Source organism: Dermacentor silvarum, chromosome 1 (genome assembly GCF_013339745.2).
Source record: "Dermacentor silvarum isolate Dsil-2018 chromosome 1, BIME_Dsil_1.4, whole genome shotgun sequence".
Classification (NCBI taxonomy): Eukaryota; Metazoa; Arthropoda; class Arachnida; order Ixodida; family Ixodidae; genus Dermacentor; species Dermacentor silvarum.
This window is the reverse complement of record NC_051154.1, coordinates 83,763,990-83,908,168: the sequence shown is the minus strand read 5'-3', so window position 1 is coordinate 83,908,168 and position 144,179 is coordinate 83,763,990. Positions and strand designations below refer to the sequence as shown.

General features: G+C 45.0%; 1 protein-coding gene across 2 annotated transcripts; it reads right to left on the bottom strand.

Moving 5' to 3' along the window:
- Positions 1–29,931: 29,931 nt before the first annotated feature.
- LOC119431718 (AFG3-like protein 2) lies at positions 29,932–130,142 on the bottom strand. 2 transcript variants are annotated; one of them, XM_037699200.2, is made up of 17 exons: positions 129,825–130,142; positions 113,847–114,033; positions 103,018–103,117; positions 99,539–99,698; positions 97,613–97,687; positions 88,646–88,770; positions 80,575–80,751; positions 70,693–70,795; positions 66,611–66,748; positions 64,440–64,593; positions 63,302–63,431; positions 61,812–61,909; positions 61,575–61,685; positions 57,677–57,873; positions 48,748–48,867; positions 37,329–37,523; positions 29,932–30,470 (listed from the first exon to the last, which is right to left on the bottom strand). In XM_037699200.2, exons 1-17 carry the CDS (start codon positions 129,909–129,911, stop codon positions 30,225–30,227), a joined length of 2,403 nt encoding a protein of 800 aa, XP_037555128.1. In that variant the 5' UTR covers positions 129,912–130,142; the 3' UTR covers positions 29,932–30,224. The 2 variants fall into 2 exon arrangements, with proteins under 2 accessions (XP_037555128.1, XP_037555121.1); XM_037699193.2 differs by having other exon boundaries at positions 99,539–99,701; positions 129,825–130,141.
- Positions 130,143–144,179: the final 14,037 nt, after the last annotated feature.

Here is a 144,179-nt window from a genome sequence, read left to right as displayed (position 1 = left end):
ATACATACATACATACATAATACATACATACATACATACATACATACATACATACATACATACATACATACATACATACAATACATACATACATACATACATACATACATACATACATACATACATACATACATACACACACCACACAACACACACACACACACACACACACACATACATACATACATACATACATACATACATACATACATACATACATACATACATACATACATACATACATACATACATACATACATACATACATACATACATACATACATACATACATACATACATACATACATACATACATACATACATACACTAAAGGAGATTTATTACTATGAATCAGCAGTTGGCGAAGCCAGCGCAGCAACAGCAGTCTTAATTGTCACCAACCGCTCGCGATCGACCCTCGGGCCCTAGCAATGACAATGCCACACACGTTGGTCGGCATTTTAAATATGGTCGTCGATTGTATATCGCATAATCGAACCACTAAAGCGGAGTTCAGCGATAGATTTCGGACATAATGTAACGGGACAATCTACACACGCTGCTCAAAGCAGCTGAACAAATTTTGTGCAATCCACGGGAAGGAGAAGCAGCCGATAGGCTAGACCTTTCGGTCCCAATGTGGGAGCGGCCCGCTTCGGGCTAGGAAACTAGCGCGACCCATCCATCCACGGGAAGGAGCTCTACAGGGCCCTTCGTCACTTGTGTGGTTCCGCAATGACGCCCCGTAGCACTGTGCATGTGAACGAAGCAGACTAACGATCAACATCGCTCAGTAGATCACAGTCTTCTTGCCGCTTTATATAAGTTCATTCACGCTAGATACGAAGGATCAAATCTCTGTGCACTGTCGAGAAGTCGCGGCCTGAAAGCCCCGGCCAACAGGATGAAGCCGAAGCTGGGGCGTATCTCGACTTCCTCTTTTAACATATATATTGTGGCCCGTAGCACATGACAGATGACAGATTTAAGTCAGCAGCTATTTTGTAAATATAGTCAGCCGTTATTTTGCATCCCAAACAATAGTTAGTTCCTTCCTGAGAAGCAAGTCGCACGAGGAAGTTCACTACCTTCGGGATAAACGGACCGCGTAAGCAATGCGTTTTCAGTTGATGTGTTGCCAGCGTTGTCATCGATGTTTTTCTGTCTCTTTGGTTCTGTGAAGGACCTTTGAGCGGCAATTATGGCATTCTATGATACTGTTTGTTCTGGTGCTGGTACTCCACATCGCGCCTTCCTCCGCCAGGTGCAGGCCTGCGACGAACACGACATATGTGCACCAGAAGTAGTGGAGGCAAGGTGGTCTGCGTCCAAATCACCGAAAGCATTTCAACCAGAGTGGTGAACCAAACCAGAACTGAATCAAACCGATATGTTTTCCGCCATTTTGGTACCAAACGCGAGCCGGAACTTTTTGGAGGCACCATTCCGAATCGCTTCGACGGCAGTTTAAGCACAGGGTTATTTTTGCTGAAATTCTACGACCATGCAGGCCGCTGCGCTGACGAGAATAAACAACGTCTCATGTGTCAATTCATCGCAGCGCACAGAGTGTTACCTCTTTAGCAGTCATGTAGCTCGCCACAGTGACCTCATTGGTTGGATCAACTGTCTCATTGTTGGCGCGTAGTGTCTGGACCTATTAGCACCCGTTAATGGATACGACATATTTATATTTCACACCTCATAATTGGTAGTAGCAAAGAAGTGCGTGACTACCGGTTTTACATTTCTCATCATTGCAGTTTATGCTACGCCTTATGCTCCACTTGAACCATTGCTCGACGAAATTCAAGTTTTCATCAATAACACCATGTACTCATCTGCAATCATTGCTGGCGACTTCAATTCGAAACACTAACTTTACGGCCCGGTTGACAGATATACGCGTGGTTCCTATAGTAATCACTAGAGACCGGATGTTTAGAGGCACTCGAAAATGCTGTCAGAGGTGCCTATAACAGGAACTACAGTCCACATACAGCCCTTTATGCACCTAATACAGTCCTTCATTCATGTACAGGCTCAATTAATAAGAGCTTCCGCTGTGCATGTGAGAATAAATATTAATGTTTTTAAGAAACACGTACAGCCTATTAAACTCGTGTTTTGTGAAATCCACTTAATTTTTTATATAAAACTGAATGAGACAAGTTGCGTAGGTTTTCGGGTTTTATGTTGCGCCTTTTGTCACTGAGTATTGGTTTGTATGCAGTAAAGGAACGCTCAACATCTACCGAAGCTAGGGGCACATATTTGTACTTCGGACTGTGCCCTGTGTGACGTTGAATGTACTATAGTTGCACGTTGACGCTGTGTATGACAATGTGGCGCCTTCGCAAACTATGTGAGAGCGCCCACAGAGACAGCTGTGTACTGTTCTTTTTCTCTCTCATCTTTCGCACACTTTACCAGCTTTCCCGGTACAGGGTAGCAAACCGGAGGTATACTGTGGTTAAACTCCCTATCTTTCCTTTGCTTTTATTTCTCCAACGCCCTCTATAATTCCAGTATGTTCACCGGTAAAAACCTTCGACATTTCTTTCAGTATCGAGAACCCGGCAGTTTTGTACGAGACAGATTTAAGTTTCGAACTAACGCAGCAGGTTCATTGGGGATGGTGACGAACTTTAGCTGAACGTCCCAAAATGAGCCCCACATTCAAGGGCAGAGTTGCGCCCGAGCATTTAAGTTTCAATATGATGTAGGCTAAAAACGTGAAGTGAGCGCACAAGTATGTTAAGTCACCTTCAAGTAAATCGTCGCGTAGCGCAGCTTGAGCCTTCCTCATAGCGACGTTCTCGTCTGCTGGAAAGCTTTTACACCGGCAAACCACCCGGACTCAAACCCGATACAGGGGGGCCTTCCGTCTTCGGCATTGATAAGTCTTTGCTGGAATAAATTAAATTTAAATTCTGCGGTGTTACGTGGCAAAAACCACGATCTGATTATGAGGCACGCCGTAGAGGGGGGCTACGGATTAATTTTGACCTCCTATGGTTCCTTAACGTGCACCCAATGCAAGTTACACGAGCGTTTTTTTTTTCCCCGCCCCCATAGGAATGCAACCACCGTGGTCGGAATCGAACCCGCGACCTCGAGCTCAGTGGCAAGACGCCATAGCCACTGGACTACTGCAGCGGGTTTTGCTGGACTGAACCAGACTGGAAGTCCTACCGATTGTCTCGAGTACACAGCGAACGGTTTTTAACCTGCCGCTGCGCGGAGAACTCCCAGATAAATTTCGGGCCATCGCCTAGTACTGGATCGGCAAGCGACACAAGCAACCCTTCCCTGCAGGCGAAGGTTGCAGAAATATAAATATTTTCTAAAGGAGTACACTTCCGCCTTATGCATAGCTAAAAACAAGTTTTTCGCCCATGACTTATCTTCTCTCCTGAAGACTAAGCCGCGAAAGTTTTGACAAACGAGATCACCTCTGTCACAGAGGTTTTTCCTTACTAGACGACAATGTACCAACTGCTACTTTTACACAAATAATGCTCTGCTTGGCGTTAACGACGTGTTCTTTTTTTTTTTTTCGTTCATCTGTTTTCGTCAGGGAAGACCATTCCAACTTTCCAGTCGTTCCAGAATTTGAATATTCAATTGCGGAACTGATCCGTATCACAATTGAGGGTATTCACTCCCTCACTAATAACCTCATGAAATCATCAGCCTGCGGAATTGATTACACTAGTACAAAGCTCTTTGAAAATTCACCGCCTACTTCGAGTATGATTCTGTACCACATATTGAAGCAGTCTCTATCGACTGGTTTATCACCCATTGACGTGAAGATAACCAAGGTTGTTTTTGCTTTTAAAATGTTAATAGAAACGCGCCTGAAAACTACCGCCCAATATCTCACATGTATTTCATGCGCGTTACTCGAGCACATAACCGCATTGCTCATTCATGCCCACCTTGAAGCAAACGAGTTCTTTACGAAACGACATGGTTTTAGGAAAGGCCTCTCTTCTGAAACACAATTTCTATAGAGACCACGACATATTTACACCTCAATAGAACTAATTCACAGCACGTAGGTCTCATCTTTCTTGATTTCTCTAAAACATGAGTTCGTGTTGCTCATTGCCATCTTATATCTAAATTATCCGCCGTGCAGGTATTGACGCACAAACGCTTCGATAGCAACGGAAATTCTCGCTTAGCCGCGTTTATTGTGATTAACAATTCAACAGCTAACGTGCGCAAATATCATGTCTGACCTTTGTACACCTATGTGTTCGCGTATTCTGTAAGGTCGCCTTATCAATATTACTTAGCTATATAGTGAAAGATGCCCGCGAATACACGAAAAGTGCCTCGAGCAGCCAGTCGCGCGGCAATTTTGCGTGTATTCGCGAGCTTCTTTCACGCTCGGAAAAATTTTATGTAGCACGTATTGAGCAACACAAAGCTGTATCGTAAGTTTTTCATGTTGCTCTACAATTTTCTCAATGACACTTTTCATCTAACTATAATACTTGAGAAGTTGATTAATTAATTAAGACTAATTATCTAATTAGGCGGAACGCAAAAAATAATCTGAGTATCTCCAAGCGACGGCAAACAGCATTACCTTGGTTTGGTCCAGCTACGTGGCATTTGCGTATTTTTTAATGTTTGGCTCAGGTTACGTGGAACACCCTGTATAGTACAAATTAAGCTAGACATCTCACTGCACTCTTCGGAAACTCGTCGCACCATCGCTCTGTTGTGCCTACATCACCCTTGAAAGCCCTGCATGCACGTAATCATTAGAGAGCTTTAGATTAAGGGACGCAAGCCGCTTGCGTCCCTTAATCTAAATCTATCTATAGTATTACGTAATCAACTCAGCTTGAAGCGCATTTTTGGAAACCGCAGCCGTGGTGAAATGGTAGAGCGTCCGTCTCGTATGCGGCAAGTACTGGGTTAGAATCCCGGTGCCACCGGGAACCCACTGGTTTTTTCTAATGGGTAAAGATGCACCACGACCTGGTGCTCGGTCGTCTTATATGAGTTCTCATCTCGAAAGGGGGTCATATCGAGATTTCCGAGGGCCTCTGGGCGTCCCTTGTCTCCACCACAGCTTCGGTGAAATAGTCGAGCATACGCCGCTGCTGTAGGAGGCAGACGAGCGCTGCCACCGGGTACCTACCGGTAAAAATGGGTACAAGCGCGCTCCCGGCCTGGTTCTCGAACACTACGGGAGTTGCAGACGCTTGAAGACACCCACCTATGGGGAAGTTGGCGGCATGGGACCACCAGACTCCTTTTCGAAGTTGATTGGTGTTTTGTTTATCTTGATTCTTGCACAGCAAGCATAGCGGTCTGAATCACTGACCAAGCAACGCCCCTCTGGAAATCCGGACGCCTGGCCAAGCGTCATATCTGATTCTGGCGGCGTGCCGGCGAAGTCCCCCCTCCTTTTGCGTGTGTTCCGAGATGCGTGGCGCACCGGTACGCGCTAATACAGAGCTTTAGATTAGGGGGACGCAAGTGATGGGGCCCTCTGCATATGCGCAGTACCGTGGCCCCAAGCGTTAGCGGGCCCCATTGCTTGCGTCCCCCTAATCTAAACCTCTCTAATGCTGAGAATTAATCCCTCGCTCCCGTGGGCGCTTGTGGCGCAGCGCTAAAGCGTCGGACTGCTGTGCTCGAGAAACCTGCTTGACGCGTGTTCAGTTCCGCCCAGTACCGCAGGAATTTTAAACATTTTTATTCGTTGAAGAGCTGCGTGATTAGGCTAAATTGGTAGGCCACAAGTGTTTGAAGTAGGCTAAGAATGCTATTCGCATTAAAACTCGTTGCTGCCATTCAGCTCTGCGCTCACCAAGTTAGGGTAAAGAGGAGCATCGTCCCATGCTCGTATGTCCCACGCTGCCTATGCTCACAAAAAATCCTGCTCCCATCATATGATATCAGTTTTGACTGCCAAAGGATCGCCTCAATCAAGCAGGTTATCCTGATCAAATTCAGGTATCAGCCGCAGAAATCTTACTCAGGAAACCACCGTTCAGCAGGCAAGTCTGCACAACAGCTCCTTCTGAAATTTCCCGCATGCATGAGAAATGATGGTGCACGGGCGAATGTTAGGGTGGTTTTCACGGCCCTCAAAAAGTTGGAAAAACTATGACCGGCAACGAATGCGTTGTTTACAAGATACCACTTGCGTGTGGTAAACACTACGTAGGGGAAACGGGGGATGTCTGAGCGACAGGCTTGCAGATAACTGTAATAATATTAACGAAAGAAGGGTGCGGCTAACCCAGCACATGCGGTTGCTCGCCTGTGTTTCATGATTGTTTTGTTGTGTACTGACATAAAGACGCAATGACCGCATTAATAATTGAATTCGGAATACACAAGCTGGCCAAGAGTGAGTTGGCACTCTGTGGGCTGCTCAGGCCGGACTCAAGCGCCGGTGGCTTTGGCAGAAACACAATCGAACCCTCCGGCTCAAAATCACGGCGGTAGAGCGCGAGATTGATAAGCATGCGGCTTACCTAGATCGCACAAAATGGCATCAAGTGTGCGACAGTCTTAACGGGCAGCTGGGCCAGCAGAATCCTGGCATCTGCTCTGCCACCTTCTTGATCCCGCGCACACCAAAGCCGCGTCTAAATCCCGTCTTCATCAATTGGTACATCAATTCCCTGGCACCGACGCGGACCTTCTTCGGGAACTGCAGCAACGGTATCTGAACCTCCATGTAGATGATGACTCCATTCCCTCATATTCGGGTGCACCTAATGCCTTGCTCGATGCCGACATAACAGAAGCGCCGAAGTCGTCCCTGTTCTCGGCCAACTTCGCACCACTTCTGCCCCCCGGAGCTGAAGGCATTGCTAACAAAATGCTGCGCAACCTCGACGAGCCATCTATTGCAGCCTTACTAACCTTATGAATCAGTATTGGTCATCAGGCACCCTGCCTAACGAATGGAAGTACGCTCGCGTCACTTTCATTCCGAAGCCAGGCAAGACTCTCAGCCTCGAGAACCTTCGCCCGATTTCTCTCACCTCTTGCATTGGAAAGGCCATGAACACGTAGTCCTTAATCGGCTTATGACCCACGCGGAAGATAATGACCTCTTCCCCAACACCATGTTTGGCTTCAGGCGCCACCTGTCAACTCAGGACATCATGCTCCAATTGCAGAACTATATATTGGACCCCCGCTCTGTGCGGGACACCAGGGTCGTCCTGGGGCTTGATGTCAGCAAAGCGTTCAACGGTGTGTCGCATGCCGCCATCATGGCCAATCTAAATACCATCAACTCTGGTTCCCGTGCATACAACTTTGTCCGGGAGTTTCTGACCAACCATGCAGTAGAGCTGACCCTCGGCGAGCTTACCAGTGATTGTATTTATCTCGGAACGCGGGGCACCCCTCAAGGGGCTGTTCTTTCCCCGTTCTTCTCTAATCTTACTATGGTTCAGCTTCCTGCAAAGCTGGCGTCCATCCCCGATATCTCCCACTCCCTCTACACAAACGAGGTTACCATCTAGGCCTGCAAAGGCTCTGATAGAGACATTCAGAATGCCCTTCAAGAGGCTGTTCACACCATGCAGTCACATGTTGAAGCCTTGGGGCTCACTTGCTCACCAGCAATGTCCGAGTTCCTCGTAATTCTCAACAAAGCCAAACGCTATGCTCAGCCTTCTCCAACGCCTGTCACCATGGACATTCGCCTCAACGGCGTCAGCATTCCTGAGGTGCGAACCATGCGCATCTTAGGAATGCTGCTGCAAAACAACACGCACAATGAGACATCCATCATCAAGCTGAAAACAGCGGCGCAGCAGATGGCACGCTTCATCAGTAGAATTGCCACCCGTAAACACGGTATTAAGGAAACAGACCTCTGTAAGCTGATCCAAGCAATTATTCTCAGTCGGATGACATACTCGCTTCCTTATCTGCTTCTTCGTCAGGCAGATAAGACCAAGGTGGACTCCATCATCCGTCAGGCCTACAAGACGGCGTTTGGCATCCCTCGCTATGCCAGCACCCAACAGCTCCTCTACCTGGGCGTTCATAACACGGTAGACGAGCTAATCGAAGCCAACCGAACAGCGCAGCAACACCGTTTAGCACTTACAACGACAGACAGACGTGTTCTTACCAAACTGGGCATACAGTCTGGCCCCACTCACACGAGAAATGCGTCCCTTCCACCTCTGGTCAGGGCCAAGATCCTTACCAAATAGCTCCCTAAGAATACGGTCGCAGGGATGCCAGGCGTACAGCTCGCGCGGACTCTCTGCACGATTAATACAACGGTCGCCCAAATGTCCTTTACACGGACGCGGCTCGTTATCCTCCCTCTCCTAGCCACTCTCACTTTGCAGTCTGCGCAGTGACCGGCTCGGGGCGAATCGCTTCCTCAGCGACCATCTCGACACCCAGATCAGAAGCTGCAGAAGAAGCAGCCATAGCTCTCGCCATGCTAAATCCGGCCATCCGTGTAGTGATCAGCGACTCTAAGTAGGCCATCACTAACTTCCTTCACGGCGTAGTGGCTTCATCCACCCTGCATCTCCTTCGTCCACTTTCTTCCTTCCAGGATCGCGATCCCATCGTACTGGTATGGGTTCCGGTTCACGCGGGCAATCCAGGGAACGAGGCAGCCCACATTACTGCTCGAGCGGCGGGCCCCTCCGACCTCGATATGCCCAGTGAGGTCCTCACCGCATACCACGACATCACGACATATTATCGCATGAGTAGGCGACTTTACCCCCCTCCTCCCCCTCGTCTCTACCGCGAGCAGGCTACTGTCTGACCTCAACTACAAACAGGCTCTTTCTCTAATCCTTACATACTCTCCCGTATGTATCCGGGCCACTATGAGCCTAACTGCCCCTCGTGCAATGTACCCGCCACTTTTGCCCACGTGCTATGGGGATGTAGGGCCTTCCCTGCTCCCTCTCAGCTTTTGCCATCTCCCTCACCGGAAGCGTGGGACCGCCTCCTGCGATCAACCGACAGCCACATCCAGGCCGCAACCATCCTACACGCCCAGGAGCGAGAGAGAGAATAAACTTTATGCAAAAGAGCACGCGAGCGTAGGTGGCTCCTCCGCTCTGCAGTGGGTGGTCCCCTCAGGCAAGGAGTTCAGCGGCCTTAGCTGCAGGAAGTTGTGGGTCGGTTCCGCCGGCCTGCAACTTAATGGGTCATATGGCCATATCTGCATTTGGCGAATAAAGTTGTTCTCTCTCTCTCCTTCGCTATGCTTATCGTGGAAAGAAATGTTATTTCTTGCTGGTTATAAGTTTGCGCATGCTTGGTATTGGTCTTGGATATACTATAAACCCGTGATCTGGTTTTAAATATTAAGCAAGTGTTACACGTTTGTAAAACATGAAGGCGAAAGCCTCATTGCACACTTGGCACACTTTTTAAAGCGAAAGCCTTATATGTCTCGTTTTGAGGTGACCTGGAAAAAGTCAAGCCAAAAATCGGACAGAAAATCGGTAAAAAATATGTGCAAGAAATCTGTTACTCAATAAGATCATTACAAACCCCATAACATTAAATATCAATCGATAGGTAATTACATGAGGAAAATAAATAACGATAAATGATCGTGATAGTCATTAAATTAATTATGATGAGCAGAACAATGGGTCAAAAACCCCCAAAGTGGCAAAGAATCGAGAATGAATGATGGTAATGGGTGCAAGTATGGTTATGATGGTAGCTATAATGATAGTAGAGCACAATAATGACTCAATAATTACCATGACTCAGCAAAAAATGACAATGACTCAGCGAAAAAACATTCACACTCAAAAACCACTGAAATTGGTTCGGACATGGTTACTAAGTGAAGGAAACACTAAAGGTGATAGTAGAAGTCATATTCATGAGCGTGACTCATCAAAAATGACATTGACTCAACGGTGGAATGGGTACGGAAGTGGGTACTAAGTGAAGGAAACGCTTAAGGAAGGTGGTAGAAGTCGTAGTCATGACCATGACTATGACTCAACTGAATTAAGAGCGAATCAAGGGGTTATGAAATGGGGGAGTGACTTGCAAAAAGAATGTATGTGAATATTGAGGGTCCAAGTGAGAGTGACTCAGCAAAAAAAAAAGTACTGAGTCACGGTTCGAGTTTGGTGAATCATAGGAAGGGTGACTTGCAAAAAAACATGATTACTTGGAAAATTGACTGTAAATTGTGGTTTCAGAGATGATGACTCAGCAAAAAAAGAGAGTCGAGTCATAGTCCAATTATGGTGAATAAAGGATGACTTGCAAAAATGACTACAAAATATGGGTTCAGAATGACGATGACTCAGCAAAAAAATAAACGCGCTGAGTCACGGTCCGAGTTTGGTAAAATGAGCATGACTTGGAAAAATGACTTTGCAAGAGGTGTAAAAAATTGTGAATAAATAAAATAAAGGAAATGTCAAAAGAAATTTCACAAAGCGCAAAAAGTGCTCGTCGTGTCATTGAGTTAGCAGCGCTCGGGCTTTCACCTTCAAGTCGTCTTGTAGCATAAGGGACACCTACTAACTTTTTGTCACGATTAAGATACGTTTATGAAATGCGAAAACACCCGTGTACTTAGATTTAGGTGCACGTTAAAGAACCCCAGGTGGTCCATATTTCCGGAGTCCCCCACTACGGCGTGCCTGATAATCAGATCGTGGTTTTGGCACGTAAAACCCCATAATTTAATTTAAGATACGTTTATGAAGCATTGTGGCAACTGTCCATCGGAGCGTACGACAGAACTCACTGAAATCGCCGCATCTACAGGTAGTGGGCCAGTGCCGTCAGCGCCTTCGCGGAGGGAGGGGCAGTATGGGAACGCTGGCCTGATGAGCGGCATCGGAGCCAGCGGTGGAAGAAGACGACGACGAGCGCGCGAGCACGAGCGCGAGGGGCAGTATGGGAACGCTGGCATGATGAGCGGCATCGGAGCCAGCTGTGGAAGAAGACAACGACGAACGCGCGAGTAGTGGCACGAACGCGTCTCTGTGACCACGTGATGTGTGCAATCAGGAACGCACTAGGCACGCCCTTAGTAAGCCAGAACCATGGAGCAGGCGTGGCTTCAGAGAAGCGTGCTCGTCTCGCACCCCGGAGGCCTCCTGGGTTCGATTCCCACCCAGACCAAAATGTACGAAATATTCTTTTCAAAGCCACTAAGTTACTTTGTTTAAAGGAACCTCTCTGAGAAATCTGACTTCAGTCCGAGCATTTTTGGTCAAAAAATGCTCGTCAACGTGATTTTCTTTGTGGCGTCGGCCATTTTTCGCCATGGCGCAGTTTCGCCAAGGGCACCACCAACATAGACACAACAATGGTTTGTCAAGGCTTTCGCCTTAACAAACCATTGTTGAGAGTAGCGCTTGTGTGTGTCTCGACTTCTGTCCGTTTTGTCCCAAGTTGGAAAAGCTATCGCGCAAGAGCACATACGTGCCTCTCGAAGAGCTATAGTTGGGCTCGGCGACGAACACGCCCCGCAATTCGGCTAGATAGCTCTCGCGTGAGAACACGTACCCAATCAAAAAAATTCTTGAACGGTTGTCAAGAAAGCTACCGTATTTGCTCGTGTAAAACCCGTACTTGTTTTGCTTTCTTACTAGATTTGTTATTTTTAATTTTATTTACAGGGTGCGGGCCTTACAAGGCACGCTTATGACTACTCATTGAAGCCTCGAACAGCGCTCAGACTGCTATGCAGAATAAGGTAACGCAGCATATTTACTGATGCCGACCGATTTTTCAGACACGTACAATTCCACGAAACTTTCCGAATAATTGGCAGTTCGGAAAAGCCAATCGCGACGTTAAAATCTAGTTGGTTGTTTTTTAGAGCGCCAGCACAGCGGAAGATTCGTTTACAGACTTTTGCTCATTGTGCTTCATGAAAATAACATTTACCTGAAATTTAGTTATGGCCGAGGCTGCGGTGCGTTTCGCATTCACTTATCGCGTAGCCCGATGTGCTTCGAAAGTCGTCGTGAAGTGCAGATATAGCGCACGCGACCATGACTCCCCTATACTGTCAATTTATAGGCTATGCTACACAAAATCAGTTTGGAAGCTTTACTGGCTTTATGCTCACACGCAAGCTTACGCCGCTTCGTCCGGTAAGCGCACACAAGAACTTAGTAGGCGTCCGCAAAACTGATCGTCCGCTTCACGCATGTTGCCGTCAGTCCAGCCCGTGCACGTGAGCTCATGCCCGGAAAGCTTATGCCTGATCGCCTATGGAATTACTGGTACAAGCAGTTTGAGAGTGAACTTTCCGCAACAACGTGAACGTACGCTAATTCCTGCTACTTCTACTGACTGCAGATTCTTCTAAGCCGCTGCCTCGTTTCTGCGTGGTTCCCACCAAGGTACATGCAAACTGGTAGCGAAGCTTCCATAGAAGCCCATATGTCAAGAAAATGGCGGCTCGTTGCAACCGTCGCCATCTACGTATCGGGGGCACAACTAACAGCAAGCAAAAAAAGAAATGACGTCACAACCGAAAATGGTAGTGACGTCAAGATCTTATGCTGCAGGGCGCGAATGTTTGAATTTCTTCAGCGTCCGGCATTTCGACCACTACGCCAGCAGTTAATTTTCTTTTGAGGCTGAGGCGAGCTTGCGACTCGCCTCAGCTGAAGCGCCAGCGTGTCATTAAACTGTTGGAGTGACGTATGTCTTAATCTGAACATAATTAAGCTGTTATTGACGGCAATTGCTCCAGTAGGTTCCTTAGAAAGGTGAGCGAATAGTATGGAAATAGATGACAGTGCCACAGAGGTTTCAAAAGCAACTTCACTTTTATTCGTCTAGAATACTGCAACCAATATAACTGATCAAGCAGAACATATGTTTCAATGGATGAAAAGTACTATGACCAGCACACAGTCGCAGCATATGCGAAACCTTTTCGCAAATCATTCGCAATTCCATGCGACACCATGTATTCATATCCAACAGTTATCAGACATGACAACATTACTCCACATTATCATTTAGAGAACATTCGACTTACTAATTTTCCTGCCCGTCGGACCCTCAGAGCCTGTGTTACGGAGAGTGAACGAACATAGCGCGACGTTTCTTCGCGGAGCGTTCTGCATTTATCGTCACGACGAGACACAGCGCGTCGGATGCTGCAGCGTGAACTTGCACGATAACAAAAAGCCTGCACTCACACCTTTCGCCAATGAATGCCGTGCGCTAGGTCACGCAAAATTTGGATTGAAGCGCACACCACACTTTGAACAAACACGCAAGGAAAAAAAAAAGGAAAACTCGGACGAAACCGCCCCGTTGAAGTGAGCAACGCCATTCCGCAATTATAACTGGCTTGCACAATTTTGCCAAGTCTTGCGCCAGAATCACTGGTTGGTAGGGGTCACCAAGAACGAACTAATAAATTGTGAAATAGAAACAAAATTAGCATTTGTACAGCAAAAATATTTGAAACGGAGAAGTTACTCGTATGACAATTTTTTTATTTAAGATTCTCGAAGATATGTTTTTCGCATATGTTTTCAAGTTTCAGTGTTTGTTCCCCCCTCACCTAGTCGCGCTTCAATCGTGCACCATTAACTGATATCTCTGGCAATAGGTATTGGTACGCTTTTCGTTCCAAGCTTCGCGACCTATTTAGATGAACCTTGGTTCCCACTATCTGCGCTCTGCGCAATTCACACATCTTAATGTCATATGTACACTCATCTGGCACGTGCTTCGCCTCTCTGGACCCTGCTGCGCTGGCGCTACCTTGGTACGGAGGTGATATAAACGGATCCACTGTGGCTTCAGCTTCATTGAGCAGCAGTCGCAACAACGTGAACGTACGCTAATTCCTGCTACTTCTATTGACTGAAGATTCTTCTAAGCCGCTGCCTCGTTTCTGCGTGATCCCCGAAATCTGTGCCCTGTGCAGTTCACGCGTCTTCGTGTCATCTGTACACTCATCTGGCACGTGCTTCGCCTCTCTGGACCCTGCTGCGCTTGCGCTACCTTGGCACGGAGGGGATCCAGCTTCATTGAGCAGCAGTCGCAACAACGTGAACGTACGCCAATTCCTGCTACTTCTATTGACTGAAGATTCTTCTAAGCCGCTGCCTCGTTTCTGCGTGATCCCCGCTATCTGCGCTTTGTGCAGTTCACGCGTCTTCGTGTCATCTGTACACTCATCTGGCACGTGCTTCGCCTCTCTGGACCCTGCTGCGCTTGCGCTACCTTGGCACGGAGGGGATCCAGCTTCATTGAGCAGCAGTCGCAACAACGTGAACGTACGCCAATTCCTGCTACTTCTATTGACTGAAGATTCTTCTAAGCCGCTGCCTCGTTTCTGCGTGATCCCCGCTATCTGCGCCTTGTGCAGTTCACGCGTCTTCGTGTCATCTGTACACTCATCTGGCACGTGCTTCGCCTCTCTGGACCCTGCTGCGCTTGCGCTACCTTGGCACGGAGGGGATCCAGCTTCATTGAGCAGCAGTCGCAACAACGTGAACGTACGCCAATTCCTGCTACTTCTATTGACTGAAGATTCTTCTAAGCCGCTGCCTCGTTTCTGCGTGATCCCCGCTATCTGCGCCTTGTGCAGTTCACGCGTCTTCGTGTCATCTGTACACTCATCTGGCACGTGCTTCGCCTCTCTGGACCCTGCTGCGCTTGCGCTACCTTGGCACGGAGGGGATCCAGCTTCATTGAGCAGCAGTCGCAACAACGTGAACGTACGCCAATTCCTGCTACTTCTATTGACTGAAGATTCTTCTAAGCCGCTGCCTCGTTTCTGCGTGATCCCCAGCTATCTGCGCCCTTGTGCAGTTCACGCGTCTTCGTGTCATCTGTACACTCATCTGGCACGTGCTTCGCCTCTCTGGACCCTGCTGCGCTTGCGCTACCTTGGCACGGAGGGGATCCAGCTTCATTGAGCAGCAGTCGCAACAACGTGAACGTACGCCTAATTCCTGCTACTTCTATTGACTGAAGATTCTTCTAAGCCGCTGCCTCGTTTCTGCGTGATCCCCACTATCTGCGCCCTGTGCAGTTCACGCGTCTTCGTGTCATCTGTACACTCATCTGGCACGTGCTTCGCCTCTCTGGACCCTGCTGCGCTTGCGCTACCTTGGCACGGAGGGGATCCAGCTTCATTGAGCAGCAGTCGCAACAACGTGAACGTACGCCAATTCCTGCTACTTCTATTGACTGAAGATTCTTCTAAGCCGCTGCCTCGTTTCTGCGTGATCCCCACTATCTGCGCCCTGTGCAGTTCACGCGTCTTCGTGTCATCTGTACACTCATCTGGCACGTGCTTCGCCTCTCTGGACCCTGCTGCGCTTGCGCTACCTTGGCACGGAGGGGATCCAGCTTCATTGAGCAGCAGTCGCAACAACGTGAACGTACGCCAATTCCTGCTACTTCTATTGACTGAAGATTCTTCTAAGCCGCTGCCTCGTTTCTGCGTGATCCCCGCTATCTGCGCCTGTGCAGTTCACGCGTCTTCGTGTCATCTGTACACTCATCTGGCACGTGCTTCGCCTCTCTGGACCCTGCTGCGCTTGCGCTACCTTGGCACGGAGGGGATCCAGCTTCATTGAGCAGCAGTCGCAACAATATGAACGTACGCTAATTCCTGCTACTTCTATTGACTGAAGATTCTTCTAAGCCGCTGCCTCGTTTCTGCGTGATCCCCGCTATCTGCGCCCTGTGCAGTTCACGCGTCTTCGTGTCATCTGTACACTCATCTGGCACGTGCTTCGCCTCTCTGGACCCTGCTGCGCTTGCGCTACCTTGGTACGGAGGGGATATAAAAGGAACTCACTGTGGCTTCAGCTTCATTGAGCAGCAGTCGCAACAACGTGAACGTACGCCAATTCCTGCTACTTCTATTGACTGAAGATTCTTCTAAGCCGCTGCCTCGTTTCTGCGTGATCCCCTCTATCTGCGCCCTGTGCAGTTCACGCGTCTTCGTGTCATCTGTACACTCATCTGGCACGTGCTTCGCCTCTCTGGACCCTGCTGCGCTTGCGCTACCTTGGCACGGAGGGGATCCAGCTTCATTGAGCAGCAGTCGCAACAATATGAACGTACGCTAATTCCTGCTACTTCTATTGACTGAAGATTCTTCTAAGCCGCTGCCTCGTTTCTGCGTGATCCCCACTATCTGCGCCCTGTGCAGTTCACGCGTCTTCGTGTCATCTGTACACTCATCTGGCACGTGCTTCGCCTCTCTGGACCCTGCTGCGCTTGCGCTACCTTGGCACGGAGGGGATCCAGCTTCATTGAGCAGCAGTCGCAACAATATGAACGTACGCTAATTCCTGCTACTTCTATTGACTGAAGATTCTTCTAAGCCGCTGCCTCGTTTCTGCGTGATCCCCACTATCTGCGCCCTGTGCAGTTCACGCGTCTTCGTGTCATCTGTACACTCATCTGGCACGTGCTTCGCCTCTCTGGACCCTGCTGCGCTTGCGCTACCTTGGCACGGAGGGGATCCAGCTTCATTGAGCAGCAGTCGCAACAACGTGAACGTACGCCAATTCCTGCTACTTCTATTGACTGAAGATTCTTCTAAGCCGCTGCCTCGTTTCTGCGTGATCCCCGCTATCTGCGCCCTGTGCAGTTCACGCGTCTTCGTGTCATCTGTACACTCATCTGGCACGTGCTTCGCCTCTCTGGACCCTGCTGCGCTTGCGCTACCTTGGCACGGAGGGGATCCAGCTTCATTGAGCAGCAGTCGCAACAACATGAACGTACGCTAATTCCTGCTACTTCTATTGACTGAAGATTCTTCTAAGCCACTGCCTCGTTTCTGCGTGATCCCCGCTATCTGCGCCCTGTGCAGTTCACGCGTCTTCGTGTCATCTGTACACTCATCTGGCACGTGCTTCGCCTCTCTGGACCCTGCTGCGCTTGCGCTACCTTGGCACGGAGGGGATCCAGCTTCATTGAGCAGCAGTCGCAACAACATGAACGTACGCCTAATTCCTGCTACTTCTATTGACTGAAGATTCTTCTAAGCCGCTGCCTCGTTTCTGCGTGATCCCCACTATCTGCGCCCTGTGCAGTTCACGCGTCTTCGTGTCATCTGTACACTCATCTGGCACGTGCTTCGCCTCTCTGGACCCTGCTGCGCTTGCGCTACCTTGGCACGGAGGGGATCCAGCTTCATTGAGCAGCAGTCGCAACAACATGAACGTACGCTAATTCCTGCTACTTCTATTGACTGAAGATTCTTCTAAGCCGCTGCCTCGTTTCTGCGTGATCCCCAGCTATCTGCGCCCTGTGCAGTTCACGCGTCTTCGTGTCATCTGTACACTCATCTGGCACGTGCTTCGCCTCTCTGGACCCTGCTGCGCTTGCGCTACCTTGGCACGGAGGGGATCCAGCTTCATTGAGCAGCAGTCGCAACAACATGAACGTACGCTGATTCCTGCTACTTCTATTGACTGAAGATTCTTCTAAGCCACTGCCTCGTTTCTGCGTGATCCCCGCTATCTGCGCCCTGTGCAGTTCACGCGTCTTCGTGTCATCTGTACACTCATCTGGCACGTGCTTCGCCTCTCTGGACCCTGCTGCGCTCGCGCTACCTTGGCACGGAGGGGATCCAGCTTGATTGAGCAGCAGTCGCAACAACATGAACGTACGCTAATTCCTGCTACTTCTATTGACTGAAGATTCTTCTAAGCCGCTGCCTCGTTTCTGCGTGATCCCCGCTATCTGCGCCCTGTGCAGTTCACGCGTCTTCGTGTCATCTGTACACTCATCTGGCACGTGCTTCGCCTCTCTGGACCCTGCTGCGCTTGCGCTACCTTGGCACGGAGGGGATCCAGCTTCATTGAGCAGCAGACGCAACAACATGAACGTACGCTAATTCCTGCTACTTCTACTGACTGCAGGTTGGTTTTCATTTTTCTGGATCTTTCCTACGTCACAGTTCTTTTTGCGACTGCTGCTCACTGGTTATTGGTTGAGTTACTCTTTGTGCCCTGAGATGCCTACTAATGCTGAGCTGTACAAGAATATTGAGCACCTCAAGTCCTTGCTTGAGGGTAAACTTGATTCTGTTGTAGAAGAGCTTGCTGCTAAAATTGTACAGAAGCTTGAAGACCAGGGCCTTGGTAATATTACTGCACTTGCTGATAGTGTACGTTTCATCGGTGAGCAGTATGAAGAAATGCGGGCGACGTTTGATGGACTATCCGCTACCGACAAGGCTTTGATAGCACAGAATGAATCCTTGACAAAAAGAATTGCATCAATGGAACAGTACAGCAGGCTGAACAATATTGAAATTAAAAGCATATGCCTTCAAGGCAAGGAGAGGATTGCTCTGCCATTTTGACTACTGTCGCTGATGCAATTGACTGTCCACTTGATGTGGTGGACATTGACACAGTTCATCGGGTCACTAGCAAGTCACCACAGAAAAATTTAATTGTTCGATTTTGCTCCCGAACAAAGAAGAATGATTTCCTTCGAAAGGCACGCCTGAGAACCTCCATGATTGGGCTCTCTGGTAATACTTACTGATAGCCCTATATATGTTTACGAGCACCTCACATTTGAGAACAAACGTCTGTTCAACAGAGCACTTGTTCTAAAGAAGGAGCCTAAGTGGCAGTTCCTTTGGACAGACAACTGTCACATTACAGCACGCAAGACTGAAAATAGAAAAGCATTCTTCATAAGCTCTCAAACTAACCTTCGCGTCATCACTTAACCTGATTGTTTGTCGTTAGTCTGTGTTTTATTCAGTGATTCAATCTTTCAAACATGTCTCTGTTTTCCCCCGTCTGAAGCTACATCACTGCTTACATCTGCTGGTACTTCTTTGGTTCACAGCAATGCGCAAAGTCTGCGTAAGAATCATGATAACATATCTTCATTCATCATTCCCTTTCCCACACTTTTTTCGTTCATCTGCATATCTGAGACATGGCTTGGCCTGGCTGATAGCAATTTATACGGGCTTTATTCCTATCAGGCAGAGTATTGTCACCGTATTGCAGATCGACGTGGCGGTAGCGCGATTTTTATCTCGCCCCACATTAAATATAAACGCAGACTTGACCTTTCCCAAGATGCATTTCACTGCGAAACTGTTTGGATCGAAACCGGTACTTTGTCTTCTTCAAACTATTGTGGCGGAATTGTTATTGGCTGTACTTACCGTTCTCCATCTTCTTCTGTAACTGATTTCCTTCGTCATCTTAGCTTAGTTCTGCAAAAAATTACTAGTGAAACCAGGCCCATCCTAATCGTGGGTGATATGAATATTAACACGCTTGATGTCGACAATGGTGCTGTATGTGCTTATAGGAGGGACTGTTTTACTGGCTTTGGGCTTGAGCAATTAATAACTTCTACAACCAGGATTTCCACTCAAGGAAGCAGCTCCTTCTTGGACCATGCCCTCACTAATATTTCGCCTTCACATAGATATATCTGACATAGATATATCAGATTATTACCCAGTATTCGTCACTTTCAAATCTAACCTTCCTATGTCAGATCCTTGTTATTTTACGTCTCGTCTTGATAAGATAAATTTTGTCGATGCAATTGACAAAATTGACTGGACAGTGATAGCTACCAAACAAAATCCGGGAAGAAGCACGTCAGTTCTTTTCTTCTTTATTTTTAAAAGCTGTTCATGCTAACACTGTAACTGTAAAGTGCAAAAAGAAATTTAGATTTCCGCACAATCCTTGGATAACCAATGGGCTACTTGAGAGTATGAAGAAAAAAGAAAACATGTATAGGAAGACAAAAAAAACAGCCTTTCAATGTTAATTTAGCGTTACGCTGTAAGAAATATTGCAACTTTTTGAACAATTTATTGAAAAAAGTAAAAAAAGGCAATATTACGAAAATGAATTTGCGAAAAATAAGTTTCATCCAAAAAAAATTCAGAGCCCTTCCACTACTGTGAAGATGGAAGCCAACTAAGCTGTGACTATGGTGGGTCTGCTGTAGTGAATATTGCCCCCACGATGAGAATGGGCGTATCGTCGTTGGGCATCACCCAACCGAACATGTCTATCAGGAACGTTCCGGTTGAGAAACTCGCGTCGAAACCTGGCCGTCGCACCGGGGAAGTTGGTGCTAGTATTGCCGAGGCGTGCACCACCGTTGTCGGGTTCCTGGAGGGCAAGACGACGCTGACGTTTGGCCACAACATCGCGCTCCCTCAACTCGGCGTCCGCGGCTCTGCGCTGACGTTTCGCCTGGGCTTCGGAAGCCCTCACGCTAGAATCGGCACGTCGACGACCAGCCCTTTCCAGAGCGCGTTCGTGGGGGCGTTGCTCAACCGCGTTAGGACACGTCGTCAGTTGCTCACGAACGGCTCATACCCCTGTAAACGCGGCCTGCCCATTACTACAACAGAAGAGAAGTTAAATTCTACGCAGGAATGATTAGCGGCAACGCAGCCAGCTGTGGAAGCAGACGACGACGACGAAGGCGAGAACAGTGGCACGAGCGCAAACCGAGGGGCGCCAACGAGCCAGCTGCGGAAGAAAACGACGCGTGCGTTCAGTAACCACTTTTATGAAATGTATAATACTACCCATGTTTCTTCTCACTATCATGCAAGCCGATGCGACCAATCTTTCTTTCTGTTTCCTGTAACCTCTGAAGAAGTCCTTACTGATATTTCCAACTTAAAAAAACACATGTCCTGGTTTTGATGGAATTTCCGCATTTCATTTAAAGCTTGTTGCTCCGACTGTTTCTGATGCTCTCAGTAACTTAATTAACCTTATGTTCAAAACCGATATATTCCCTAGATGTCTAAAAAAAGCTAACGTAATTCTTGTTCACAAAAAAAGGGTGAAAAAACTGAAGTCGTTGACTATCGTCTGATACATTTCATCTTCAATTAGTAGTAAAGTTGTTCAAAAGCCATTAGTTAACCAATTAACAGCTATATACCTTAACAAATTTAGCTTGCTGAAACCTTGTCAGTTCGGTTTTCGTTCAGGAAGCTCGACTAACTTGGCTTTGCTAACATTAACTGATTATATTAGACATTCACTTGATCTCGGATACCTTGGCTCGTTTTTAGACTTTCCTAAAGCCTTTGATACAATAAACCATAATGTTTTGTTTACTAAACTGCAGTCTATTGGAATTTCTAGTCCAGCACTTAATGTGTTTAAAAAAGTTATCTATTTAATCGTGAATTTACAGTGTACGCAGGCCGGGCTTTCTCTGAAAGCAAAATTATTAACCAAGGAGTGCCTCACAGCTCCATTTTAGGACCACTATTATTTTGCATTTATATGAATGATTTACCCGACTGCCTTAACTATAGACTAACGATATTATACGCAGACAATACGACTGTTGCCCTCTCAGATAAATCATTACTCTTGCTAATTTTGAAACTAACCAGTGTCCTGTCTAAAATTACTGATTGGTGTAACGCTAATTTTCTAATTATAAACCCTACGAAAACGCAATTCATGATATTTAAGTCATCACAGAGACATTTACGTTGCTCTCCGACCATAACCCTCAATGGGCATGACATTCCTGCCTCCACGTATGTGTCCTTCCTCAGCATTAAATTAGATCCCCACCTTGAGCTTACTAATCACACTGCGCACATCAAACCAAAAAACAGCATTTGGCATTAGAGCACTACCAAATCACGTGCATTTTTTTCAAAGAAGCATTATCATTATACTTCGTTTTCATTCATGGTCATATCATTTATGGTATTGCTTCATGGGGTAATACTTATCATTGTCATCTTTTTCCTCTATTCAGCACACTCAAAATCGGGCTATTCGCATTATAACCCGAAGTCATTTTTTTTCTCTAACGCCTCCTCTCAACTACGCATAAACCGCATTCTTCAAGTTAGATTTGTTCAACTATCATTTAGCGATATTACTTTTCAAATTATTAACTAAACAATTTTCTTACAACTGCGTTAGCTCTGATCTACTTCTTAATCCTAATAACACAAGGTTTGCAGCAGAAGAAAATTTTTATTACCTTTATTTCGTACTAATTACGGAAAGATGGCTTCCCCCTTTTGCGCACTTACACGTTGGAACAGTCTACCATATGCCATTACAATTTCATCTAACTTGTAGTCATTTAAATGCCACCTTAAGAATTATTTGCTGTCTGTTTAGCTGTGTATAATGTTATTTTCCTATGATTGTGTATGTTATTCCCTCTTTCTTTGCTTAAATATGTGTGTCCTCACTTAGTTTCTTGATTATTTTTGCTTATCCCATTTTTTTAATCCTTGCTTTGTATTCCGCTTTTATTTTTATTTATTTTTATATAACAATTGCTGAAGGGTCCCGGTGCAGTCTCTGACTTACTGACTCTGACTGTCTGTATATCATTTCTTGTAACTAATTGCATGCGCTGCGCGGCTGCCGCGTTATCAGCAGCACAAAGCTCGCACCTACGCTGTACATACATGCATACATGCATGCATACGAACTTTACATACTTGCCAGTCGCGTCAGTCCGAAGCCTTCGCAGCACCGGCGACGTTCAGTCTACACGTATGGCGCCTGCGTCCACCCACCTCCTTGCCCGGTGCTTCTCGTTTTGCTTCTAGAACTGTGTCCACTCTGCTCGCTTCCGCGGCACAATAGAAAGAGTTTGGAAAATAAACGTGGGAGGACTCGCAGGCGAGCGCGATTCATTGGGTGCTATATCTCATAGGAGTGTGCGAATATTCGAAACTTTCGAATAACGAATCGAATACTGTCCTATTCGATCGGTCTTTGAATCGAATAGTCACTATTCGTAAACACGAATAATTTTCGAATACTTTTCGAATATTTCAAAACGTCGACTGCGCCCAAATAAACGTAAAACTGGAGCAAAAGTACGGCAAGTTTTCACCCCCGCGGGCATAGTATAGACATAAAACATGAGAACTTGCATAATGGAGAAGGCACGCCACTTCGATGCTACACCTTACAAGCTGTACAGCGATCATTGGCACTCTCTGAAGAGCCCCGTGCATGCGAAGAAACTACTTGTCTGCTCCTAATGCTCCATTTGTGCTTTTAATAAGCAACGCTTTCATAATGTACTATGTAATGACAGAAACTTGCTAACTTTAAGAATACTGGGACGTGAACATGGTGAACATTGTTTTATATTCACGTAATAGTTCAGCGGAAACCCGCTAGGTAGAGAGAACTGATTAAATGGAAAATGAGACATCCACCCAATAGTAGCAATTGCTACAAAGGAAACCCATACGGGTTCCTCGAAAGAAAAGCCTCGCAGTTGAAGAAAAATTCGTCCTGGTCCGTTCTGGTCCAGTTGCTACTATTGTGTGGATGTTTCATTTTTCATTTAATGGTTTTCTATTATTTGTGATAACGCGGCTATTCAGTATTCGATTCGTATTCGATTCGGTCTAAAAATCACTATTCGTACACCCCTAGTGGCATGTGAATGTAACTTTCGCTTTCGCCTTCGTCTTCAACTTTGTGAGGAGGGTCTGGCTGCGGCACCGACACTGTCGCGAGAAGCGAGCGCGATCGAAGCCGATTACCGAGTTTGGTTGGTTCAGTTAAGGCTCATTCACACTAGGCCGACACGACACCGATTTTGGTCTGCCGACCTCTGGCGACAGCAGTTTACACGACCGGAAACACTGTGGCCAACGGTTTAAAGGAAGGAAAACGCTGTCGCCAAACGACGGCAGACCAAAATCGGTGTCGCGTCGGCCTACTGTGAATGAGCCTTTAGCGTTCCTTTCAGCGTGCGCTAGACCTTCTTTTGCTGTAACGCACGCATGCTGCTTAAACTGAGCGTCCGCGCTGTTGCCTTGTGCGGATGCGGCGCTGGCGTTCAGCGCGACTGAGAGGAAATGTCGATGTCACGGCTGCGCACTTCACATCTACGCTAGAGGCTCCCCTTAGGGAACCTATACAGTAACTACCTTTGGTATTACCTTCGGTGGCATATACAGTAACTCTAATCTACTCTTGTGAACAATTTGTATAATGTTTATATCACTGCTGTTGCACTGTGAAGCAATTACTGCAAACCTTCGAAATGTTCAGTGTCCAGTGCCGTCTTCCAGAACACGGAGATGGGCCGGACTTTCAGCATTGCTCATGTATCGTAGTTAGGTTAGGAATGTTACTTTGCGCTTTTTACAGCGAAGCTGTTAAGGGCTCAGCCTTGGATGGACGCGTCCGGATGTAGAAAAAAACTCTTATTATCCATATGCTGTATGTGCGAGTGAAAGCGCGCGAGGAACGGGCGCTTTCACGGGGAGCGAACGCACGGCGGAGAGCAAACGCCACTTCCGTCACGCGAAAGGCCGTGGGGGGACGGGAGGGAGGGGAAGCGACGTTTAGCTGTGGCACCAAATGCGTATCTTGCGACCAGGCGCAAGGGGAACTGGCGACTCAATCTCCCACGCGAAAGGAGGACAGCGGGAAGGCAGCGCGGGAGGGATGGGTTGAGGCTTCTGCTCTGCGAGCAACTTGTACTTAGCGCGGCGCCGGGCGGTCGCGCGCATCGTATCTTGAAAGCAATCTGCAACACGGCGCTGTACTGTATGCGCTGTACTTTCGCAGCTCAGTTTCTGTTGAAGCGATAGACCGCATGAACCTTCGCTCGCTGCTGCTGGCGCGCTTGCTCACGCCAGCGTTTTGACAGTGGTTGTGTGCGGTCACACAAACGCGCACAACTGTTTTCGACGGCGGCGGCGTTTTGCCCGCGTTCGCACCGAACGCGAACGCGCGTGGCGTTGGTGACGTGTTCACGAAGAATGTGCCAACCTTTGCCGTACACCCTATGGCGGTGTACCGTAGCGACCATAAGGCCATGGTCCCTGCGGTCACTAAATGAAAACTACCGGATCATATATATTTATCATTCTTTATTAGTTCAAATAACCAATTACACTATGATATCTTAATAGTCATAATTGGAAATACATAATTCCAACAAAGTACAGCTTCGCTGGTCTTCCATCTCCACCCCAGTGGAAAGGCTGACAGTTTTTTACACTGAATTCATGGCGCGTACTATTTCTCTTACGATGCAATCTTGGCGAGCATGCCTCGCAGCGTCAGGAAAAAGTTCATCGAGTGAACGGCTAGTATTCTAAGTGTTACGTTCATTACTTTGTCATCTCAGTCATTTTTTTCCACTATGTACTTTCAGCTGTGCGTTTGATGATAGTGCTGCATGCTCAGTATATGCTCCTTTTTAGCAATTGATTTCTGAACATTGTGATGCACAAAAAAGTGATTCCTTGTATGTTAAATACTACGCCATTTTTTTTTCAGATTTGTCACTTGTCATACCAGTGCATGTGCATATCAGATTGATGTTTTATTGCGATAGCAATTATATGGACACTTCAACCGGATTTCTGCCGTCGGCGTCGCCGTCGTTGTCGCCGTCGCCGTGAGGTTCCGTATAGATAAAATCTTCGCCGCGCGCCGTATGCCGGAGCGGAAGCGTGCGGGGACGCGCGCTATCACGGAGAGCGAACGCACTCATCTCCCACGCGCAAGCAAGGAAGCAGGAAGCCAGCGCCGGAGGGAGCGGGGGGGGGGGGGGGGGGCGCACTTCTACTCTGCCAACAACCGCGCTCGTCGCTCGTCCGCACCGTCTCTTATCTCCACACGGCTCTGACCTTTATGCGCCGTGCAGTCGCCGCTCAGTTTCCGTTGAAGCGATAGACCGCACGTACCTTCGCCCGCTGCGGCGTATGCTTGCTGCCAGCGTTTTGACAGTCGTTGTCTGCAGTCCTTCAGTGTGATCTATTCGTGTTTGTTTGTGCGCGCTCACACCACGCTTGTTCATTCAGTTAGTACTAGTCGGGCGACATTTTCCAACGCACGCTACACATGCAATGCTGCCCGGATCGGCAGTGCAGCGCTACAGGTGTGTCCCTTCGCACGCGCTGCCCACGGGAAGCGCTTCTCATCAACACCACCGTTTCACACGCGTCTTCTCGTGGTCATCGAGTCTCTCTTCATGTCGGTCTACTTACGCCGCAGCACACCTGCTTACTTAATCAGCTCATGTTTACTACAATTCATATTGCTACCAAAGCCGCTCACCTTACTTCGTATGACATTGCTGTGTTGCTATCGCATTCATTGCTTCGCCCTTAGGGCGAAACTGTGACATTTTTTTGTATACATTCACAAGTTTTTATTGCTATAGCAATTATACGGGCACTCTAGCCGAATTTCCGCCGTCGTCGTCGCCGTGAGGTTCCGTATTAAGTCCACGGGCAAAAAAATCGTCGCCGCGCGCCGTGCGCGCGGGTGAAAGCATGCGACGGTGAGCCGGCAATTAATCGCGGCTCGCGCACACAAGGGCGGGAAGCGAGAAGGAAGCGCAGCCTTCCAGTCGCGCACAACGCTCCGGAGGGAGGGTAGGGAGGTGGAGGAGCCGCGCTTTACTGCGGCCGCGCGCTCCTGTCGCGCCAGGAGGCGTTGGGGGGAGGGGGGGGGGGGCGTTCTGCGCCGCGAGCTCCCGCCCGCGCGGCTGTATCTTGAAAGCCATCTGCGGCGGGAGCATAGTCCGCCCTCCCTGAGTTTTCGCGGCTAAGATCGCGTTGATGCGAGCGCCGCCACGAAGCTCAATTGGCTCGCAGCTGCCGCTGCGCTGACTCACTCCAGCGTTTTTACAGCCAGTTTCCGCGGTCATCGAGTGAGATGCGTTCTTGTTTGTGCGCGCGTGACACTATGATTGTTAATTTAGTTCGTATGCCTATGTTTACAAGTTTATACGGCCGATAAAACTATCCTTACTTTGTATAGCTGTCCACTAATTTGCATTGCAATAGCAAGTTGCGCACTTTTGGGCGCAACTGCGACTTTTTTGAAAGTTTTAAACATTTTGTCGCTAAATTACAATATACCATTTATGAAGGAAAAAAACTTATTACAGTGGAATCTCGTTGATACAATCTTCATGGGGACCAGAAAATCAAACATATCATCCAAAAATCGTATTGTCCAAAGCAAGCTCCAAGAAATTCAGCAGAGGCACGACTGCTTACGTGTGGGAATGCAAAAGCATTATAATCGCTTAGGTGAAATGCTTTCAATTGATGTTTTCGACATGCATTAAAGTTCTTTCTGCTGAATCGGTGTGTATGTTTGCGTATACGCTGTCCACAGACTGGAAACATTCCGACCATTCTGCTGCAGAATGATGAATTCTTTTGTGTTCCCTTGCTTTGTTTTCTGACGTGTGTTTCCGTGGGCGACCACCTTTGATAGCTGCTGTTGAGGTAGACGCTTCAGAGAGCATCCCAGTAGACACAGCACCGATGAAATCTGAAGAGCAAGTTACACGCTGGAGGCAGCGACGTGACATGTGCAATGATGCACGTACTAGGGAAACCTCATTTTATGCACTCATGATTTGACGTAGAGAATGCTCGTAGCAGAGATAGCACCGAAGAAATCCGAAGAGCAAGTGACACGTGGGAGGCAGTAACGAAAGTAGTGACAGGACGTGTGCAATGACACACGCACTATAGGCACAACTTTAGTCAACCGTAACCGTGGCGTCGGGGAAGCGTGCTTGTCTTGCACCCCGGAGGCCCGGATTCGATTTCCACCCAGACCGAAATGTACCAAATTTTCTTTTCAATTCTATTAATTGACTTTGCTTACAGAAACCTGCCTGACAAATTTGACGTCAATCCAAGCTTTTTTAACGTGTTTTCACTCCTCGCACCGTCGGCCATTTTTGGTACCATCTTTCGGTCACGTCGCAGACGGCAAACCCGGATTTTAGCGTAGTGGGGCACACAGTGCTTTCACATTAATAAAATATGAAATTAGGCATACTCGGTGACAAACTCAATAGCTAAGGTTCGTGTGGCGTCCTGATGAGGAGCAGCATCACTCAATGCCACATAAACCGCAGCCAACCCACTTTTATTTGAATTAATTCTTGGGTTTTACATGCCAAAACCACAATTAGATTATGAGGCACGCCGTAGTGGGGGACTTCGGATTAATTTTGACCACCAGGGTATCTATGACGTGCCCCCAATGCACGGGACACGTGCATTTTTGTATTTTGCCCCCATCGAAATGCGCCCGCGGCAGCCAGGATTTGAGCTCGTGCTTAGTAGCGCAACACCATAGCCGCTAAGCCATCAGGGCGGATACTTTTATTTAGCAACATTGAAATAGCTCATCAGTTTGCGCTAAAGTTTCTTCTTTTCGATGTCCGTAAAACAGTTATTCTGCAAGTTAAAAAGAAGCCGCCGCCGTTCCCTCAGTCGGTTGAGCAGCGGTGCACTGCCAGTCGGTGTGGCCGCACTGTCGTACCAGCGTTTTAACGCCGGCGGCGGGCTGCGTGCAGTTTTCCTCCAGTATGGCTATTTAAGCTAGTAAACTGGGATATAAAGCCACGAGTTTTAGCAATACCAGTAAAAGCCCGCTTCTGCTGAAATTTCAGCTGAATACGCGATGGAGACAACTGTATAAGATACATTGCTCCTATGGCACGCTGGTAGGGAAAATAAACGTATTATTCCGAAAAACGTATTATGCAGAATCGTATCGAGATTCCACGACCGTCGAGATTTTGCCTTTACAAATAGCTAAATCGGAGCATTTATTAGTCAAATTTGAAGGTAGAAGAGCGCTGAATTGCCGATGAAAAGAACACAAGATACTGACAGTACAGTTTACACGTATTCATTACGGGTGACAAAGAAAGCGCACGGGAAAGAGGGAGCGTGCAGATGGACGGGTTGAGACACCACACCACGTGCCATACACTTTAGACCTAGTGGCACCACTAACTGCCAAGATGGCTGCCTTCACGCGTAAGCCTGCTGTGGCTGTATAGCATTAAACTTCATTAATTGACATTGATGTAAAAACATCAATTGCATTCTCCCACATGCCAGGTTGTCCATTTCTGCCTCCTCTTGACATAACTTGCGTGTGCGCCATGTGGACAAGTTGATAGCGTTGGGCAACGTGTCGCCATGAGGCTAGATAAAGTGGACTACACTGAACTGGTTTGCAACCATTATATATGTATACTACATATGTGTGTGTGTGTGTGTGTATATATATATACTTTGTAGCAACCGGAACTGAACAGGAAAGAAATCGGAGTGCACTGAATCTGAACTGAAACGGCATTTTTTTTTCGGTTTTACACCCTGGTTTGATTATGCTAGTGAGTGTGCACATCGTTAAGAGTGTGAACGAGTTTGTGCGAGTGTGAGCAGAAGAGTGTGCGAGTGCATGGCAGTGCAGGTTTGTAGACCGGACTGTGAATGTGACTTTAAAGCAAGCTTTGATGTTGCTTTGTATCAGTGAGCTTTTAGTGAGCTGGTAATTTACAAGTTAGAAGCCCGAGTTCGATTCAAATGAGCAAGTGGGCGATACCATAAGATTTAATGAAGTTTGATCCCATAATTCCGTTAGTATGATTGTGTTCATAATTGCATGAATCTGAAAGAGCCCGAATGAGCGCAAGGCCGTCAGTCTTTGGAGAGTCTGAGTATGAGTGAACCTGGTTTAGTCTGATCTTGGTGAGTGAGTTCGAGTGAGCTGGGCTGAGTTGAATATATGGCAAGTCTGAGTCCACGTGGGCCTGGCTGAGTATAATTCTGGTGAGTCTAAGTTAGCCCGGCTAAGTAAAACTTCCGTCAGTCTGAGTGAGTCCAGGTGATCCCTAAGCAAGAAATATTTTGTGAGCGAGTCTGTTTCATTTATTTTGCCGACGTATGCTCTGCTAAGACACAATTTCCACAAGGAGGGGCTTACATCCCTGTAATTGGAAAGGTGTCACCAAACCTATTATTTGATGGTCAAGAACAATATCATTTGTTTTTTATTGTGCAAAACCACTAAATAGTGAACATACAAAGGATTGAAAAAATTCACCCTCTGCTGTTTCCCAAGGCAAAGCAATTATGCTGAACACATGAAAAAAATAAAAGAAACAATTTATTGTCACTTAATTCAACAGACCACACTAACATGCAGACAATGTAACGATGTGCTGTTGGCATGCTATTCATTCGCAAATACTAAGCACTTCCGCATGCCTTTTTTTTTACTTTCGGTAATGATACGCTCCTTCACATGAAAAAAAATTTGAACTCTGTACATTCTATCAAACAAAAACCCATGACCCAGAAAATGGTCACCAATGGGCATATTTCAAATCTTGCCAGCCTAACACAAAAAGAAAGTGAAATAAGGACAATGAAAGTGACAAAGTCAAGAACTAGCTGATTGTTGTTTCTTGTCTTTATCTGAGGAGGATGGCTTGCTCGACTTAGTGTCCTCCTCAGGTCCTTTGTTCCATGACTCAAGGCCCTTAGGTAACGTGGTATCTTCTTCAAAAGAGCCAGTGCCTTCAACAAATTCCTCATACGTTGACTTTTCTGGGAAGGGTCTTTTGCCTAGCAACTCAATCATGTCATCTCTGCTCAAGATTTCCTTCTCAAGGAGGCGCTTTGCAATCTGCAAAGAGGGAACAAGCAGTTCAGCTGCAGCATCCACTCCAACAAGCTTGACAGGTACAGATAATACTTGTTATAACAGGGGGAGGGGGCTGGTGCACTTACAAGAATAACCACATAGCTGGACCAATAAAATAATAAACAGCTGATTAGTTTTTCACAGAAAGCTTATAGAAAGGGGCAATGTGGTGAATGCACTTCACAGAAGCAGTCAAATTCTTGAGTTAACAAAACTGAAAGAGGCCAGTTTGTGATGAAAGAAATTATGACAACCAATTTTTATGGGACCCATTTTTCTTTAGTGCAAGGGAAAGCTTATAGGCTGAACTGAACAATCCTGCAATGGTAATACAGAAAACGTTTTGAAAAGTTTATCAATTTTTCGCTCTGTAGTCACGATCGTGTTTATGCAGCCCTATGCTGGAAACAGTGACAGGTGTCCATGATAGTGATTGTACACTGGCATTGGTGGGAAGCAGACAAGTACAACCCTAACCATCAGAAATAAATCTTTTTTTATCAAGCTGATGGTCATGCGGTTCACGCTTCGTGAACTGTTGAATTATTCGTGCAATAGTACGTAATAGCTATGTGCTTTCATGGTTGCCTGTGCAACTGCTTTGGTCACATACCAGTCGGGACAAGCATTGGCATAACCAGCCCTCTCCACCCAAATTTTTCTGACCCCCCCCCCTCTTTCCCACGGAACAGAAGTTTCAGTAGGCAGGCTCAGAAAGAGCGACATGGATGAAAGGGAAATGTCCAGTTTTTACACACTGCGAAGAATGAAAACAGCACAAAAAAAACTGGAAAAGAAAGAAAGACGTATGGAACGCTGGTTTGCACACAGCAAAATATATCAAGAATGGGGGTATAGGACCAGAGAAGCTATGAAACAGCCACAACAAACAGGTGGGAGGGGATGTAAGTGAATGCCCTCGAAGTCCATGCAGAAACATAAATATAGGAATGTTAGGGACTGCCGTGCCGTTCAACAACCCGGTGAATGTTGAAAAGTGCGACAGACAGTGACTGATGGAAATGAGTTATAAGAAAGGGAGTGAGGTGATGGATACAAGGAGAGGGGATGGGGGAGGGGGGGGGGGGGGGCTTTGACGTACATAAGAGGGTTCATTCCTATATTTTTAAATGTAGAATAATATAGTAAATAATACAGTATGTCCACAATGCCGAAAGCGCGATTGAGTGATAGGCAACTTGCAAAATAGTGCCTGTCCTCTTCCACACATAGCCGTGGCCAAACCACCCAATAGAAGGTCTGGCTGGAAAACAACGCTTATCTCCACTGTTACCTGGGCTGCAAACAAGACACACGACAGTGTGCTGTCTTGTTTGTTTGGCCCATATTAGCGTCGTTCGTTTTTCCAAGTCAGGTACCAAATAGGTCATCAACATACATTATATAAATGCATCAATTTGTAAACAAAATGTTGTAGTTTTTTTTATGTCATCATTCTTAAAAATAGCAAAAGGATGAGAGCACAATTTGATGCGAAGTGGCTTAGCAATGATGCGCCTAAGCAATGAAAAACTCTTGTACAAAGTTAAGCAAAGCGTTGTTTTGGCAACGTAAAGACGTGCATCCTCGTAAATGCATTCTTGTCCGGTAAGAGCTAGGAGTTTGTCTTTGTGTTGACTTTGCGTGGTGTACAATGTACATTTTATATATATATATATATATACAGAGAGAGAGATGGAGGGGGAGGAGTGGTAGTGATCAAAGGTGAACCCCACCCCCTTTCCCAAAATAAATTTCTGGCTACGCCACTGAAGCCAAGCCCTCTTTAGTCTTTAGTAGGGGTGTTGCGAATACCGAATAGTGTTGACATTGCAATTTAGCTCACATGCACTTGAACCGCTTAAGGATGAGACATAAAAACACCTGAAGGAAATATTTATTGTTCATTGATATGAAATGTGCAAAATACACCGAGAATAATAACACTAAGTTAAAAGAAAAAATGTATTGCGGAAGCTTTTGCAGTAATAGGTTTGTTGCCTATGGGCAACACCAGGCAGAGCACTTGAAGCGAGCTTCACCCCAAGCCACTTATGGCTTCCTGTGGAACTTGTACAGACAGTTCTCATCAGATGTGAAACAGAGGTGTACATTGCATTTCTTCTACATTACCTGTATGATACCACTGCAGCCAAAGATCTTGAATTGGCCTTTCTCCTCTGACCATGCTTTCAAAAGAAAGTGAGTCGTGCGGCAAACTTCTTCCTTGCAGAATTGCCCATGTACCGTGCATTGAGTGCACAATAAAGAACTCAAGGTGGCCAAAATTAATCCGGAGTCCTCCACTAAAGCGTGCCTGATAAGCATAACGTGGTTTGCTGATAAGCATAACGCAATTTTCACCCTTAAAGGCAAAAATTGCATCTTTTTTTCCGCCTAGAGCTGCTTCAGCGGAATTTAATGCAAAGCCATCGAGCACGCGGTTTGCCCTACTTAAAATTAAGAGTGAATGAATAAACACAAGGCAATGATAGTGTTTTTGTTAATCGGGCAAATGCGACCTCAAGCCACTTCCTGAGTTATAATGACAATGTGAACAGAGCACTGTAAGTACACGTTGGTCTGGTGGGGCTAGACGCGTTGGGGGGGGGGGTTAGAACCCCCAAAACCCCACCCGTAGGTGCACCACTGGAGGCAGTACCATATTTTTGCACGTATAACCTGCACTAAGAATTAGAAAAATTTAAGACTAAAGACAGAGTGTGAGTTACAGTGGAATCACAATTTTACGTTTCCCGGTCATGCGACCACCCACATTTTACGACGAATTGGTTTGGTCCCAGCAAAACCACCAGAGAAATAATGTATTAAAAACCTCGATTATATGACGCAATTTTACACCGACCCCACCTCATACGACGCCTGTCTTGTACCATCCGAGAGAGAGAGAGAGAAAAAAAAAGAAAAAAAAAAGCCCTAAGTAGATGCAGGCTGGCACGTGAGCACACTGCTGCCGGCTGATAACGGGTGTGCAATACCGTATTTACCCGAATGTAACGCGAGGGGCAACTTTATGGTCACACGAAATAAAAAAAGATGTGAATGTAACGCTGGATGAATGGAAAAGGAAATGGTACCTTTATTCAAGGAATTGCACTTCGGAAACTAGTTCTCTTCACTCATTATCGTGTCTGAAGAGGAGATTAAACTTTCCTTGGGCGGTATTCTCGGGCGATCACTTTCGTTGATTGTTTCACTTTTGTGAAATTTCGCGTGACTTCGCACTGAAAGCATCCCCAACAAGTGTTTAAGTGTTTCTGGCGCTGTCCTAAGTTTGCTATCAGCGCCAAGACAGCTGTCGGCCATATACTTCCGAGGGGTTCGGTGCCGGGACGAGCCAAGTCTCGCAAAAGTGAAACTATCTCCAAGAGTGATCGCCCGAGAATCAAGTCATCTTCGTGCCGTCGAGCTTGTTTGAGATTTAAGTACTTCTTGCAAAAGACTGCAAAACCATTTGTGCACAACACCACACAACCATTTCATTCGGGGTCAGTACGAGGCCACTTCAAGTTCTGCAGGGCCTTTCCGGCTGGCCTCTCATTTAGAGAGGGCCTGCCACTGGTCCCGCCATCCGCAAATCGTCAACATCAAGACACCGAGCCACAGCGGACTTTCCCAGCTCCTCAGTCATCAAAATTGCTCATCTCTAGAAGCAGCCGTCATACCGAATGCGCTGCATCACCATAACGTCGCAAAAGACTGTAGGGTATTGCAGCACCGTAACCAGTCACAAGCACAGCGAAAACAGTGTCGATTCCAACTAAAAACAAGTTCTGACTTTGGTCGACTTGTCTGTAGATTGGACCGAGACGTAAGGTAACAGGTCACTAATGTAACGCTAAAAATTGTGGGATTTAGTATATTTGTTTTGAAATTGTCAATTTTTATTTATTATTATTATTTATTTATTAAACACTGCGGACATTCCAATCATGAAACCATGAAATTACAAGATTAGGAAGTGGAGTCAATCATACAATTCCATTCGGTTACAGTTCGAGGAAAAAAAGAAAACTTATACGTGTTTGTTCTTGCAAAGTAAGGGGCTAATGCATAATGTCTGCGGTGGCGTGTAGTTCTGGTCGATAAATGCGATAAATGTTCAGATGGGTCAAGGGACAAATTGTTGGTGTGAAGTAGTTTAAGGAATTCAAGTCTCTGTTTCTTTCTTCTAAGTTCGAGTGGTTCAATGTTGTTAATTTCCTTAAGTTTGGTGGGGGAATCACATCTGGAAAATTTGTTAAATATAAATCTGACCGCTTTTCTCTGAATTCTCTCAAGACTATTGATATTAGTTTTTGTGTACGGATCCCAAACTATGCAAGCATATTCCAGCTTAGGTCTAATTATGGAGATGTAGCATAGCATTTTAACGTTAGATGGGGCTTAAGTTTGTGTCTCAACAGGCATAGTTTTCTGAAGGCTGAAGCACAAGTGTTAGTAATGAGATCACTCCATGATAGCGTATTGTTAAGGGTCACTCCTAGGTATTTATAGCTAGTGACTTCATGAAGAGATGATGGACCTAACTTATATGTATAAAGCAGGGGTGATTTCTTATGTGTCATTCGCAGTAGTACACTTTTATCTGTGTTTAGTGTCATTCCCCAGCACCTGCACCATGCAAGAATATTAAACTACAACATAAACTAGTTTGATCATGGAGAGAAACAATATCTTTAAAGAACACACAATCATCAGCAAATAATCGAATCTGTACACCACCTTCAACCATGTTAACAATATCATTAATATATAAAACAAAAAGAAGAGGACCGAGCACACTGCCCTGGGGAACACCCGATGCGACCGGAAGGCAGCCTGATTTTTCGCCATTTATCTCAACGAATTGTTCACGGTTAGACAAATAAGCAGAAACCCAAGATACAAACATCTGAGGGATTCCTACATTTTCAAGTTTTAGAATTAATTTATCATGAGGGACCATATCAAATGCCTTACGGAAGTCAAGGAAAATTATGTCTATTTTTCCGTTCTTGTCAAGGGTTGATGCAAAGGAATGAACTACAGTGACCAGCTGTGTGACAGTCGAATACTCTCTTCTGAACCCGTGCTGAAAGCTAGTTAAAATTGAATGCTTTTCTAGATATGTGGTTATGCTTTTTGCTATGATATGTTCGATGAGTTGGCAGCATGATAACGTTAAAGAAATAGGACGGTAATTTTCTACAAGTATACGGTCTCCCTTTTTATGAATTGGTGCTATTCAAGCTGTTCTCCAATCACTCGGTAATTCAGACGACAATAATGAAGCATGGAATATTATAACAAGACACTTTGATAAGGTTACAGCATATCAAATTAGGGATATCATCGGGCCCACTTGAACATTTTGGTTTTAGGTTCAGCACCATAGAGAGTACACCAGCATACGATATAAAATTCACATCAAATGGTTGGTTCACTGGGCAGTTACGTGAAGAATCGCTGGGATTCAAGAAGACACTGTGAAAAAAACACATTAAAGTGATGAGCAAGTTCAACCTTCTCCGTAACCATCTGTCTATTTATTCTCATTTGGGATACTGATTTCTTCTTCTCGGCAATGTAATTCCAAAATTTACTTTGATCGTTTGTAATAAAATTAGGCAGAGATGAGTTAAAATAATAATCCTTTGATCTACGCACGGCAAGTGCAAGCTTGTCTTGTACTTCAGATATTAAGTTTGGCTGCGTATCGGCCTTTTTTAATCTCTTAATTTGATGTTTCATATGAATGATGTTGCAATTGATCCATGGTGTTTGCTTGTGAACTTGCTTTTTCTTATTTGGTATGAATTTATCAAGGCAAAAATGACATGTCCTTAAAGCGGGTCCAAAGTAAGTCAACATTATTTTCGTCAAAATCAGTTAGACAATTATGTCAATTAGACAATTCAGTTAGACAATTGCTGTTATTTGAATGTAATGCGAGGGTCGAGTTCAAGCAACGAAACTCGTGAAAAAAAAAAACCTCGCGTTACGATCGAATAAGTATGGTAATTTTTTAATAATTTAATCTGCCTTCCTTTGAGCAGTGCAGCTTCGTGCCGGGGGCTTATTTACAGTGTAGACCGCTTGTAATGTAAGTCGCCGGAGTCGCGAATATCCGCACTATAAGCGGTACCGCACTATAACCAAAGCGGCAATTTTCAATGCCCGCACATATGCAAAACATGTGCACCGAGCCGCCACGCGTATGCGACAGTCGAGGAATGCGGCTAGAACGTTTGCATTCAATTTACAGTCGAATCTCGTTAATTCGAACCAAATCACGCGGCGGTGCCTCCGACCGGCATTGCTCCGGCACCGCCATAGAGTAAAAGCTTAGGGGAGACCCCTCAATGTCGCGCGAACAAATTCCACGCACGGTCTTAGATTGGAACGAATTAATCCAGGCATCCTCTTAGTCTCTCCTACCACACCGAAGTATCACTGTTGCACCATTTCACATCTGTTATTGTAGCACTATTATTGCACTAATCTAGAAACAGATTCCGTTGTTTTGTATTCAGTTGTATTATATCTTATTGCACTAATCTTGAAACAGATTCCATTGTTGCTATTTTGTGTTTTATTACCTATGTTATTGCATTAATCTTCAAACAGTTTGTATTGTGCTTTTTGTAATATCACTGTTTTTTGAAACTACCCACCTGCTTGGACCCAAGGGTCTACAGTAGGTAATAAATAAATAAATAAATAATTGTGACCGCCATATATAATCGAATAAATACAGTACTTCATACTTGGAAAGTCAAGCCAAACATCACCAATAGAGCTGCCTGGGCTTCTAAACTCTTAAGGATGAAGGCTTACCTTCTCAACATCTGCTTTATGCTCCAGCAGCAATGCCATAGTGCGGTCATAGGCCTTCTGCACCATTTTGCGCACCTCAGAGTCAATCATCTGTGCTGTTTCTTCACTGTATGGCTTGTCCAGCACCATTTCACCAGGTTGAGGCATGTCAAAGCTCAGGTTGCCCACTTTTTCATTCATTCCAAATTGTACCACCTGCAAAAAGAATTCATCACAATGGATAGGACTCGAACAAGACAACAGGCTAGTACAGCAGACTTCGGTTAATTACATTTTACGGTTAATTTGATCCCAACCAAAGGTCCTGGCTGGTGACCATACATTTCTAGGGGACCAAACTTCTGTTATTTCAATTCTGAAATTAGTCTTTGCCAGATAATTGGAACTTGGCTGGTAATCATGTACGTGGCCTGACCCTTATGGTGACCACAGTGGTGACTGCAATAGCAGCAGCGTCCATCTTGGCAGTGCTTAGGGTACAGTGAATGCATTGATCACACGCCATGTCCAGTTGAAAATGGCTATTTTTGACCTGGTACAGCAGGATTTTTAATCGAAAACAGTTGCTCACAATGAATTATTACGGTATTTACCCAATTCTAATGCATGCCCCCGTTTTTTGCCAAGGGAATTCCTCTGGAAACTGCTTGGGCAGTGCAATTCGATACAAAACGAAAACCGTGTCCACAACAGCCTATAATCAGAGCCAGCCAAGTCGGCGCGTCATTGCTATTACAGTGGTGCCACTCACGAATTGAGATTTGGAGCAATTTTTGGAGCAGCAAAATCTTAATTTTGGAGCACTTTGGAGCTAATAAATGCCAGCTGCTGGACACGTCCTAAGCTATTACAAACAGTTAAAATTGACAAGCGTTATTCCAGAAGGTATTTGCTTGCTGTAAAACAATGTTGCTCCGCCTCTAAATACATGAGTTTCCCTTTAATTTAAATGAAGACAACAAACCTGTTCACACAGTGTGCTGTAATTAGTTTATTTCAAGTTGAGTGAAGCTGCTCAGATGTTGCCTTTTACATCGTATGATTTTTTTGTTGACAGCTGACACTTTATGTTTTCAGCAAGGCTCTAGCATCAGTCAGAAACACCTGGCCAGACTCAATGTCATCAATGCTTATCAGAGCCACGCCAGCCTTGATGAGCCTCTCGCAACACTGTCATTGCTTCAGACGACACCAGGTACTTTTCAATGGTCTGTTTTTCCCCGTAAAGCTGAAGCCTCTGTTCAGCAACTGTGCTGGCGTCGACCGATTATTTCGACACCAGCGATTCAAACAAGCTCGATTATTTGGACTACTTTGATGCACCATCACTGGCCCATAAAATTGAAGTGTAAGTATAACCGAAATTTCGGACACCTTAAGGTACGCCATTCTATTCGGATTCCACCGAATAGAATGCGTGCTAATTTGACCGCTGAGTCGAGTGGTAATAGCAATATTTTGGCGTTGATACGTCGCTGCCATCGCCGCAGTATGGTGGTCGGCCATGTTGCCGACACCTCCTTGAAACCGAAACTAGCGAAGCCTAGTTAATTCACCACCAACCACGCCCAAACCGTCGGGCAAGTGAACTCCGGCAAGCCATTCAGAAGTGCATTCGGGTTGGCTCCGCGCGTCCAGCATTTATTCATTGACGTGTTAACTAGCGACACGGTCGCGGTGACTTAAGTTGTTTAAGCGGCACCGACTACAGCCTCGATGTCTCCGCCACCGAGGAGAGTGTTTAAAAAAAAAAAAAAACGCCGTCATTCGTCTATGATAGCGCGGTGTACTCCTGCGCGCGATTTTGTAGCAATGCATTCCGCTCGATTCTATATGCCGCCCTTATCATCCACCGTTCTCTGCCGGCTGATACCATATAACCAATATAACGCAGGTGGAGCGCGGCTCTTATACCACTGACGAAGCGCAAGGAGTGGCAGCGGAAAAAGCTTCGCTACAAACTCGCAGTCCTGTTGCCAAAGGTTGAAGATTCGGTGCATGAATTAATTGTACTTTCGTCTATTTGTGGCGACAGCATAACAATGGTAGAGATACGGACTGACCAGATCATAGGCAAGCGTACATGTGCGCAGGACCGCGTTGACAAACTTCAGCTTTATTTTTGGACGATCCCTTTCCGGGATACTTTCACTTTAGCGACATTTCGCGCGACTAGCACTGGCCACGTCGACGGATGATAGCGTTCCTGGCACACTATACCAAGTATGCCGACACTGACGCTAGTGACGCGAAATACCACGAAAGTGAACGTATCCCCGAAAGTGGTAAACCGAGAATAAAGTACTTTTTTAACCACTGGCGGAATAAATTCAGTTCTTTTCTGGCGAATTTGGATATTTCCGACTCCTAATTATTTGGACTTTTAGGCGGTCCCCATCGAGCCCGAATTATCGGTCACCAACGTACAGATAACGTGAAGTTCGACTTATGAAGCTGCTATAGTCAAGTGCGCTATGCACGTCTGCGGGCCACTGCGGCCACACATGTAATGCACAGTTGCTAATTTTGGCGCACTTCGGCGCAAAATCGTGTATTTTCGTCAGGATGGCTCAGGAAACCTCGTATGGCGCAATCTGGCGCATTTGGCGCAGGAGTGGGAGCACTGCTATTACAATTACAAGATGGCGACCATGGATAGCGACAGAAAAATACCTCGTATAGCATGACAATGACGACGCGATGCTTTCAGTCTGATTACGAAAGCACAATCAAACAATTATTCTACAAGTTAAGCTAGTGGCAACAAGTCGCATCACATTTCTTGGAGTTACAGAGGATTACGTGCGTCACAGGACAAACTAAGTGGTTAGTCTAGGCATATTGCTTGCAACTGTAGCAGAGCCGTTTTATAAATGCAGAATATCAAATGCACTATGGACAGTACAAAGAAAGACATGTTGTGGCTCTTCAATGACAGCGATAACAATAGACATATACTGCTAACTTATACCGCTAGTCGGTTGCTCTCATGCACAGCAAGCAAAATTGTGCATTGCGCAAAATGAGACAAAACAGCTCGTGCGCGAGACCATCGGTGGAAGTACGCCGTGCAGTACGAAAGTGAGAAACAAAGTTGACAGTCACTTTAGCATACGCTAAAGAGGATGAAGGCGAAAGCCTCCGCGCTCACAACACATTTATTAAATTACTTGACATTCTCATTCGAATGCATTGTTACTTCCTATTGTTTTCTCCCACCAAAGGTTGTGGGTTCGAGTCTCTTAATCACCTCAATCATTAACTTCACCTTATTTAACACCAAAGGTCGTGGGTTCGACTCCCACCAAAGGTGGCACCATCAATTTTGGTGCCATAACGCCGGACGGTCAATTTTTGCACCAAAAGTCGTGGGTTCAACCACCAATGGTGGCATCATCAATTTTTGTGCCATTGAATTTCGGTGCCATAACGCAGGACAATCAATTTTTCCACCCAAGATCAAGGGAGGGTTCGACCATCAGTGGTGGCACCATCAATTTTGATGCCATTGAATTTTAGTGCCATAAGCCGGACGGTAAATTTTTCGACCCATGAGCCACTTAACTCTTTCCGTCCCGCGCCCATTGGGCATGGTTAGCCCTCTATCGATGATTCGAAACACCGCTTTCGAGACCTTCCACGTCGCTTACGGACATACTGCGCTATCGGACGTGAAGGGGTAGAACTATATTTTAGTTTTCTAAGCAGTTCGCTTTTTTCCTGCGAGGCGGTCATTTTTAAACGCGCTTCGAAGTTTCGCGATAGTCAAAGGAAAACTAAAAAATGGCCGGCCGCTATCGATGATTTTAAACGCCGCTTTCGAGACCTTCCACTCCGCTCACAGACACACTGCACGATCGGACGTGAAAGAGGAGAAACTATATTTTTGTTTTCTAAGCAGTTCGCTTTTTTCCTGCCAAGTGGTGATTTTTAAACGCGCTCCGAAGTTTCACGATCGTCAAAGCAGAACGCAAAGATGTCCGGCTCCGGAAACGGCGCGCGCACTTTGGGAGATCGCAGATATTGTGATTCCGCTGCCTCTGCAGCTGATCTTATCGATACATCAAATAGCAGCGAGTCAGAGGATGCTGATTTTTCGTAGGACTTTGAGTCTGAAAGCGACAATGACGCAAACCAGCCCGGAATATCGGCGGCCGCAGCCCGGCACGCCCAACTGTAGTGCTTGCAGTTAAATTTTTGTAGCGAAATACCTGTTCAATGGAAAATTTTTATTTTTTTGGAGATAGTGTCTAATAGACGGCAATACATTTTGTATATCTCATAATTTTCATAACATTTTTTTCTTAGTAGATACAAGCGTGTCTTTACAAACTTTGTTCAATTTTATCGCACAATCTTGATTTTAACAATTTATCTTTTTTATGACATACATCTCGTTATTAAAGCTTTTATGCGTGTAAAGTGCATTCATTTCGCTTTCTTTTTATGCATTACATTAAATATTGATGGCAGTAGTTCCTTCATAAAAAAACATCTGCCGTAACATACAAAAAACACCTATTTTCCCCATGATAGAGAAAGAGTTAAGCAGTTTGGAGCAGGCCAATCTGAATTTTGGTGTAATAATGGAATATTGCAGCGCACTTCGAAACCACGACGAAGCACAGAACAAACCAACACGAAGTGCGTAGCAGAAGCGCGCTTTATAGCTATAGCCTATTACAATATTGGCACATGCCGTCACATATGAGCCATCCGCTGTGGCACACACACGCTTGGGGGTTGGAAGAAGAAGAGAACGTTTTCTAAGGTCTGGTTCCGGTAAAGACGTGGACTCCTGGCTGTATCGGTTGTTTCGCCCGCGACATTACTGGTGGAGGTGCTGGGTAAATGCACCTTCGCTCCCAAGTTTCCGCCGTCACTCCTAGCACCTTACAGACAGCCACAGCTCCCACAGCAAGAAGCAGCCACCGCCTGCAAGGACTACCACCCAAATTCGTTCCCTTGTCAATGAGACTGGAAATAACGATGTCAACGGCCACTACAAACCAGGCGAGCCAAACCCACGATGCCCAGTATTCTCTCCCGCATGTTTTTTCATGCGCCACAGACCGTTCCACGGAAACACATTTGAAGATGTTGAAGACTGGCTGGATCACTTTGATCGGGTTGCCAGCATCAACGAGTCGGATGATGTTCGCAAGCTGCGGAGAGTTTACTTCGCGCTAGAAGACTCTGCGAAGACGTGGTACAAGAACCATGAGGGTTCCTTTGCGACATGGCATGAGTTTAGCCGACAGCTCCGCGATGAAAACCACAACGCCGAAAGAAAGGAGAGAGCTGAACAAGCCATCTCTTCTAGGAACCAGCGGCCCAACGATAGAGTCTCGATGTTTGTCAAGGACATGCTTCGTCTTTTCAGACGCGCAGACCCTGCAATGACCGAGGAAAAGAAGGTGTGACATTTAATGCGTGGAGTCAAGGAACAGCTTTTCGCCGGACTCGTACGCAATCCACCAACAACCGTGGCCGAGTTCGTGAGTGAGGCAACCACAATGGAGCGTACTCTCGTGGTTGCCTCACTCACAAACTCGGCCACGGTTGTTGGTGGATTGTTGTCACAGCAGTCATCACAGTACGAACACCACGACATCACGGCTACTGCATGCTCTCTTGGGTCTGACAGCGAGAAGTAGGCCCTCGCAGACTTCATACGAAGCTTTGTGCGTGACGAACTGCGGCAACTCCTAGCAGTGGCTTGGAGTTGCCGTTGAGACTTTACGTTGAGACTTTACGATCGCTTAGTTAATTTACAATCGCTTAGTCTGCAGCTGCGGCGAGTGAAACGCTGCCCAACACCGCAAGTATGAGTGTGCGGCTAGTGCGGGGTCGGTGGGGTGGTTTCGTTTAGTACACACTAGTTTCGTTTTTGCGCTAATATATCGAAGCCACAACTCTTCTCCTGGAGGCGTAGTTGCTTCTGCAGAAGAAGAAGCAACCATTGAGTGTGCAAGCACCTGGCACAATTTGTAGCGATGAAGAGGTTCACAATGGTGACGATCAAGTGGGTACATGCCGTATTTGAAGGTGGCATCTGCTCCCGACCGGAATAGCGTGCAGCTTGTCCATTTAAACGAATTGTCAGCTGGCGAAAACAAAAATTGTTCATGAAGCTCCTGAGGCACAGGCGCTGGTGGGTACGCCCTGTTAAAACATAATTGAAGCTGGCGCACAGCATTGCTCCGCTGAGCTTCCAACACGTGGTAAAACAGGATAGCGCCTATTTCGACGGTGCTTGCTGTTACGTCACACGTTGCCCCGCCTACATCACGCCGATCGGCGTGAACAACATGTTGGAATCCTGGCGCAGAGAGCCCGTGACGTCGTGGCGGTCACTGAGCAACGGAATTCGCTGTGTCGCCGAGTGAAAATCGCGCCATGTGAAACAGCCTTATGGCTGTGCCATTTGAAATGGCCGATTAACAAACAAGACGGCAGCTATGCGTTTCTGGTGCCCCAATAGCTTCCGGCACTTTGCTGTTTTTGTAAACAAGAATGGCAGCTGCCATCCATACTCTTGTTGTGATGTATGAACCTTAGTCAATTTCACAGCCCCTGAAATAAGCCAAAGTGCATCCCAACTGAGGCTGTGTACCAAATTTTTAGCCCAGTGCTCAATATCAGTTTAACATCTCGGGCATAAAAGAGACAGTGCTGGTAGTTTGTTATCGGTTGCCTACTCCCAAATGAGATGGTCGGTGATGGCCATGCATGAAAAGGCAGATGTGCACACACATTTGCATCGGTTTGAGTTTGTTTCCTCACAATAGACTTTACCCTTTCCCTACTGTGCAATCTCCCAAATATATGATTATTTTATTGGCCCAGTGAAACATGGGACAAGATATATGACTACGATGTGTGACAAAAACATCAAGAAAAAACTTCAAAATTCCTTTACTTCGAAAGAAGGCTTTGAAAGAATATGTTGAAAAAGTGAACAGAACTTTGGCTTAAAGGGGCCCTGAAACAATTTTGTAACTAATCATATATGGCCGCACTATTAAAGAACATCACCTTACGAATCTCCTGCCGCAAAAATTTGTCAAATCTGTTAAGTATATGCGGAGTTATACGTAGCTACTGCACCGATGAGCGGTTTTCTCTCTCCTTTCGTGTCCACTAGCCCACTGGAAGCTACACAGGGGAGGTAGCAAGGAGGCAAGGCTCCGCCTAAAATTTGAGCATCTCACTGGCAAGAGGACTTGTCGCGACACCCCATGGCAACAACAGCATTCACGCTACGCAGCACACTGCTGCTATCTCAGAGGCCACACAGCTATGCACAACTGTTGTGTATAGACAGGCAGTGCAAAGATGATATGCTCTTTCGATTTTATTGCGATAGCAATTATATGGACACTTCAACCAGATTTCTGCCGTCGGCGTCGCCGTGAGGTTCCGTATAAAGTCCAAGGGCGATAAAATCATCGCCGCGCGCCGTATACGTGAGTGAAAGCGCGCGGGGGACGCGCGCTATCATGGAGAGCAAACGCACGACGGAAAGCAAACGCGACCATCGCGCGAAAGGCTGTAGGGGAATGGGAGGGAGGGAGGCGGGGCGACGCTGTGCTTCGGCACCAAAGGCGTATCTTGCAACCGGGCACAAGGGGAACTTGCCACTCAATCTCCCACGCGAAAGCAAGAAAGCGGGAAGGCAGCGCGGGGAGGGAGGGGGGGGGGGGGGCGCAGATAGGAGACAGTGCAGTCGCCCGCACCGTCTCTTATCTCCACACGGCTCTGACCTTTGTATGCGCAATGCATTCACCGCTCAGTTTCCGTTGAAGTGATAGACCGCATGAACCTTCGCCCGCTGCGGCCTTGCTGCCAGCATTTTGACAGTCTGCGGCCCACGGTGTTAGAAGTAGCTGCGGCGATTCAGTGTGATCTATTCATGTTTGCTTGTGCGCATTGACACCACGCTTGTTAATTCAGTTAGTAAGCGAATGTGTCAAAGTTTATGCAGCCGATAAAACTACTATACCTACTCCGAATAGCTCTCTACTAATTTGCTATTGCAATTGATGCTTCGCCTTTCGGGCGAAACTGCGACGTTTTTTTTTTAAACCACAGACATATATTTTAAATTTATTTACCTCAAAATTAGCAATAATAGTATCACTGAGTATATTCTTGCAATCACAAAATCAGCCAATAGTTGCTGGTGAGCTCCGCTGCATGCAATTGACATTGCGAAAGCGAGAGCAAGCAATTTTTCACCGTTTCTGACATGATATTGTAAATTCCCTGCTGTATGCAGTGCAATAATACAGTAAAACCTCGATAATTCGAACTCGGTTAATTCGAAATTTCGGTTAATTCGAAGAATTTGAGCGGTCCCGTCATTCTCAATGCAAATTCTACTGGATAATTTGAATGGCCCGCGCGGCTCTATTCGGATAATTCGAAGTTTTCGGCTAGTAGCAACGTGCGGCGGTTAGGTTAGGGCGCTCCGTACAGTCGCCAACCGATTTTCCGAGCTCGTGGGGACTGAAAAATAGTCCGGAAAACTCGTTCGGCCGAAAAAAAAAGTTATTAGTGCGGCTATGACGTCGTCTCCGTGTACAGTCGACACGAACGTCACCGCGTTGGCGGTCTCCGCCAACGGAGTTCGCCATGGAGATCCAAGAAACGAGCTTCGCACCGCTTAGCTCTCGCGAAGGTACAGGAGGTAGCGCCGATCACCGAGACATGGGTCTCCGAGACACCTGCTCAGTGTACACGCCACGTTCAAAATAGCAACCGAAACTTGAGAAAAAAAAAAACTCACTGAATTAACACGCGTGGTGTCAGCGCGCACGAGCGAGCGCGGCCGCCGTAGCCCGCAGCGAGCGAAGGTTCGTGCAGTCATCGCTTCAACGGAAACTGAGCGGCGCATACAGCGCATACAACTGAACAGCGCATACAAAAGGTCAGAGCCGTCTGGAGATCGCTTTCAAGATACGGTGCGCGCGAGAAACCGCTCCGGCGCTAAGTAGTCAGTTGTTAGAAGAGTAGAAGTCGCCCCCCCCCCCCTCCCGCCCTCTCATACCCCCACGGCCTTTCGCACGAGGGAGGAAGTCGCGTTTACGCTCCGCCGTGCGTTCGTTCTCCATGAAAGCGCGCGTCCCCCGCGCGCTGTCACTCGCACATACGGCGGGCGCGCGGCGATGATTTTATCGCCTTTGGACTTTGTATGGATCCTCAGGGCGGCGACGCCGACGGTGAAAATCCGCTTGAAGTGTCCATATAATTGCTGTCGCAATAAAAAAACATCCCACAATAGATGGTTACAACGATATTGCTGAGCTCATATACTAAGAAAAAAGAAAAAGTGCAGTACTCTGAAGCGTTTTGTCAGCCAAGGAAGAGCGGGCATGGCCTCCGAGACTGGAGGATTGCGCGAGCTCTCTATTGATAGCGTGCGTTCCAATCTTGGAGGCTATACAGTGAGCCACTAGAATTCAAGCCAGTGCAAAATCCAACATGGCGGCCTCCTAGATTAGGTAGCGCGGCTCGGAAAGAGCGATTTAGTCCGCAAAATCGAACTTTGGGGTCTCAATTCGTCCGAAAAATTTGGTGCGAAAATGCATGAACTCAATGGGAACCCTGATGGTGCATTTTTGAAGTCCGGAATATCCAGCAAGTCCAAATTTTTGGAGTCAAGCACCACCACGCCCGCTTTCGCGGCAGTTATCGATTCCGTGAACATCGTCCGCAACTTTGTTGAGTGCAGTGCGGGTGATATTTGTATGCTATGTTTTTTGAGCCAGCTGGAGAGCATGGCACTAGGGGCGGCAAACCAGCGCGCCAAGTAATCCTGCATCGGTGATTACTTTGAGTAATTTTTCTCGGACATGGAAAATAAAGAAGATTTCTTTTTGCGGCAAGTTCTTGCTTGTTTTCTTTTTTTTATTATTCATTTCGGTTAATTCGAAAATCGACTTAATTCGAAGAATTTTCGCGGTCCGGCGACCTTCGAATTATCGAGGTTTTACTGTATTTGTCTAACATGTTCACCGTAGCCTCTTCTACAGATCAACAATATTTTCTTACTATGTTCAAGATGTATTTCAGGGCCCCTTTATAACTGCAGTACTTTTGGAGGCTTAACTGATGAGTACCTCTACTCAGCCAGCGAACGAGCACCAGTCCTCTGGCTTTACTCTGCCACTGCTGGTTGCACACTATCATAGGACCACAGCTACGGGTCCATGTAATATCTGCTGTTGCACCCTTAGGGCCCATTAATACAAAAAAACTACCATAAAGCTACAATCACAATGTTCTGTTCCACCTAATCACAGTCCTACAAACCTTAAATTTTGAAAAGTCTACAGCCAATACTACAGCCAGAGAGCCAAAAACAAAACACAAAAAAAATTTGCTGAAAAACACTAAAATTGTTTTCTCATGCTGATTTTACATAATTGTTAGTTAAGGAAATTTGCAATAAATTAAAACAAAAAACTGTAAAGTTATTGTTTTCATTATGGCAATCGAAAATAAGGTCCACAAATTTGGAATTATAAAATAAATTCATAAAATATGGCACGTATTTAATCAGGTTTTATGAAGCAAGGTTTGATGTTTAGTTTCTCACAGACAAAGAATGCAACAAATAAATGATTAGCCAGCCCTCCAGATTGACTACACAACCAGTCAAGTGCTACGCTCTTAAAAATGCGCACCTCCCAAGACTGCACATTTCTGTTAATCAGGGTAGCCAATTTTCTGTGTTGGCCGAGATTCGTGGATGTTGCTTTGTTCCAAGCTTTAAAATTCAGGGTAGGAAATACATCAAGCTTTAAAACAATCTTTTGGTCATGTTATTTGTACTGCAGTCTTTCACATGACAAGGAAAATTTGGTTCAAGAACACTGACAAACTGAAGGAAATTGAAATGATCAAAGATTGTAAGCTAATGCCAAGGATCAAACCCATGGGATATACATATCATGCACAGCACTTTAAAGGTGTCTATCCTTCTTTCTACATAAACAGGACTGAGCCAGGCTGTTAGGTCACATTTTCAGAATACCAAATAGGTGTCTTTAAAGAACAGCAGAGGTTGTAACCAGAAATTGACACAAATGCAAAAAAAAATAAAATGAGCGGCAACAGCACCTTGAAATTTCAGCACCAGCTACCCTCAACATCACAAGTAGTGGCAATGGCCGGCCCAACCTAGATAATTGCTTACCAAGAAAGACACGAAAGAAGGACTACATCACAGTCAAAACTCAACCAGGCAACTTCCTTTGATTTTTCCTGTAAATTACAGACACAAATATGCAAGAGATATTGCAAAGTTTGCAATGCCACAATGTAGCCGGTGCTGTAATTCGAGCCCAACATTCAAGGACAATGCCTTATTAAAGTGATATACAGAAGCAACTGCTACACTGTCAATACATACCTGTGCATACGCATTTTGAGTGACTTTCTTCAGGTCATCCTGAGCGCCTGTCGTGATCTTGTCAAAGAATATTTGCTCAGAAACTCTGCCTCCCAAAGTCATACACATCCTGTCTAGAAGCTGTAAATATAAATAAAAAAATTTGTTGAACAAAACTGCCCATTTCTTCAGTTCAATAAATATGAGGCAAAAAATAAACAAGACGGTATACTTGAATGACTATGACTTCTTCACGTAAGCATGTATTCCGACTACCATCATATGCGGTTTTCATTTTTGTCTGTCATGGGCATACATGCATTTGTGGATGCACTATTCTCACTGAATGAAATGCATCAATTTAGGCCTAACTCATACTTTCCATTTCCGCCGTCTCCATTTCATGTTACATGGGCATAGTTTTGGCTCTTATGCTTTTAGATCAGAGTTCATGCCACTTTTGCGACATGCATTGTGGCATGACATCGCACTATCGAGTTAATGGACTTATTTGGTATTATACTACAAAATTTCCCTGTCGCATGTCTTTCCGTAAGTGTAGTATACTGATGTAGGCAATCCCTTTTGCTGAATTTAGTTTTAACGCCAATTTGCATGATTTCAATGCAATATTTAAAAACAGCAAATGATTTTCAGTGGTCCCATGAGATCCATTATATGGAGGTTTCACTGTTACGGGTGAATATGATCACTCGAACGCATCCCTGTTCATGAAACTGTACTCGCGAACAATTTGAGCATTGGTGTCCAGCATGGGTGAACATTACTCGCTCAGTATCCTCTTGATGAGTCGAACTTCCGAGTCCTCAACATGTTACATCGAGGAACTATTCCTTGTATGTAGTGTGGGTAGCTGGAATTCTTGTGTAAGAAGGTGCAATAAATGCCCTTTTGTGTTTGCACTACTGTGACGTCATTTCCTTGTTGCCAAGAGCATTTGAGACCCCACATGTTCTGCACTGCAATGTCAGCCAACACATGTGAGATATGCTGATGCTTCATGGTTTTGTTACAAAGTTGACCGCTTACATTCCATCAGGCTCATGTGGAGCTATTATTCACAGTGGCATTTAATTTACTCTGCAACACACCGATAGAGGAGTATTGGAGCCTTAATTACATAGCTCATCATGCATTGGACTCTCACGACAAGCGTTAAGGGGGCACTAACGAGTTAATAATTAAGTTAACCTAGATTGGTAGATTACACTTCAGGGATACCAAAAAAGTTCACCTTACTGTGACAAACCAGAAAAGACAAAAAAAAAGACAGATGGTGATGCCATGTTGCAGTGCATACACCAGCCTCTCATGATGACACGGATCTTGACAGCATGTTCTCTGGTCTAGTTACCTGTTTATCAACAATAAAGTACTACACGACATTCCAGAAGAATGAAAACGTCTTCCCAATGTGCTTTCGGGATCCTTTTTATGCACAATAAAATAAAAGTGGCATACTAAGTGACATCTACTCGGACAAATCTGAGCCAGACTTTATTTAGATGCTATAAATGAGTTACCCATCTTTCCTATAGGTTATATGTAGCGATGCGTGAATATTCGAAACTTCAATTCAAATTGGTTAGTATTCTATTGCTGTTGTCAGTTCTGCAAGTCAGCTTCACCGCAGTAGAGCCGTGTTGACGACAAAGCTAAATTTTCCTGTACATTATTTGCTGTGCAATAAACTTGCTTTTCTTTCGTGCCTCTGGTTGGTGAAAGAAAATGCATTTTTGCCAAACCAATAGTATTCGTATGTGAAAAATATCCTACTCGATTTGCACTTGGTGTTTATAACCGTATAGACTCGTTGTAAGGGCTGCACTTTTTTTTCACAATTTTGACGAGGTGCAGCATTTACACAGGAGCGAACCTTTTGGTCAAAATGGTCCTGGCGCAGCCGGTGACTTGTGCACACTCCGGCTCTCGCCATCTAGTTGCAGCACTCGGAAGTACACAGCGTGCAAAAAATTCGCTGATGCGCACACGGCGTCAGGGCACCGAATGTGATTGCTTCTCCATTGGAAATTTTTTTTTTTTCAAAATTTTGGACTGCCAAGTAGGAGATGCGGCCCTTACACAGGTGCAGCTTTTACACGAGTCTAAACGGTATCCGAATTCACTTCAAAAGTGAAAATTTGTTATTTGCACACTCTTTGTTTATCACCTTTTCAGTGAAACTGCACTGCAGTGGAGTGCAATTTCAGTCAATTTTCTCCTTTTGGTGCAACTTGACGACAAAATTCACATGAGCATTAACGCAACTGTCACACCAATTCCTATGCATTCACAGCTGTTGAAGCCATGAACAATCCCGAACGTCAGCTCTTAACATACAGTTGCCCATATCATCGCTTTTATTGGTGAGGCGATTTCTCGGCATTGCGAGTGCCATTGAGCCACTACAAAGAGATCTTTATCAATTCAGATCACTTATTCAAATCAGTGATGCCGTGATGAAATCTTCACCAACTCAGCACCCTGCCATAATTCAAATAAGTGATGCTGTGATGGAAATGTGCCGGCTGGCAGCCCGATGAAGACAAGCCGTCACAAGAGGATTGCCACTACAGTCGAACCTCGATATATGAAAGTTATATGTGCAGCGAAAAACTTCATTAAATTGTGAATTTCATTCATTCGAAGTTCTAGGGTTTCAGCAGTAAAAGCAATTTCACAAATTCCCAGAGCATTCCTGGTGGATAGTATATTGTTAGTAAGCACTTATACACAAATCGCAAGAAGGTTGGGCCATAATAGCACGGTTATGAGCGCCAGCACGTGCAGTGCAGATTGCGCCGAGAGCAATGCATCGATGTGGCTCGTGGAGTCCAAGGTTTGCGTGCGTTGGGTCGCACGGCACCGTAAATCTTGGACGCCATGGCTGACCGCGCTTAGTGCCCGCAGCCGGCGCCCAGAAATTAAAAACAAAATTGTGAAAAGATACAGACATTCATCCTGAGGGAAAAAAAAAATATATATATATATATGAAAAGTCAGTTTTGCCAGAAAGGCGACGAAGTAAGATTCATAGTTTTATCAGTGTCACGCGCACTCAGGGAAAAATTAACAGATCTCACTCAATGACCACGAACTCGTGACAACGCGAGCGAACGCTTCGCACTGTGTCTCGGAAACTTGAGATTACGCGACCGCCAACACCAGACGCGCGGGGACCCAATGCGCATCAAGGCACGAACCGTTTCGGCTCAACCTTTGCACTTGCCGCAGAGAAATCGCCTCCAAGCTGTGGCGCGTGGCCCGTGCATGGTCATGCGCGAGGAGGAGATGCGTGCGATAGGCGAAGAAGGCAGATAGGCACGCGTGTTTGCAACGCCTCCTAGATAGCACAAGGTCGGTGCACTTCGATCCGTCATACCAAGCTAACTTGCCCCATAGTTTCCTATAATTACTAGAGGGAATTCTGGTGCTGCGATCATTCAGTCACCATGGGAATGATGGGTAGTACATGGATTTGTCTGATCTTCGTGCTTGTGGCTTCGTTTATTGCGCTTTAACTTAGCCTAAATTGGCCTAAATTTCAAAGCAATTAGTATTTTTTTAAAGCAGAAGGTAATAAGACTCTGCAAACACGCATAAATGCTGCTAATAGCACTTGCTCCACTTGTCCATGCGTCCGTGGCGTAATTATTTCAATATTGGGCTTCTGTGCTAGAGGTCCTGTGTTCGAATCCTGCCGTTGGACAATTTTAACAATGTTTATTTCATTATTTATGACGCAATACTTACTTAAAGATGATCACTTAGCTAAGTCACGAAGCCATTTAAAGCCACAAGGACGAAGTTTAGCAAATCCATGTACTACCCATCATTCCCATGCTAGCTGAACTGCCCTGCTTGCAGCTCCCGTAGACACTAGCGCCACAGTTCCCTCTAGTACAGCGGAACGTTGTTTATATGATTCTGCATAATACGTTTTTTGGGATATGTTTTTTTTTTTTTCCCCCGATAATACGATTTGGTTGGCTAACATGTTGGATGATACGATTTTCAGATCACACGCTTTATTTTCCAGTTCCCGTGAAGATCGTATCAACGAGATTCCACTGTATTTGTATGAAACTCTATGCCATGCACAACTGCCATAGAATATAATAGAGACACGCCTGGCAATTACTTCTGCTGTACAAGATAAAAATGCAGTCTCCCCAGAACCGCTTGGGGCACATTGGAAAGCCCGCGCTGATCAGCTCAGGTCTGCAAGATCCAGCGAGCTCGAGAGGTGGCCGGGAGACAGGGTCTCTCTACCGCCCCTGGCACGGCCTAGGCCCAGGCCTCAATCCGCTGGTCTCAATAAAGTTGTCTCACTCACTCACGCCTGAGTGAGCCACGGTGATTTTGACGTCACAACTTTTGTCACGCCGAGCTCTTGGCAATGAAAATTTCTATCCAAGTAGCACGACGTCATAAAGCAGAGTTCACAGGCCTCCTATCTAAGAGGCGTTGGTTTCTGCCCCCTCCCCCCCCACCCTATTACGCATGCTTGATTATGTTACCGCACGTTCACTCCCTCCCCATCCCCCTTGTGCCGAAGGAATCGCCAGCTCTCGTGTTTCTCTGAACACTATGAGCTGCTGCGCGCCCGGCCTCCACAAGTTGTTTACCAACACGACAAATGGTGCAATGGTGTTTCCTGCCTACCACGTCCCGCAGTGCATGCGCTTTGACGGCGCTTTTGCCGCATAACTTTTCATGCGGAAGGACACTTGGAAGAACTGTTTCCTCGGCACACAGATATAGTTTTTTGCTAGATTTACTAGCAATACACAGGCTCCAAGTACACGCTTGAAATGGTCGTAAGCGTAATTAAATCGAAACCGTCACAAAATTGCTTCGTTTAACTGCAAAAAAAAATACACGGTTTTCAATGGAACGAAGATCGGGAAATGAAAACAGTTCATTTTATCAAGGTTTGACTGTAGTATGTTCATACCAGGAAACACCATCACCAATCGTCCCAGATATCCCGCTCACGGGCTAGATTTATGGATGTATTGGAAGTATTGCGTTCCACAGGCCATCAACCTCCAACTACCATGAGCATTGGTCTGACTGTGGACTTACTGCACAGAATGGAAGCTCATGTGTAAGCGAAATTGCTCCAACTTAATTCGCGCAACATAATCTTAACTGCCTGCGTCACAGATCAATATCTCATGAGACATTTGCACTTTGTGACATCACAATGCCATGTGATGCACATTTGAGTTGGGCAATGGGCAAATGTGAAACACTTCCCTAGTCTCGAGGCCTTGGCTATCACAAAATTTCAAGTAGGTATCATTTCACTGTAGCACAACACTGAGTACATCAACGAGATTTCTGCATTGTTGGTGCTGTAAAAACTAACAAATCTATTTTTTTTCTTTGAAACTCTTTTTAACCGCCCAATTGTAAGCTTCTTGAGCTGGCGTTTTGAGAACACCATGGCACAATCTGATCGTGAGCGATGAAGTTGACTGAGCAGTACAAGCTGAGTTTGGCACAGTAAGTTACAATGTCCACTGGAAGTAGAACCCATCTAGCTTGGTTTGTTTGTACATTTAGGCTTCATTTCTGCTACTATTTGGGCGTGCAGTGGCTTAAAGGGACACTAAAGGCAAATAGTCAACGTGGAATGTTAAAATACGATCACATAAACCTTGAAACAGTTGTTCCGTGTCAAGAAAAGACTTCTTTTATTAGAAAATTGCGTCTGAAGCGTCCGCGTACCTCTAGCACCATTCAAATCACCTGCCCTCCCAAGCGAGGAGTGGTGACGTCATGGTCTCATAGTGACGTTGTGCCGCCGGTGAGTAAACCGCCACCCGCAGACGGCGCTACAGCTTTGTTGCGGAAAACGCAGACGCGCGGCCAGAAACAGAGCCAAGACAGAGCCAACGACAGCGCGAAAGCGGAAGGAAAAGCGTGCGCATGATGATCGTCGACGCTCGTCATAATCGACCTTATTGACGACGCTGACAGCGACACATTGGCTCGCGATGCTGGACTCGATTTCAGCAATTTAAGCTCCGATGAACGTGACATGTTGCTGAGGGCTCACGCTGCCGCCGTCATTGCGTACTGCAACGGCGGCCTCGATACCGGCTCTTCCGAGCGCGAAAGCAGCGAGGACTTCAGCAATGCGACGTTGGGCGACGATGCTGGCTACAGTCTCGACGTGCCGTCGCGCAGTGGACCATTCGGGCCTCCCGCGACCTCACATGGACGTGGCCATTCTCTGCTGCTTGCAATTTCAAGTGCAAGTTTAGCAAGCCAGTAACACCTGTGCAGCACTACACGATAACAGTACTGAAACTCGAAAGTGCGCAGCACAGAGTTGAGCGAAAACGAAACCCACGTCTCCAATAGAAGTACACAAGTAGCATTTTCTTCGCTCTTATATCCAACGAAATGATCTTTTTAACCCGAGTGGTTGAGTACAAGTGACATAATTCTTTTTGAGGAGTGCCTTCGTCATCGGGTAAGTACCTGAATGTCCCTGGGGTGTCTCTTATCGTGCCCTGCATTCTTCGCTATCATTGTACAATGACCAGAGCAATCGGACGGCCGCGGCCAACAGCGCATTGTGTGGGCCTACAGAGCCAACATCACCGTTTGGTCGGTACCTCGAGTGCCGGTTCCATCACCCAGCCAAGGTAATCGCATCCATCGCCACTTAAATTGGCTACGGTTCGTCTTTCAGATTAAATAGTAATTATTAGAACTAAATTATGTCGAATGTGCGCCTGTTCCGTAAAGCAGCGCCCAGTATTATAAACCACTGTCTCATAGACTGAAAGCAAACACCAACCGTCTCAGCGAGACGGCTCTGCTGGCTTGCAAGTAGTACGTTTTGTTTGCTATTCGCACCGGCGACACGAGAAAACCAATTTATTTAAGTCCACGATAATCGTGTAGTTACAAATAAATGAACTATGACTGACAGATCACAAGGTCATCGGTGTGATTGCGGTGGTCAGCAATCTAGGCTTGCCATCTCGTTCGGCCGTATTTCGATGGGGACGAAATGCAAAAACGTGCATTGGGTGCACGTTAAAGAACCCCAGATAGTCACAATTATTCCAGAGTCTCCCACTACTGCGTCCCTCATAACTAAATCATAATTTTAGAACCCCAGCAAAAAAAAAAAAAAAGCAAAGCAAAGCGCCAGCCTAGCATGCAAGCAGGGGCGGCGAATGTAGACGAAGCCTACGCGATGGCGCCTACCGTTGTTTGCAAACATGGCGTACGTCTATAAGGGTTGAAAGAGGCAAGCTGGCTTTCTGCGCCATTTGTTTGGGATGCCCGACATATCCTCCCCTCTGGAGCCCTCTCTTCCCCGTTTTATCGCGGGCCCCTCAGCCTCTTTACCAGCGGCGAGTCGCATGCGCACGCCGGCTTCCCTCCTCTACCTTGATATGTGCATGGTGGCTCGTGCCTTTTTGGATGCCGCACCTACAATCAAGCTACTTCTTATAGTATGACTATTAAAACAACCACTACGTCTTCTTGAAAACCACTCTACTGGCACTGCGTAGCATTTTGCACTGCGACAGTGGATTTGCATGTTCTCAGGTTACACCAATGTGTGCTTTATACAATATAAACAACCTTCCTACTTTCCGCATTTATTTTGTCATTTTACAATGTGTTTAACTGCAACTAGAGCATTACAACACACTTAATTTCATACACACAAAATAGAAGGATGAAAAGCCAAAATCAGCTGTACATTTCTGCAGCCCTCACATCTTTTTTTGCTTGCTTGTCTGCACTGTTGTCTCAGCAGACATGCAGTTGCATTGCTTCAAACAAGATCATAAAGAACAAATACAAAGGACATCTCATGGGGCACTTGAAGGATACCACGTTGAATTTCAAGGCACAGAATGAGCAAATTAATGTAATCAAATGCTTTAATTAGTGATTTAAGTGTGCATACTGCACACCACAACAAAAGCTTGTAGATGTGACGACTTAAGGGGAGACGCTCCTCAGAAATATTTCTTTTTAAATAATGATGCTGGGTGAATGAAAATTCTACCACTTGTAGAGCTTGATCTCTTCATTCGAAATCTACTTTTAGTTTTAGGATATCTCGATGGTTTCATGTCCTAAGTGCCATGCATAAGTGAGAAGCAGTGCATGTTTGTGCAGCTGCTGGACATAGCAGTTAGCATGATAGAGCAGTGCAAAATTATTTTTCCTATCCCTAACACTCCATTGAGTGCTAATAAGCAAGATAATGTGATTCCCTTTACAGGCAACTTTTTAGGAAAATTTCGTATCTGGTGCTTCATATTCAGTGGCTGGTGCCCGAGTACATTAAAAATTTTCATCCTTAAAAAAATAAAGTGATTGCATTAAATTCTAGATAAGTGCATTCTACATATCCTAAAAATTACGCCCATCAAATATGGTCTTGATTGGAACACAATAAGTACATAAAATGTTGTGCACAAACGCCTTGTTTTGCCCAAAATATGAAGTTGAGAAAAATGCGATTGAAAGTTATAAAAGCTGTTTACTTCTGTTAATTATTATTATTACTTCCCGGGGAGAATGTAATGCGGCAAAGCTAACCTTGGAGAGAAAAAGCTTAGGCCTACCACCTTGCATGAGCCCAATGGCGTGCGACACCGCGGTTTGACGCATCGCACGCTTGACAATGTGTCATATCTGTGCATTTTCTTGCCACCTCGAGTGCTTTAACCGAGTTTATTATACTTTTTCCGATCATTTCTGGCTCTGATTTCATCATATGTGAAATAGGAGAGATCAATGTTGCTGAAACAACTAAAAACACAAAACCTGTTTCTTTAATGAAAATCGCCGTTTTTTGACCCGCCTCTCCCCTTAAGCATAGAAGTGAACACGTGACATGGCCTGTGAGCACAAGTGCAACGTTGCTGCAGCATATCACCTGTTCTGTTGTGTAGAGGTACTGCTCCTTGGGCAGGTACTGAGCGTAGCCCAATCCCTTTCCACGTGGGATGATAGAAACCTTCAGAAGAGGGTCAGCATGTTCCAAGAACCAACCTGCTACCGCATGTCCTGCCTCGTGATAAGCCACCGTCTTCTTTTCTTCCGGCTGCAGTACATTGGTTTTCTTCTCCATTCCTTAAAAAATTGAATGAGTAAGAGAAGTAACACCATATATTTTTCAAACAGCCTTAAGCAGAAGCTTTAGCTCATAACCAACTCCAATTTCCCTATTCAAATACTACATGCAAGATGCAGAAATGCTTTTCTGAGACAACCACTGGACCGATTTTAATGAAATATGTTGCATTTGAGAGAGAGTTGAATTCTAGCAACTCAAGGTAGCAGACTTATGATTTAGGGTCTATAATTTTTCCTAACATTGTCAAAAATTGGTAAGCTTAAAAAAAAAGAAAAATAGGAGCACAAAGTTTACAAATCGGTAACTCTGCCAAAAAAAGTTCTGTAAACTGCATCTGTTAGGGCCCCTAAAGCAGACAAATATGACATGAATTTACAGCTTACGTTAAATTGTTACAATGTTTACAAGGGTTTTGCAAAAAAAAGTCCTACTCATAAATTAGTGGTGTATTGTAGAGTGGTGTATAATACATCAACTTTGTCCTCTTTAGATGTATTATTAGGTGCAGTTTACAGAACTGTGATATTGTTTTTTATTGCTAAGCTACTGAGTTGTAAACCCGAAATTAGGGTTTTCTTTTATTTCGCAAGTTGCAAAAATTTTTCTAAAAATATTGATGGCTGAAATAAAACATCTGCTGCCTGCAGTCATTATATTAACCTTTTCTTTAAGAAGCAACAGACCTTGTCGGAATGAGTGCTGTTGTTACCGAGAAAAACAATTTCTCTATTCCCACGTACGAGGGTCGATCGAGAAATAAGGTTCCCAAAGATCTCCAGCCACATGGAAAGGTGCGAGGCGAAATCCGGCAACACCGCTGTGCACGGCTGTTCCCCCACTCTCGATTCCGCCCAGCCGCCTTTCACTGCGCCGCTCAGTCGTGGCTCAGCAGCCCTCCGAGATGGAGGTGCCCATTGTTGCTTCTGCCAAGTGCGAGATTCGTTCTGTAATTTGCTTTTTGCACACCAAAGGGACTTCACTTGTGGATATTCATCGTCAGTTGACAGAGGTGTATGGCGACAAGTGTATGTCCATTCAACACGTCCAAAAGTGGTGCAGGGAGTTTAGTGCCGGTCAGAAGGACGTCCACGATGAAGAACGGAGTGGAAGCCCATCAGTTTTGGAGGCAATTATCGAGATGGTCCAACGCGAAGTGCTTCAAAAGAGGACGATCACCGTCCATGAACTTGTTGCTTGGATTCCTGGGAGTTCTTATGGTAGAGTGGAAAGAGCTTTGACTGAAAAATTGGGGTATCACAAGTGTTGTGCTCGATGGGTACCGCGTGTGTTGACAGCAGAACACAAGGAGAAACGCCTAGACTGTGCTCGCCAGTTTCTTCAACAGTATCAAGAAGATATGGAAGGATTGTTGGACTCCATTGTTACTCGAGACGAAACGTGGGTGTTTCATTTCACTCCCAAAACGAAACAAAAGTTCACACAATGGCGTCACTCAGGGTCACAAACAAGTTCAAACAAACTCCTTCTGCTGGCAAAGTCATGACCAGTGTGTTTTGAGATCGTAAGGGGATACTGCTGATCGATTTCATGAAACCTGGGACAACAATCAACTCGGAGAGTTATTGTGCACACTAAGAAAACTCAGGCAAGCTATCCAGAACTGCCGGCGAGGACGTCCGACAGCTGGTGTAACGCTGCTTCACGACAACGCCCGACCTCATGTCTCCCATCAAACCCAGGACCTTTTGACAAACTTTGGGTGGACTGTCATGCCCCACCCACTGTACAGTCCGGACCTCGCGCCTAGCAATTATCACTTGTTCCCCAAGTTAAAGGAACACTTGAGTGGCCACTGCTTCCGAAACGACGATGAAGTCAAAGAAGAGGTGAAACGCTTCCTCAACGGATTGGCGGCAGAGTTCTACGACAATGGGATACTGAAATTGGAGCACCGTCTACAAAAATGCGTAGAAAAAGATGGCGATTATGTCGAAAAATAGAGCAAAGTGTCTTCTTTCCAACGATGTACATTGCTATGAGAATAAACAATGTTGTCTATTTGTAACATTGATGGGAACCTTATTTCAGGGTCAACCCTCGTATTTAGACCGGTGCTCCCGAAGGGAAAGCTTCCTAGTAAAGGGAAACCTTGGCAATTTTTTACCATGCCATGAAAACAGTTGTTTTAGATTTCCTTGCTTGGTCTATCACATGTAAGACAGTTCAGTTTGCATAAAAAATACAGAAATCATTCAAAGAAAATAAAATAAACTACATACACTGAAAATTAAACCAGACGGGGCAGCCCGAAGGGCCACTTTTTGTGATGTCAGTGGTGATGTTTGGTCATGCACACAATACGAACAGGAACATGGGCATCCGCAAGAAAGGGCAAGGGAGGGGGAGCAAATGCCCCCTTCCCCTTCCAGGAATTTTTGGCCCACAGGGCCGAACAGCATTGTATGCACACAACTTGTGCACGTAGCATACCTAGTGCATGAATTAGGTCTGCGCTTTTACTCTTCAATAATGTGTCAGATAATTACTTCTGCACAAAAAGCCCCTGCAAACCAACCACTTCAGATAATGAACTTTTTCACTCTCTTCTCTTCTGTAATCGGTACGCGCCTGCCAAGTGCAAGGGGCAACGCACATTGGCGCCCAGATGTGTACATGCCAAATAACCAGGTGCGCACCTGTGAGGTTGAGGGAGGTGCGAGCAAGTTGTCAGTCCTCTTTGAAAACGCATCAACACTGATCCATGAACATGCAAATTTCTGTCCCCCGCCCCCCTCGCTAGCCGTTCAGGTTTTAGCCGTCATGGGTGCAGTCAGCCCCCCAGAATCCTTTTCCTTTCTCTCTTCCAGCAAGGACGAATCTACCTCGTACACAGCATCCACTTTGTATTATGCAGGAGGTACTGGTTTCGAATCCCAGTACCGCCGGGAACCCACTGGTTCTTCTAATGGGTACAGATGTCCCCCCGCCTGATGTTTAGCTACTTGTGGAATTTTCACATCTCAAAAGGGGGCCCCCTATAGGGTCTGCAATGTTTCTGTTTCAACCACAGATGGCTTTCTAGTAGAGCATGGAGCAAAGAGAAAGGGACAGTGATTGTAGAAAGGAAGAAAAAAAAAAAGCAACCTGCCCCCCCCCCCCTCCCCTTGTGCGCACTTGATCATGTTACAGCGAGCTCCCCTTGCCCTTTTCCCTTGTTCATCAGGAAGGCAGCACTCATCAAGCCACCATATTTCTCGGATCATCCTCGCACGCTTTCACTCGCACCAAAAGCACACAGCACACAGGGCGTGATAGGATCTTATCGCACTTGGACTTCACAGGGAACATGACGCTGCTCCACTTCAGCCATTGCTCTTGGTCAGCGGCGGTGATTTGAGAGGTGCGTTCGAAAGCAGCCACTTGTAATTCAACCCTATGATGATCTGTGAGGTCCCCAAAAGTTTCCATTCATTGGCTCGGTATTCCTTCCCGGCGGCAGTGGAATTTCGTAATATTGAAATTGTCTACACACATTTCGTTATACTGTGATTCTAAATACATGGTGTTCTATGGACAAGAAGGTAAAAAGTTAACTACTTCGTTATATTAAGGTTCAACTGTATACCTAAGAGGAAATATCAGACAACAAATCATTGCTTAACCAGACATAGAAACAGGATGCCCAAAGAGACAAACACACAGGGTGAAGACAAGGTATCGCTCATATGAACCTTACCAGCAACAACCCGTTCTATAGCCTGCTCAAAATGCTTCATGTTGATGCTGTCATTGAGATCACGAGCAGCTATGAGGGCAGCTTCATTGCAGACATTGGCAATGTCAGCTCCTGCATCACAAGAGACACAAACCAAAAGCCTCATTAAGTGAAATACTGCCCATACCACGCCCCGCTGGGTAAATCACAGCGTACTTTGCAACAATTCATGCCACAAAATCACATAACTGCAAATACCTGTAAATCCAGGTGTAAGAGCAGCCATTTTCCGGGCAAGATCCATCTTGTCCAAAAGTGTCTTCAGTGGCTTTAAGTGAACTTTAAATATTGAAGCACTGAAAGGCAAAGTTAATTTCATTTCATTTTATTGAGCTCAAAGGCACCAAGTAGGGGTTGGGTTCAACAACAACTCAACCAACACAGAGGGTGCACTTCAAATACTGAACGCACATCTTTAAAGTGAACACACAGAACCTAGTGTCCAAGACTGACAACTGTCATTAGAATGAGAAAATAGTACAGTCAAACCTTGTTATAAAGAAACAAGATATAACAAAATAATTGATGTAACAAAGTAAAATTCCCCTAGAAATCCCCAGAGATTCATAGTGCAATATGTATTCAATAATGGAGATAACGCAGTAATTCTGGCTCCCCCTTGAAGTTTGTTATAACAAGGTTTTACTGTATACGCAAGACATAGAGAGAAAATGGAGAGCTACAACAATGCTACTTTCATCCATAAGTAAAAAGAAGAAAAGGAGGTTAGGGAAAAAATGTGCGCTCAACCAAGTTTGTCGAGCGATAGCACGGTTTTGCTTGCTTTGGGAAAGGACACAGATGCTGCTCGGCGCGACAGCAGCAGCGAGCGAATTGACCTTCATGCTGCGTCTCGCTTCAACACGAACTAAGCATCGAAAGCACAGCGCATACAAAGCTATCAGTACTCGGCACACTTCGTACACATCGCAGATCGCTTTGAAAATGAGGCCCGCACGACCGCGCACTTTGTCCACTTTACAGATCGCTTTCAAGATATGGGCGCCCATGCGCCCATATCGCCCATGCGCCCATGCGGCGCAATAAGCAGCCGCCGGTAGTGGTAGGCTAAGTCCCAGTTTGACCTTGGCTGAGCTTGAAAGTCAGATTTACGGAACCAGGCGTTTTCTGGGTTTGTAGCTGGAATAGTAGAGCTATTCCAGTTCTACCATCTCTAAGTTTGACGAGTGTTCTTTGATTAACAGTGGATTGCTAAACTGTACAATGTCATTAGGCATAGAATTCCAGTCTTGGTCAGTGCAGATTTTAAAAAATGTATAAAATGTAACACCCGGGCAAGCATATGAGATCAACAATGCATTCTTGCTGCGATTAGAAAAGTGGTGGCACAGTGCAGCAAAGGTAATATTTCATAAGAAACAACAATACTTAAGTGAAAGTCGGGAAGTCTTCGGGCAAAGAGGCTAAAGGAGGAAAGGCTTCTTTAGTTCAGTTGCACTAGTAAATTACAAGAAGTCTGAATATGCGAAGTGAACTGCATGGCTTTAGACATATTCTGTTGCATCGAGGAGGTATTTCTGATGTGGGGTAGTAGTTCTAGTCATGTATATGCCAGATTTAGCATACACAGTAGGGAGTTTAGTGGCTTATTTTCTAAAAGTTTATTAATGTTAAACAATATTGCACAAGGCAAAATAAAATATTCTTGCAGAAAAGAGAACTCTTACCGTCCCTTGATGTCTGGAGCAGGGACAAAGATTTGCCGATCAAAGCGCCCGGGCCTTAACAAAGCCTGGTCAAGAATGTCCACTCTGTTTGTAGCAGCCAAAACGACGACATTTGTAGTTGTATTAAAACCTATTCCAGAAACAACAACAAAAAAAAAAAAAGAAAAACATCTATTCTTGATGATTCCACAAAACTTTCTACAGATAGTTAAATATTGCGGTTTCTTCATTGCAATTATAAGAACATGAAAGAAATATGACATGAAGGTGAACTTCACGTCAATCTTAAGTTACTCAAGTTCTTGATAGATTTCGAGCAGCTAAATAAATGCATTGCAAAATAGTGCCATACAAGCAACATACATGCAAGCACCAATATTTGTTCCAAGTTACATGGCTGATATGCAACCATCAGCCATCAATGCATGAGATGAAACATGTATGACATATGAAAATTACACAAAATATTCAGAGCACGCATGCAACCTAGCATCTGTCTAGCACCGTGAAGCTCATTCAGTTACATGTAATGAGAGCTTTTTTTTCCACAGAGCTTGCTTGCACTCTACTATTCCGTCATGAAAAGTTGCACTTTACATAAACTAAGAATAGGCAATGCCCCGCACTACTCAACATTAGTTGTTAACAGGTGGAGTTTTTAAAGGTTATTTTAAAGGTAACATTACAGACTAAGGTAATCATAATAGCATGCAAGCTCTATAAGCACAATTTATATAGTAAACCCTCATTGTAACGAAGTCATCGGGAGAGGAAAATGATTTCCTTATAAGTGGTATTTCTTCAAAAGCAGCAAAGCTATAACAGATAACAGAATTATAGTAACGTGGGAACACAAAAACATTCTAATAATGCAATATTTCGAATAAAGCGATTTCGTTAAAACGAAGTTTTACTAATATTGAAAACAATCAAGCAGGAGCCCAAGAGCAAATTCTTTTTTAATTTGTCACAATATTTCATGCAGTAAGTGAAAAATAACTTTACCTTGCACTCACAACATCAGTTTTTACTGTCAGTACTGCTACAGAATTTCTTAGCACTAGCAAATCACACGCACTGACAGAGTGCAAGATATTGGTACCATAGCTGCTGTTTAGCAACAGAAATCATCACTTGCCATCCATTTCCACTAGCAGTTGGTTAAGTGTGTTCTCCTGCTCACTGTGGCCTCCAAAACTCCTACCACCTCTTTTGCGACCAACTGCATCAATTTCATCTATGAAGAGAATGCAAGGGGCATTCTTCCGGGCCATAGAGAACATATCACGCACCTAAGAAGCAAACACAAGAGAGATATAAATACCACTACCTTCAATGAACTGTCCCCAATGACAAAAGATTCTGCTCACATCAGTTTGTGTTAGCCAAACATGGAATAGATTGTGCAAATGCAAGAGTAGATTCAAAATGTCTTGCTTGAGCATACAGTAATATGGTTACAAAACTATCCCAAGTACATTTCAATGGCAAGGAACCGGGCTACAGGTAACACAAAGTAACAGCCTTCTACTGCTTCTGCTGCTGATTTCAATGTCTCAAAGCAGAATGCTTCTTAATAAATACAGTCGGCTTCCGATAATTTGACCATGACAAGACCAACAAAATTGACTGAATTATTGGGCAGGTCGAATTAAACAAGATGCAAAAAAAAAAAAAAACAACATACACTGCTGGTTCACTTGGCAGTATTAGTCCGATTCTAACATGCTCCCGAATCAAACGCACGGCCACTTTCTATGTTCCCAAAGTAGTAAACTAACGTAGAAATTACATTGAAGCTTTCAAACAAAGTAGAAATATTATATGCACCCGATGTTTTAGCAAGAAAAGTTGTTGCACAATGGTGGTCGGTTTCCTATTGTCAGCTAAACAAAATTTTAAAATCAGCTTCGCTACTCTAGATCCTTGTTGAGGCCAACCTCCATGGAGCGAACTTTAACGGTGAAGCTGTTTAAGCCAGCCATAATTTGTGGTTCGAATCAAGAAACTATCATCATCAGCAATGAAGAAAGAAATAAAAGGAAATAATCTTTCTTGCCGAGGTGGGATTCAAACCCACGTACCCACAGTCCCAAGGCGAGTGTTGTAACCACTAGGCTATACAGCCACGCTTGTAGAACATGCATTTATGCGAACCATATGATTGCATTCGAGCATCGTCATCTTCGTCCACACCTGGCGCGTTCAGACGCGCTTGTGCCAATGCTCTGCGAGGTGAAGAAGAGGTTTTACGCACTATGCTCAGGAGAGAGATAAAGAAAATGAGAGTGAGAGAGAAACGCATTCACGGAGCGGGTCTACTGGAACGTGTTGTTGGCATTGCAATGCGGTGGAACACGGTGTCGGCATTGGAACGTGGTGTCGGTGTTGCAAGCTGCACTATGCAACGCGCAGTGATGGCCGTAAGTCCGAGAGAGACTGGTCATTCACGGAGCGGGTCTGCTGGAACGCGCTGTTGGCATTGGAACGCAGTGTCGGTGTTGCAAGCTGTGCTAAGCAACGCGCAGTGACGGCCGTAAGTCTGAGACACGCGAGGACATTATCATTAACATGAGTAATAAGATTAAAAGTATGTGCACACTTCCGGAAAATGCTGGGCTACAATTGCTCAGCCTCGCTGTTTCAAGCCTTGGGCGGCTGAGTGCAAGGTTAAGAATTTTTTGCGATAAATTTTGTGCGTTGGAAAACCCAGCACGAAGCGCCACCACGTATTTGTCTCCCCGCCCTCCATGCAAGCAAGAGCGGGCGAACGCAGCCAACCGTGCCGCTGATGCAACCCACGAGGAGTCATTGTGGCTAGACGAGCTCGACTCGGGCGACCAACGGAAGCCAACGGTGGTGCTAGGAGCTCATTGGCCCGCGCATGACCACTTCTGGTGATGACGTGTGTTCAATGCATTCACTGTCCCCTAAGGTCACCCGAGACAGACGCTGCCACTAAAGGGGTCGCTATCGGAGGTGACCATAGTGGTCACGCATGTGCATGCTGACTGGTCAAGTTCGAATTATCTGTCCAAGGCCAATTGTAGGATCAAAATAACGAAAGCTTTGGCCCATGGAAATGCAAGGGCACAGGCCGAAATCTTTGGGTCGGATTGAATTAACCAAAAATTAGAATTAACCTGAGTCAAATTAATGGAAGTCTGCTGTATTTTTTTTTTTTTTTGATGCACTAGAGCTTTTTAGCAGTCAGCTGATCAAGAAGTATTTTGATTGAATATGTGCAATAAGGTGTGAAAATTGTCCGAGAAAAAAAATATCATAGATTGTGAATAACTTGCAACTCACACGAGATGGACCAACTCCAACAAACATCTCAAGGAACTCGGACCCTGAGACAGTAATAAATGGGACATTGGCTTCACCAGCTGTTGCTTTAGCTAGTAGAGTCTTGCCTGTGCCAGGAGGTCCTGTCAGAATGGCGCCCTGAAGCATGATACATACACATTTTTATTTTTTTTTTTCACAACACAACCGACCAGTATCTACAGAAACGCTGGCACAAAAGCATAAATCTTTATCACTTATCAAGAGCACCCAGCATTAAGTCCATCAACACCTTATCCTGACACAAAGCAGGAAAATAGCAAGACCAGGCCTACAATACTATATGCAAGTGAGCACAGAGTCTGCTAGCCTGTTTCTGAAGCAGGCACTGTAGCCATACTGATCATAATCACTTATCATTTGTACACAGGCTGTTATGAAGATATGAAACATTTTGTTTCTAACTGTAGCAGTTGTGATGGCCCAGCTGCCACATACAAACAGTTACAGCACCCTTTGCAGGATCCCCTCTGTCCCTTGCAGGCGCTTTTTGCAGAGAAACAATTTCCAATGCCCAGGGTAAAAGCACCGCAAAAAGAGAGCACAGCAGCATTAGAAGTAGCATCTGTCTGATTAAAAAAAGAAATCAAGTCAGTGACAAGTCAAGAATGCAGCAGGAAGTGTCGCACATCCACACAGGTAGAGGAAGTTTAGCAAGGAGGTACTTTGTACAGGAGGTCCTTGATATCCCTCTCTTTATCCCCTATTCAAAGGACCCATTTGTGCTGTGAGCTGTCTTCTCTGTTCCCACACTTGGTGATTTTGGATGTTTCTGCATGTGGTGCATGACCACAATACACTCACTGTTGCTGAACAACTAGGGAACTTACTCTTCATGCCAGTGGCATCTGCAAGGGAACTACTATTTATTGAAGCGTGGAGGAAAGAAAGGGCTGGCATATGCTTTTTTTCCAGAGGAGCCTTCCCTGCAGCATTCTTGCCTTGCCACCCACTATAGCTGACAACATGGAGCAAAGTACTACACAACACAGACACTGGTAAAAAAACAGGACACACTGAGCTAACTATTACAAGCAATTTACTGAAGGATGGAAGGATTTGTTTATTAAGTTGAGCCCACACATAACTATCCCATTCAGACCGAACTTTCGGCTACTATGAACACTTTTTCTACACTCAAAAATGTTTTGTAAAGACTCGATGAGAGGAGCTATCCACTTACAACAACCACCAAGCGCATGAAGATTGTGGAGGATACCAGTAGCGCACCCAGGATCTCTGCCAGGGGGGGGGGTTGACAGTTTGCCAATACCATCTAAACAGCACTAATTTCGATTTCTTCACGGGAAATTGTAAAAAAATGCGCTTTTTGCGAGTGTGCAGACGATTGCGCGTCTTACATCTTAGTTGCAGTACTCAAATGCGTAAGGAAAGAAAAGGGGTTAAACAAAAGGGGGTGTTAAGTCGGCCTCAGGGGGGGGTTCCAACCCCCGAATCCCCCCCCCGTCGGTGCGCCACTGGAGGATACATTACTGCTTTCCCAAGAGCGCTCTGAAAGTGTGCCGAGGAACGACCAGGCCTGGTATTCACAAGGAACATGTTGGACGCATGCTGAGCTATCGTATTGTGTTAGCTTGGAGAGGGCACGACACCTATATGTCGACTCGGTTGCCATTTTCTGTTGGAGTTGCACGAGTTTCGCCTCGTAGATGAAGGAAGTAAGGCCTTGAAATTGATCAACGCTTACAGTACCGAACCAGACATGTATACAGGGTAGGGTCCCTTCTGTGGCACTTCTGTGACATTTTCTTCTTGCAAGAGCCCTTGATGCGCCTCCACACAACAACGAGCAACGAGCAGCCCTATTACACCTGCGCTGAGTGAGGACAATGGTTACAACAAATGGAATAAAACATGGCAGTGCAGTGTCTCAACGAACCGGGGAAGGGGAAAAGGCTGCATGGCATCTCCACAGCGTACCTGTATGTCACACGAATGCAGCCAATCAAAGCGGTGCGGCGCCTCACTTTTTCATCTTATTTCTTATTATTATTATTATTTGTTTTTTCTTTGTGGCTCACTCAGTCACTGCTGCAATTATGATGTTGCAGAAGCAATCATGGCTGTATGGCACATCATCTTTCTTCTATTTTTTTTCCCTGGTATTAGTGCTTGTGGACTGTCGGCGCTTCAGAACAATGTAGAACACTATTTTTTTCCCCTCAAAGATTTTGAGCTCAGTATGAGGCCAGCAGCGCAGCACATCTTCTTTTTCCATTCGCGCGTGGATTGCGATGTCATAGGATATACCAGCCCCACTTTTCATGGCAACTTCACTGCCCAATGAAATGTAATAACTATGACTGAACTTTTCTGCACAGCTATGTCTCTAGACCTCATCAAAAAAGATTTTTGTGTTTAATTTCATATTCATCAATAAGCTAGAACAGTTGCAGCAATTGTTCACTTCTTCCTTTTCCACTATGTTTCATTATTTCTTTCATCTTTCTTCAAGCCACCACAATGATAATTGAAGACACTTAAGCAAAATTTATTTATTTCACTGGAGTAAAAACACAAGAAAAGCTCAAGTCTATTTCTCCAATATTTGTTCAGTGAAAATACTTGAAGACATCATTTCCACGACAGCTGTATGCTTTTATGATTTTGGTGAGGTTAGGCATCTGAATTTCCCATACATATATCTACCAATTATAATAGATTATCTATTTACAGCCAAAGACCAATTTTTTGGACATGCCTGATAATTCAGACGCCTTTGCAGCCCTGCCACGTACCCCATAGAGCTAATGCATAAGGACGTTTGAAATTTCGGACGCCGAAACCCTTCTGATGCTACCACCTCTGCCATTTTGCGACCACCCCCGGCGGCGGCTGCATATGGCGTGGCCGCGCGAGCCCTATCTTGAAAGCAATCTGCGATGCGGGCAGTCAAGGCGTTGAGGCATACCGAGGGCCGATAGCTTCATGTGCACTATAGCATCCATACACTTGCTCGTCCCCTGCGTTCGCAAACTTTTTTTACAGCGGAGCTGTTAGAACCTTGCTATAATGATCATTCCGTCGTCCACAGCTTCGCCGAGCTGGGGGAGAGAGATTGAAAGCAGAGTATAAAAATAGCATCGCGCAGCATAGCGGATGCGAGGTGGAGAGGAGGAGTGAGGCTGGTGGTAGTGGGACGCGTAGAGCTGCTGCTGACGCCAACCGCGTTTCTCCGCGTTCACGCCGACCGCACCTGGTGTCCGTGACTGCAGTGGATGCCTCTGGTGGCGGCTCGGCAGGTTTCGACCAGAGAACTGGACACTCGTCGCTTCCGAAAGACTGAAGCGAGAGCTAGGGAAGCTGAAACCAAGCATCGCATAGGAGAACATCCCAAGTTTAGATTGAGGGAAGCCGAGAGTTCTCGTAGGCAAAGAAATGAAGATCCGGAGGCTCGTGAACGTGGCCGGTTGAATTCATCGTGATACTACTTTACTAGGCTTTCCCCAGCTCTGCTGGTCTCTGGTGTTTGCGATAGCAGAGCCACGCATAATTTGTTTTCCGGACGTTTTCGCCGTCCCTAGGGAGTCCGAAAAATCAGACATTGACTGTATCAGCCTCACGCACACATCATAGCATTATATACTAGAAATGCGTAGCCTTTGAGGCTTTTCCTGGAGCATCTGTTTTCTGAGAACTGTTGTGATAATGGGCAGTCGCTGGATGATAAGTTGTACCAATAAGTAATGATAAAGTCGCTACCATATTGCAGCCACCAAAATGCTCATAGATCCAACAATATTAGGTCAACTGTCCAAATTTCAACTATTCAGTTTGAAAAAAAAGAGAGGAGACATTCTATTGTGCACTTAAGAAGACAGTAACTACATGTGTATTTTGCCTGCATAGGTCGGAAAGGTTGGAATGAACTAACCTACGAAAGGGGTACAAGATTGAACTCTCACTCGAAAGCCTAATCTTCTACCCTTTATGACGAACTAGGCTAAGGTTCTATACTTGCAAGAATCCATTCCCTCACCCACTTCACATGAAACAAAATACTAAATTAGTACACACAATACCTTCGGAATCTTGGCCCCAAGCTCAATATATTGCTGTGGATTCTTCAAGAAATTCACAAATTCCATAATCTCCACTTTTGCTTCTTCACAACCAGCAACATCTCTAAGTAGGGGCAAAGAAATCATACCAATAACATGACCAAAACAGAGCACAAGAAAGAAGTCTGCAACATTGTTCACTTACAAGTTAATGTTTGATAAACATGTTCTCTACACACTTCCAAACCCTTACAATAAAATATGTAGATTTCCTCCATGTCCGTGAACAAAGGTGGCACTGCAATGGCACTGGCAAGAATAATAGAATGAAAGCAGGAAGGTGAATGCAGGTAATGCAGTTGCCCATACTTGACATGGTAAGTGCTCATGTAAATTAATTCCAAAGCAATGCTTTTACCTCCTCGTATAACTTGCCATATGCATTACCAATAGAAGTGCATAGCACAATTGCAAGGAAGTGTAAAAATGACTTCAGAACAATGGAGGTTTTCAAAAACACAAGCAACAGACAGCTTCACTATGGCTTCTTTACCATAACTGTGACTTCAGTGACTCAAAGTTCACAGTGCACTGGTTCGTGGACCTTGAGTCACTATTTCATTAGCCGAAGTGGCTTCATTGGGCAAGAGTACAACAAAACATTTCCTGTACAGAGTGTGCAACGTGCCTAAAGGAATTTAAAAAATTGGGTATGTAGATGGTAATGCATCACTGAGGCCAAGCAATGCTGAACCCACCAATAATGAAAATCATTGCGCATGTTCATAGATATCAGCCAAGGTAGCAACACTTAAGTTTCTATATCCGAGCCCATCTGAAGGTGTAAAAGACCAGTTTTGAACTTTCACCATTGCTCAACCCCGCGTATAATGTAAAGGAGTGTTATTAACTGTACAGGCACACCTCAAATGTAGAGACTTTTGGGGAATTCTTTGTCCCTTAGAGACACCTAGCCATCTTTTCTATAACTTTTTACACTCCCGACATTACACAGACATCAACCAAGGGTGCATTGTTCATTGATTCAGTATGATGCTTTGAAAAGTTGCCCTTATATCTAGACAATGAATACAGTCTGAAATTTGCAGTGTGATCGAAATATGGTCATTATAACCCATAGATCATTGTGTGCAATTGTTAAAACAGACTTGACTGTATTTTCACTTAGTATCTCAAAGATGTATTTCCTTTATTATATACAATTCAGGCATCACGTGCACAATAGCAAATGCCAAGATAGTGCATGAAACGCAAGAGCCCTGAAGTCAACAATGATATTTAAAACATTACACATACAGTTAAACCTGGATATAACGAAATTGACAAATTCCCGAAAAACTTCGTTATAAAGAGGATTTTGTTATATTGTTACGTGTGGAAAGACACACACGAAAGAGGCTATTTACAATATATTTACACTGGAACCAAAACCGCCAGGCCGACACCTTGCTCGCGCCATAAGCCCAGACACACTTCATCGTCTTTCTCGCAGCGGCTCGTCTCTTGAGCATCTCCAGATGATATCATAATACTACCCCCCCGGCGGCAAAAGTGCCGTCACGGTGCTGTTAAATATCCAAGGAGCTTGGAGAGGTGTAAGGTTTGAGTCGGGCGACGTGGACAATATCACTGGTTTTCACAGTGGAAGACGTAGTGGGCGTGGCTAGAACGATTTCATACGTGACATCGGTCACTTGGCGGAGCGCGCGATATGGGCCTGTGGAACAGGAGAGCAGTTTTTCACAAAGGCCAACTTTACATGATGGTGACCAAAGCAACACGAGGGTGCCAGGCCCAAAATGCACATCACGGTGACGGAGGTCGTAGCGTTGCTTCTGTTTGTCTTGAGACACTTGCAGACGAGCATGCGCAAGTTGACGAGCATGGTCAGCACGGGCAATTGCATCACGGGCATAATCGCTAGTTGAAGCTGTGGTGGACGGAAGCACAGTGTCTAGTGGTTCTTGGCCATACAAGAGATAAAACGGGGAAAATCCAGCAGTTTCAAGATGGGAAGAGTTGTACGCAAAGGTAATGTAAGGTAGAGCCAAGTCCCAGTCCCGGTGGTTGGCTGAAACGTACTTCGATAGCATGTCTGTAAGGGTGCGGTTCAAACGCTCAGTGAGGCCGTTCGTTTGTGGGTGGTAGCAGGTGGTAATTTTATGCTGTATTGAGCAGGCACGCATGATGTCGTCAATGAATTTGGACAAAAACGTACGGCCACGGTCGGTGAGCATTTGATGCGGAGCACCATGCATCAAAATGATATCGTGTACCCAGCACCTCCACCAGAATGTTACATGTGGAAAGACACACACGAAAGAGGCTGTTTACAATATACAGTATAGACCACTTATAACGTAACCGCTTATAGTGCAGGACCGGATATAGTGCGGTCTTTTCAGACTCCCGTTAATTTTCCCATAGCACTCCATGTATACACCTATCGCTTATATAGAAACGAAATACCGGTTACAGTGCGGCAGCCTGAGAGTACGGAAGTCAGCGGAGACGGCGAACTCGCCCCTCAAACGGGTGCCCCAAAAGAGTGCTCGAGGAAGAAAGAGAGAAGAAGTGGAGGAGAAGAGCACGTGGTGCGAACGAACAGCCAGTGAGGCTGAAACCAGAATCTTGAGTGCGAGTTGTGAAATATCACGGCGCGCATAGCGAGCAAGGGCCACGAAACTGCCAACGCCGGCCAACGCTCGTTTCATGATAACGGCAGTAAACGAAACTTCAGGGAGCCGGCGGCGCCAGCACGGCACGGGCGAAGGACGCACGCGGAGACCGTGGAATGTGAGGAAGGAGGGTGGCAGGGAAGCGGATTTCTCCTCGGCAACTCCGCCGCTTTGGTGGCTCCCCTCGCCCTCCCTCATAGCTCCCTCACGTTCGACTGTCACCGTGCGCGCCCGCCGCCGTGCAGGCGCCACCGCTCCAGCCGGCCCGGCGCCAGCTCCCCGAAGTTTCGTTTTCTGCCCTTCTCGTGAAGCCAGCGTTTGCCGGCGTGGGCAATTTCGTTGGCCGGCCTGGGACAGCGCCGCTACTTCCCTCTGCGCCGTAGCCGCAGCGTGCACGGTCAACACGTGACTAGAAAGTAGAGGAAGCATAAAGGAAAAAGAAGGGTTCACTGCCATTTTCTACGCATGGCTACGGTAGCGTGGCTGAGACGTCGGCACGTACACGCATGTTACGGCGCAATGCAGAATCGGCGACCTTGCCATTTGAGAGAGGGTGAAACTTCCGCCGCGTTTTTTCTTTCTTTTTTTTCTTATGTTCGCGCACGACATTGAGGGGTCTCTCCTAAGCTTTTACTCTATGGCGGTGCCGGAGCAATGCCGGCCGGAGGCGCCGCCGCGTGATTTGGTTCGAATTAACGAGATTCGACTGTAAATTGAATGCAAACGTTCTAGCCGCATTCCTCTACTGTCGCATACGTGTGGCGGCTCGGTGCACATGTTTTGCATATGTGCGAGCCTTGAAAATTGTTGCTATGGTTATAGTGTGATACCACTTATAGTGCGGATATTCGCGACTCCGGCGACTTACGTTATAAGCGGTCTACACTGTATTTACACTGGAACCAAAACCGCCAGGCCGACACCTTGCTCGCGATAAAAGCCCAAACACACTTCATCGTCTTTCTCGCGGCGGCTCGTCTCTTGAGCATCTCCAGATGATATCGTAATACTATGCAGGTTTGGTACGAAAATTCGAAAAAGAAATGCTTACCGTATTTACTCGATTCTAACGCGCCCTCGATTGTAACGCGCACCCGTTTTCCGTTTTTGTTGAAGCACTCATCCTTGGAATGTCACACCAGGTACTGGATGCGTGGACACGTGTCGTTTCGCACAAGCGCGGGGCATCGGAAACGAAGAGCGAGCGTCATGATGGCGTCGTAGCGTCATGTAGTGTTACAGTAGAACCCCACTGTTACGTTCCCGGGTGCTGCATTTTCCCGACTGTTACGTCGTTTTCGGCCGGTCCCAGCACAGCTCCCATAGAACCCAATGCATTGGTAACCCCATTGTTGCATCGCAACTGTGGGACCGTTCCCACATCATGCGTTGCGAACTGCCACCCCGTGCCGGCCCGAGCAGCCATTTTGACTTCACGTCGGTTGGCTTGGTGGCTTGACGATGGCATTGGCCGCCCAAAGTGCCAGGGGCGACAACTATGACGTATTTTCGGTTTCTGCCAGCAAAAGTATGGCCCTTGAGATCCGTATTTGCTATCTAAAGATGGTGTCTATGACGCGTTGTGGCCCTAAAATTGGTTTTGGCTCATAGATGTTCCGTAAGTCTAAGGGCAATAATGCAGTCGCTGAACGCCGTATGCTGTATGTGCGAGTGAAAACGTGCGAGGGGAGCCGATGACCACGTCTAAATCTCGCACGTGCAAGAAAGAAAAGCAAGGAGGAAGCGCGCCTACTTCCGTTGCGCTCGAGGCACCGGCGAGGGAGTGAGGGGGGAGGGATAGCGGGCGACGTACTGTACTCTAGCATCAACTGCGTACTGCGCGGCGGCAGGCGAGCGGTCGCGCGGGCCGCATCTCGAAAGCTATCTGCGTTGGGGCAGAGTCTAGGCAGTGTAGATGCGTCGGTGGCTCGTAGCTTTATGCGTGCTGTGTGTTCTCGGCGCTCAGTTTACGTTGAAGCAATAGACAACAGCACGAAGGTCACTTCGCTCGCTTCTGCAGCGGCGCTTCCACACGCCGCCAGCATTTGACAGCGCGTGTCCGCGCTCATCGAGTGTGATATGTCACAGCGTCTGCCAGCGCATCGGCAACATCAACTGGAAAAGGAGAGTGCCGACTTGTCGGGCTAGGCCAGCTGCAGCAAGTGGCAGGATCAGGTTTGAATGAACGGAGGGGGAAAGGTCACGCCCCCGGCGGCAAGATCGCCGGGTCGAGGAATGTAGGCCCGCCTCGCACACGTGCGCTCGCTTAACATTCCGTCGCGGCGGAGAAGGTGCTTCCAGTTGCTGCTCGCGCAAAAATGACAAAATTTGGGGCGAAATCTCTAGGTTGTCGACAGGGAAAATTAATTATTTCGAGGGGGTTTCCCACTGCCACTTCGTTACGTAGAGATCTCAAATACATGTGCTTCTATGGAGTAACGGCGGGGAATAAAAAAACTTCGTTATATCCAGGAATTCGTTATATGGAGGTTCGTTATAAGCAGGTTTAACTGTACTTCTTGGAACACTTCTGATTCCACCTGCGCTGCAAGTTTGCATAAAACTTGTAAAGTGTTACAGTAAAATGGTAAAGGGCTGGGTGTTTACTCTTGGTGTCACTATGTTGTCATGTAGCGGGTTCACTACTATCATTGTTCTTTTTACAATGTTTTACATCAGGCACATTTTTCAAGCGGCTGGCGCTAGACATAAAATAGTTCCTGTAGAGAGTTCTCACATGGAGCCCACATTCTGTAAACTTGATAAAACTTAGTGAAGAATTCGAAATTCTTAATCTCTTCTGAAGCTGTATGTTTTCATGATCCTGAACATGCAAGAACTGTGATAAAAATAAAATTTCAATGGACAGAATTATTTGCCACCAGAAGGCGATATGCCAACACGGAGAATTAAACAAGAAGGAATGAATGATAAAAGTATGCAGTGCACCATGACTTTTCTGCAATTTCTTCCACTTTTATTTATTTATTTATTTATTTATTTATTTATTTATTTATTTATTTATTTATTTATTTATTTATAGCTTATGTAAGGATGCACAGGGAATTTTCATAAGATCCCTGTTGATATCCATGAAAAAAGGTAGCACTGTTGTGTACCCCTACATGGTATTCACGTCCATTTTGCTGTGCAGTAGCTTTTCTCAGTGTTTAGGAATGGCATAATAAGCAAAAAGTGTGGTTTACAATGCACAACTGTTTTCTAAGGAACCATTGCAGGTCTTACAATGGTTTCATTGTATGCACAACATCACGATTCCACTGAGATGTTGCACCAGGTTACAGTTGCATATCACATGCACATATCATGTGTTTGTGCTGCCGATCGATCGATCGACTGATTGACTGATTATTTTCATATCCCCAAAGCAACACTGGGGCTATGAGAAAATCCTAGCTTTAGGTAAACTAAGCCAGCCCTGCAACAGCCAATTGCTACTTTCAGGTTGGCAGATGCAACATTGAATAAGCTCCCAATAATCATTCAAAAGCTCACTTACACTACACTTATTCGACCAAAATTGGGTATGCATCAGCCATTTGAGACCTGGGACAAGCACCTACCCTTTGAGGGTAACTGCAAACAAGTCCCAAACAAGTATCCAACCATGGGGGGTCGCATTTGCAAGAAAAAAATTTAACCCTCAATGGATTAATGGTCTTAAATGCTTTTTTGCAGAATTGTGCTTTTTTTTTCTTCTTTTTGCTCTTTCAGGCTACTAGTGCTGAACAGGTATCACAGCCCGAAGAATCCTAATGTGCACAGACAAGAGATTTACTGCCATGATGCTAACTTATCTCATTTTTCCCTTTTTGCCATTTTTCCATGCCAAGATCATAAAAATAAAACACCTAATACATCATATATCCTTTTACGCAACATATTTATGCCACGCACAATAAAGCACTCGGATAGCCTCCTACCAAAAATCACCATAGTAACGACATAAGATTTCAAGACCCTACATGCATTCATAACACCCAACTTTTGGCTTAACTTCTAAAATAAATCCTGTTTTGTCCTGTTTGCACTATTTCTATTTAAATACTTTATTCTTGTATCTGTACTGCATTCGTGTTTCTGGTGCTTAATTTTATTCCTCTCTGTCTATGCTATGGTGTTTGAATGTCACCTGTTTTTTGTTGTTGTTTTTTCTATGCATTTTATGAACGCAGGTTCAAAAACAGTGCACAGCTGCACTGTAAAAATTAATGTAACATGAAGATAGAATAGCAAACAGAGTATGCAGCACACAGCTTGCAATGTACAATATGAGCAAGCAGCAATATCTACAATTTGGAGAGAAATTACAGCTGAATTGTAACATGAAGGCGTGCAGATATTTTTTAATGCATAGACGTCAGCATAATGCATCCATTAGTCTTTCTCTCTTTTCTTTTTTTATTTTACGCAATAAAGCAGAAGTGCTTCAGTTACATTGGCTTTATTACCGGCTACCATTAGCATTCGAGATCTACATAGTTAATGGCTGTGTTCCCTCAGTGTCAGCCACTGAAATGTCTCGCAAAACCTATTACAGTATCCGTCTCAAAAAAAACATGAAAGCTTACATAAAACCTTACATGTACGGGTGTGCGAATACGAAATACAAACCTCGATATAACGAACCTTGATTTAACGAAATTCGCGATGTAACGAAGTTTTCCGCTGCAAGTACAACTTCGTTATATCGAGGTTCGGCTGTAGTAGGTTTCAATATGAATCCAGAAAAAAACCTGAATATTGAATCCAGTATCAAAAAATTTAACACAAACTTAAATGCTTACAGATATTGTGCACGTGCAAGAAAAGCAGCTGCTGCACATGCTTGTGAATCTACTCTCATTAGAGAGTTTTAGCGTGTCCAGTATTCGGAATACGCAAGGGTACCTGCGTAATACCAGATTACTGGACGCTGGTAGCAACACCTTACGACACTTCATCTAACCACAATGCCTTACAGAGTCATTTTCATGTTCCATGAATGTTCTTCTCAAAAAGAACAAACATTTAAAAAGGCAACATCTTCACAATTACACTGCTGCCAAAAATTTACACCAGCAGCTGAATAGAATACACTTGGCTACTACAATATTAGCTCTGTGTTTGTCTCATTGAGTTCTGTGTCAGCAATTCAGCTGCTCACGCTTGAGCCTCCACTCACCCAGCAATCCACCTGCATATACCAGAAAACCGGACACGCTAAACTTCTCCAATGTGTGAGAAGTATGCTACCAGCTGTCAATATCTTTGTTACCAAGGAATAAACATGTAGAGTATAGTCTAAGCTAATTAAAGGGAACACCAAGTTAGTATGCCAACACCGACTTCAGCTCAGTTCTCATATGAAGGCATGGAAGATATTCTCTTTATCAGTACAATGTCTACCTAATGCTTCACATTATGCTTTTGTACATCATGTACAGCCAACCACAAAAGTTTACAAACCACGGGATCTGAGAAAAAGCTGAATATCTCTGCAGCTTCACAACGCCAGCTTGGTATTTCCATTTCCAGCCTCTACTAGTATATGCATACAACATTTTGATGTATGGTTTCACTGGCTACTGTTACGAGCAGCTTGGTAATTCAATGTTTTCTGAGATCCCGCAGTCCATAAACTTTTTTCGTTGGCTGTACATCTTCATATCATATATGCTTCACGTCACCACACCTGCTCAATTTTTTTTACTTTCTGTCAAGCTAGATTTTTCAGACATAATATGTGCACATCATGTTGCAAAGATACCCATTTCATCAGTGCACAGCGCACAGTGAAAGCAACCGACTGAAAAAAACATTTTCTCTTTCTTTCTGTGTGGGTTGTTTGCTGTGCACTGATAACACAATATATATATATATATACTTTAACTTACCCGCTTAGCCATTCAACAGAAAGACAGTGGCTGTGAACAACGTTGATGCCATTCAGGTTGTCACCCATTACCCCCACTTTCATTGGTGAATCAGTTTTAAAATTTTCTAAGTGCCATGCGGCCCCTGCAAATAGATCTCCACTGACTCAATGCCAAATGGTAACTTCGGTCACAACACCTGAAGCTGCACTGGTAAGACCAAACAGTCTAGGCAGTGTGGCCGTAATGAATATTCTTCGTTGGCCAGCATGGTGGCGGGCGGCACGGCTTCCCAGTAGGCTTGATGCTAATTAGTACATGTATACAAGCGGCTCATTAGCGATCGGTTTTTCAATCAAGCATACGGGTTATTCCCATACTGTAGGTACACTGCTTTTACAGAAGGCTGTACAGAAAGCTGTAGATACACTGTTCGGATCTGTGAGCAACCAGCCAATAACTACTGCGAACTGTGCATACTAAGTTCTGTGCACCTACCGGACAGCTGAATGGAAGTGAGTCAGATAGGGTAAGGCTGAAAGCTCCAAAATGAATTTGTGCAAAACAACCTAAACTGCCAGCATTATGCAGTTATGTTGCATGCGGCATATTTGCACTTCATCGCGACGATGCTGTGACCCACATCAAGCTGCGTGACTGACAAACGTGAAACGTATCTAAGCCATTGACCATCACAAAATTTTATTTTGCTGAAGCATAATGCTGTATAATTCATCTGTAAACAAATATGTCAAACTGCAAATTGATTCTCTTCATTTTTTTCAGACTGCCCAATTGTTCAGGCACTTTAGCAGCCCCTTCAGTGTCTGAAAAATCGGTCGCTGACTTAGCTTGGCAAAATTTGCGTGTGTGAACATGCATATTTGATATGATCTGCATGAATTCCGCGGCTGTTCGGCCCAACCTTCGCACATAATCCTGGAATACGGACTTTCCCTCTCGCCCTTTTTTTATACATGCTAATGCTCTCATCCTGCCTTCGTCCAGGTTGCGTATGGGTTGTTTCAATCCATCCTGCTGAACCCGGACTGACCCTGTACCGACAGCAACTGTGCACTACGGAAGGCTGCGCATGGCAAGGCATTAACCACAAGTTTTTCACTGAGCATATCTAGAAACCAATTAAGACATTTGATTTGCAAACCTACTTATGCAACATTTAGCTATTCAATTTGTATTCAATTGAGTATTCTGCTTCAAAGCTGAAGGCAATATAATGTTTACCCTATATTTCCCACAAGAGCACAAAAGAGCCCCAATTTTTGTGTCTCACAATTCGCCGTTGTAAGTTCAGGTGTGAAACTCACTTGAATTTGACTCCTATGTCATTGGGATTAATCAGCTTAGCTGTTGTCTCCCCCATGCCAAAGATGCCACCTCCTCTTCTTGCCCCACCGCCCCCCATGAACCCTGCAGATCGTCGCATTGTCCAAAAGAGGAAGCCAAATAGGAGCAGCGTTGGCAGGATACCAATAATGCTCGACCTGGAAGAGAAAACCACTTTGTACTGCCATGCTTTTCCTTTCAGCTACCGTGACTCTGGCTTTTAACACTAAAGACCATTACAGTTCTTATTGCATGTCAGAAAATGCCAGTGAAACTACAGTTTCCTGCACTTAATTGCAGCATTTATGCACTCTGCGAATAAGCAGTCGTTCAATTCTCCTTTATTGTGTTTAATAACTTGGTTCTCAAGTAGAAACACTCGACCATGCCCCTGAAAGTGAATAGGTATGCCAGATGATAACAGGGCAATTCCCCCCCCCATGACAGACCAAAACAAGTTGTATATTTCACATTTTTCTTTTGTTTTTCATAATTTTATATAGTATTGCACATGCATCATTCAAAAGCACAAAACTAAAGTTGGTATCCCCAAATGGCAGCTAGTTTACAGGAAAAATATATATGCGGATCCCCTGCACTGAGCGAATTGGTTTAAGCAAAGCTTTCATTAGTGTATGCAAAGAAAGCAGTCCTTTTTTAGCAACCATTTGCAAACAAAGAGTACATGATCAAGTTGGACCCATTTTTAATGGAAAATGTCTCACTCAATGCAAACTTATGGCACTCCAACATGCAGATTCCACGTATGATGATGAAGGAATGACAATGGCATGACAACAAAGGAATGACAACAACAGCTTGATAACTTCAGAATGATGTCGACTGCGCAACAACTACAAAATGATTACTGCAGTGTGACAACAGAATGACAATGATAGCATGATGATGGAATGACAACGATGGCTTAATGATGAAGGCATGATGACAGCAGCATGGCAACAAGGAATGACAACAATGGAATGAAGGTGACAAAATGAAGTGATGAAATGATGACAGCATAATAACAACAGATTGACAACTGCACTAAGATGACGCAATGACAACAGCAAGACGATGACTGCATGGCAACAAAGGAATGACGATGATGACGACTAATGAAGGCATCTAAGTGATAATGAAATTATGACAGCGTGACAACAGCAAGTTTGTGTCGGAGGTCATGTCTGTGCAAATGTGCAACACCAGCCACCCTGGCCCGCCTCAGTTTGCCCTATCTCTGGAACCAGCCCATCGTGCAATGCAGCCAGCAGCCACAAAGTGAGAGAAAAAAAGGCAAAAAAAAAGCTGCACTTAAAATTTTTTTAAGTATACCAGGTAAAGGCATAGTCTTCAAAGAAAGTGTGTTTTCCAAATTTCAACGCCACGCCACAAGAAAAATAATAAAACCATGAAAATAAAACGTTTCATGCCACTAGTACTGAAAACTAAAATAAATCAGGATTTGGTGCCCTGAGAAAGCAGCTTACTTGAAACAAAAATATGCAATGCGATGCATTTTCGAAATGTCCCCGACTTCATTTTTAAATTTTGTTTTACTCCACAGCATCTACAAATTTGCCACATACATAAATAGCTCTTTATGTCACAAAGGAATACCCCAATTTCCACTGGCCAAGCAGTAAAAGACACTCTTTTTTTGTAATTCCTACTTCTGCCAATTTGCTAATGTTGCTTTTCTTCAAAAATAAAAAAGAGCACTTAAATTCTCTTAAAATCTGACGTGTAACTTCTCTTCAACAAAAAAAAAGAAGACTATAAAAAATATGTTGCATCATTTTCTTTCTGACAAAGTTATAAATAGTCAAACTGTTATGTTTACCAGGGGTGGGTATGCCCAAAGTCATTTTGTAGCAATATTTGGAGCAGATGAAATTCCATTTTGGAGCAGATTGGAGCAGACAAATTCTGATTTGAGAGCAGTTTGTAGCACATATATCTTATTAGTGTAGCTGTTTCACGCATGCAAATTTTAATTTAGCACATTATTATAATTCAGTAGGGTAACAATCACAAAACCTTGTATTTTGCAGCATTAAATAAGTGTTGAAGAGCAGCTTAAGGACATTTTTAACACTATTTTTGTATTAAGTGCTGGTGAAGTCACTAGAGGTGTTTTCCAACAGAAGCTGTGAAGGAGCTAGGGTTAGTGAACACCACAGTGGTTTACTCAAAGACATATGACAGAGCCAACCAGATCAAACCAAAATTACACACGTTACTGACTTCGCTTTGCAGTGCCACTCCCTAGACTCACTAGAAGCACCTAGACATCTAGAATTCACATTGAGTGATTGGGGGTAAGCAACCTTAATCAGCTAAAGTGAGAGTCATTCTTCCGCTCTAGGTCTCTCCTTTTACGAGTCCCCTCGCCACAGGCGCTTGCAGCTCACCCTCTCAGTTTGTACATTTTGATCACGCTGCACCACACTGCGATCGATGCAATATCAGGATTCACAATAGCCGCAATCAAGGCGCTGCGCACCGCAATCAAGAGCAGCTGTTATGGAGCCAGCACAAATCAAAGGAAAAATCAAGAAAACAAAAGGTGCGACCAGTGCATTCTCGCACGCGTTTTTGCGGTAACAAGCACGCGAGTGCCTACGTGCTGCTGGCTAGGGTGCCTCTTGTCCTCCTCGCCCACCGTTCACCCCCGGGGGAGGAGGTGTGCATTGAGGCACCCTACTTCTGGCCATGCCATTAGGCACCCTAGCCCCGTTTATTTCCTTTATTTTTTGTTTCAACTTGCACCGGCACCATGACAGCTGCTCTCGATCGCGATGCACACCTCACCTCGTTCTTCTAGAAGATTGTGCTGGACACTGAGCCTTTGGAACGACTGGTCGCTCCACATAGGCCACAGTAGTACCACTCATCATAGGCAATGCCACAAGCATAGTTTAGCACGACCAGCGAATGAGCAGTGCCATGATGTGAAGTCACGCTGAACGGCAGCCACCACTGCTTCCGCCGAAGGCTCGAGCGCCAAAGCAAAACAGGGGAGGGTTCGAACGAATGCTGAACAGGAATAGTATCTGCACTGACGAAACCTACTAAACTAGAGAAACTCTGAAAGTGTCGAACTTGCTCGCTCCTCGCAACCGGAAGAGAGAAAGGGCATGCTTACACGGCATGCACTATACTCGCTAGTGCCCTGATGCTTCGCCTTTTGCAGCGATCCTTCCCCCACTTCTCTTCCAAGACTGCTTAATGCCAAGCAGTGGAAATACATGGAGGGGGGGGGGGGGGGGCGGAGGGGAGTGGAAGGGCGGTGCCGGTAGTTGGGACGCAGCGACACTGACTTTCGCTACCGGTGCTCCATGAAAAACGCAGAATAAAAGTGGAGGCACGCGTTCGTGAAGGAGAGGGGGAAATCGCAGTTGTGGCGCAGAGACGCATATTCTCATGCTTGATCTTTTTTTCTATGAACTCGTGTGTTGTATCCAGTATCATATTGCCGTTCCCGCCGTGAATTTAGCTATGTTTTTCTCTCTGTTAAGGTCGGCAAAATAAATAGAACTCACTCAGACTCACTGACAAAATATATTTTTTTTCTCAGGGCTCACTCGGACTCAGACTCCCCAAACTGCAACTCAGCCGGACTCGGACACATTGGTCGGTTTGAGTCTGAGTGAGTCGACTCATGAGTGAGTTCGCAAATCTATGCACTTCACTAAACCTAAATACAGTATAGACCACTTATAACGTAACCGCTTATAGTGCAGGACCGGATATAGTACGGTCTTTTCAGACTCCCGTTAATTTTCCCATAGCACTCCATGTATACGCATGCCACTTACAGTGCAGCCGCGTGAGACGAAATACCGGTTGTAATGCGGCTTCCGCGGGAAAATCTCGCCGACAAGGGCAGCAGTGAGCACACTTCTCGAAAAGGTGCGTGCTGCCGGCTGGCGTATGCATTATTCAATGCAATCAATCGCTAGTTAATTCGCACTTATTTGGCCGCACATCGGTTAATTCGGACTACTTTCGGGCCTCGGTGAGCGAGGAGTGCCGCAAATTTGTGACACAAGAGAGCAAGAACGGCACTAGCATCTAAACAAAACGAAGTGGCAGAGTTCGTATCGCCACAGCCATCAGTTGAAATCGTACGTGAATGACAGCAACGCCGGAACGCTTCGAGCCTCTTTGTGTCTTTAAAGCCTGTATTCTTGCGTTTACCACCGCGTATAACATTGCGTTGGCCGCGGGCTTTCGTAACTGCGTAGTCGTCATCCACGGTCACGTCGATAGCGGCCGCGGTTTTCTCAGCAGCGGTTGCGCCGAACAGTAGTTTCGTTTTTACTCGGTACGCGCGTCGGCCGCCTGCCTAAAAAAAACTGCGTAATCGCCATCGATGATCGCATAGATAGCGACCACGGTTTCGACTACAGTTGTTGCAGCGAATGGTAGTTAATTCGTCCAGACTCGGTGCCTGCGTCAGGCGCGTGCCTTCAGCACCGCAAAGTCGCCGTTCATAATCGCGTCGATAGCAGTCACGGTTTTTTCCGCAGCGGTTGCGGCAAACAGTTGTTTCGTTTTGACTCGGTGCAAAGCTGTCAAGCTTGAAGAGCACCGGCTACATTGTGATTATGTTTTCGCCAGCTCACTGGCGAAAACGTAATCGCGATGTGCGTGCGATAGTACAAAGCGTGACTACATGCTTGGTCTACGTGTTTTGCATACGTGCAGGGCTTGAAAATCGTTATTTTGGTTATAGTGCGGTACGGCTTATAGTGCAGATATTGGCGACTCTGGCGACTTAAGTTATAAGCGGTCTACACTGTATTAAGCTGTGCACAAATATCGCAGAGCTACCACCGCTTTTATTTCTTACTAGCATAAAGCACACATTTTAACGTGGGAGTCTAACGTGGGAGAAACACCAAAATATAACAATGTACTATTTCCGCACTTGCTAGTGTGAGCTGCTTATTTAATTCTTAACTGCATGCAGTTGTGTAGCTAGGAATATTTTCAGGAGGAGGGGGGCACATTCCCACAGTGCCTCCTTCCCCACCCCTGGCTACGCTTTCGGCTGAATACGTGCGCAGTAGATGAAGTTCTCTCTTGGACAGTCCACATTTCATCGCCAGCACTCAACAACTCGCCCATGAAGGGATTGTACTGAGTTTCTTAGCAGTGCGATCGGAAAAACATGCTACAAGGAAACATTCCTTAAGACATGGTGTGTCCAAACACAATTGTTGTCCGAGAGGCTGCCTGCAAGGCCGCAACCAAGGCTCATGTGCACAAATATAATGAGCAATGCAGAAACTTCGTTACGGTCTTGCTCACTATATTTTCGAGCCGTTAAAGCGTCTGCGAGTAACGTGCGTGGTCGGAAATTTGGGAATCCGAGTAAAGATATCATGCAGTTACACACTCAGTACCGGATTGGCAAAAATATTAATTGAATACAGTAGAACCCCACGCCGTATGCTGTATATGCGAGTAAACGCGTGCGAGGGGAGCCGACGACCGCGTCTCACGTGCGAAAGAAAGAAAAGCAGGGAGGAAGTGCACCTTCTTCCGTTGCGCTCGAGGCACCGGCAAGGGAGCGAGGGGGGAGGGATAGTGGGCAGCGTAGTGCTCTGGCATCGTACTGCGCGGCGGCGCGCGGTCGCGCGGGCCGTACCTTGAAAGCGATCTGCGTGGGGGCAGGGTCTACGCAGTGTAGGTGTGTCGGCGGCTCGTAGCTTTGTGCGTGCTGTGTGTTCTCGGCGCTCAGTTTGCGTTGAAGCGATAGACAACAGCACGAAGGTCACTTCGCTCACTTCTGCAGCGGCGCTTAAATTCCTCACGCTAGCGTTTGACAGCGCGTGTCCGCGCTCATCGAGTGTGATGTGTTCATGTTTGCCTATGGGCGCTGACACCATGTTTGTGATTGAGTTAATAAGCGAATGTTTACAAGTTTATACGGACGATAAAACTACTATTCTTAAGCCCAGACCACGTGTCCGTGCGCCCACGCATGCGCAGACGGTGCGAAACGGCTCGTACGCGTCGAAACGCGGCGCGATCTCGGTGATCAGCTCCTCTCAGTTATTGCGCGCCTGAGCTGCCTCGCGTCGACGCGCCTGGCTACGCAGCAACGGCGCGGTACATCAGATGGTACAGCAGATTTATACATGCAAGAAAGTGCTTTTTCTTCACTTTTTGTGCTGATCTAACAGCTCCAAAAATATAACAATTACGTTTATAGATATCAAAGCATTTTGAAGTACTGTCAACAACGAAATACGAAGTGGCGTCTGCCAAGGGTTCAACAAGTGAGGCCAGTGAGCGCGTATTTGTGGATACAAACCGCCATTCCTCGCTAGGCGCGGCAGGCGCAAGGCGCGTAGACGCGAGCTTACGTGCGTCCAAAAGCGTACGTGTGGTCTGGGGTTTACTTTGTATAGCTGTCTACTAATTTACTATCGCCATCGATACTTCGGCTGTCGGGCGAAACTGCGACTTTTTTTCACACGTAAGAATTAAAATGATATTGTGTGCAGTTCAACAGTACTCCCATTTCTAAAGTTTTCCTGTTTCCCGGCTCTTGCGTTTCCCGGCTCTTACGTTTTTTTTTTTACGGTCCCGTGAAAAACGTAACAGCGGGGTTCTACTGTATATACATTTGCTGTATGTGTCAGCATAATCCAGACCTGCCAACCTTAAAATGTAAAAAATACTACTGCCAAAGCCAAGAAGCACGAAATGTTTGTGAAAAATACTAAAAGTTGTTTCATTAGTGAAGACGCACAGAGTTTATTAAAAATTTACCTCCAGGGAGGCTTCAAAAATGCATAAACAATTCGTATCAGAAAATTCACATCAAAAAATTATTTGCATCACAGAAAAACGGCAATGTTCATGATGTTCAGTCGTGAAATATTCATACAATGACAGTCAAAATTTCACCTGCCATTCTAGTGGTGGCGCTGCCGCCAGTAGGTCAGAATAATCTAGTGGGCCCAAAAAATGAGGCTCTGAAATATCGCTGGATGACTATATATTTGCATTCTGTTCACATCAACCTTAAATAGGAAGCAAATGAAAAGTCGTAAAATTATCAATCGTAAACAAGCTCTAGAAATCAGGCATTTTACGATAAAATCATAAAGGTTGGCAGATATGATAATCCCCTAACAATGTATTGTTCACGTTTTTATATTATTGAAGTATGCCAATCATGAGATGGATGAGCTCAGGTACGTTTCATTCCTTGATTTTGAAAAGCTGGTTCAGGCGATACTCCCGATACATGAGCATTTGAGCAACTTCTGAAACGTGACCTATGTGCACTTTGCAGAGCTCCCGTGGTTAAGCAAAAGTATTTCTGTATCACCGGATGAAGCCGGTAGGATCAATAACTTTTTCACCAAGCAGCTGAAGACTGGGTATTCAGATTTATTCAATTTTCAGAAATTATCGGCATCACCTTCAACAGACAGGAGTTCGTTGAGATAAATGTCGACTTCAGTTTGTCCAATTTCCGACGATGAATGTGCTGTTGCCCAATTGCTCGTCAAGGAAATCAACCACTGAGCTGCTGCTCTGCCATTTCTGACTTTAGTCAGTTAAAAGAGGGCTTCAATGTACATCTGCGCTAGAGAGAATTCCTGGCAGCATACATCAAAACTTTAGACTTTAAGCTCACCATGCATACAATCTGAGTGACTTTTCTGTACTTCACCAATATGAATCACCTTTTCCACATTTAACTTCACATCATCACCGCACCCTCCCTCGCCCTCACCTCACAATGTCTGCCCTAGGGCCCTCACTTCACCCATCTTCCCGAAAGCAATCCTCACCCCCATGAGGGTGAGGGCTGATAAGGATGAGGAAGACCCTCGTGAGGGTGCCCATGTCTGTTCCTGAATAGCTAGGAAAAAGCAGACTTTTCTGATACAGCCCATACTCAGAAGCACTATCAACAGGATATTGTCAAGCAATTATAATGAATGTATGCTTTGCACTACTACAGACTACAAATGCACACAATTTTTTTTTAATGCAACATTTGGCTGCCTGTTACTGTCTTACCCATCCATCTCATTCTTGTAGATGACGGGAACAAAGTTGGGTGGCTCTATGTTGAACTCCAGCTGAACATTTTCCAGGTTTCTCTCAAAAGTGTCCACACTTCCAATGTTGAACCAGAGAACATTCTGAATAAAGAGTATGTAAATAAACACATGTAAGCTACAAAACATTGCTTTGTTCACACAGTGCTTTCCCAGTTCAGAGAAAATTATTTCATTCCCAATACAAGCAAATCTCTTGCAATGAGACATGAGTTTTCTTTGATATGACAACCTCTAAATTATAATTTTACATAATATAACTTACACAATAATCATTTTACATATACCTTATTTTCTGGCCTATAAGTCGCACCTTTGCATAAGACGCACCCCCTCAAAACGGCAGTTTTTCCGGGAAAAAAACGTATATAGGTCGCACCGGTGTATAAGACGCACCTGTTCATTCAGTAAGCAATTTTTTTTAATTGCAGCGACGTTTCACTCCGTGAACGCAAGTCTGGTTTGTGAACAAGCGTATGGGTGCCATTCCTATATAATTGCGATAGCAATGATATGGCCACTCCAGGCGCATTTCTGCAGTCGTGGTCACTGCGATGTTCCATATAAAGTCCAAGGGCAATAACATTGTCCTCGTGTGCCGTATGCTGTATGTGCGAGTGAAAGCGTGTGACAGTGAGCCGAATCGCACACAAGGGAGGAAAGCAGGAAAGCAGCGCGGTATTGAGGGGGGGGGGGGGGTGGCTTGTACTCTGGTAGCAACTGCGTAGTTTGCGAGCGGCGCGCACTGTATCTTAACAGCGATCTGCAGATGCGACGACTTCGGGGTCGGTCGACTGGCGGTGGGCCTGCCGCCGCTTGCGTTGCTGCTTCCGTCCTTCTCGGGAACTCGATCACGACGGAACTCGAGCACTACGGAACTCGATCATGATGGAACTCGATTACGACGGAACTCGATCACGAGTTCCCAAGAAGGCGCTCGGGAACTCGATCATGATAAAAACGCGGTACCTCGATAGCGTGTATAGAACCCGTAGCAATTAAGTCAACCCAGCGTACTTCACATGGCCATAACATCGAATCTGATTTTGACGGCAGTTTTTCCAGAAAAAAAAAAAACATACGTAAATCTTCTATAAGACGCGCCGACGAAAAATTAAGAAAAAAAATGCGTCTTATACACCAGAAAATATGGTAATATGACAATCTTACAGTACAGAAGCCAGTACATTTTATTTATTGTGCACACTTGAGTTTGAGTTTGAGTTTGAGTTTGAGTTTATTCAACCACATGGTACATGAGAAATGTGCATTTGTGGTTGGGTTTGACGGGAAAAAAGCTGCATAGAAGCAGCTTGACGAGCCCCATCACCCCTAAAACAAAACAAAAACAACAAGCACAGGCAGCAGAAAACAACGATATATAAAAATACATATACATATGTGGTCTTTCACAGGAAATTGCGTATAAAACATTTACATAACACGAGAAACATATGCTCTATAATTGTTGAAATAAACACAATTTATATAACTCTGTTTTTGATAAAGTACTCAAGTTCTCAATTGTTAGTTTCCACCTATTTAGTACATTTGGAAGACAGAAGCGAAGAGTTTGAACCCCATAGTTAGTTCGAGTACGTGGTACATACTAAATCTCCGTATGTCGAGTTGTACGACAGGCTGTATTAGGTTGCAAGGCAGCTAAATTACGTATGTACGTACTGCCTCTGCGTATTTCAGATTTAAAAGCCGACAAGAGCTGGTATTCATAGCAATGATCAACTCTCAAGATTCCGAATTTCTTAAACAGTTCAGGGGTGTGCGCATTATAAGAGACACCTTCAATAGACCGTAATGCATTTTTTTGCAGGGTGACTAAAGCATTTAAAGATTTTTTAGAGCCTGTTGACCAAACTAGATAGCAATAATGTAGATGAGAAGAAAAAAGGGCATTGTACACTAAAAGCTTTTGAGGGACAGGTAGTATATGTTGACACCTTCGCAATATGCCTAACACTCTGGAAAGTTTATGACTGATGTGCTCTGTATGGTAATCCCATAACAAGTATTCGCTAAAGATAACACCAAGTGTTTTTACGGATGGGGAAAGTTCGATTTCATTACAGTTGAGAAATAATTTCTGAGATTGTTTACAATGTTTTGATTTCGCTCGGAACAGTACAGCTTTAGTCTTAGAGCAATTTATGTGTAGCGAGTTTTTAACAGTCCATACGTATATTTTCTTTAGTACTTCATTAGCAGACACAACAAGGTTGTCAATGGTTTCACCAGAAAAAAATAAAGCAGTGTCATCTGCATAAATAACATAATCTACAGAGCTGTCAACTCTTACAATATCATTAATGAAAATATTTAATAAAAGGGGCCCCAGTATACTTCCTTGTGGTACGCCATTCCTAACACCTTTAGACAATGACAACTCTCTGTTAATAGATACACACTGATGCCGATTTGATACGTAACTTTTTATAAGAGTTGAAATGACACCGCGAATGCCATAACAATATAGCTTTTCTAACAGAGTAATATGATTAATTCGGTCGAATGCCTTCGAAAAATCTAAGTATATTCCTAGTGTGAGTTTTTTTGCTTCCATGTTCTTTATGATTAATTCTTTTTGGTATAGCAAAGCACTTTCTGTTGAAACCCCAGGCTGAAACCCATACTGTGACGACGTAATGACGTTGTGTTGATAAAAAAACTTGGACAATCTTGTATATAACAGTTTTTCAAGCCCCTTGGAAAATATTGGCAGAATTGAAATTGGTCTATAATTACCCAAATTATTTTTGTCTCCACCTTTGTAAATGACTGTGCTATCAGCAAAAACCATTTTATTCACATGAAGAAAATCCCCTAACACCTTCAGTATCTTCAGTATCAGCTATCTTTCATTGGCCTAAAGACAACAAAGTTACAAGCAGCGCCTACAGTGCAGCAGGATGATGAGTAGAGCATTCTTTTTTTTTTTTTTAGTTATTCTTTCTGCCCTAAAATAAACGTTAGGTTTGCTACCTACTTTGCTTCCTGGTCTTCTACACATTGGCACCAAGACAGTTGAAGGCCCACTATAGATTAAGCAAGCCCATTGCAAAGATTGAGGATCCTACAATCTACGCAGTGAGTTAAAAGATGACGGTAAATTCAGCTTCAAGACTTCAGATTCCAAATGTCCCACTATCGATTGACTCAAGCGTGGCACGATTCAAGCTGCAACTATGAAGATCATTGAAATGAAGCTCCTCATAGAGACAACACAACACCAATAGATGAACTGCTGTATACTAAGACAAACAGAGGTTACACATGTGAAACTTGATAGCCAGATTGAAGAGTTATTGCTGATGAAGACTGAGAAGAAGTGATCGACAGCTTCAAACAGCAAATGGAGTCTATTACCATAACGAAAATTCATGCCAAGTGCCTACCCCTGCCTCACTTCAACCTATGTCACACAAGCCTCAAGACGTACCCACACTGCAAAAACAAACTCAAATCCGGCTACCAAGCTTGAAGAACCATACGGTTACTTCACAGTCCAATGCCCTAAGTCTAATAGATGTTCGTTGTGTTTTGTCACTTAGGCCACCAAAAATAGAGCAATCCACTAGAATCTGGAATCCTAAATACAGTTCTCTTGAAAGTTCTTGCCAAACAAATAAGTGATTGAATTATCGCATCAGCTCGTGAGTACAACACAGCTAACAGAATTTTGACTGCTTGGTGCAATGCAGTGAAAAATAGAGATAAAGAAAAAAACTAGAACAGTGATTTAAAACTCTCTCCAGAACCTGGCTATGTGACTGGCTATGCACATGCCGACATTGCCAAAGAGAAGAGACAGACGCAGCCAAACAACAGCAACTACGCATGAGAAGCAATGTGTAGCGCTTACACAGTCTATCCCAAAAAACAATGACCATAGCAACAGTGGCCAGAGTGGGGCTGCTGCTATGTGGTGGTGCTGTGCTAGTCAGTGCTTGCTTGAAACAAGATCTTAGAGGGCGAGGAGTAATGTAGCGCTCACCTTCCTGTCTTGCTGATAGCAGGGGTTCAGCAGTTACGAATTATAGGACAAAAAAAACACACACACAAAGAAACCCAAAAGGGTTACATAAATTTTTTTTGCAGGAATACAATTTTAACTAAAAATGGTCAGTCAAAGCAAATTTTCCACAGACATAAGGCGGTGATCAGCTTGCAGCTGAGAGCCAACATGCGCTTCAATGCAAGGAGCCCAGGCTAAGGGAGGGGATACGCAGAGGGTCGAAGAGCCCTGGCCAGGGTTGTTGATGTCTTCCTACAGTATTGGATGAACTGGACAAGTTTGGTAATGGTAACACGGAGTCATATTTACCTTGTAATTTTTTTTTATATTATTTGTTAGAGCTCTGTACTTGCACAAAGTTACAAATTAGATTTCATTCTACTTATTCCAGAATATCAAATGCAATCTCTTAATTTTCACATAATCACATCACCATACGTTATTCTGCTCTGCATTGCTTCTAGAAAACCTTGTTTTTCTGTGTATTGGATGCAACTACGTACAGTGTTGAAGAGCAGAATGTGCAGTAATAAAGCAGCAGCGGTATTCTCAGGTGATCACTTTTTGGGGATACATTAACCTTTGCGAGATTTCACATGACTAGCACCTGCCATGTCAGCGTCTACGGCTAACAGTGTTCCTGGCACTGTGCTAAGAAAGCATGCTCAGCATTGTGCTAGGAGTGCCGTCACCTATAGATGCTGAAGCATCCAGCGCCAGTCCCGTGAAATCTCACAAAAGTGAAAATATCAATCCCGAAAGTGATCAACGGAGAATAGCGCCCCTAGTTATCTCACATAAGTGAAAGTATCCCTGAAAGTGATCACTGGAGAATATTACCCGAGGTTTCAGCATCAACGAAATTAGTGAACACAATATACACAGTAAAAAGAAAAAAGTAAGCTTGATGTCAAAAATTATCAAGCAAAAAAGGTAGGTAAAAATTCATCTACAAAAATATACTCCCTGGAAAAAAAAAATTGGCTCGAATTAAAATAATGTAAAAAAATTATGCTGAATCAAGGGAAAAGAAAAACCGAAAATGCTAAACCCTACTGATAGCAAAGTTACACTGTGCTATATGCAGCACATGATTACATGATTTTGCTCCTTGCACAACATTTTACAGCAGCCAAGGGTGCATAACTTTAACTGCTTGCAAACCCAGCTGTTAAAGCTTGGTTATGATGATGTGAGCAGTGCCAAGCAACATCACATCTGTGGTTTATACTCTGTTTCATACATGACAAGCAATGCTTTAGAACCTATGCAAGTAAAGCAGTCACAGAAACACATCACTCCACGCGTTTCTTGGTGAACTGACCTTTCATCTACAATGTCTTCTACAGAGTAAGTTCTTGATATATTAAAGATATAATGTATGGAGTTAACATTACGTCAGATTATGTATTATTAGTGTGCCTCGAGCTTCCAGTGTGTAATGCCATTTGTTCGCGAATGCAGGTCATGCGCTGTGGAAGCTGTGCAATGAGTGCGGCCATACAAGCGTGTGAGTGCGCTCTACATTCCATGTTTAGTAGGTTCAGATCTGCAATGTCTTCTGTGACAATCGCTTCATATGTTATGACTACAGTGTATGACATAAGCATTGCACCAAATTACATAGCCCATTCTGATTTCTTATGCATGTAGCATGCACTATTTTTTGGCTGCAAACATGAAGTGTGAAAAGTTGCTCTAGCATTAACAGCGTTGCCTGCTATCTATGAAACGGAGCATAGTCTGCTGCAATTTATGTATCCATTACATTTTCCCACAACATTATTTTATTGAATGATGAAAGGTTTTCATCATTTGGTGGCTTATAGACCAACACAGCGAATCACTTAAGAGAGCATGTGCTGAGATTTTCGCATATTATTTGGCAGCATAAAAAGCAAACTGCCCAGTCATTTACAAATAAACATATGCAAAAAAATGTTAACTATTTAAGAAATGTATTATAGATATGGCACATCTACATTTAGCCAAAATCTTTAAAAAAAAACAAAAAGAATGTGCTCTTGAAAAGAGGCTTTTCTTTAACCACAGTCAAACCTCAATATACAGCACCTTGAAATAATGAAATCTGTGATACAACAAGTTTTCTTAATTTCCTGATCCTAGTTCCATCACCCCATGTACAGTGTAGACCACTTATAACGTAACCGCTTATAGTGCAGGACCGGATATAGTACGGTCTTTTCAGACTCCCGTTAATTTTCCCACAGCACTCCATGTATACGCATACCGCTTACAGTGCAGCCGCGTGAGACGGAATATCGGTTATAATGCGGCTTCCGCGGGAAAATCTCGCCGACAAGGGCAGTAGTGAGCACGCTTCTCAACGAGGTGCGCCCACTGATGGGAGAGGAGATCAACGAGGGCGATGCGGAGGAGGAGCATGAGACGTGGAGCACGAGTCCAAGGGCGATAAAATCGTCACCGCACGCCGTGTGTGCGAGTGAAAGCGCACGCCTTCACGGAGAGCGAACGCACAGCGGAGAGCGAACGCGACTTCCATCGCGTGAAAGGCCGTGGGGGTATGGGAGGGAGGGAGGGGGGGCGACGCTGTGCTGCGGCACCAAATGCGTATCTTGCAACCGGGCACAAGGGAAACTGGCGACGCAATCTCCCACGCGAAAGGAGCAAAGCGGGAAGGCACCACGGAAGGGAGGGTGGGGAGGGGGGGAGGGGCGGCTTCTACTCTGCCAACAAATGCGTTCGCGCCTGTGCCGGCTGTCGGTGTTGTCGCGCGCACCGTATCTTGAAAGCGATCTCCACACGGTTCTGACCTTTGTATGCGCTGTGCTTACGCCTCTCAGTTTCCGTTGAAGCGATAGAGCGCATGACCCTTCGCTCGCTGCGGCGGCCGCGTTTCCCCACGCCCGCGTTTTGACAGCTTTGGGCGAAACTGAGACATTTAAAAAAAAATTATTAGTTTGTCTGCTTCATGCGAAGATCGTGGGTACTTGGACATTAACCTTCCGACGTTCGTAAATTTAAACGGATGCAACACTCCCAGTCACACGCTTCGATTCTCGGATACGTGCGGCTGCTTGGTCTACATGTTTTGCATACGTGCAGGGCTTGAAAATCGTTGTTTTGGTTATAGTGTGGTACCGCTTATAGTGCAGACATTCACGACTCCGGCGACTTACGTTATAAGCGGTCTACACTGTATTTTTTACCATGGTTTACCAAAGTAATTTTTTTGAACAGTTTCAATTTACAAGGCAACATGCATGACATGCATGCACCTGGAGCCCTTGTGACGAGCAGAAGAAAAACCTTACCCGACACAGAATTCATCATTTGTACTTGCTCTTTCGCGACAAAATGTTGCCAGTGGGCATAAGACAAAATACATTGCTTCGCCATATCTGTGGTAGCGGTACAAAAACTGTCTTGGCACTCTCCATTTGTGCTCACAGATACGCTCCCGAATGCAAGAGTAGCCAGTCAAGACAGGAAAACACCAACCAGAAGTGAGCATACAAGCGTCTTGGTGACAACAGAAGGTATGCATGTTGCATTGGTATAGCTGCATCGTGCCATTGCCCTAGTTCATGTTCACGGAGCAGCGGTAGTGACAAGAAAGTGTGGCATATGATCACATGCATCAGCTGTTCTCTGGAACCATGAGCGAATGGCGTTACAGTGACATCAGCCTCCACGCTGTTGTAAATTAACAAAATGTTAGCCTAGCACTTGTGAGGTCATCATGGTTATGATGATGATGCAAATATATGCATGGCACCATCTGACAGCGGTTGGTAGCACTAGCAACAGTGCCCACCGAACCCTTCACACCCAATCTTTACCCTATGTACCAGTAAGCATTTATGAACAAAATCCCACAAGAAACCCTAGCAATAGTTATAGGATCAAAATAACTATTGCTAGAGTTCCTTTTGGAATTTTGTTCACAAATCCTTACTGACAACAAGATAGTATCCACTAGGATTATTCTAGGAACATATGAAGTAGCTTTTACTGCTGAAACATACGTACATAAGCATAAAAATATTTATTTATTTATTTATTTATTTATTTATTTATTTATTTATTTATTTATTTATTTATTTATTTATTTATTTATTTATTCATTTATTTATTTAAAAAACAAGTACCATGAGTTCTGTTAACTCCTGATTACACAATGTTAACTAATGTTTCATGAAAAAGTATCGGTGATGGCTAGTACAGTCGAGGGAAAGTGGTTCCATTCCTGGGAAGATCCTCCTTATTATACAATGTTGGCTAATGTTTCATGAAAAAGTTTGTTATCGGTGATAGCTACTACAGTCGGGGGAAAGTGGTTCTATTCCTGGGAAGACCCTCCTGATTATACAATGTTGGCTAACGTGTCATGAAGTTTGTTAATGGTGATGGCTACTACAGCTGGGAGAAAGTGGTTCCATTCCTGGGAAGTACGACAAATGAAAAACTGAAAGAAAGACTTCTATTGAGGTTCGACTGTATCAATGCCTCAACACATGACAATGATAGGAATGTGAACCAGAAATATTTGTCAATACTCCAACTGCATGTGCTAAAATGAGCCGACAAGTAGCATTCTTTTCCGGTAATGAAAGCACGAATAAGTGATTCTGATGACAGAGGCACATCTGATAACATCAAACCAATAGGACAATAATAGGTATCTCCATCTTTGCCGCAGTGGCAACTTAAGCACCACAGCAAAGATGGCAACTTAAGCACAGCCTATGTTACCAAGCGCGGTCCATATACATAATATGACACATAATAGGCCAAGCACAGCCCATACATACATTCCTGCCAAATCATGAAATACACTGCACCCAAAACACCTCAATTTAAAAGCAACAATGTAGTGCAGCAAGTGTTGGGAACATAATAAGACATACTTACATTTCCATCAATTTGGTTTCCTGGAAGAAGTCTGACTCGCACCCACTTTTTGTTGATGACTTCAAGTTTTTCAACCTGAGAAAAAAAAAATTCTAATGATGGAAACATAAATATTCAAGTGAACTGTATAGACAGCTTACTGTCATTTCAGATGAAACTAGAGCAAATGTGCATCGGGCATTTCAACTCATTCTGTGGCAAATTTAAAGTTTGTTTTTTGTTTTTTTTTCTTAAGCAATAATGCAATAAGCTAGCATATGACACTATGAATGCTCTGACTACTTGTGTGCCTATAAAAAATATTGCATTTTTGTCACTGCTTGAGTTATAACTTTCAATGTATCCTAAATGTGTTAAGCTAAAACAAGTGGAATATTGTACACAACTATCATTCATATATATATATATATATATATATATATATATATATATATATAACTTATTACGGGTTCCACCTCAGTGAATATTTGTACCCATTATTTATGCAAGCCTAAGGGCTAGCAGAATCTTAAGTTACTAGAATAAAGAAAGCAAATGAACTATCCTTCCACAAATAAGAATAAAGGTGGCAAGGAAATTTGGAATATCAAAAGACATTTGTTTCTTCTACACAATATAATTTATGAAGCACAATCCCAGGTGTTAAGAAATGTTTTTCAGAACGCACAGCTGAGACAAGTAGTCCATATTTTATACATGCAACCATAAGTAAAGGCTTTACACAACACAAAAGCATAAGTACTTCAGCCAGTGAGGTTCTGGTACATACAGCTATAGCTGACACAATAGAGATGTCCACAGAGATGCTGGTACAGGCACTGCAGTACACATGCAATTCCAGTGGCAACAACCACTCCTCTTTGTGGTGGCAGCTATTAACCCATAAAAAGATGGCTTTTTTGTCTGCCTTAATAATTGTAATTAATGACTCAAACAAGACAGCAAACTTTATTCTGCATGGAAAACTTTGCTGTCTTTGCAATTTATGAACTGAGAAGTGAGCCCATATGCTTTAGGTACATGCATATGAAAACGTTTAAGAAAATTTATTAGCTCAAATACGGATGGTTACTCTCTCAAAACAAATGTAAGTAGGCAGGTAGGAAGATGAAATTTTCTGGCAAGAAGGCGACTAAGACCTCCTCTTGCCAAACAAAGAAACTAAGGCCACTTTACACTATCTTGTGCCTACAATTGTAAAACAGCACAATTCCAACACAGCTGTAATTGTAGAGCTACAAGAAAGCAAATTTAATAAAATTGTTCTCAAAGCAGGTTGGCTGTCCATAATTCCTTTTATGGCCTGGATACCCCGAATATCTCATGCACTGTTTCACTGAAGTACTCTTATGTACTCTTGGCTCACAGGAAAGTGATTTCAAATATGACTATACTGGAGGAATTAGGCTGCCAGTATTGCCATTTTATATGCTTCAGATGACCAATTACAGAAACAGTGTTCAACTGGCCACATTTGCCTGTAATGTTTACAAATGGTCCAGTAATAAATATGCACCTCAACTAACCTCAACGGAACATCTACACTTTACTGCCACTTGATAAAGACTATTTCTTGTCATGAACACTGCTAGCTAAGTCAGTTATGGCTGTCATCCAAAACTTTTTGAGTATGCTATTTAATCTGAAATCCCACCTTTTCAAGAGACAAATAATAACAGAGCACACAATGCATTCCCGCACTTCCTGGCTGATGGAAGCAGTGGCAGTGCCCTCCCATCAAAAAGCACAATAGCCACATAGCACAGCTGCCTACAAGATAACGGTGAATGAATGCCCTTGATGGATGTATGAAGTAACCGCGTGCTAAAATGTTGATGTCTGAATTACTAATGATATAAATATAGTGCCAATAATACACAAAATAATCTTGGTGAAAATCAGGTTTATTGAATGCAAGAAACTCACTATGCCACGAGCCAAGTAGGCATTGACAAAGTCTTTCCATGTTATCTCCTTGTACCGCATCTCATTAAAAGCAAGCAGTCCCAGGATACCCAAGGTGGTAACAAGGGCCACAGTCATCATGCGATTCTGGTCATCCGGGTTGAAAGGGTTGCGACCACTCCTGCTGGAAGATGCATCAGAGTAAAGCTTTAACTTGACATCTATGGCAAAACACAAGATGTTCTTCGGATAAAATACTGCTGTAAATAACTAATTTAAAACAAAAAAAAAACAATGCAATAATGATTTCAAAGGTCACATAAAAGGGCTTCAAACGTGAAGCAATGACTGGCTGGTTGTTTGTGCAATGTAAGCAGCAAGACACAAACTCAGCTGTCAGTTTAATGTGCTCCTTGAGTATATTACTCATCCAAACTCCACTTAATTTACTGGGAGGCACAACAAGCAACATGCCAAAAAAGTGTCACGAGTACATATTTTTACTTGTCATAGCAAGTTATACTTAATGTTGCAATGGTTCATGATGCCTTTTGTTTGAGGCCTCTAGTATGCCGTACATGCCTGTGAGACATGCAATCATGTGAAATTTCCCTTATGATGGCAAGTTATACTTGGTGGTTCACTAGTTCATGTGATCTTGTCTGGAGCCTCTTGTACATCATATGTCTAATCACGAAAAAAAAAGATACAGAAAAAGAGTGAAAAAGAAAGCAAAGGCGGGCCCCAAAATCTGAGTCAACAGCCTTCATTTGTTATGTACATGCTAGATGGCACCAAAATACTGCACTACAACAAACACAAAGGGTTCACCAAGGTGCAAAGTACCTGCACCTTGCTAGTGCAAATTCATTATTATGCACCAGAAGTAGCAATTGATGAGCAAGAGCAGATATGTCAAAGACCTTAACCCTTTAACCTCCAATCCGAAGCTGTATTCGTCATGGGAGATTTTACCAATATCGCCAATGACAAGTCATGTTCGTTGAGCCCGATGTTGCGCTGCTCGCACTGCCAAAGACAAGTTATGGTCAGCATTGAGGGAAAGCTGCCCTCAAGATCAGTTTTTATTTCATTTTTTCATTTTTTTGGTAATTCTAGTAAGAAACGAATCAAGTAATACATTTGAGCATGAGAATGGCATAGACAAAATTATGGCTACATAAAAAAAAGGGAAATTGGTACGTTTTTCCGCAATTAATTTGGGGGTTAAAGGGTTAACATGCTATCGCAAGTCCTTTTGGCCGCTGTTTTATGCTAAGAACCTTTCTTTTAATCCTATATTTCACTGTGACTAAAAAAAATGCATTTACCTTGAGTACTGGGACCAGTTGATTTGGTGAAAAAGCTACCCTGCTTAATGCATCACTATTAACAATCATCCCCCTACTTTTACTGCCAACTTGTACTGCAATCCTTCTAGATGACATCAGGCCACCTTTTACAGACATTTGTTGAAAAACAGGTAGTCCACCCATATGCATGGTTACATTTAAACATCCTTTGGCCTTATTGACACCACGGATTATTTGACACCACGGCAGCAGTATTGTAAGCATGAGCATAATTTCTCTCTAAAAATACCACTTAATATGGTGAAGCTTAAAAGTTAAACAGTACATAAATGCTGCAAAACATGAGCAAAATTACTTGCAATCTTGGCCCAATCCATAGTGCTGGAATAATTCACAGACCCTAAATTTCACAAAATGTGGAGACATGCATGACCACTGAACAAAATATGGAAGCTGTTCATAGGACCACTTATCCCACAAACTGTGCAATTTGTGAACATCGTGAAAATTGGAAGCACATAAAAAGTAATTTGTTTAAAATAATACTGCTATAATCATTCTGCCAAAATTGCTTCTATATTTCTGAATCTGCTTAAGAATGTGCTCACGGCAAAGTGCAAAACTTAGGTAAAGGAATAAAGTTGACACCAAGTGGACTAACATCAACAAGTGTCTGCACCTATTATTCGTCCATTTAACTAATGCAATGTAGCCAAAAAAAGAAAACAAAACAGTTCTCACATGTTAGGCCACTTTTATTGTCGCTTTCAGGTTCAATTCACATTTCTCTTAGTACCGTATTTTCCTATGAATAAGTCGCGTTTTTTTTTAATTTGTTTTTTTTTTTTTTCATTTTCTCTTTTTTTTTTTTTTTTTTTGAACTGCCGTCAAAATCGGATTGGATGCTATGGCCATGTCAAGCGCACTGGCTTGACCTCCTCTGCCACTTATTGTGGGTTCTGTGCATGCTGTCGAGGTACCGGGTTCTTCTCGTGATCGAGTTGCCGAGCGCCGTGCGAGAAGGACGGAGCAGCAACACAGGCGCCGGCAGGCCGACCGCGAGTCGACTGACCCCGAAGTCGTCCCATCTGCAGATTGCTCTCGAGGTACGGCACGCGCCACTGCGGAAACTACGCAGTTGCTACCATAGTACAAGCTGCACCCCCTCCCTCCCGCGCTGCCTTCCCGCTTTCCTCCCTTGTGCGCAATTCGGCTCACTATCGCACACTTTCCCCCGTATATACAGCATACGGCACGCTGGGACGACGTTATCGCCCTTGGACTTTATACCGAACATCGCGGCGACCACAATGGCAGAAGTGCACCTGGAATGTCCATATCATTGCTATCGCAATTACATAGGAGTAGCACCCGTACGCTTACGCGTGACCTGCGTTACCGAAGTGAAACGTCTTAGAAAGCTACGAAAAATATTTCACTGCGAGATTTAGCATTCCAAAAATGCACATGGTTTGAAAGGGACGCCATAGTTGAGGGCTTCGGATTCATTTTAACAACTTGGGGATCTTTAATGGGCACTCAATGAGGCGTGTTTTTGCATTCTGCCCCCATTGAAATGCGGCTGCCAAGGATGTAATCAAACCCGCAACCTCATGCTCAGCAGTGTAATGCCAAAGCCACTGAGCCAGAGCAGCAGGTGGAGATTAAGACTGAAAATCTTTAAAAAACCACAGTTCTCTTTTAATCTTTAGTTACTAATATGAAGAGATGCCATAAAGGCACAAAGCCCAATGGTAGCATTGAAAAATGCATGAAGAAGCTAGCATGTCACGCTCATGACACTCATTAGGTAGCACTGTTGCAACCCTACTATGTGGAAACCACTAAATGGCATAGCACAAGTTTGTGACAATCTGTCTTTATTGGTACGATAATGAGAACTATGACAGTTTTAGAAGTACCTACCTTATGCTGAAAGTGAACACCAACCCTAAAGCACAGAAAAGTATTTTTGGTGCTCTGGCAAATATTTCCAGAGGAAATGTTTACACACACAAAGTTTCATGCACGCTACCTGCAACCTCAAAGCTTAGGTAACTCATTCTACTGTTACAAAATATAAAGCCTTACTTTTATTGCATGTCTGCAGGTTTCTACACAACAATCATTGAGTAGCATATGCAAACAGTCACACACACAAAAAAAGAGCTTTTTTATGCTACTTACTTTCCTTGGCCTCCAAAGCTGAAATTCCATTGTGGTGGTTTGCTTCCAGAGCTCTGTTTTGTTTGCGGCCCACTTTGTGGAGGACCGTCTTTTGGGAGGTCTGCATCATACATTTATACGAGTCTTGTAAAGAAGACTACATCATTGACAAGCAGGACTAACTTTTACAGCAGAAAATATTTACAAGCTCAATAAAGGCTTAGCTTTTATGGTCAGAAAGGCACGAAAATGTGGTACATAGAGGTTCTTATATTGCAATAGCAAAAATCAAGAAAATCCCACACAGTGAGCTTCTTATCATATGCCGTTGGAAACATCACTCTTTCTGCATCAACAGCCTATTCCAATAAGAAACAGCTTAAATCTTATCAATGTTCCCAGCTTAAGCATGCACTCCAGTAGCATGCACAAAGATTACATTTCACACCTTAACCCTTTGTGGTCATGTGTTGGGCCCCTTCCAACACACGACTAACGTTGGTTACAATCAGACGTCAATCTCTGTTTTTTGCAGCACCTTCTACAGTGTCTGCATATGAGACAGCACTTTTTTTTGCAGCATACTTAAAGAAATTCGTATGCTCTTTTTATGATATGAAGCATTGATAGGATGGCAACGTTTTCTATGGGTGCATTTTACGGAAAGAACTTGCGTGAGTTTAGCAAAGCCAGACAATTTTAGTGCTGAGGAAGAATATTTTGTAAGTGACAAACACATAAAATGGCAAACAAACAAAACTTCTATACACAGTAGAATTCTTGAAAAATATATTTTACGAAACTGCAGAAATAGAATGTATTAGCAGGGAAGATTCATTAAGCAAATGTGCAGAATGTGCTGTTCACATCACCGGAACCAAGCTTCAGACACATTACAAGCAGGAAGATACATTCACATGAAACATTAGCGATGTCCTACTGTACTATGTATGAATGTACAACCCAAAAAGACAGAATGAAATCAAGCAGCAAATACAAAAACTGAAGTGCAATCATGTGCAAGCCTTACGAACCAAATATACTGTCATAAAATGCTCCTGGGTCATAATATTTTCCAGACAATGCTCCCGAGTATTAACCTGCAATGCTTCTGGGCATACAACATTTATAAACTATAACTTCCATTAAATATGTCATTAAAAAGCATCAGTGAATGAAGTTGACTTCTCTTTAACATGCATACTACAACTATAAGCATGGATAAAGATTCTTGTCGTTTCTAACAAGTATTTTACAAATGCACATGAAATATATGTACATATTACTACTAAGAGCTCACCTATCATGATACAAAACACCTTTTGTAGTGATGAAATCACTTTAAATTTAAACTGCAATTATTTACATGCATGTGTTTAAAAAATATTCAAAATAGTAAGAGCCACTTTCGTTTGCACAGAAAGCAAACAATGAAACGCTCCTAATTCATCATATGGCATACTTGCCAAGTGCGGAGAAATCAAATCTGGGAGATATTCTGACAGGGGCAAGGGGGTCAGTTACCCCCCAGGTGGTCAAAATTATTCCAGCTGGTCAAAATTAATCCAGAACTCTCCACTACTGCGTGCCTCATAATCAGAACTGGCTCTGGCATGTAAAACCCCAGAAAGAAGAAGAACATTTTAATTAAATTCTGGGGTTTTACGTGCCACAACCAAGATCTCATTATGACGCACGCTGTTGGGGGGAACTCCGGTTTAGTTTCGAATCCCTAGGGTTTTGTAACATGCATCTAAAACACGGTACACAGGCGTTTTGCATTTCGCATCCATCGAAATGCAGCCGCCACGGCCAAGATTTGATTCCGCGACCTCGTGCTTAGCAGCAAAACGACAAAGCCGCTCAGCAACCACAGCGGGTGTTCAAAAATTCTTTAGAATACGGTATTGTTTGATTGTAATGAATTCCATTTGTTTGACATTTTGCGAGGAGGATGTTTCCCAGCATTTCGTCACACATGGACGAGCGGAACTATGTGCTCGTTTTTTTCGCAATGCTAAACTGCCGCTGACACTCTGCATTGCTCTGTGGTATCAACAAAATACCCAACATCACTTTGGTTGAGTACTACTTTAAAAAATATCACAGTTTTGCCATAAGGTCGAAGCAATGAATGCGATAGCAACATGTTAGAATATTACACGAAGTGTAAGACCCGTAGCTGTAGTGGCAGTATGAATTGAAGTAAACGTAAGCTGACTAAGTAAAAATTAGCTGTTGTGCTAGGGGTCCTCTGTTTGAGTGCTGCCATTGGACAATTTCATTTATGTTTATTACTTAAAGCCAACTTCTTTCTTAGTGACTTTACCACCACTTTTCTTTATCGGGTATGTTTCAAACCTCTTTCCTGGGCCGGTCCCAGAGGTAGTGCACAGCCGCGCCAATAAAATTACATCATTTTCAGGTTTGAGCTCTGTTATCGTTTCGCACTTTTAATATTTAGGTCTGAGAAGAATTAAGATAAAAGGCATGCGCTGTCGGCGTTTTGTTACGTGATATTTATTTGTGGGCTGACATTCTCATAATTCTGAGGAATAATTTTGGCAAGAATGCAAGACCTGGTATGAGCAACTTTAGTGACAGAATGGTGTGGCAATATAACCCGCATCTACTACATGTCATATACAGTTAAACCTGGATATAACGAAATTGACAAATTCCCGGAAAACTTCGTTATAAAGAGGATTTCGTTATATGCAGGTTCGCCACGAAAATTCAAAAAAGAAACGCTTACCGCATTTACTCGATTCTAACTCGCCCTCAATTGTAACACGCACCCGTTTTCCATTTTCGTCGAAGCACTCATCCTTGGAATGTCACACCAGGTACCGGATGTGTGGACGCGTGTCGTTTCGCACAAGCGCGAGGCATCGGATAAGAAGAGCGAGCGCCACGATGGCGTCGTAGCGTCGTATAGTGTTACAGTAGAACCCCGCTGTTACGTTCCCGGGGGCTGCATTTTCCTGGCTGTTAAGTCGTTTTCGGCCGCTCGCGGCACAGCTCCCATAAAACCCAATGCATTGGTAACCCCGCAGTTGCGACGCAACTGCGGGGTTACCAATGCCGGGGTTACCAATGCCGGGGTTACCAATGCCGGGGTTACCAATGCCGGGGTTACCAATGCCGGGGTTACCAATGCCGGGGTTACCAACGCGGGGTTACCAACGCGGGGTTACCAACGCGGGGTTACCAACGCGGGGTTACCAACGCGGGGTTACCAACGCGGGGTTACCAACTGCCGGGGGCGACAACTATGACATATTTTCGGTTTCCGCCAGCAAAAGTATGGCCCTTGAGATTCGTATTTGCTATATAAAGATGGTGTCTATGACGCGTTGTGGCCCTAAAATTGGTTTTGGCTCATAGATATTCCGTATAAGGTCTAAGGGCGATAACGCAGTCGCCGCGCGCTGTATGGTGTATGTGCGAGTGAAATCGTGCGAGGGGAGCCGACGACCGCATCTAAATCTCGCGCGCGCAAGAAAAGCAGGGAGGAAGCGCGCTTCTTCCGTTGCCCGTTGCGCTCGAGGCACCGGCGAGGGAGCGATAGGAGAGGAATAGCGGGGCGGCGTTGTACTGTACTCTGGCATCAACTGCGTACTGCGCGGCGGCGCGTGGTCGTGCGGGCCGTATCTTGAAAGCGATCTGCGCTGGGGCAGAGTCACTGTAGCAGAGTCTAGCAATGTAGGTGCGTCGGCAGCTCGTAGCTTTGTGCGTGCTGTGTGTTCTTGGCGCTTAGCTTGCGTTGAAGCGATAGACAACAGCACGAAGGTCACTTCGCTCGCTTCTCCAGCGGCGCTTCCATACGCCGCCAGCGTTTGACAGCACGTGTCCATGCTCATCGAGTGTGATGTGTCACAGCGTGTACCAGCGCATTGGCAACATCAACTGGAAAAGGAGAGAGTGCCGGCTTGGTGGGCTAGGCCAGCTGCAGCAAGCGGCAGGATCAGGTTTGAATGAAGGGAGGGGGAAAGGTCACGCCCGCGGCGGCAAGATCACAGGGTCGAGGGATGCAGGCCCACCTCGCACACGCACGCACGCACACGTGCGCTCGCTTCGCATTCCGTCGCGGCGGAAAAGGTGCTTCCGGTTGCAGCTCGCGCAAAAATGACAAACTTTGGGGCGAAATCTCTAGTTGTCGGAGGGGAAAATTCGTTATATCGAGGGGGTCTCCCGCTGGCACTTCGTTACGTAGAGGTTTCAAATACATGCGCGTCTATGGAGTCATGGCGGGGAATACAAAAACTTCGTTATATCCAGGAATTCGTTATATGGAGGTTCGTTATAAGTAGGTTCAACTGTAGCATGGTATGGCATATAGCATACATACAGGGTCCTGAATATTTCGCTGTACGTGTTCGAAAAAAGGTTTTGCACTCACCGCTGCACTGTTTTTACTCAAATTTTTCAGAAAGATCGCATTTTGGAGTCGACTTCGTTTAGTACAACACTTGGCATGATTACTCGCCTGTCTTTTAAGACAAGAATAAAAAACTGCTTTCGTCTATGCTAAAAATCGCATCCACAAAGCCGGCCCTAGCACAGACTTGTGCCGCCGTCTGCCTGCAGGTACAGAAAGCAGCCGGCAGAAATCAGCTCGCATCCCCATAGGTGACGGCAAATTTGCACTTTTTTCTTAAATCCCTGGCAATTAACTGTGCCAAGTGTTATACTAAACGAAGTCGACTAAAAAATGTAATCGTTCTGCAAAATTTGAGCGAGAACAGTGCATTGGTGAGCGCAAAACCTTTTTTCGAACACGCGCAGCAAAATATTCAGGACCCTGTGTGTATACTTAAATATATAAGGAACCTCACAGCGACGCCGACAGCATTCGCTTGAACTGTCCATAAGATTGCTATTGCAATAAAATACTCGAAGATACTCCTTGCGCTCACGCTCCTTGCTTAACGCTATGACTGTAGGCCTACCCAACGCAGAAGCGGCTGACGCCAAAGAGAGCGATGGAGTCTAGTGTTGCTCATTGCGAAACTCGGCATTCGCTTGCTAGCTGAATGAGACTAGGGCCTCTAGGGCACCAAACAGCCCCGTCAGCGTAAAGAGCAGCGCTGCAGTTAACGAAATAATGGCATGTAGGGTTTCCCCACTATTTTCTTAACAATGCTATGCTCCATGAACTTCCAACTGGATTGGATTAGGTTAGATTTTCTTTTGCCAATGTAGCCAGAGAAAGCACTGGACGCGGATAGAAACGGGGCACAACTGAAATTTCCGGGAGATTTTCCTGCCAATCGTACAACCAAAAGAAATTATCGAAATCCGGGAGTCTCCCGGATATTTCAGGAGACTTGACAGGTATGATGGTATCTTCAACTGGTTATTTCAGTGCAGTCTGGTTGGTAATGCTAATATTAGTGTATAAGGCAGCAATTAAACTTTATTACGAGACTAAATAGGCATCCAATATGAATAATGAAGCCAAATTATCACGTTTATAGCCCACTTATGTTCATAACACAGCTTGAATATGGTCTCGCAGAACTATGTAGCTCTAAGCTGGTGCACCCTAAAACAAGAAGTCAAAGATGCCACTAGAGATGCATTAAGATGTCATCCATGTCCCCTTGCCTCCAATGGTAAGGCATCCAGAGTGCCAGACGTTCCCTGATCCCATGACTTTTCTAGCCTAAAGCAGACAGACCAACCACACCACAAGATGGGATAGGGGAGAGGAGGAACAATACAGTGAGCAAGATTTATAGAACAATGTGTATAACCTGTTTGTTTAGTGCTTTATGGCACTCTTTCAATGTTTAGTTCCATTTTAACATTGTTGAATATAAGAACATTCATGTTTTCAGCAGATCAAAGATGCTGAGAGCGCCCTATTAAATAGGCAAAGAAATGGCAAACTTGACAGTGTATGAGAGCATTCGGTTTCTCGTCTACTTTTGTACTCGAACTGCGTGGTCAATTTTCTGAAAGGGCTGTTAACTTAATCCTCACACCTTGCTATGAACCACCAGGTGCTAAAGTATTTCTAGCATACACCTCTTGCGGGTGATTGAGCTGTTTATTTGCAGCACTCAATGCCAATAATTATGCTCTGGGACACTAAAACTTCCAGGCCTGTTTTCTGAACTACAAGCTGAACTAGTGCTTCAAACAAATCAGGCACACACAAATGGGATAAATCAAGGTGTCATGGGACAATAGGACCAAGCCCATAGAAGTGGACACCGGCCCAAAACTGAGTGTTCGGCCACTTTATTCTAGTTAATGAGATGCAGTGTCCTTAAAGGGCACCTAAGAAAAAGATAGGTTGAGTTGTATTAGTAAATTGCCCTTCTAAAACACCGAAAAAGCCTCTGTTACCGTGAGCGGAGGCTTGGTAAACCAGAAAAGACAAAAATAAAGACAGGTGGCAATTCCACTATGACAATCCCGCACCAGCTTGTCATGACTTTGACAACACTCGCTCGAGCCTAGTTAACTTTTTATGGGTAAAGAGGGACTACATTGCATTCTAAAAAAGCCAAAGACAGAACTTAGCAAGCTTCAACAACCTTTAGTGAGCGACAACAGACAAAATTTTAAAAAATAATAATAAACGATCCATGACGTCACATTGACATACCAGCACTGGGGATTCGGTGTGAAATTTCCAGAACTGGAACTTTGACCTTCGTTGTTTTTTTTTTTTTTATCATCAACCTATCACAATAAAATAAGCAGAAATAAAGTTTTGAAGGAATACTTTATCAGTCTAAGTTGATTTAGTGTTTTCCTTTGGTGCCCCTTAAGTTTGGTCAGTTCGAATGGTCAACTTGTGCTAACTCTCACCTCTTAGTTGTAAATGACACTGCTCATTTTTTCCCAAAGCTGCACAGTGGGCTATGGACTAGTTGCGGACTGAGGATTGTGGACTAATTCTGACCACGCTTAGTTCTTCATTGTGCTCCTAAATTTTCCAGGAGAATTTTTGCATTATGCCGCTATCGGAATGCTGCCACTGGAACCAGGATTCAATACTGCAACCTTTTGCTCAGCACCCGAATGCCACAGCCATTGCGCCACTGCCACCATAGCAGGTACTTCATTTATATACATATACAGAGTGATTTATTTTAATGTTAACAGAATTTTAAAAATCGTCCATGGCATCTAGCACAAATCTACTTATTGAGCTAGAATACTCGGAAGAGTCTACTGACACTGTAACTCAATACTCATAATTGACTAATTATCAAAGTTTTACAAATTAACTTTCAACTAATTAATTTAGTGCACAGGAATTGAAGCCGGTTATTGCAGAGGGCACATCCAATTGTAATGAATTTTGAAACCAGCACCAGTTTTGAGATAAGTGCAGTCAAACTTGCGTAAGAATGCACTGCTGGAGCCGTATTCTGTAGCAGTTTGCTTTGGAACTGGTTCGCTCTCACGAACGCCAATGGCCCCTCCTTTGGTGTGTTGCTGGCAAGCGTTGGCGAAAGACAATGATGTGACGAGAGGCATCAGTGCGATGTGTTCGACATGAGCGAAGGTGAGTTCCGAAGACATTTTAGGCTCTCCGAATACACAGTGTGATGGATTTGCGACGGGTTAGAATATCTTGGACCACAAGATTTAGTGGTGTTGACATTGCGATAAAAGTGCTCTGCGCACTTTTTTTTTTTCGCCCCCAGTTGTTTTCAGCAGCGCATCTGGAATGAAGAAGCGAATACGTTGTTGCAACCGTCAGTCAGTCGCAACCTTACCACCGTCGCCAAGGCAAATACAGTTCAGGGGAAAAAATTCACAGGGACTCTCATGTTATCCCTACGAGGACTTGAAGACGAAAGCCCAAGTGCCGATGCATTAAAGACGAACACATGGCGTACTTTGTTTCATATGATCTTTTTTAGCCATGTTAATAAGCCAGCTTAATTAGCAGCAATAATAAGTCACCTTAATTAGCCCCTTTTATTAGTCAGCCTAAGTATCCACATTAATTAACTACATTAATTCACTTGGTCATCCCCCTTAATTTGCTTAATCTACTTTGCTTAGTCATCCTTCTTAATTCGATGAGTCATCCTCTTAATTTGCTTATTCTAATTCTTAATTCGCTTTGTCATCCATCTTAATTTGCTTTATCATCCATCTTGCTTATGGGGGTATGAGCTATTGATGATGATAGTTTTTGTACCTTTCGTGCCATCCACGCGTTTTCCCTCAAGGACTTTAATGTCAACTGAACGATGAGACATATAAGCCTAACTAAAACGTCTGGGTGACATTTCCCTCCACGGTGTAGGAGAAAGCCGCAGTCAAGGAAGGCTTCCTTGACCGCAGCAAGAATCTCGAAGTTGTGGGATGTGTGGACGGAACTCTCATCACAACTGTCCGCCCTAAGAAGCTCAGCCCCGGGGAAACGAAATCCCATTAGAGCCGCAGCCTACACCCAGAGAACCTCCTTGATTACTTATTGGATGGTACACCACCTAGCAGCTAACAAAGAGAACTCAAATAAAATTAAAACACCAGTGGCTGCCTGCATTGCAAGCTGACATTTATTACTGGAAATTAAATGTGCAAGTGTTCTATGCAAACCAATATTCTTTATCAAACTAGCAACATCCTTCAATTAATATATCGTCCCCAAAGTAGTAACAAAAATGATGACGTGACCTTCCGTCAGACCGCCGCTCGTTGAATGGTCTCCCTCGCGCCGCCCCGTTCCACTCTTTCTCAGAGTGACGTAATCACTCTGGACGTAACAGCCAGAGCGAACTGGTTGCAAAGCGAACCGTTACAGAATACGGCCCCCTGTTCACTTACTTTTTTTACCAAAACACATTCTTATGCACTGAGGCTCAAAAGTTACTGGAACACCAATGCATTTCATCGCAAACTTTGGGAACGCATATCTCAAAACTGGTGTCATCCTCAGAATTCGTTCCAAAGGCCCCCAGCTACAAGTCATAAATTACAATTTGTGGATAAAGTAATTAGCTTGAAAGTTAAATAGCAAACTTGTTTTAATTAGTCAAATATTCTCTTTCATTTTTAGTGGGAATAATGTCTGCCTCTGAGAGTAATCTACCTCATGCAGTAGAATTGTGCTACATATGACGGGTGATTTTTAAAATTTCTGTAAATGATAAAATGCCCTGCATATATAATATGGCCTCATTGCCTGTTGGCTCTATATGTTCTCCGTCTCTCACTCTCTCACACACACATGGACACACAGTAGCATTGTTCAACGGGCCAGACAATAAATGAGTGAAAATTATTTTCACTACTTTCACAATAAAGCGAAGATTACTGCAAAGTTGTGAAAATCATTTTCGCTCCTATATATTATGTCAAAAAATGGAAAGGTAGGCCTCTTTATGGCCAGCTATCCCGAATAGCAGGTACTAGTAAATAAGCATCGTCCTGTGTGCGTGATGTAAATGCCAAATGCAGGATGCCCTTCCCATATGCCCTCAACTTGCCCTGGTATGGAAGTTAAAGTGGCCTAAACAGGAGTTTCAAGAACATCCAAGATGACTGATACATGTAAGTTCATTAATGCAAACAATCCCATTGTTGCTCCAAACAAGACTGTTGTGATAGCAGAACTTCTGCGCAGTAAACAAGACACTGACGAAAAGACAATGGGCAAACTGACTTCTGCATTGTTATTGTACAAAGCTGAGTCAACAATTTGCTTTTGGTACTAGACTCGAACCTCTTTATAACGAAGTTGAAGGGAAGCCGAAATTACTTCGTTATATCCGTTACTTCGTTATATCCATTATCGCCATTTACAGCAATATATGCCCAATGGGGGTGCAGAATTGTAAACATGGAAATAAGAAAACGGCTTTGCCTTGCGGCCTGCAGAACCGCTACACGGCCACGCATGCGATGAAACTTGAATAAAACAACAAAAGAATCTTCGGCGTGTGCAACACGCGACTTAGCACCTGACGCGACAGCCTTTAGAAAGCTGCCTTCTGTTCCACTGTGATGTCCACTTTTACAATAGGCTCGTCGCAGTCGAGCAGCACATGGCACATAACACAGCGCTCCGCTGTGTGATCGAGGAGGCAAGCGAATTTTGCCGTGCCGGCTTGGCTCGGCCGGCTCGTGGCCTTCGAGACTGCACCGATTCCAATGCGATCTCGGAGACCGCGCCCTGCTGCCAGCTCGCGCGGCGCGCCGCAGGGAGAGGAGCAAGTTGATACACGGCACGGAGAAAGGGAGAAGTGCATGCACTAATAGTGTTTCGCACCGTCGCGCGTAGCCTCGCGGCATGGCGCAACTCGCGCAGGCTTGCACATGACCCACGAGATTGCACCACGGAGATCTCGGAGGCCACGCCCAGCTGCGCCTGCCTGCACGTTGCGCATAAGTGCATGCACTAATCTTTCGCACCGCCGCGCAGCCAGGTACGCACAAGAGAGGTCAGTGGAGAAGTGTGATAGTCAGCTGCTGCTTGCACGCAGGTGCGCAGCTACGCGCGGCGGTGAGAAAGACCAGTGTTGCTTGACGACGTATTCGACACGGGGACACAGGAGTTTTTTTTTTTTTTTAAACTGCCGCAGCAAACGAGTGCCGAACCTCACGAAAAGCAATATAGTCGGTGCGCAACGGTCGGTTTTTTTTTTTTTTTTTTTTTTTTTTGCTGTTGTTTCGGAGACTAATCTAGTTCGTTACATCTATTGGCAGGACAATTGCACTTCGTTAAAATGAGGCTTTAAATACATTACCTCTATGGGGATTTCAAGGGGAATTTCATTTACTTCGCTATATCCCATTTCATTATAATGAGGTTAGAGTTAATACTTTTAGAACATTCTGTTTTGTTTTAGGCTTCCTGCCATGTTTCTTGCCTTTTCCAGATGGCTTGTCCCCAGCCTGCTCGCCTGCTTCCTTCTGCTGGGTCTTCTTGGGCCCAGGAAAGTACTTCTCAAAGCCTTTTGGTGGTCTTTCACAAAGCAATTGCCACTGCTCCAGTAAAAAGTGCAGTGGTGGCAATGTAGGTGGAGCTCCATTTAAAGTCAAAATCCTTGTGCAGATCTGAAAATGAATTTGCCACATCTGTGAGCATTAAAAGAAAATTCCCAGACAAAACAGCTGCTTCCAGAAATTATGCAGCCAGGGACAAAAGTATTATTTAAAATAGTAGCTTCGTACTGCTTTTAAGTAGATGACATTTTTTTCCTTTCATGTACATGTTAACCCTTTCAGGCGATGTGTACACATGTTTAGTACCCCAAGGTTGTGCACCAACAGCAAAAGCATTGATGAAATTAATGATAATTAAAATGTGTCGCATACATCTTGAAACAATTCTGGTTGGAATTGTGCTGCAAGTTTGACTATAATGTGCGAAATGTTTTAGTAAAACGAGTGGGAAGGTAGTCAGTTGGGTATTTTGCTTTCAAGTGGCTGGATAGGTGCTTTTCAAGATTGCTAGACATGAAATAGTTTGTTTTCATAGTGAAATAGTTTGTTTTCATAGATGTTACTGTAGTGAATTTTTGCATGGAGCCCCCCCACATTCAGTAAACTTGACAAAACTCAACAAAGAATTGAAAATGTTTATTCTGCAGCTGCAAGCTTTTTGATGCTGAAGACGTAAGAAATGCGGTGCAAGTATGTTTCAAATAAACAGAATTAATTAGTGCCTGAAAGTGTACGTGGTTACATACTAGAGTAATTCAATATTTCCTGGTTGTCAACTAAAAACAGTTTCACAATGATGAAATCTCCTTAAAGATGCACAGCAAAGTGCCTGAAAAAACTTCTTGAGCAGCACTGTAGCACCACCAACATTTTGTGTACTGAAAGACTCCACACAGCAAGGCTATGATTGTATAAAAATGTACCGGGTGTTTCAACAAAGGCTTTAAAGAGCCCCTCAGCCCACCTCATGGAAAGTTTTTGTTACACTCTAGGAGTTTCAAAAGGCCATTCAGGGATAAATGTACCAAGAACACTTTTTTAAAAAACAAGATTCAACACACAACTGTTCTTTGGTTACAAAACAAAAATTCGAGGACACCTAAGCGCTTACGGTTTGTGAATGCGAAAGCATTAATGTCGAACTGAAGATCGCTGAACAGTCCTTCGAGTTTTGCATTACTAGTAATGTACAGCTGCAGCGAGAAAAGATTAGCACAAGTGACTTATGACCGGAGCAGGAAAAGTGCGGTACGTGGCGCTCTTGTTCCCATGCACAATGGTATCTAAAGTGCCAGATTATTTATGTGTTAAAGAGGGAGTGCCTGGCACTCTCGTTTTAGGCGTGCTATAGGGAACAACAGCGTCGCGCACCGCAATTTATCTGCTCAGGTGATCGGTCACTTGTGCTAATATTTCCGTTGCAGCTGTACCATAGCGGTACGTGCTGCCCGAGCCAGCAAGCAGCAGCAGCCTGTGATGCCAACAGCGCATGCAACTGACATCCTGTATGATGAGAGACCGAGGAAGCAGCAGTGGCCACCAAGGCCAGCACGCGTGCACCGCAGCTAAGCCCAGTGGAGGTGAGAGAAAGAGATACGGACCACGTGCCAGCTTGCGACAGTGAGGGTGACGTGGCGTCGCGGCGATGTCCTCTCCCCTCACGCAACACTTGGTGTGCTACAGCAGCAGCAGGTGTTGCCTTAGGCCCGCTCTGCTCTGTCGAGACGCGCTCATGACGTGGCATCGCAGCCAATGGGAACTCCTTCGAGACGCACTCGTGACGTGGTGTTGCAGCCAATGGGAATTCACCTGCCATTTCACTGCTACAGATGACCGATGCCGGCCTTTTCGCTCAATGGGCCATTTCACGCTTTTGCATCGAAAGGGTTAGTTTTTCCAATGCTCGTGCCATACAATGAAGAAGTTCTTCTACTTTGTGAGCCAAAGGTTGCATTTCTGGCAGTTAAGACTTTGTTAGATTATGCACTCCAGATTACATCTTGCAGTACCGCAACTTCTACATCTTCACTGGTTGGTGTTGAAGATCATTTCAATCGAGACTTAACAACTGCTGGAGGAGCTCCATTTTGAACAACTGGCAGAAGTTGAAATGCCCTGTTCTGCATGTTGGATGTTCCGTTGAGTAGACCTTTTGAAGCGTGCTAATAAAACCAGTTAGAGACGAAACCAAAACTTACCGTCTGACAACTGCTGACATTTATTTCTAATTATCACCCTTCAGCGATGTGGCATCTCAAATCTGACAAAGTAATGTTCTCTGATTGACTGCTAGTGCTCAATCACAAAAATTTGATGTTGATGCGCAGCAATCACTAGGCGCACACTTTCTTTTTCTTTTTTTTTCAGAAGTGGCGAAACATGAATTTTCGCTACAACACACATACCTTAGTTTACTAAAAGTTGCATCAAAAAACATATTTTACCACAGTAAGAAAACAGATACTGATTCTTAAAGCCCTTTTCTTGGGAGACATAATATGTATTGCTATGTATCTGAGAAACTATTTCAACATGCTGAAATCAGTGATCGTAGTCATCAGCCACCAGTGATCGATTTGTATAAGCACAGTAACAAAAGATTTAAAACTTTCACTGTTTACACAAACATCATCTCACAGCCCTGTGAGGGACACTAAAGAGCAACACTAAATCAATTTAGACTCGAAAGCCTTACCTCAAAAGTAAGGAGTGCAAATAAAAGTTTGAATGTGAACTATGAATAGCCCTTATTCAATTTGCAATCAATTACCAAATTCACTATTCACAGTTGTTGAATATTTGTTTCTGTTTGAATATAAGGAACAACAGCAGTTATAGGAGTCTACAGGGAGAATGACAGATGTAAGTGGTGACCGTTATGAATGATTCTGCTGCAGAGGAGCAGCTGCAGTTGCTGCGCAGAGGCACCAGTTGTTCGACAAACTCATCGAGTAGCTATAACTTCTGCTAAAAAATATTGAGTCACTCAATAAGAATGCCTTGCCTTTATGCACCTTACAACATTTTTTTTTTTTTTTTAGGCAAAACAATTTACTATTTGAACAATCTCACTGTGTTTGCATCCCTTGCTGCACCATTACATTTTGCTTTTTCAATGACCACAGCACTCCCCTGCATCTGGCGACATGCTGTTCCGGTGTTTCATTACTGTCATTGTGTTGGTGCACCGGATACAATCTACAAGCTCCTCAGTTGACCAGAAGGTCAATTTTGAATGGCATTACATGTAGCAAATGATGTAAACAAGCCTTTTCTTTCTTTTCTCAAATGCCCCCCCCCCCCATTCTTTATATTTGTTTAGAATTGAGAAAATAGAAAATAATCTATATTCAACTCAATATTTGAAGGGATTTTTTTCTTCTAATACTCATATTCAATTTGATCTCAAACTTTCACTAATCGAACACCTGTACTCAAAAGCTTATTTTCATCGATTTGGCTTAGAAAAAGGTAACACTGAAGAAAATTAAAGTAAAACATCCTTTTCATGAATTCTACACCAAAATCTCAGCATTGGTACAGTCAGTGTGATATAACAGACTTGAAGTTATTTTCTTGCATTTAGGCTATTTTGGCCCAGGAAGAGTTCTCTTAAATTGCTAAGATTAGTCCTTGGTTCCTCTGGATGCAATGTAGCCCCTCTTTGCCAGTAAACAATGAACTTGACTCACGCAGGTGCTGTCAAAATCCATGACACCATGGTGAGCTATTGCAAAAAATTCAAGGCAGTGTTGCCACCCATCTTTCGATTTTGCATCTTTTCTGGCCTAATTAAGCCCCCTCTTACGGAGGAAGGGTAATAGGTACTCCCTGCAATATGCTTGAGCATGTAATAGCAGAACAATTATTAACATTTTTGGAATCTAACTTATATTTAATCGGTTTCAATGTAGTTCTCGAAAAAGTAATCTGCAAAACTTGCCTATCCTTTAACCATAAAGTTTTTCTAGCTTCAGCTAATGAAACACTAGTTGACTGCATATTTCTAGACTTAGCAAAAGCCTTTGACAAAGCATCCCCATCAGCTCTATAAAAGCAAATTAAACACTGACTAAAACATCCTCATGCTTCCTGTGCCCCCCCAGTTGACTTCGGCTCTACTCAAGACTCAGCACAAGTCATTAATCACCTTGCAGGCAACATTAAACTCATCCATAAAGTGGTTTGCCAATGAATGTCATCTTTCATTGAATAACAAATGAAAATTATCACTCTCTTTCTCAAGCCAATCAAAATGTATCTAACCGAAGTAGTAGGTGGCTAATGACCCTCAACATAGTAGCCAGGCAACCTCGCACTTTCCCAAGTCTTCTAAACTTATCGACTATACTGTGAATGAAACCAAATTAGAGTATTTTAGCACTTTCAACTTTCTTAGCATTTACATATCCAATGATCTGTCAGGATATTTACACATAACCAACAAAAAACCCGCATGGGTTTCCTTTGTAGCAATTGCTACAATTGGGTGAATGTCTCATTTTCCCTTTAATTCTCTCCACCCTAGCAGGTTTCCGCTGAACTATTACGTCAAAACACTTGCCTTTGCTTCAAGTTGTTGACAAATTCGACTTCGCCCTGCCATCTGCAAGCCGCCTGGTTAGCTCAGATGGTAGAGCAGCTGCCCCGGAAAGGCAGTGGTCCCGGTTTGAGTCCCGGACCAGGACGAATTTTTCTTCAACTACGAGGCTTTTCTTTCGAGGAACCCGCATGGGTTTCCTTTGTAGCAATTGCTACGATTGGGTGGACGTCTCATTTTCCCTTTAATTACTTCTCTCCACCTAGCGGGTTTCCTCTGAACTAATATGTCAACCAACATCGCTAATAACTCTAATCACCACCCTAGGTTATATGTACCAAAACTTTCGTCAAGCACCCACATTCCACTATATTTATGCTCCATCAAATGTCAATATGCCGAAAACTTGTGTATGCTTCAGCCATTTCGATCCCAGGTCCAACCACATTGACCCTTAGACTATGTTCAGAAATGAACAGCTCATTTTATGCTGAATACATGTTCCCACTGATAGTGTCACCTTGATAAAACCCATTTATGGCTTTCCAGACTTGATAATGAGAAAAATGTCTTTTGTCACTTTCTCATGGCATTTTCTTTCACAATCAAACACTTTGATGTGAATACATATCACACCCTTTGCATATGTAATCTACATTGACCACTCAAATATTTATTCGCTTTTTTTTCTGCCACACTGATCCAATTTTACATTATTTTTTCCGCCTCCACCCCTTCGAGGTTGCCATAAAAGAAGGAATATTGTTCATGTCTGGAGCCCTTGCTTTTTGATGTAGCTTTTTACTTAATTTGTTTTTGCTTCCAACATTATTTTTACCTACTCATCTGTAATACCTTGAAGGCATACTAATAAGCAAAACAAACTTGTGTTAGAAGGGTCTTTGAATGCTTTGTAATCCAAAATTGCAAACAATTGCTGTGGCAACAGGGCCACCATGGGTCACAATCATCAACCGTGTCTAAGTGGCATGCTCTAACAACTAGCTGGCTTCCTAAGTAATCACGGAACAGATGAAATGAGAATATGTTCGTAAAACTTCTTTGTTCACCAGTAAACAAGTTTTGTTCTTTATATACAATCACTTCTTGCAAGAGCTAATGCCTTAGATCATTTTACATTCAAAACTCTACTGCATAAATAACCATTTGAAGCATAACTGGTAGCAGTCATCAAAGTATTATGGTATCCCTTTAACGACTAAAATATTTAGTTGTGCCCCAAACATCAACAAAAGTACCCATCAGCTACACTCAGGTTCGTAATGCTTGTACATATGCTATACAATAAAAAAAAAAAAAAAACTCCGGCAAATGATCCGATCAAGTCCACTAGAAAGGCAGTAAACATAGCTATAAAAAATTCCTTTTACATCCACAGAGTGGCACTCATATAACATTAAAAAGGGGCCTGCAAAAGTGCTCATACCTGTTACTTCAGTGAACTTAATGCACTGCTTATCTGTTGACGGGCAATTCAGTAATTCTACTGAAGCTTTATACATGAACCCAAACATATCCTTATAGGGTGTATGCACTGAAACTGGGCCACGACGTGGCACTGCGGTGCCTTGACCAAAATTGGCACCAGTCGACTATATGACTATTAGCAGTTGCTACACAGCAGACAACAATGCACTCTGCCCAGTGTTGTAATGCAACGAACTATTTTATTGCATGTGGTTCCGCTACTGCATTACAACTGGTGTTATTTTCGCAGGATTGTGTAGGTGTGAGCTTAGCATAAATATATCTATCAATCTCCAAGTATGTGCTTGCATGAGGTCATTTAATTGCAGTGGTATATTGTTTCACGATTGTTCCAACAAGTCAAGAAACAAGCACAAAGATGTCAGCATTCAAGAAGAGTTTCTACGACACGCCTACGTAGTTGAATGTGTGAACAAGCCTCCGATTCTGGCTGTGCAGGTGCAGAGCTCTTACATTGAACTCCATTGGGCTTCAGCAACAGCCCATATTCCTGCAACGATTCTTCATAAATGCACCAGGATAGCTTTTACAACTGAAGATGAACAGCTTATCTGTACTGCATTCCACAGGCAAGTGTAAAAGCCAGTGCATGTTAGCGATTTTGGTGACAATTTAGGTGATGCAGGCCTGAAATGGCAAATGATGAAGCTAGGCTCTCGCTAATCACTGTTTGTTTTGCCCTGCTGATCGCTCGGTTATGGATGACTAGAAAAAGTTGCAGGCAAAACGGAGCTGTTCATATTTTCCAACGACGACGATGTTTCCATCACAGAGAAAGAAATTTCACCTTCAGTGATTCAGAAGGTGATCAAACTCGTGCAGTTGTGTGCTTAAAGGATTGTACCTGCAACGCTAAGTGCAGCTCAGCGTTGTACTCCATTCACCTTTCATGTGCAGAGAACTATGTTGCATGATTTTGCATTTTTTAAAAGGTTGTATCCCAGACAAGCTGCACCCAGTCAACTTGAATGCGAAACGACCACAACAACGGCACATCCCGTTTATTTGGCTTGGTGGCGAAGCGAGGGCTGCTTCCCACTGCTAGCATGAGCATTGTGCACAATTGTGGCTGTGTACTTGTTAGGGTTTATGAGTCGGTGTAGGGCAAACTAAATGCTGAACTAATTTTTTCATCTTCTGTAAAGGCTACCCTCATGCATTCAGGAAGAAGTCGTTTCGAGCATACAGGCTGCTGCTGAAGCCCAATACAGTTCTATGTAAGCACCCTGTACCTGCACAGCCGAAACCGCAGAGGTTTGTTTACAGATTCGGCTATGTTGGCAGTCATAGAAAGCCGCTTTCAAATGCTGACATCGTTGCACATGTTTCTAGACCTGTTAGAACAACCCTGAGCCATACCACTGCAAGTGCGCCCTGCCAAGTAAGCACATATACTCGGATATCGAATAATATTGTTACGAAGAGTTGTGAAGAAATGGGTTTATTTTACAGGAGATGGACGATGATCGGAGCGTGATTGTAGTGCAGTCCGGCCTCTCAAGCTCTTCGTTCTCTTCGTCTTCCTTCCTCTCTTTTTGTACCTGCCTTTCGTATCCGTTACATTTCCCCCCAAGCAGACGAAGCCCGTGGGGCGAGTCAGGATGGACAAGCAGGGTAGAAAGGCTTCAGGCGAGCAATATGAGTCAGCTGAGTTCTGCTTGATCGCCGACCATTGCACAGGAGGCGAGCTATTACGTAAGTGAGTTCGCTCAGGCGGTCCACAACTACAAATGGGCCTGAATATTGTGACAAAAGCTTTTGGCACAATCCACGCTTGCGTTGCGGTGTCCAAAGAAATACCAAGTCACCTTTTTCAAACGATATTTGTACGTGACGGTCGTCGTATCGCTCTTTCGAACGACTTTGCGAGGCCAGAGTACGAAGACGAGCTATTCGACGGGCTTCTTCGGCGAGACACAAAGTCTTCGATACAGAATCGTCATTGTGCAGAACGAAGGGTAAGAAAGTGTCCAGAGGGCTTCGCGGTAACCTTGCATACAGGAGATAAAATGGGCTATAGTTCGTGGTTTCGTGTTTCGCCGTGTTGTATGCGTAAGTGATGAAGGGTAGCACGTCGTCCCAGTTCTTATGATTGAAAGAGACGTACATGGCAAGCATGTTGGTCAGCGTTCTGTTTGTCCTTTCAACGAGACCATTGGTCTGTGGATGATACGGCGTGGAATGACGGAACTGTGAAGTGCACAAACGAAGTAACTCTTCAATGGCATCAGCAGTGAACTGGCGACCACGGTCGCTGATGATGACACGTGGTGGGTCATGACGAAGGACCACGGAACGCAGCAGGAAGACCGCCACGCAAGCAGCAGTGGAAGATGGTATGGCTGCAGTTTCTGCATACCGTGTAACATGGTCTACGCAGACAATTATCCAACGGTTCTTGTTGTTGGATAGCGGGAATGGACCCAAAAGGTCAATGCCTACTTGCTCGAACGGCGTACTAGGCGGTGTCAATGGACGAAGGGGACCCGGGGCTGCGGTGGTCGGTCGCTTGTGACGTTGGCACGTTTCACAACTAACGACATAGCGCTTGGTTGTTGCGTACATCTGCGTACAAAGCGCTCCTGCGTGCGGTGTAGCGTTCGTACGAAGCCGAAATGTCCGGATGTCACATCATCATGCATGGCGCGTAGAACGTCGGAGCGGAGACTCTCGGGGACAACAAGCAGAAAATGCACTCCATGCCTGGAGTAATTAGTTTTGTAGAGCAACTCATCACGGACAGTAAAGCGACCGCTGCCTTGAGAAGTACGGGCGGCAACAAAAAGCGGATCGAGGGTAAGATCATTCCGTTGTTCTCGCTGAAAGTCTGCTGCGTCAGGGAACGTACAAGTAACAGCAGCGAGACAGTCGTCGAAATTCTCAGCATCGCAGTCGGTAGTTGCAAGAGGAATCCGAGAGAGGCAGTCTGCGTCAGCAGACTGCCTCTCTTGTACGATACCACAAAGTCGTATTCCTGGAGGCGCAGCGCCCAACGTGCGAGGCGACCAGAGGGATCACGCAAACCGACCAGCCAGCATAAAGAATGATGGTCGGTGACAACCTTGAATGGTCTACCGTAAAGATAACACCGAAACTTCTGTACAGCGAAAACAGCTGCCAGGCATTCTTTTTCCGTAAACGTATAATTGCGTTCAGATTTGCTCAGGCAACGGCTGGCATATGCGACAACATGTTCTGCGCCACTGTGACGTTGTACAAGCACCGCTCCCATACCGATTCCACTAGCATCGGTGTGAACTTCAGTCAGGCAAGATGGATCGAAGTGACGCAAGAGGGGTGCTGACGTTAGTATAAACTTCAATTGAGAGAATGAAGCGTCACACTCTGGTGTCCAATTGAAGGCCGCATCTTGTCGCAAAATACTTGTCAATGGGTAAACGATGTCGGCAAACCGGGGAACGAAACGACGGAAATACAAACATAGGCCAATGAATGAGCGAAGTTCTCGTGCTGACTGCGGTGGCTTGAAAAAGCTCACCGCTTCAATTTTACAAGGATCGGGTCTGACGCCATCCTTGTCGACTAAGTGTCCCAGGACCAGTGTTTGGCGTTCGCCAAACCGACATTTTTTTTAGTTTAGAACCAGTCCAGCTTTTTCGATACAGTCGAGAACAAGGCTGAGGCGTTCGCTATGTTCTTCAAACGTGCGGCCAAATATTACATCATCGAGGTAACACATGCATATCTCCCACTTTAGACCACGTAGTACTGTGTCCATGAATCTTTCTAAGGTTGCAGGAGCATTGCAAAGGCCAAAAGGCATAACATTAAATTCGAATAGGCCATCTGGAGTCACGAAAGCGGTCTTTTCCTTGTCGGCAGGGTCCATAGGTATTTGCCAATACCCCGATAGCAAATCAAGTGTTGAGAAGTACGAAGCAGCGTGTAAGCAATCAATAACGTCATCGATTCGTGGTAGCGGATAGACATCCTTCTTCGTCACTGCGTTTAGACATCTGTAATCCACGCAGAATCTCCAGGAGCCATCTTTCTTTCGGACCAGGATTACTGGGGCTGCCCATGGACTAGACGATTCTTCATCATTTCCTTGACTTGCTCTGCAATAACTTTGCGCTCGGAGGATGACACTCGGTAGGGCTTCTGGCGGATGGGGTGTGCTGAGCCGGTATCTATTCGGTGACGAGCGCAGGATGACAGTAAATGAATGGGTGCATCTCCATGCGCGAAGTCGAATGCAGCCTCATACCTGGCAAGGACCTGCACCAGTGCTTGCCGTTCCGATGTAGAGAGAGCCTTGCTGATCATGCCAAGCATTAGCTTTTCAGAATGGCGATTATCGCAAGGAGAGCAAGCTGTAGAGACGTCCGCAGTTAGTGCCGCTATCGAGCTACATGCGGCTTCATCGAATATAGCGATTTTCATACCGCGAGGGAGGACAACCGGCGTGGATGAACAGTTCAGCGCCCACAATGTGGCGATTCCTTTCGTCATGCACACCACAGAGCAAGGCACAAGTATACTTTTTTTAGCACAGTTTATGCGGAGAGGCCTAACTACAAGGTCAACACAATCACCGTTAACAGTAGTTGCAAAAACACGAACGGGCTTCAGGCACCATGATGGTGCAATCACTTCATCAAGAACACTGAGTGTGTCTGTGTCTCTGTCTTCGCCACGCGAGCTTTGTTCGGGATGTACGGATATAAATAACTTGTTCAATATACATGAATGACATGGATCCCGGCCCACGCGGGCACTGTCCACCCACACCTCCCCAACCTCAACGAGGTCACCCACTCCATTGCTCGAGGACTAGTCAACCGCGCCGGAGACACTGGAGACGAGTTGGACACCAGGGACAGTCTGACTACTTACAACGATCTCGTTAAGGCATTTTACCTTAGTCGCCGAACCTTCCCCCCACCTCACCCCAAGTTCAGCCGGGCGCAGGCTACCACCCTGCGTCTGCTACAAACAAATACGTACCCTTCACCCGCCCGCCTCCACCTTATATTCAATGAAGTTTACAATACCCCCAACTGCCGGTGCTGTGGCACTCACCCGGCTACGCTTCCGCATATGCTGTGGGAGTGCCCAGCACAGTACACACACATTAACACCATGACCCTCTCGTCGAGGTTGCGCAAGGCTCTGCGGAGCTCCGCCCTCGACGACCAAACCTGGGCGACCCAGCACGCCCGTGAGGCGGCGGCAAGGCAAGCCCTCGACGTCCCCTCATGGGAGGCTTAGGCCCGGCCATCTTAAAGTGCTGGTTGCGCAATAAATGTTTATTCCTCCTCCTTCAACGATATTTCGCCACAACCACAGTCCACGGAGGCACCGCATTGTTTAAGAAAATCTATACCAAGAATAACATCGTGCGAACAACGAGAAAGAAACAAGGAATTCTGACACAAACACTTCCCCCCCCCCCCCAGCCAACAAAACACTCACAGCACAAACACCAAGGGGATGAAGCCACTCGCCGCCTACTCCACGAAAGGTAATACCGTCGTTCCAAGAAAACATAACTTTGTGGCCTAGACAGTTTTTGAAAGCGAGGCTCATCACAGACACAGTTGCCCCAGTATCAACTAACGCCATGGTCGGTATTCCGTCAATAAACACATTCACTTTGTTTTTGTGCATCACAAAAGACAGAGGTATTTCTTGCAAAGTCCGTCCGGCAACCTCACCTCCATTGGCCGCGGATGCTAGTTTCCCGGCGGTGGTGAGGAAGAACGGCGCCGAGGGGACGGTTACTTGGTGGCGTCAAACTGCGCTCAGATGCTTGCGAATCGCTGCGTCTGGTCGCGTTCGAGAAGCAGTCCATTGGAAGCATATCGGTCGTCCGAAAGTCATATGAAGTACGGGTTCCGGGTGGCGAGAACATCGGTGGTGTCCTTCGTGATTGACGGCCTTGGCGACAATACCGAGCTATATGGCCTGTGGAACCGCAGTTGTAGCACACAGGAGGGTCATGGTTGACAGAATCTTCCTCGAAGCAAATGCTAGCCTGCTGCGGGCGGCGAGAAAGTTCGTTGTCATGTGGATAACGTGTCTCTGCTGCTCGCTGAAATCCGTTATATCGGTTATACGCCACGTCGTGGTAGTAGGGTCAGTGCTGTTCTTGGCACGGCCTCACAGAAGTCACAGGGCCTCGGGGGTAAAAACGCGGCTGTTCTCATTGTGGCTGAGCGTCATAAGTAGGGCCTCTTTCGTAGAGACGTGGCTGCTGTCGGGGCGCGAGTTCATAATACTCAATGCCCCTCGCCGCAGGATACGGGGAGAAGGATGCCACGTTTGGCTCGAAATCTGGTGGTAGGCAGAGGCTATGAGTGCCTGGGTGTGTCACTTGCGCGTGCAGGCTGAGTTCTTCCCGAACTATTTGTCGGATCGTTGATGCAAGATCGAGGGGCTGGTTGCTCTCTATGCTTGCAACTGTCGTCACATTGGCTAGCCTGCCAAACTTCGGCGTGATGCGCCTCGTCTTCAGTTGCTCAAAAGTGCGACAGTGCCGAATGATGTCGGCGACGGAAGCCAGGGTGTCTTTTGCAATGAGGAAACTGTAAACATCCTCAGCAATTCATTTTAGGATGTGCCCGACTTTGTCTTCTTCAGACATTCCAGCATCTACCATCCCACACAGTTTTATTATTGCCTCAATGTAGGTCGTGCAGGTTTCGCCTGGCACTTGCACCCGTTGCAGTAGCGTCTGTTCTGCCCTTTTCTTTTTCGTCACAGAGTCGCCGAATCGTTCTTTGATTTCCGAAACAAATCTGCCTCATGTTGTTAACGTTTCCTCGTGATTATCGAACCACACCAACGCAGTATCTGTCAGAAAGAGCACGACGTTCGAAAGCTGAGAAGCGCTGTTCCACTTGTTGGCGGCACTCACCCGGTGATAATGGATGAGCCATTCCTCGACGTCTTCGTCCGGTCTTCCAGCGAAGGGACGTGCATCTCTTAGTTGCTGAACGGAAATGGTCGGCGCAGCAGTTGGAATGGTCGGCACAGCAGTTGGAATGGGCCGTTGTTCGTCTGCGTCGTAGGACATATTCAACTCCGGTGTATTCGGTGGGAGTCCAGCAAGGCGACGGCTCCGTCGAAGAACTTGTGGTTCAGCCTCCGTCTTCGGGTGTCGATTACCCAGCACCTCCACCACAACTGTTACGAAGAGTTATGAAGAAATGGGTTTATTTTACAGGAGATGGACGATGATCGGAGCGTGATCGTAGTGCAGTCCAGCCTTTCAAGCTCTTCGTCTTCCTTCCTCTCTTTTTGTACCTGCCTTTCGTATCCGTTACAATATATTGAGACTGATCTCACACCTGCACCACCATGCTCACTATTCCACATTCACACAGCACATCAAGCGAAACATTTAGGACTGGCTGTCTTACAGCAGAAAAACCACGCACGTGACATGCAATAAAATATGGGACCCTTATGGGAGCACTTGTATGCTGCGAAGCAACACAAATATGACTATCAGCGCCGGTTTCAGTCAAGGCACCGCAGCACTGCGTTGCAGCCGAGTTTCAGTGCATACACCCTATTTCATACTACATCACCTCTCATCACAGATCAGAACCAAGCAGATTTACCCACTACTGAATAAACTAAGTCATGCCATTTCAGTGCTAGTTTCACACTCGTGCAGAGGGAGCCTTGAATTTCCTTGATGAAGCTTTCAATACCTATTTCTTCCAAGTTCACGACACGCCACACACTGTGTTTGCATGAAGTGTGCCCTCACGCAAAACAAATGGGAGATGTGGATGCTGCCGTGTTTCACTCATTAACCCTTTCAAGCGCCAATTAACTATGTCCTGTGAAAATTTAGTTTTACAACACTTTTTGTATCTTTAGAATCACGAAAAGTGCAGTGCTGTAGAAGACATTAAAAATGTTTGATTTTTCATTGAGTTTTGTCAATTTTGCAGAATGGGGACTCCATGTGAGAACTCTCTACACGAACATCAGATACCGAGAACACCAACTATTTCATGGTTACCATAGTTAGAAAGCACCCGTCCAGCCACTTCGAATGTAAGCTCGATGCAAAACAATGTGAAAAACAATGAAAGAAGGGAACCTGGTGCCCAGGATGACATACACCCACAGAAAACACCCAGCCGTCTACCTTCCAACTTCTTTTACTAAAACATTTGGCACATATCATTCAAACTTACAGCACAATTCCAATCAGAAGTGTTTCAAGACATATGCGACACATTTAAAATATCATTATTTTCATCAGTGCCTTTGATTTTGATGCCCTATCTTGGTGTGCACAATGGTGCACACATTGCCTCTAGGGGTTAAAGAAATAACGAAGTCCAGCACATTTATAGCTAATCGAGAAAGTGCAGGCAAATCGAACAGTTCCTCCCTTTGTCCTTGTCCTGCCACAGCTAATAACGGTGGCTAGTCATTACAGCAAATGCGGTAAGTGGTCCATTTTACGTAGTGTGCAGACGCTGGTGATTTTTGTTCCTGTTTGAAAGTTTACAATGACTTAATCCTACTGTCACAAATACTTGTGAATGCCATGACGTTGTTAAGCCCAAACCGCATGAGAGCGATTTTGTGCGCGACGGCGACGAGCGACGGCTTTGAGCGACGAAACGGGCCGTCGCGCGAACAGATCGCTCGTTCTTTTCGCTCAATCGCTCGGTTCTAGAAATCTAGAATTCGTCACTCGTCGCCCGGAAGTGCTATGAGCGACTAGCCAATAGCGCGAAGCCGGAACTGGATATACATCAGTCAAGTACTACCGATTGTCGCACGGAACGAGCAAACGACTAGATTTTGATACATGCAAGGATAATAACGTAGTGCAAGACCTTCAGAAATATTTATGCTGCTCTTTACACTAAAACTCATCAACTTAAATTAATAAAGCAAGCGTCACGTCAGTTTCGGCGAGTATTTGCTGCCCTCATACCGGCAACACCGGGGAGACGTCACTCAAAGTCGTCGCTCGCATGCGGTACGATTTGTAGGCGACGAGCGACCGCGACAGCCATCTCCATCGCATCGCTTGTCGCTGTCGCGCGCAAGATCGCGTGCATGCGGTTTATACTTTACTGGTTTCTATTCATGAAAGAAAGCAGAATAGGCTGTAGCATACGCGAAGCACAAATTCCATGGGCACCTAGCGTCGGGATACGCACCACTGTTCAAAACCATACATGATACAGTGAAAGAATTGATGGAGGAGAAACAACGCGCGTTTCATTAACGGCTCATGGAGCGCGGTTTCTGCGAAAAATAAATGAAATAATGAAAATTGTCGCGCAATGGGTACTTGTGACGAGAAAAAGCGCGAATCACCGTACTGCTCACACATTATTACAGACTCCAACTCTGATTTGTATCACGCGTGCCAAGGCACTGTGGAAATTGCGTTTTGCAGTAAAATTGTGAATCCGATAGTACATGCCACAAAGTTAGGCTTTCAGTATTTATAAGGGCACAGCATGACAAAGCCATTTATTTTAGTTATCCAATAGACTTATTTTCCTAATCGGATTCACCCTAACAAGCCAAACGGGAGCTGTGTGCTTTGCAGTGCAGATGTTTCTAAATCTATATATGCAGCAAGATACCCTTCAACTGGCTTTAGTGCATACGAACGTTACCTAAAAAGTATGAAAGCACTTATGCTCAGCACCTACGTGTGTATTTTGCCCTTCTTTAAATGTGCGGCAAACACGCCGGTAAAGTATTCGGCAAATCAATTAAACAGTCGTAAATTATTATGCAAGGTCATAAAACAAGCATAGTGGACAGGCATTTTGCCGATCGAGAGCTATATCTACGACAGCACATCAACAAGAGCAACGGGTAATTTTTGGGAACTAACCTCATTTCGAGACAATCTTGATCCGTGCCACGACCTGAGGAGACTTCTTTCAAGTCGCCTTCCCATCTGAAGATACCTGCTCGCCATCGTGACTAGTGTAGACTTCACGTGAACGTCGACGATCGCAACAGCGTGCTCTTGCTTCTTTCAACGATTTTTTTTTTTTCACTTTATAAACATCTCGTAGTACAGTTCCGAACAACACAATCTAAATTGTTTCCAATCAGAAGTGTATTGCATCAGGGAAACCACGCCAGTTGCACCAGACTACGAAACGCTACATGCTTTAACAAGCAGCAGAACGCTGCACACCAGCAGAAACTAATCCTCTGTTTTCCCAATTTGTATGCTAGAGGACGCGGCCAGCTGTCCAAAAAAATATAGTGCGACACAATTTGTAGTAACAAAACAATTAAATAATTTAATAAGTCATCTTAGTTGAGACTATGGTGATGGCGGTGTTTACATGCCAACCTTTACCGGTGACGAGATGACCTTCTTTAAAGTAATAAATTCCAGTCTCGAAGGCCGTGCTTTTGCGATGGTTGTACATACCGGCGTCGCACGTGACCAAAGAAATCAAGAGAAAAAAAATCAGAGACGTCACGGTCACCATGTGGGCCAAGAGTTCTGGTTTCAGATTTGGTTAGAGTGTACTAGAGTGTACTACTCACTCTACATTTGGTTTATCTTGGTACATTGGCTTAAATAAAGTACACGAGCTCAATTTTGACCAGAGCGAAGAAAACGAGACGAAAGACGCGGAACACGAAGAAACACACACGAAGAAACACAGACGAGTTATGTGTTTCTTCGTGTTCCGCGTCTTTCGTCTCGTTTTCTTCGGGCTGGTCAAAGTTTGCTTCAAGATCATTTCATCCCTGTCGAAATGCGGCTGCCGCGATTGGGATCGAACCCGCGACCTCGAGCTGAGCAGCTCACGCCACGCACTCTAAGAAACGTTTCTACTATTTGGGGCGTATATCTTGTCCCCAAACATTAATCGTTATATCTGTCTTGCTTGCGTTTCCTCGCTTGAAAATTCAGCGCCCGCTGCTTGTCAAGAGTGCAATGTCACTCCGATAACACACGTGCCGTTCGTGTTCTAAACGTACCAAGCAGTTGCGCAGCGTTAAAGAAAGGATAGCATGAAGTGCTTCCTTCCTCCATGAAGAACTCTATGCCATGAAGGAAAGGCACGCTAGATGACAATTATTGTTTGGGGGCAAGTTAAGCCCCTTATATGGTACAAACTTAGAGTTTAGTACAGCAGTAGAATACTTCCAATTATTATTGCGAGCGCAATTATTTGCGGGCGTCTCGTCTTCTAGCCCGGCCGTTGCTGCTCATGGCGCGGCTGAGTGCGGCTAGTGCGGCTCCGCGCATTAGCCGCACTCAGCCGCGCCATCTACGGCACGTACAATGGCATCAAAGTTTTGGATGTCCATTGAACATCAATTTAGTTCATTCATCAGACGTACATCTGACATAATTTTGAATGTCCATAGAACGTCTCTAAAAACAGCACTTCAGACGTACATTGCACAAAGTTTTAGATGTCCATGGAACTTCCATAAAGTTTGTACTTTAGAAGTGCATTGTAGGCCCCCCAGAGCTTTCGCATTGTATACGCCCTTCTGTGATTTTGACGTGGACGATGCTGCGCAGTTGGTGCCTGTAGTTATATAGTGCGACGGTCGTGCAGTATCATCATGTGAACATGTAATGGATGTCCATAGGACGTCCCATTTTTTTGCTGGGCATCGATTGATTGTTGGTACTTCAATTGTCCTTATGCTTGGTCCACCACTGGGCTTGCACCAAACCCAGGAAATAAAGGAAGCCATGGCCCCAACTGCCCTTCTCATCCGACGAAAAGGTCCATAGAGGCAAGCTTGCAGGGATTACAAGACATGCTGGAAGATGCAGTTGGCTTCTAAAGTGCTTATATGATAATGTAGTCAGGGCAGCAATGCCAATTTTCATCAGGACGGTGCAGTAGATCTCATCAGGCAAAGCTTGGCACAGTTGGTGCTAGAGAGAAATCACTGATAATACTTAAAAGTCGCCTCATCAAGTGTGGGCATTGCAAACATACAAGTGAAGTAAGTAGATCACATAGTGACTTTGTCTACAGTGTATCAGATCAATGTACGCTGTGAAAACAGCTGAAAATTCAAATGAAAGCCTGTGCATTCTTCTTGGAGGAACCACTCTCCCCACCCGCCAAGACAATGTCACAGCTTTGCCTCCATGTTACGTACACTGCCTGCACACAAGACCATGACTGGAAATGTGCTGTACAGCAAGACGAAAGATAGAGAAAAAAGGAGGCGGGGGTTGTGACATCACAGGGGCCAGCACCTCTTATATGGGAGAAGGCAAGGAAGGAATTGAGGTAATGAGAGAGAGAACCTCTGCCGTGGAGAGGGTAGCTCACCTCTTAATTCACACCATCGTCTCGCAACATTTAATTTGCTTCCATCTCCACTATTACTAAGCCCATTTCAGAAATCCTTTCATAATGCTCCTTGGACAGCGCTTTACAATTAAGATCCATTGTATAAGCAAAATTTCCAACATGGCCTAGTGAGGGCCCTTAAGCAGGTGTCAATTCTGATATGTGAGTGGGAGGTAAGAACAAACTTTTCTGGTAAGGCATAGTACAGAAGCCCTGCATTTTAATTTTAACATTAACTCTTTCCTTACCACTAGAAATGGGCTCATTTTTGGTGCTTCATTGTTTTAACGTTCTATTTCAAGACGCATTAGTCGCAACTTATACTGCGATACATAAAATTGTAACCCGAACTTCTACAAGCTAAACCATGCAAAAAAAAAAAAAAAAATTGTGCTGATTTGGTGCCGTGGATATCAGCCATAGTGATGCTCATGCTATGTGTGGCTTTGCAAATATGAAGATAAGTAAACGCCCATTGTGCAGGGAGCGTTTCTTTTTACTCATTGGAGCAAGCACGTGTTTTCATTTTTACTGCATTCTTTGGGCTTTCGAAGCAACGGCTGTCAGGTTAGGCAGCATCCACAAGCCTTCTCATACTTTTATTGTGTTCTATCAGCTTTTCTGTGCAAGCAAGCTGGTATAGTGTGCCTAGAGTTGGTGCTGGAGCCTTCATGTGCTTTGTACAGTGCCTGTACAGTACTGTAATGTACAGTGCTGCACAGTATTGTACATTAATGAATAAGGACATTTGCACAGATAGTGTTTAAAAAGTAAGAGATTAGACTGCTAGCCAAGCTCCTGCTGAAGCTTGGTCTGAAATCGACTGCATGCTCTATGTGAGTGAAAACTCTACACGACGGGAAGCATTGCTCATAATAAGTTGTACGCTGTCGTAACGCTGATGGATAAAAGCAACCCACAGCGTGGAAAATTAAAGTTGTATTTAATATTATTCGAACACAAACATCACCACAACACGCACTCCCGAGCAGGTACTGATGTTTGAGGCATCGCTAGAACAGCGTAGACGTTGGATTGGAAAATTAGATGACCCAACAGAAGCTTCTGTCTTCACTGCTGCTGTCATTTAAAAATTATGTTGCTGAGTAAACCAGAATGCAAATGTTGCATTGTTCGATTGCGGAAGTGCTGGAGGCTAGTTTCAATGCTACCGCCTGTTGAAGCTACATTTTTCCGGACTCCTCAATGGGTCAAAAATTGTTAAATCTTAAATCTGACCAATAGATAAAGTACAGTCATCATTTCATATGGTGCATGGTGTTGCTCGTGAAAGAATTCCAATGGCAATGCTTAACAATGTGTTGAAAAACTGGTGATCAAATTAACTGATTTCTTTGGGCCTGGTAAGGAAAGCGTTAAATGAAGATTTTGTGCTTATTGTTTCACTTTTGGAGGACTTTCACAGCAGGACCACATACTATTTTATTCTGCACCAATCAATAATGCACTAAGGGTATTTGCTTGATAGCACCTTGCAGGTTCTCCATCTTTGACTAAAATTTAATGACAAGATGTATGTTGGGCTTTTCATTCCCGAGCTAACAAACCACTCCTGGCATATACGATTCTTAACACTCGAAGTCGGTAGCATGGAATTGATAACCTGTGTTTCGCAAATGCTGATTCTAGTCTACAAGAACAAGCAGCTCAGATGATGTTGGCAGGCTACCCACCGCAGGTGCTCGTCTGTCGTAAGTAACATATTAAAGAAAGCGCGGAACCCAGATGGCGTCCCTGTGAACACATTTAGGTCAGTGTGAAGGTGTTTTTTTTTGGCACCGGAAAAGCTGAACCGTCTGTGCTGGCTAAATGACCCTGGCTATGAAAAGCCAAGAGGGTGCCAGAAGTACCAGAGCCTTTTCATTCCTTGCACAGTGATACAGTGCACCATTGTCATGTAGCCAAGACTACATCAGCCAGGCCGCTGCGTAAATGATGCAAGAGAGCACAAGCAAAACGTTATGCGTTATACAGATGGGCACCTGTCAACACACTGGAATAACTGGTTGCTTACTGCCTTTTTCAAACCGCAGCATAATCAGCTACCACTAAGATAAAAGCCACAACCAGCGAAGGTGCCAAGTGTGTCAGTACACCATCAGCTTTGTTGCTTGAAAAATAAATTTGATTCTTAAACTCAGCATTAAGGTAGATAAGGCATGTCACACGGCTGTACGATCATGTATTATATGGTCACATAGAATTTTGAATAAACATCAGTTGCTAGAGCACTCCCATGTGTCTTTGTGTGACTCATGCTGTCCTTGTCTTCCAAGCGCTCCCTAAAACAGCAAAAAATGCAATCTTCTTGTGAAGTTCGAACGAAAACAAAGCAGGGTAAGCACAAAATCTTTTGCAGTTGTTGGACTAAAAATGCAAGTCACTGTACAGCACATTTTGCGAGATGATACAAATCTGTGCTGCTGCACATTTCACAGTCACATACCTCTTAAGTGATGACAAAATGTAACTAGCCGCCTTGTTTTGCAAGGATTTTGACTAGAAGCACTGCAACGATTTGATATTGTAGCAGCAAACACTAAAGAAAACAGTACTTTGCCAAGTGATGAGTTTTGTTTGTATGTTAGTACAGCACACCGTTTGCGAGGAAATTTACAAAAGGGTGTTCAGGAGAGTTGCCTTTCTAAGGAATCCAAAGAGCCATAATCAGGGACTAGATTTCCCTTCGCTACCCTTGTCTTGCAAAAAAATGGCAGAAGTTTGTCACCTACCTTGGCTGTGCTATGGAACATTGGCCATCAGGCCAAATATGCTTAAAAAGGCCAGATTGAAGCCAGGAGTACCTGACAACTATAACAACTGGGTGACGGACAAGGTTCCACAGATATTGCTGCAATTCCTGCATAATGCTGAGGTGCATGCTTTTATTTGATCTTATATCTGATTTTACTGCAACAGCAATCACACAGACACTAGAGGCATGTTCACACCGTTGAAAGGCACATTGATGGGGAGGGGGGGGGGGTTGAAACTCCCTCCAGAAGTTAATCGACTCCCCCCCCCCCCCTGCTTGCTTTCCCGGAATTGCCAAAAGGTAGCCGCAACAAAAGGTAGCCAGAGAAGCTTACATTGATGTTTTCAGGTAAGCTTAAAGGATCGCGTTTAAACATTACTTAAAAAAAGAAAAGGGGTGCACAATGTAAATTTTGATGGGGTGTTTGTCTCAAAATATGTCACCAAAACAAGAGAAAAAAATTTACAGTTCTGCAGTGTGGTGGAGGCTTAATATGGCAAGTCAGTTCAGTGCAAGCCCACAAGGTGGAACAAGGCTTAGGTGTTTTTGCATGCTCGGAAAAACATAGAAGTGTTTTTCCGAGCATGAAAGAAGCCCACGAATACACGCAAAGTGCCTCGAGTGGCCAGTCATGCGGCAATTTTGCGTGTATTCGCGGGCTTCTCTTAAGCTCGGAAAAGCACTTTTATGTAGCACGTATTGAGCAACAGAAAGCTGTATCGGGAGTTTCTCATGTTGTTCAACAATTTCCTCATTTCCTCATTGACACTTTTAACCTAATTATAATACTTGAGAAGTTGATTAATTAATACTTTATGTAATTAGGCAGAATGCAAAGATCATCTGAGTACCTCCAAGCGATGGCAAGCAACATTACCTTGGTTCTGTCCAGCTAGTGGCATTTGCATATTTTTAAACTTTGGTGCAAGTTAAGTGGGACACTCTGTACATGTAACAGGCGACGTCTAAAAGAGGCCGTTGAGGTAAGTCCGAGTCGCCAAAGGGGCAGCGCAGCACCGACAAAAAGACCAAGGCGCTAGCTCGTGAACAAGACTGTCCTCGTCTTCTTCTGGGAGCAAGTGGCACAAGCGTGTGGCATTACCCCTGCTCCCAGAAGAGCATCGACTCGATGCTAAACAAAACATGGACGGGCAGAAAGACTTGTCCCAGGAGAAACGTAATGGTCTGGAAACCACGACTATTATGGTGTGCGATATGGTTTTAACCGCACTACGTGCACAATCTCGGGCCGCGGTCGTCGGCGTCGTGTTGGCTGGGTGCCGTCCGGAAAAACTTCATAATTGAGGTCACTCTCTCGCCAAAGCACTTTGTAAGGGCCGAAGTACCGACTGAGAAGTTTTTCCGAAAGGCCTTTACGGCGGACGGGGGTCCAAACTAGCACTTGGTCACCCGGTTGGTACTCAACTTGTCGGTGGCGGAGATTGTAGTGTCGCACATCAATACACTGTTGTTTCCTGATGTTCACGCGAGCCAGTTGGCGTGCTTCCTCGGCACGTTGCACAAAACGCTCAGTATCTTCATCAAGATTGTCAGAATTGTCACATGGTAACATGGCTTCTAACATCGTCTGCACTTCACGACCATAAACAAGAGCAAACGGCGTGAAGCGTGTGGTCTCTTGTGTAGCGGTGTTGTATGCAAATGTGACGTACGGTAGTACCTCGTCCCACATCTTATGCTTCACGTCTATGTACATCGACAGCATGTCGGTCATTGTTTTGTTAAGTCTTTCGGTCGGTCAAGCCATGTGCTTAGGGGTGATAGGCAGCGTCTTTCGGTGCGTGGTGTAACACAGCTGAAAACTTCTTCAAGCAGCTTTGCCGTAAACGCCACTCCTCGATCTGTGATTACACAGGATGGGGCGCCATGACGTAGTACGATCTTCTGTACGAAAAACTGTGCAACCTCAGAAGCTGTGCCTTTAGGAAGAGCCTTTCTTTCAGCATAGCGGGTTAAATAGTCTGTGGCGATGATTATCCACTTGTTTCCGGAAGTAGACAACGGAAACGGGCCCAGGAGGTCCATGCCGACTTGATCGAAGGGCCCTCGAGGTGGCTTGATAGGATTCAGCAATCCCACAAGCTTCACATTCAGCGACTTTCGGCGTTGGCATTCACGGCAGCGAGCAGACTGTGAATTGCGCCCTATAATTGAACATCTATAAGGCTGCAACATCACTCTGCCCCCGCAAATTGCTTGCGGTTTGTCGTCATTTTGTTTACGACAGGGCGTCCTTTACAAGAAGAATTCTGCTGCCAGCAACAACACCTATCTTTTGGTCGTACCCGCAGAGCTTCGGGACGAAATCCTGTTCGCATGCCTTTATGAGCCTGCGTCTGGCCACTTGGGTTTCACTCGAAAACTTGCCAGGGTACCGATATCGTACTACTGGCCGAAACTCGCCACTTGTGTTAAACGATATGTCCAAGCCTGCCGTGAAAGATGTGCCGTAACATAATATATAAAAAGGTAATTTGCGTAATTATGTTAAATATTAAATTAGGCATTTTGACCATGCATTAGGCCATCCATGTCAGAATTAGCTTGGAACTACATAAAACAATTAGCCAACTTAGAGCATCGTCGCATTAATGCGAACACAAGAAATCCTGAGATATGGTCCATTCCATACTTCAGCATCATTCGTTAATACATTACCTACTATTCACTTTGAATAGATACAAAAATGGCGGTAATTTCAGTAAGAAAGAACTCAGCTGACACTTTGGTCGCTTGTAATGTATCTGATGTGATTATTATTCAGCCTTTGTGTATGATTCCGAGTATATAATGTAAATCCTGTTTCGTTTTCTGAGCAAATGTTCATCTTGTAAAATTCAGTCTCATGCTATGTTGTATAGCTGGTGTTGCGTTGTTTTGTATAGCTAGTATTGTTATTGTAGTGTTGTTTAAAATGCATTCTGTTAAAACTTTTTCCAGTTCTGTTAACTCGCCGTGACGCAAATATTCTTTGCCTTTCCGTTCATAGCTATTTCGTCTATGAGGAATTCCAGTGATAGCTGGAAATATGTGAATTATTGTGCATGTGTGCACACTGTTTGCTGTACTATTGCCTTGCCTGGTCTTTTGGGTCACGTCAAGCTACATATGTAGCTTTTAGTCCAAAATGACCGTCGAGCATGTAAACTGGACAATAAATTGATTTGATTTGGTTGATTTCATCGGTCACTTTGAAAAATATTGTCTTGAAACTGGTTTAGTCCCGAGAATTCGTTCCAAGTGGATACGCCTTGCGAACTCGGCGGCTATAATTCCTAGATTAAAAGATGTGCCATAAAATCATAAAACGTTAATTAGCGTAATTATGTTAATTCTTCAATTAGGCATTTCGATTTCTCGTGGAAGTAATGGCCGCCTCATCGAGTAGTTTAGATCAAGGATTATAACTGTGGTAGCTGCCACAGGCAATCTTTAAAAATTTGGTTCAGCTAAAATGAAACACCCTGTATATTTGCATACTAAATGACATCATAGAACCATACCGTACAAATCAAGGTAAGTGCATGCACACCACCAGAAAAATAGTAGCACAGGCAATGGTCTGGATTACTGATGTTCTCGTAGGAGAAACAAAGATTTCGGCCTTTTATTGCTTATATACTGCAGCTGATTAAACCTCGAGAAGGTGAGGCTGACAGATACGGTACAATCTGTAAGTAAAAAAAAAGAATTTCTTACATTTCTTACAGACCGGGCCTGGTCATGCACACGTGGGCCCTAGCTAAGCTTAGTAATGAACGCCCGGGCCCGGGCCGGGCTCGGGCCGAAAAATCAGGCCCGTGCAGTGCTCTAGTACTACGTCATGGCGCCCCATCCTGTGTAATCACAGATCGAGGAGTGGCGTTTACGGCAAGGCTCCTTGAAGAAGTTTTTCAGCTGAGTTACACCACGCACCGAAAGACGCTGCCTATCACCCCTAAGCACATGGCTTGACCGACTGAAAGGCTTAACAAAACAATGAACGACATGCTGTCGATGTACATAGACGTGAAGCATAAGATGTGGGACGAGGTACTATCGTACGTCACGTTTGCGTACAACACCGCTACGCAAGAGACCACACGCTTCACGCCATTTGCTCTTGTTTACAGTCGTGAAGTGCAGACGATGTTAGAAGCCATGTTACCATGTGACAATTCTGACAATCTTGATGAAGATACTGAGCGTTTTGTGCAATGTGCCGAGGAAGCACGCCAACTGGCTCGCGTGAACATCAGGAAACAACAATGTATTGATGTGCGACACTATAACCTCCGCCACCGACAAGTTGAGTTGATCGAAGGGCCCTCGAGGCGGCTCGATAGGATTCAGCAATCCCGCAAGCTTCACGTTCGGCGACTTTCAGCGTTGCCATTCACGGCAGGCGTGGACGTATCGTTTAACAGAAGTGGCGAGTTTCAGCCAGTAGTACGATTTCCGTACCCTGGCAAGGGTTCGAGTGAAACCCAAGTGGCCAGACGCAGGCTCATAAAGGCATGCGAACAGTATTTCGTCCCGAAGCTCTGCGGGTACGACCAAAAGATAGGTGTTGTTGCTGGCAGCAGAATTCTTCTTGTAAAGGACGCCCTGTCATAAACAAAATGACGACAAACCGCGAGCAATTTGCGGGGGCAGAGTGACGTTGCGGCCTTCTAGATGTTCAATTATAGGGCGCAATTCACAGTCAGCTCGCTGCCGTGTCGATACGTCTGCCCCGCCTATGGCGCCGAGAAAAGTGCTGTCGTCTTCGATGTGCTGATCGGCAGGTTCAACAGGTGCGCATGACAATGTGTCGGCATTGTTGTGTGTGCGACCTGACTTGTACACAACGGTCACGTCGTATTCCTGCAGGCGCAGGCTTCACCGTGCAAGTCGTCCAGACGGGTCTCTTAGGTTTGCCAGCCAGCATAAGGAGTGATGATCCGTCACGACCTTGAATGGGCGGCCATAGAGGTAAGGTCGAAACTTGGCAAGTGCCCATACGACGGCAAGACACTCTTTCTCCGTGGTAATCGGACTCGGGTTGTGATACGGTGCGACTGGCGTAAGCTATGACCCTTTCGTCGTTCTCCTGCCGCTGCACGAGCACCGCACCCAGACCGACGTTACTGGCGTCGGTATGAATTTCTGTTTCGGCGTCCTTGTCGAAATGTCCAAGAACCGAGGGCGATGCCAGGTGATATTGAAGCTCGGCGAAAGCTGCTTCTTGTTCAGAGCTCCAGACGAACGGCGTGTTGTCTCTAGTGAGACGAGTAAGTGGTGCAGCAATTTTTAGAAAAATTGCGTATAAAGCCCCTGGTAGTATGCGCACAATCCCAGGAAGTGTCGAACGCTTTTCTTGTCTGTAGGAGTCGGAAAAGCAGCTACAGCAGCAGTTTTCTCGGGATCGGGACAGACGCCTTCCGCGCTCACGACATGCCCAAGAAACTTCAATTCTTCATAACCGAAGTGACATTTCTGAGGCTTTAATGTGAGGTTAGCCGATCGGATTGCCTCGGGCACTTGCCGCAGTCGCTTAAGATGTCCAGAGAAGCTGCCTGAAAATATGACCACATCATCCAGGTAGACGAGACAGGTTTGCCATTTTAGGTCAGCGAGCACCGTGTCCATCATTCGTTGGAAGGTTGCCGGAGCAGAGCACAGCCCGAACGGAAGTACTCGGAACTCGTAAAGTCCAACCGGAGTGACAAAGGCTGTTTTCTCCCGGTCACGCTCGTCTACCTCAATTTGCCAGTACCCACTTTTCAAGTCAAGGGAGGAAAAATACTTGGATCGCCGTAGCCAGTCAAGAGAGTCATCTATGCGCGGTAACGGATAAACGTCCTTCCTTGTGACGTTGTTGAGTTTTCTGTAAACACAGAAGCGGTGAGTGCCGTCCTTCTTCTTTACCAGGACAATCGGTGACGACCACGGACTGTTTGAAGGCTGGATGACGCCATCGTCAATCATCTCCTTGACTTGTCGTTAAATTGCTTCTCGTTCTCTCTGCGAAACACGATATGGCTGCTGGTGAATAGGACGTGCATCATCGCAAGTAATTATCCTATGCTGCGTGATTGGCATCTGACTGACTTTCGACGATCGAGCAAAGCAGTCCTTGAATTCACGCAACAGTCCCCGCAGTGCCGCCTTATGGTCCTCCGACAGCTCGTTATTGATGTTGATATCTGGGACGCATTCTTCATCGCTGACGCTTTCTCCACAAGCGAAACACTCGATGACGTCCTCCCAGGCTTCAGCGTAAGCGACGGCAGTACCGCGGAAGAGGTGTCGGTGCTCATTTGTGAAATTTGTGATCAAGACGTCAGCTTGGCCATCCCCAATGTCAATGATTCCTCGAGCCACGCTAATTCCGAGGGTAAGTAGAAGGGAGGCGTTGCACTCTGCAAGGACTTTGCCTTCACCTTCACGTATGCCCTCGGACGAAACCGGAATCATGACACTAGCACGAGGTGGTATCGTGACGCTGTCGTCGGAAATTCGAAGAGCGGCTGTGCGGCGGCTGGCGTCTCGTGTCGTCACTTTCTTTGTAGAGAAAGAGATACAGCGTCGGCGGAGGTCGATGATGGCGCTGTACTCTCGAAGAAAGTCTATTCCGAGTATTAATTCACAGGAGCATTCTCGGAGAACAAGAGAGCTGATCGGAAACGTCGAATTTTGAATTTGCACCCAAGAAGTGCACACACTAAGCGGTTTGACGACATATCCACCAGCTGTCCGTACGTGTGCCCATGTCCAAGGCATAAGGACTCTCTTTAAACGGCTTGACAGTTTTCTGCTGATAATCGAATAGTCAGCGCCAGTGTCAATTAAGGCAGTAACATTTCGACTGTCGATCAGCACAGGTATGTTCATGGAAAAGTCTCCAGCCTGAGACACTGGCGTCGTCAAATCTCCGTCGGTCTGAGGTCGCTTCGATTGGAGGTCTTCGGCACGTCCAGTATCAGCGGCCTCGCCTCGAAAGGTCGCTGACGTCAGTTTTCCAGGCGAGGGCTCGGAGAGCGTCCTTGCGACATCCGCCTTGCCCCTCCCGAATAGGATGGTCGTGGTGACGGCGATCGCGACTGGCGCCTTGATGATGGTGGCGCATGCTGTTGGGCGATAAAATCTTCAATCTCGGGTGGCGTTGGGAAAAGTCTCTAGCCTGAAACACTGGCGTCGTCAAGTCTCTGTCGGTCTGAGGTCGCTTCGATTGGAGGTCTTCGGCACGTCCAGTATCAGCGGCTTCGCCTCGAAAGGTCGCTGACGTCAGTTTTCCAGGCGAGGGCTCAGAGAGCGTCCTTGCGACATCCGCCTTGCCCCTCCCGAATAGGATGGTCGTGGTGACGGCGATCGCGACTGGCGCCTTGATGATGGTGGCGCGTGCTGTTGGGCGATAAAATCTTCAATCTCGGGTGGCCGTTGTCCGAAACGGGGTCGGGGTGAATTGACAGGAAACTCCTGGAGTCCAAGGCGGCGGTACTGGCATTCTCGGTATAAATGACCCGCCTCACCACAGTGGTAACATAGCGGTCGTCGGTTGGGCATGCGCCAAATGTCCAATTTATGCGCGGATGACCGAGCCTCTCCAAAATAAGGAACCGCCTGCGCTGACTGAAGTGTTGCATACGAGGTGACGGCAGGTAGGGGTGCTGGTGCCGGGATATGAGGCCCGAATGCGTCGGGATAAGTCGCACGCTGGTATTCGCTCATGGTAGGAGGTGTCGCCGGCGACGGGGCGGTGCATCTTAAAACGTCAGCGTAGCTTGCGCGTCGAGGTTCACTTGATGTTGTGAAGGCCTCAACTGGTGGAGCGGCCTGAAATGCTGCTTTGTAACGTGGTGCACCGAGCGCATACTGCACTTCGTCACGCACGACGCTAGCGATGAAGTTGGCTGAAGGCTGCTGCGTCTGATGCAGCTGTCGCGGACTACTGCTCGGATAATCTCGCGAAGCGACTCGACGTCGGTCGTGAGAGCTCCTAGGCCACTGGTAGCAGAGGAGATATTCATTTGCCGATCGTATTGGTGCGAGTGCTAGTGCAGGGCCTTCTCATGGCATCGGCGTCAGTGAAAAACTCCGCAACCGTATTGGGTGGACTAGGAACGAGTCCACCAAAAAGCTGCTCTTTCACTCCGCGCATCAAGCGACGCAGATTCTTGTCTTCCGACATGGTAGGGTCAGCTCGCCTGAAGAGGCACACCATGTCTTCCACATAAATATCCACACTCTCGTTGGGTTTCTGAATGCGAGACTGGAGAGCCCATTCTGCTCGTTCTCGGCGATCGGAGCTGGCGTAGGTGTCCAAGAGCCTGCGACAGAACCCATGCCATGTTGTCAGGACGCCTTCGCGGTTCTGGAACCATGTGCGAGCACCATCCAAAAGACAGAAATAAACGTTTTTGAGCTTCGCCTCGTCGGCCCATCCGTTGAACTCTGCTACGCGCTCGAAGTCCGCCATCCAGTCCTCCACGTCTTCAAGTAGGTCGCCATGGAAGGGACTTGGCACATGTGGTTTTTGCAGCGTGTAATGAGGAGGTACCGAAGGTACCGGAGTAGCCATCGCAGGGTTAGTCGAGGTAGTAGCGGATGTAGCATCCATACCTGCTGACGTTGTCCTCTCAGGTAAAGGCTCAAACTCAGGGGCCAATCCTTGGATTCTCCGGCTGGTGCGGTGTACTGGCGTGAGCACTGGTATCGGTCTAATGTTCCTGCTGCTGGGAGGGGTCTGTTGCATGGGTCGAGAATACCCCGCACCTCCACCAGAAAAATGTCACGTTTAACGAACAGGCGACGTCGAGTCGCCAAAGGGGCAGCGCAGCACCGACAAAAAGACCAAGGCGCTAGCTCGTGAACAAGACTGTCCTCGTCTTCTTCTGGGAGCAATTGGCACAAGCGCGTGGCAATATATTATTTCATGCAAAATTTTCAGAAGCCCCCTCCTGCCCAGACAAAAATCCTATGTGCTAATGGTGTCGTTGCCGCTGTCATACTCTCACGGTAACGACAGTACATGCGCAGCTTGCGCTAGGAGGGTTAGAAAGTCTCTCAAGATGTGCCTTGCATTCGGCTGCAAAAACAATGAAGCCAAGTCGATGCACCGTAATGCTCTGCTCAA

Coding starts and splice junctions, on each gene's coding strand:
- LOC119431718 (XM_037699193.2), bottom strand. CDS start 129,911: ATGGCGAGCAGGTATCTTCAGATGGGAAGGCGACTTGAAAGAAGTCTC. Junction 63,432..64,439: donor ACTGCTAGTGGAAATGGATG/GCAAGTGATGAT, acceptor TTTCTGGAATAG/GTTTTAATACAACTACAAAT. Junction 57,874..61,574: donor TATAGAACGGGTTGTTGCTG/GTAAGGTTCATA, acceptor CAATTTTTTAAG/GAATGGAGAAGAAAACCAAT.